This window comes from Humulus lupulus, chromosome X (genome assembly GCF_963169125.1).
Source record: "Humulus lupulus chromosome X, drHumLupu1.1, whole genome shotgun sequence".
Lineage (NCBI taxonomy): Eukaryota > Viridiplantae > Streptophyta > Magnoliopsida > Rosales > Cannabaceae > Humulus > Humulus lupulus.
In genome coordinates, this window is record NC_084802.1 from 198,503,533 (window position 1) to 198,647,711 (window position 144,179).

Consider the following 144,179-nt stretch of genomic DNA (forward strand, 5'->3'; position numbering starts at 1 on the left):
GGTGGCCACATGTTGTGTGCTGTCGCATTGGATGTAGATAACCACATTTATCCAATTGCATTCGCGATTGTTGACAGTGAGAATTGTGCTTCTTGGAAGTATTTCATGATGAAATTGAAGGAAGCCATTGGATTTGTTGATAATCTGTCTTTTGTATAAGACAAGCATGCTAGCATTATTCATGCTCTTGAGTTGGTCTTCCCTGATGCCTACCACGATGCATGCTACCATCACATAAGTATGAATGTAATCGCTAAGTTCAAGACTGATCACTGTCACAAGGAGATGTGGAATGCAGCATATGCATTTCGGAACTCAAAATTTCACAGGTTCTTCAACAATATAAAGCAAATGGATCCTTCCATAGCTCAATATCTCGAGGGTATTGGCTTCAATAAGTGGACTCGTGCTTACTTTCCTGCGAATCGATACAATGTAATGACAAGCAACTACGTTGAAAGTTTCAACAACAAAACTAGAGACACAAGAACCTTCCCAGTCACTACTTTTGTGGAATTCATTCGTTTCACAATTTAGTCATGGTTTGCTGTGCGTCTTGAGGAGGTAGAGAAGTGCACATCAAAATTAGCAATAATATATGAGAAAGATGTCTCAGGCATTGCGGATGATGCAAGGTACTTGAAAGTCCATCCTCAAAGAGTGCAAGTGTAGCATGTGTGGTGGTTTTGGCCACAACAGGGCTACATGCAAAGCTAGGCTATAAACTCTTTTTTCCCATTTTGACTTGTTGTATTAATAACCTAGCTTGTTTTCCCTTCTTTTTTATTTGATTTTTCTTAATAGTTATGTTAAGCTTGATGTAAACTCGATATGAACTCGATAATATGTATGTTAGCTTCTAAACTGACTTCAAATCATAGCTCGATAATGGCTCGATAGTAGCTCGATATAACTCAATAGTAGTTCGATAATGGTTCGATATGGCTCGATATTAGTTCGATAACAGCTATATAATGGATATGAAAATGATATTGCTCGATTGAAGCTTGATAACAGTTCGATATAACTCGATAGTAGTTCAACAATGGTTCGATATGGCTCGATATTAGTTCGATAACATCTACATAATGGATATGAAAATGATATTGTTCGATAACAGTTCGATATAGCTGATATTAGTTCGATAATGTTCGATATAACTCGATAACAGTCTATGAAAGTTATAAAAAAAATGTGAACAAAAAATTGTACATGTAAAGACCCTGTATACATACAATCATCAACGTAACAAATTTTGATACCACAAGTCTGTGCTCCACTTGTTCCTAAACACCTCTATATTTTCATCGCAGATGGTTTCGAATGGAAGGTCGGCCGTGAGATGCTCAATATGCTTGACAGCATACACACCACAATCCCCACTGTAAAAAAAATGTAAACATTAAGTGTATAATACTATAATTTTAGTTAGAAACAAATATAGTATGAAGATGATGTTTGTTACCTTCTCTTTTACTGAGTGAGCTCGTGTTTCTATTTTCGACGCCATGTGAACTGATGCGGCCTCTTTCCTGCTGCAGGGATCTTCAACATCAAGCTATCAGTGAACAACTTACTCTGCATCAACAGAGAAGGAAGCAAAAAGCACCATGGATTCATAACTTCCTCCAGCATTACGTCACTAATCACCGAGTTGTCTGAATCATAAACTGTGAGAGTCCAAGTTGAAATAGAAGCCTCAATGGCAAACCAATGTTGTTGTTCATAGTTCTGGCACCAATATACATCCTCAACTCCTCCCCAAGATGCTAGAAACTGCTGCTCGATGTCGGTCAACACGGACATAACGTCAGAATCCCATGTGAACTTTGTTTTTCGGCAATTTTCTTGTACTGATCATATCGGGCAGGTATCACTTGTGAGAAATAAATGTTCATCATAATTGCATTTTGTCGACATGTATTGGGAAAATACTTGCTACGCATACGAAGCATGTGTTCTGCCGCATCAATATGCTTCAAAGAGAGTACGATATAAAAAGTTAGCAAAGACCATCATAAATGGCTAAAAAATGATGCATAAACGAATAAATTGAGTTCTCATCGAGCACTATCGAGCTTATATCGAATTAAACATTGATCTCATTGAGTCCATATCGAGCCCCATCGAGCTCATATCGAGCTATTCTCAGACGGTAAACAACACCCCTATCGATCTACTATCGAGCTCTATCGAGCTCACATCAAGCTAATCTCAAACAGTAAGCAACAACCCTAGTTCAACACTCTTATCGATCTACTATCGAGATACATCGAGCTAGTATCAAACAGTAAACAACAGAACTTATGTAGCCTATCGAGCTAATTTAAAACAATAAACAACAACCCTAGTTCAACACCCCTATCGATCTACTATTGAGCTCCATTGAGCTCACATCGAGCTAATCACAAACAGTAAACAACATGAATTATGTAGCCAATCGAGCTTTTATCGAGCTCATATCGATCCAGGTAACCCCCATTGAGCTCCTATCGAGCTCTCATCGAGCTCATATCGAGCCAATAAAAAAAGAACTTGTAAAATTGAAAACAAATCATAATTTCTATCACTATCGAGTCATTAGGTATATATGGTTTACCCCATCATTGAGCCACTACTGGGGTGTCTTCCACATCAGAAACCACGTTGGACCGTGATTCCCAGTCTTTACATCCCTCGGGGTCTTATTGGGGATGTCTCCAAGCAGCCACTTGGACACTGTCCTATATTGTTTGCGATTTGGCTTCTTGAGAGGGTCCAGCACCTATGTAGCCTCCTCTTTTGGTGTAGTTGCATTAGTGCAAGGTCTTTTCCTCGCGGGATCGGTGTAGTTCTCAAACCAATCTGGCTTGCATCTTTGGTGTCTAGTCCTCTGAAACTGAACCCCAGCAACATCCTCAGGGTTGACAATCACGACTCCCGGAGTCGTAGCATCAGGTGTCACAATGATGGTAGGAGGCGTGGTTGGATCATCAACATAGTCCAGAGGAATATCCAGTGACTCTGAGTCTGAATCTTCCTTGGAGCCCCTTAGTTTCTCTTTAATAAACGTCAGGATCTGACTGACTGCGTCCTTTATCACTGACTGGTTCTTAAGTAGGGTCTCCTGTCGACCCTCAACTCTGTCCAACCGCTCAATCAAGTCAGCAAGCTCAGGGGCTGAGGCTAGGGCTGGGGTTGGGGCTGAGGCTGAGGCTGAGGCTGAGGCTAGGGAAACAGGAGGGTTGGGACCTGCAACCTCCTCCTCTGGGGAAGCATCATCAAATATCTTGGCTGTCTGAGAAACTATCTCCGCGACTTTCTCAAAAGTTGCACCCTCCTCCTCATCAGCCTCCGAGGGATCCTGGCCAAGCCCAGGATAAAGGGGAAGATCTCCCTCTGTCAATGATAAATAATAGTCTTTTTCTACTGGTCGAGGCTTCAACATCGAAAGGACGATCAACTACAAACAACATAAAACATTTGGTTAACTCAAATAATCATAAAAGATAAGCATATAGATAAAAAAATAATTTTTTAATGTCAATCAAATATAACTTACATTCTTCTTCGATAACATCGGTGAGATGATGGGCTTGGCGAAATCCTTGTTCCTCCGATGCAACCAACTAAGCATCCTCGGGACCATGTTTCCCGATCTTACAACAAACTTTGTCGCAAGCTATTGGATAGCCTCATATGCCCAGTACTATAAGGTCAGGGCATAACCATACATACTGTACTTGGATTCTTGCTGCACCTTGGCATCCTTCTTGTTGTCATAGTTGGCCTTTTGCTTCACCATGTCCTTCTTACAAGACTGCAATACCCTCCTATAAGAGTACTTCCCCCATGGATAACTGAAGAAGTACTCTACGTCCTCAACAATTTTAAGAATATCTCACCATATGTGCAACTAGCCCTCTATGGGATTCAGAACCCCCTCAACCAACAAACATAGACCAAGCTTGTACACATCTTCCACAACAGTACAAGTCTTGAAAGCATGGTCCACCTGTGAGAGCTTTACTTTCTCAGCATCGTTGAAATACTCCTTTATCAATCGGTCACTGAGATTACACTCTTCCAACTCTTCTGGTGACGGGAAGGTACTGAAATTCAACCCCGTCACCAGGGAAAACTCTCCCATGGCGAATCTACAAGACTTCGACCCCAAGAAAAAATGCACCTCATCTTCATTGTTGCTGGCGATTTTCCTCAACAGCAGTTGATGCACCAAGACTCCAGAGAAATTAAGCTCCAAAGCCAAAAAGAACTGCTTGAAAGAGGATTCCTTAGCCCTTTCAAGCAGCCCAAGCTCCAAATTTTTTTTCTTAATATCCTTGAAAGTGCTACCACCCCTATATGTGACTCGACCAGGAAAATGATCTTCAAACGGAACAAGCAACCTCGGCATCTGCATCAACACACGAAAACAATTGGTAAGAAAACATAATGTTAAACAGAATCGGACAAAAAATCAAAAGAAAACTGAAATAAACACTGTCATCGAGATACTATCGAGCCATATTGAGTCTAATCGAGCTCTATATCGAGCTTCTATCGAACTGTCATCGAGACACTATTATATATAATCTTTTTAGGTCACCATCGATCTGCTATCGAGCCATTATCGAGCATATCGAGCCTAACTATATCAACCCCATCAAGAATTCATCATTGACTCATATCGAGCCTTATCGACCGGTATCATCTCGAGCCCTATCGAGCTCAAATCGAGCTAACGTCTACTTAGGTAACCATCGAGCTCCTCTCGAGCTTCTATTGAACTCCATCAAGTTCAGTTGATTGAGCCCTATCGAGGGATATCGAGCTCTATCAATCTCTAATCAAACTGAATGTGAGCCTAAAATCTACATCTAATCGAGCTTACATCGAACCCATCGAGCAAAATCGACAAAACCAGAGAAAAACCCAGACCTTCAAATCTCCATACCCATTCCACAGATCTCGAATACACATGATTTTAACTACAAAAATGGACGAGGGTTCATGCTTTTACCTTAAAATCGAATGTGAGGTGGTTCAATGGAGGCTCTTTGTTTGATTCAATGACGTGGGTCTTGGTTTTCCCGCTCGACGGAGGAGCTCTGCAAGTGGGTTGACAGAGAGATGGGAGAGATGATTCGACGGGGGTGGGGGCTCGACGGAGGTGGGGGCTCGACAAATTTTGGGGTTTTTTGTGTGTGTGTGTGAGAGAGAGAGAGAGAGAGAGAGAGAGAGAGAGAGAGAGAGAGAGAGAGAGAGAGAGAGAGAGAGAGAGAGAGAGAGAACCAAGAGTGTAGAGAATAGTTGGGGAATGAGAGGGGTATTTTGGGTAGATGGGGAATGTTTAGCATCAAAATGAAAGAGTTTATAGTTATGGTATTTTTTTGTAATTAGAGAGATTACTATGTATAAAAAGTGAAATTTCGCTTTAAAAAATTGTGGGATATTTTGAGTAACTTTGTGCCAATAGTGTTCATCCAATTGCTGCTGAGGTAACTAAATACTATATATATGTACACCAAAGGGTCATGTTTGGTAGAGGAAATGAAAGTAAGTAGAAAAAGAATAAAATTAATTTTCTCCCATTAATTTTGTAAGTTTGGTACCCGTATTATGTCGCATTACATTGTGTATTATAAGCATTATATTGTATTGTATTATAATGAATTGTGTTTTATAACATATTTTTATATAGATATGTTTGGCAATGGCTTTTATCAAAATATTATATATTTATATGTAAATATGTCTATCTTATACCGTATGAAATTCAATTATTTATTTTAATCACTTATATGAGCTACTTCAGTATAACGGTAAATAAAGGTCAAGCCCACGAGTACAATGATTCTAATTATTATTAAAAATAAGAAATAAACAAAAGTTAACTAGGTGATTTATGACATCATTTTTCGTCAACTTAATCACGTAGAGCACTGAATTAATGATAATATGCAGGATAAGAAAAAAAAAAAAGAGATTTCTTATGTGATTCATCAATTAAAATCTGCCTAGTCCACGAGTCACTTTTATTAAGAACTCTACACTAAAGCTTCAAGAGTGAAAGCAATTCCCAGAGTGTTTCTTAGTACAAAATTGAGCGTGAAAACTAAATGACTGAACTTCCAGGCTATTTATAGGTCTAGTTACAACAAATCTTCGTGTAAGTTTTGGGAAGTTATTACATCTTCATGTTTATATCTAATTGAAACTGATATTTCTATAAATAAATTAAATGAATAAAATTCCACAAGAAAAAGGATCACATTAAGGGCTTTGACTCAATTCCTTAGAAATAGGGAATATAATATCCCCATTTTGGGTAACCACCCTTTTTTCGCCTAGAAATCTGGGATGACCCAATTTGGAAGTAGTTAGTTTACTCTTGATGCCCCGAGCTTAGGATAGCTCAGTTACGGCATTCGAATAACTATTCTAAAACCTACGAGCTTGAAATACTCTATTCCGTTATCTTGAGCGTGAGAGCTTGAGTTATCGAGATATTTTTTTTCCATTTCTTTCTAAGCAATGGGCCCTCACCTTTTTTCTTTCTTGCTAGATAATGCAGTCTTCAAAGCATAGGTGGGGGCCCGATCTTGCGATCCCTTACCACCCAACATCTCCTCGTGTCGAATCCCCATTCTCACGGAATCAATGACTTATTCGAGAACATGAAGAGTGTGTTGAGAACAAAGACCTTTGAGCCCACTATCGATGTCATATTGTCGAAGTGAAAGAAGGAAAGATGAGGAGATTACGATTGTTGTGTACCCGGACCCCAATCTCGAGATCCTTCCAATCCCCCTAGATCCTCAGTGTAGGGTTTACAATGCCTTTCCTCTCAACAAACTTGCCTTCGAGATCATGGAGAATTTGCTCAGCCAACCAACCACTTTTTCAGCTCCAGAAGTTTCTACCCCCTCGACCTTGGGGGAATTCGTTCTTCGAGGCTGAGCATTATCAAAGCTCTGTGATCTCCATGGGACAAATTTCTTATGCCTTAGCTCACCACAGTTTGAAGATAACCAGTGAGCTAGTTTGCTGACGTCCCAGCTCCAAGGAAAGGAGTTGCTTTGCTCTGGGTGAGGACAATCTGGAGCATAAAGTCAAGTTCGTGGCCTGGAGTCGTGAGCATTTGCGAGAAGGGGAAATCCTCCCCCTTAAGGAGTACTTCAAAAAATTTACCGACTTTGTCGGTATCGCTCTCTTCTAACTCCAGTCCAACTCATACTGAATCCTTGTGGCACCGAAGTCGTTATACAAGGAAGAAAGGTGGGGGGATTCGTCTCCCCACAAAATTTTGTATCTATTTTGTTTGAAGAACAACTCTGGCCGAGCTCACCGTGGGGATAGATTTTATTACTTATCAAGCTACCCGAAGGAGAAGAGGTTGTTCGAGGACATTCCAAACCAACCTCCCAACTTCAAGAACATTTTTTTTATGGACCAATGGCCTCGCTCCTTTGAGGTTTTACTCATTCCAACGACCCCGTAAGTATTGAAACTTACAGTTTTATTTGTAAAGTTTTTGTATTTTGAGCTCGAAATGTTAAACTCGACCTTTGTCTATAGCCAACTATATGTGCCTGACACCAACCAAAGCCATGCAAGATCATCGAGAGGCTATTTTGAAGCTCTCGTCCGGGTGACGGTCCCTCAGCCATCTTCTTCACGGAGACAAGCTCCGTCTCTAAAGTCTCCTCGAAGAAGGCCAATCTACTGATGATGATGGGAACTGCAAATATGTGTGGTGGCAAGATGTCCCAGTTCCCGGAGCCAGACCCCCTTCTAAGAGGAGGCACTCCAGGTCGTGTCCCCGAACCTCCATTCCACGCGTAGCCAGTCCACTAGGCTCGGGGTCCGAGGCCCAGGATAAGGGTGGCCCGAGCTCGTCAGACGGAGGTAAAGTGATTATGGAAATATCCAAATGGTCCCCAACCTTGCTCAGACATGAACCCAACATTTTTATTTTCACAACCCCATAAACAACTTTTTTACATGGTCAGGCGTAGATTTTAAGGTCCATAGGGACAATAGCTGGCTAGGATAGTACCAGACTATGTATAGTTTGAATGAAGTCTGGGATGGGGTAGCTATTCAGTATAGGATTAATGATCATCGAGACTTGTTGAGGTTGCCCTCGACCTATCCAGAAGGGACTCCTCTCGAGTCTTCTGAGGATAGAGGATTATATTGGTCCCCGGGTTCAATCCAGATAGGGTGTTCTAGTTAGGTTCCCAACTTGTTTTCTTTTAAGTATTTGTACAATACTTAGTTTATATCTTTGTTGGTACTAACATTTGCCTTCTTTTTCAGGTGATGTGGAATCTGACCTTGACAACATCCTTACCTCTCCGACGGCCTCGAAGGGGTCTAAGCGTTAAAGAGGGTCTTCAAAGAGCGACTACTTCTCCAATATCTCCAAGACTGGTAGGACCTTGAAGGAGCAAACTCCAGCTGCCACTCCTCTGGTGCTCCCGGAGGTTGTAACAGTCCTTCCACCTACCGCGAGCTAGGCCAAGAAGACTCACCATACTTTTACCTCGACTTAGGCTCGGAAGCTGACCATCTCCCCGCACACTCCTGAGCCGTGATAGACAATTTCGCAGGGTCTTTAGGTGTTGACCTCGGCTCTGAGGCCTTGACCCTCCTGGGCCATTGCTGTAGTAACCTTGGGGATCCCTAGTGGGAGTTCCTAACCAGTGATACAGACTCCACTACCCTTTATGACAAGGGTGGTGAGTTACTCCTCTCGGTAATTACACATGACTTGCATTTTATTGTTCTTTTTAATCTCCGCATTCTTGTTTACCCCTTGGACTCACCTAATTGTTCTTGTAGAACTTCCTTTCCTTTGTTCAGCTCCATCACAAGCTGGAGCATGAAGTAGCCATGGGTAAAGTGCATGCCCACCAGACCAGGGAAGCCCAGACTAAGGTTGAGGATGAACTCAAGCAGGTATGGGAGGATCTTGACCAATCTGGGTGTCAAATCCCGAGCTCGATACTAGTTTCCTTGGTCCCAAGGAGACTAAATATGTCGACAAGTGGCAAGCTCGCTTTGACGAGGAGGAGGCTAAACTCGCAGATGAAGAGGCCAAGAAGGCAGCTGTGGGAGTGGGAGATGATGTTGGAGGGGTGGATGTCGGAGCCACCATTCCGTAGGGCCGAGAATGGATAGTGTCCCATGCTTTTTTTTTTTTATAACTTGTAATTATAATTTGTGTGCCCTTTGGGAAAAGACAATCTTATAGCTCATGTTTGAGCTATTTTACTATCTTTTGAATACTTCATACATATTTTATTTTAATCAATAGTTTTTATGCTTAAATTCCTGTCTCGAAATTTTTATGCATATTGTTTACCGATAGCTTGTGCTTAATTTCATGCCTTGCATTTCATTCTCGAAATACTCCAATCACGTTAGTAAGGGCATGCTTTTATATTTGTTTATCCGTAAAAATACATGTTTGAGTTTCAGTTCGAATTCCCATATATTTCCATACATAGTGTATTCGATTACTCGTTTCCAACCTCGTTATATCCAAGGTTGAATACTAGTTATACCATGTATCTTTTGTCAAAATACTTACTAGTTGTAGTTTCGTTTGTCTAGTTATTTCTTGCACAGGGATAATAACTTTTCCTCATCCTTGAGCATTGTCTCAGAGCTACGAGGTCGAAACAGTTGTGAAAAAAATTCCAGTTCTGTCTCGATTTGCGAATATCGTTAGTTTATCTAGAATTCCAACTTTATTCTTATATAGATTCTTTCGAACTAGTTGTTCCAGACTTGCATTTATGTTGAGCTCGCATCTAGTTTTTATCCAAATACTTGGTGAAAAAATTTAAATTCGTGCTTGGTGGTTGACCATCCATGCACTGCGTTATCTTTATTCTTTATACTATATTTTTTTTGAGCTTATGGTATGATTGTATAGCATTTATGCCCTCATAATATCCTATGATTTTGAAATCTTAGGTTATTAGTTATTGTGAGGTCGCGAAAAATATAACAATAAAATAAATATTGAACACAGAATAGTACATTATTGGTAATACTAAAGTAAGATAGATACAAGCTTGATTATTCTTTAACAAACACCATTCCTACAATACTGATAATAAAGTCGTAGATGTTCGCTATTTCAAGCTCTTGGGACCAATTCTCCATTTAACATTGCCAATTTATAGACACCAGGTCGGATGATGGACTTGATTTGGTAAGGTCCCTCCCAGTCAGTCCTGAGCACACCTACAAAGGGGTCTCCTGTGACCAAAAACACTCATCTTAACACTAAGTCTCCCAATCCAAATTGTCGATCTTGAACCTTTTTATTGAAATATCTTGTAGCCATTTGATGGTACGCAACATTTTTGAGTTGGGATTCATCTCACCTTTCTTTGATTAGGTCTGAGGATTCTTTGAGCTGGGATTGGTTTGAGTCTTGGTTATATGGCTCGCGCCTGAAAGTTGGAATTTTGACCTCGACTGGTAGCATTTCCTTGCAACCGTAGGCTAGGGAAAAGGGTGTGTGTCTAGTGGAGGTTCGAGTTTTAGTTCTGTAAGCCCATACGACTTGTGGTAATTCTTTAGGCCACTTGTCTTTAGCCTCTTCAAGCCTTTTCTTCATAGAACTCTTGAGGGTTTTGTTAACAGCTTTAACCTAGCCATTTGCTTGTGGGTGAGCAACTGAAGAGAAGCTTTTAATAATCATGTTTCTTTCGTAAAACTGTGTGAAGAGTTTACTATCGAACTGGGTCCCATTGTCCAAGACTATCTTTCTTAGGATCACATATCTACTAATAATGTGTTTTACCACAAAGTCTAAGACTTTTTTCATAGTGATTGTGGCCAAAGTTTCAGCCTCGATCCACTTAGTGAAGTAGTCAACAACCACTACCGCATATTTGATAAGGACCTTATGAGATCGATTCCCCATACTATGAATGGCCATAGAGAGCTCATCATGGTGAGCTCGGTCGGTGGAGCTCATGGTATGAAGGCAAATAGTTGGCATTTGTTGCATTGTTTGACATACTCGAACGAATCTGCCTTGATGGTGGGCCAGAAGTATCCTTACCTTATTATCTTCTTTGATAAGCTATGCCCCTAGTGTGATCTCCACAAAATCCCTCATGGATTTCTCATAGGATTTTTCACACCTCTGGTGGAGTTACACAGCGTAATAGAGGCATGGAGTATCCCCGCCTGTACAATCTTCCTTCCACGATAGTATATCTTGGTATCTTGTACATCAACTTTTGAGCCTCATTTCGATTCGTAGGTAGGCTCCTATTTTCAAGGTAATCAATACCTTGGGGTCATCCACGTAGGTTGTGAGTCTATCATTTCTACTTCAACCTCGTCAGGCTCGGTAATACTTGGCTCTGGTAGAAACTCGACTGGTACAATGTCTAATGTGTCAACCTCCTTAGTTGCCGCAAGTCGAGCTAGAACATCCACATTCGAATTTTGTTCTCGCGGCACTTTCTCGATTGCATAGAACTCGATCTGTTCAAATGTTGTCTTGACTTTTTCCAAGTATGCTGCCTTCTTTGTACCTCGAGCCTGATACTCTCCCAGGACCTGATTGACCACTAGTTGAGAGTCATTATAATAGTGAATGGCCTTAGCTTTGAGCTTGATTGCTATTCAGAGTCCTGCTAGTATTGCTTTGTATTCAACCTCATTGCTGGAGGCTTCGAAACCAAACCTCAATGCAAAATGAAACATGTTTCCTGCTGGAGTTATTAGGATTACTCCTGCCCCCGATCCGTTCTCGTTTGAGGATCTGTCGACGTAAAGTCTCCACAGCTCGTGGGCTAGAGTTACAACATCTTCGTTGGTTATCCCCGTACATTCGACTATGAAATCAGCCAGGGCTTGACCATTAATCTTCGTTCTCGGATGATATGTGATTTGAAATTGTCAAAGCTCAACAGCCCACTTCAATAGTCTTCCGGAGGCTTTGGGTTTCGATAGTATTTGCCTTAGTGGTTGATCTTTCAACACATGTATTGGATGTGCTTGAAAGTAAGGTTGAAGCTTGCAAGATGCATGTACTAGGCAGAGTGCCACTTTCTCCATCAATGGATATCTAGACTCTGCCCTAGTAACCTTTTACTGATGTAATATACATACAAAAAATACAAGTGTCGCACTAATTTCATTCTTGGTTGTAGCAAGGTAAAGATACAATACTTCACCTGTGACTGGTTTGGATAAGATAGGTGGTTCCGAGAGGAGATTTTTGAGTGCTTGGAATGCGAGCTCACACTCGTCTGTCTACTCTAACTTTTTGCCCCTCATAAAAGCCTAATACCACTAACCATAACTCATTGCTCATACTCATTTAGCTGTTTAATTTCCATCAATAACAGCCCATGCATTAATTGAGGCTGAGGATTAAATGCAGGAAGATTCAAGAAACTACCAAAACAAGTTTGAGAAAAAAATTCCTTTTTGTTTATTAGACAAATAGTTATTAAGATCCTTAATAACCTCATAAGTACAACAAGAAACAACGTGGGAGTTAAAAAACGACTTTAGATTGATTACATAATGTCGATCCTAAAATAAAAAAAAATTAACAAATATAATAATGAAACAACCTCATAACAACAAACAAACATAAAATAAACAACGACGAACATCAAAATAAAACCAAACAAACAATAATAAAATAACACCAACACAACCACACAACAACAAAAACACACAGTAAACTTTGAAACAACAACAATATAACATAAACAAAAATAAAAAATAAACTTCGAAAATCTTCAACAGAACAACAACAAGAAAACAAGCAAGCAACTTGATGATGATAGAAACTTTAAAATGGCCAAATTACTAAAACTATAAATTAGCGTAATAACTTATAATGCAATTTCAAACAAACACATTAGGTTCATTCAACTGTAAAACCCGATCCAAACAATATAAAATTTGAAAAATCATCAACATAACAACACTAATAACACAAGCAAACAACATGATGATAATAGAAACTTTAAAATGGGCAAATTGCTAAAACTATGTATTAGCTTAATAACTTACAATACATTTTCAAACAAACATTACAACAAACACATTCAGTTCATTCAACAGTAAAAATGATCCAAAAAAAACATACAAAACCCTAAAAAAACCAACATCAAAACAATACAATCTAAACAATATGCAAACCTTAACAACAAATTCCTTCTGATCATCTCCCACAGCTGTCAATTCCCCTTTGCTTGATTTCGCCTTTTTTGCCTTCCTCCTTTCAACAACATCAGAATTTTTTTTTTTTTCTGTGATTGGGATTTCGATGACTCGTCTTTTGGCGAGTTATGAGAGCTTGATTTCTCTTCAATCCGCTTCACAGTAGCTTTCTTCCCCATCAACAAAGCTTGTTTAGAAATCTTTGGGGACTTTGGAATTTTTTTAACAGAATGAGGTGTAGATTTATTTCCTAAATTAGGAAATTGACCACAACTATATATAGGATTAGGTTTGGTATTAATACCAAATATCATGTATTTTATTCTTTCAAGAAATAGGGGATTCTAATTTTTGTATTTTCTAGAATTAGCTGATTGTATATTTATTGTCTTAGATTTCTCTCTTCCCTCTAGGTTGTATAAATATTCCCTCAGTTTGTAATAATAAAATACACAAATATTCAGAAACATACATGGTATCAGAGCTGTAATCTTCCTAGGGTTTTTATTTTTCTCTTCAGTGTGTGTCCATTTTCTGTCTACTATGGCTGTCGAAAAAGACAGCTTTATCTAAGAGGTAACCTCCAAGACTTCCTTAGCTGATCAGTCCCTCTTTGCTCCAGCCCTCTCTCACGTCAATGAAGTTGTCTCTCTGGTTACTAGCCACAAATTCAATGGACACAACCATCTCCAAAGGTCCCAATCGTGATGATGTATATTGGTGGAAAAATAAAGGAAGAATATCTCACTGGTGAAATTTTTGCTCCAAAGCAAGATGATCCTACATTCAAAACTTGGAAGTCTGATAATCATATGATTAAATCATGGCTGATAAGTTCTATGAATAATGATATGGAGAAAATTTTCTCTTATATACCAATGCAAAATAACTATGGGATGTTGTCAAAGATTCTTATTCAAATTCTGAAAATACCTCAGAAATTTTCGTTATCAAAGCCACCTTGCATGACCTCTACCAAGATGATACCTCTATCACTCAATACTTCAACACCCTCACTCGTTATTGGTAGCAACTAGATCTATTCAAAGAATATGCTTGGAAGTGCATTGACGATACCACTTTGTATCGTTCTATTGTGGAGAAAAATAGAAGTTTCAAATTTCTTCATGGCCTCAACAAAATTCTCGATGCTGTCTGGAGTCGAATCATGAGCACCAAACCCCTTCCTAAGGTCAAAGAAGAATTCTCTGAAGTACGTCTTGAAGAAAGTAGGAAAAAGCTTATGATGGGCTCTCCAACTCTATCTTCAGATCAGGAATCATCTGCCCTTGCTGCTCGAGGACAGTCTCATGGTCCTAATCCTGATAATCGTCAGAATAAGGGGGGCACCTTTGGTGTGACAACTGTCGAAAACCTGGACACTACAAAGAAACGTGCTGGAAAATTCATGGGAAACCTCCAAATTGGAAGCAAAGTCGTGGGGTGATCGTGAGAGCCAAGGGAATGTTGCTGCCACTGCTAGCTCTACTGGTGAAAGGAAAAATGATGCATCTGAATCAACTCCATTCACTAAAGCTCAACTTGAGGCTCTTTAGAAACTTCTCATTCAGTCCTCCACTCAGTCGGCTCCTACTTAGGGTGCTGGAATGTTGGCTATGAGAGGTAATAACTCATTTACTTATTTTGTCAATAAAAGCACTAATAAATCTTGGATTCTTGACTCTGGAGCTTCAGATCACATGACTGGAGATGCATCCATTTTTTTCGAGTTTCACATGAGTAAAAGAAATCATACAGTCAAAATAACAGATGTCACACTCTCTAAAGTTGAGGGTTTGAGTTCAATCACAATAAATAAGGACCTAATTCTCACATCTGTACTTTATGTGCCTAAGTTAGACTGTAATTTACTTTCTATTAGTAAATTTACTCGTGACCACCACTGTGTGGCTAAATTTTTCTCAAATCTTTGTTTATTTCAGGACTTGGATTCGGGGAAGAGGATTGGCAGTGCTGAGATGTGTTTTGGTCTTTATGTTCTACAAGATGAAACTCCATATACTAGCACAACCCAAACGTTTAGTTTTTTTTTTCCTTGAATAATCAGTTTATTTCTAATAAGGATAGTGATATTATGTTATGGCACTATCGTCTTGGTGATCTGAATTTTTTGTATTTGTCAAAAATGTTTCCTTCTTAATTTATTAATAAAAATCGAAGCTCATTCTGCTGTGAAATTTGTCACTCGCTCTAGTTATTCTAAATTAACATATAAGCCATCCAAACCTTTTTCATTAATCCATAGTGATGTTTGGGGACCTTCACGCATAAACACTATAACTGGAAAAAAATGGTTCATATCGTTTATAGATGATCACACTAGATTAACTTGGGCATTCCTTATGAAAAATAAGTCAGAAGTGAGTAAGTTTTTCAACGCTTTCAGTCTATGTTTCAAACTCACTTGCAAACTAAGATTCAAATTCTCAAAATTGACAATGCCAAAGAATTTTTTTAATTCTATCCTTGGTCCCTATTTGGTACAACAGGGTATCATTCACTTAAGTTCCTGTGTTGACACTCCTCAGCAAAATGGGATTGTTGAACATAAAAATCCACATCTTCTTGAAGTTGCTTGATCTCTCATGTTTGGGGCTCATGTTCCTAAATTTTTATGGGGAGATGCAATTCTTACTGGTGCCTATCTTATTAATCGAATGCCATCTAAAGTCCTAAAATTTCAAACTCCTTGCCAAAATCTTTTGCAACTATTCCCTCATACAAGGTTCATTAGTTTTGATGATCCTAAGATCTTTGGTTGCATTGTTTTTGTCCATCTCTATTCGCAACATCGTAGTAAGTTAGATCCTAAATCTATCAAATGCATCTTTATTGGTTATTCATCTCATCAAAAGGTTTATAAGTGTTACTGTCCTACTACTCAAAAAACCTATAACTCTATGGATGTCACAATTTTTGAAAAACATGCTTACTACAAGTCTGAGATTCAGGGGGAGAATGTAAGTGAATCTCATCTTTAGGATATTATTCCAGGTACACAAATTCCAACTCCACCTTCTGTTGATCCACAACCTATAGTTTCATCTACTACTTCCCCAGTCATGGAAAATCAAGATCCACCCAGTCCTTCCCAAGTCATAGAAAATCAAGATGGACTAGTCCTTCCCAAGTCATAGAAAATCAACAAGAACCTAAAGAGCTTCGTGTCTACCAAAGAAGAAAAAAAAAATCTAAGAAAGATAGAACATATCTCGAGGACCACCATGAATCGAAACTGGATCCACATCCTTCATGTAACGACCCCAAATTCACTAATGAGGTTTATGGGCCTTGATTAGTGTGCCGGGAGGGCATTATTGGGTTAAATGTGATTTGAATGATTTTCTTGATTTAAATGCATAATTTTATGATTAGAATGCTTGTATGATTATATTGGTATTGATGTGATATATATACATGGTATTGTGAGAACCACATTATTATGTGGGTAGGTCTGCAGAGCACGACTCGAGGCGATCCTAGGGCTAGATAGCGGGAAAAGTCACAACAGGGCTTAACAGTTGACTTTGGATAAGTCAGGGGTATTTTAGGTATCAGGCAGCTATTTAGACTATCGGGTTATGAAAATAAATATATGGAGATATATTTGAGGTTAGGAAGTCTAGGCGGGAATATTGGGGAATTTTACCGTTTTGCCCTCGGGGACGTTTCTGGCACCCCGAGCCTCGGGATTGACTCAATGGGATAAGATTAGACTGAAGCTTTAGAGAAACAGTAGACAAAAAATTAAACCGACCTTTACTTTCAGCCTTTCCTCTCTATTCTCTCTCAAGGAAAACACAAGGAAAAACACTGAAATCTTAGGGGAATTCAGCTAGGAACTCAGAGGAATTCAGGAGTGATTTAGAGGCTTAGCTCAAGAATCAATCAAGAACTTAATCAGGACTAAGGTAAGCATTGAATTTCCTTTTCTGTGGTTAGAAATTCTGAGTTTTGGCTAGGTATTGAGGTAAATGTGATTTTGATGTATAAGGGCAGAATTAAGGAGGAAAGCTTGAAATTAGCTTGGATTTGGCTTGGAGAAGTGGTTCAGCAGAAGAGGTAAGCCTCAATTCGTGATTTAGAGGTTTCAATTTGAGTTTGAATGGTTGGTTTGAGTGTTTGTAGTTTTTGAGTTTCAGAAATTGGAAATGGGATTCTAGTGGGTTTTTGGGCTGTATTTCTGTTGGGATGTGTTGTTAGAATCATGATAAAGGTGTTGTGATTAAAGGGTTTTGAATTGGGGAGCTTTGGGATGGCTTTGGATGAGGTTTAGATGTTGGAAATGGTGGGTTTTCTGGGCACGAAGGGGAGGGTTGCGGCTCTGTTCTAGAACGCTGTGACCCTATGATGAAGATGAGCGAGGAAGGCTCGGCCAAGGGTGAGCGCTGTGGCGCCCAAAGCAAGGGCCGCGGCGCGTGTCTTCTTTCAGGCTTGCCCTTGGTTTTGTTTTGAGGGCAGGGCCACGGCTAAGCTTCAAGGGCCGCAGCCCTTGGGTGCACACTTGAACATTTGGGGATCTTAGGCATGGGAATGTGGTCTAGAATGCTCGGGATCGATTTCACCACCGTGCTTGGTGGAATTCTGATTCCCGGAAGTTAGTTTTGTATCCGGAAACCCTTATTTGAATATTAATGGAACCCTATACCTTGGTTGTGACTAGGTGATAAAAGCTTAGGCTCGGGGATGGATCGCGTTTGAGGAGCGTTGCTCGTAATCAGTAACCGCAAAGATTAAAGGTAAGAAAACTGCACCTGGTTGAATATATGTAATGGGACTAAGGGTTCCCTATTGTGTATGCTTGAAAAGATGGTATTATGCCATGCAAGATAATTAGTGAACCAACGGCCTAAGGGTGCCAAGGGTTACACTAGCGCACAGAGCGCGGCTTGGCCATTAGTAGCCGAGGACAGCTTAATATGCACTGAGCTCGATTTAAGCGGGCCCGAGTCAGTGGGGTAAACAGAGGGTGCGACCTAAGTTGTCAGCCCTGATTATTATGTGATATGAATGTTATAAGTGTTTGATTGCATCCATGATTCTGAATTTATGCTGAATGATTAATGTGGATTATATGATGAGATTTCATGCTTAGTGAGTTTGTTATCTGTTATTACTGTTTGTGTTGCACATGTTTTCTTGCTGGGCCTTGGCTCATGGGTGCTACGTGGTGCAGGTAAAGGCAAGGGCAAGCTTGATCAGCCTTGATTGGAGAGCTCTGCGAGCAGAATGTACATGACTGGTTGCTCAGCCGCCACAGTTGAGGTTTAGGCAGGGATGCGAGACCCAGAAATTGTCCATTTTGCCTTAGTATGGCTGACAGTTGTTTGCATTGTTTTGGAAGTCTGTAATCCAACTTTTTAACTCTGTTTCTTTTGGGATCCCATGTACATAACTGCTTAATTATATAAAATGAAACTTTTGAGACCAAAACCTTTTTAACCCTAGCACATACATGTTTAGTGACACGATTTTAAATTAATGACTTGATTAGCAAGTCTTGCACTTTTATAAGTACACAGTGTAGCAGTCCTGGCTATCCAGGGCATTACAACTTGGTATCAGAGTGTCCTAGGTTTAGGGGTTCCTGAAGACAGGCTGTACATGTACATTCGCTGCTAGAGACAAGCTCAAATCAGGGTTCGGTAATGTGTATATGTGTTTATGTGCTTATGTGCCTGAAATGAGTTATGAATGCTGTTGTTTATTGGATTAATAGGAAACATGAGATACTGATAGGGCCTGGCCCTTGACTGTTGTGTGAGAATATTGGGGCATGTTTATTAGCATCGTCGTGCATGTAAATGAATATATGGATGATTAATTGTATATTGTGCATGGATGAATGCCTGTTTCAAAGTTATTGTGTAATGAGATTGGAGGTGTGCTTATTAGCAGCCATTGCATGAGGATGGATGCTTATATGTTGATTGTCTGTGATTGGTTATGTTCCATTGGTGGATCTTGGAAAAGGTTTTACCCTGTCATCATGGTCTGACTGCCGAGTCGTTACTTGCAGATTGACTTGGATATCTATGCGTCCAAGAAAATCTACACGACTAGCCGAAACTAGGTCTGGGAACGGGGGTGATGACCAGGGCCAGATTCCTCCGCCATTCCCTGAGAACTGGCAGCAGTTAATGGCAGATATGCAGGCTCGATTACAGAGTCAAGATGAGCAGATCCATATTCTGCGACAGCAAGCTCCATCAGGGAGTGCTGCCCCTATTGTACCACCTGCAGTGGTACCAGTTGTGCAGTCAGGGGAGGTTGGTAACAGATGGGAGCCGTTACATGAGCGGTTTAGGAAGCAACAACCCCCAATCTTTGAGGGTGGACCGAATCCATTGAAAGCCGAGCAATGGTTAACTATGATTACAACAATTCTGGATTTCATGAGGATAGAGGGGCATTACAGAGTGGCTTGTGCCACTTATATGTTGAGGGAGGATGCCCGCATTTGGTGGGAAGTGGCATCGCAGACCAGGGATGTTACTACTTTGAGTTGGGAAGGTTTCAGAGACTTGTTCAGTCAGAAGTACTACAATGTTGCTGCCAGGGCAGCAATGGTTAATGAGTTCGTGAGTTTGGTGCAGAGCAATATGATCGTTACTGAGTATGCCCTAAAATTTGATAGGCTCGTGAAGTTTGCACTAGATTTTATGCCTATTGATGCTACTAGGCAAGATCGATTTATCAGGGGGCTCAATGCTATGATAGCCCAGGATGTCAGGATTACAACGGTACCTGGAAGAACAACTTATGCCCAGGCCATTGAGAAGGATCTTACCACTGAGGAAGCGGAGAACAAGATATGGAGGGAAAGTGTAGTGAGGCGTGAGGGTCGCAGAGCGGTGCCTCCTTACTCAGGGACAGGTAGGGGCGGAGGCCCCAGTGATTTCAAGAGAAATGCTCCTGACACTTCGACCGCTGCTGGTCTTGATAGGAGGGGTCGGGGTGGTCACGGTGGCCATCAGGGTGGCGGTGAGGCATGGCGGACCTATCTAGAGTGCCCGAGGTGTAGAAGACGCCATCTGGGCGAGTGTCGGGCCAAGGCATGCTTCTTGTGCGAAGCAGTGGGGCATCTCAAGAAAGACTGCCCAATGGTGAAGAAAGGAGAAGCAGGGAAGGTGGATAGCTTGACTCCGGCTCGAGTATTCACCTTGACTTAGGCAGAGGCCGAGGCTAGTCCCTCGGTAGTGATAGGTCAGCTTTCTAGTGCTGGCTTTCCTTTTACAGTATTTATTGATTCTGGTGCTACACATTCCTTTATTTCTAGTAGAGTGATTGATAGATTGTGTAGACCTAGTGAGTATCGGACTGCAAGGTTTGAGACTTTATTGCCTACAGGGGAACTGGTAGTTTCAAGGAGATGGATTAGGGCACTGCCAGTGATGGTTGATAGTAGGGAAGTTTTGGTGGACCTGATTGAGTTAGATATGGAGGATTTTGACATGATTTTGGGGATGGACTAGTTAGTCAGATATGGGGCTACCATTGATTACAGGAAGAAGATGGTTACTTTTGAGCCTGAGGGCGAGGACCCTTTTGTTTTTGCGGGTGCGGTATGTGGATTCCGTGTACCCATGATTTCAGCGTTGAGAGCCAGAGACTTGTTGCAGGGGGGATGCATAGGTTTTCTGGCCAGTGTAGTGGATACTGCTAGAGTTATGCCGGCAGGGCCAGGAGAGACCAGATTGGTGTGTGAGTTCTTGGATGTGTTTCCTGAGGATCTTCCAGGGTTGCCGCCGCGCAGGGAGATTCAATTTGAGATTGAGTTAGCACCGGGGACATAACCAATATCTAAGACACCGTACATAATGGCACCAGGGGAATTGAAAGAATTGAAGATACAGATGCAAGAACTTTTGGACTTGGGATTCATCAGGCCTAGTTATTCTCCATGGGGCGCTCCAGTGTTGTTTGTTAAGAAGAAGGACGTGACTTTGAGGATGTGTATAGATTATAGAGAATTGAACAAATTAACTATCAAGAATAAGTACCCTCTACCAAGGATTAATGACTTGTTCGATCAGCTGCAGGGAAAGACGGTGTTCTCAAAGATTGATCTTCGATCTGGTTTTCACCAGCTAAGGATCAAAGATGAGGATATACTGAAGACGGCCTTCCGGACATGGTATGGGCATTATGAGTTCTTGGTCATGTCTTTTGGTCAGACCAATGCCCCAACAGCCTTCATGGACTTAATGAACAGGGTGTTCAAGGAATTTTGGGATCAGTTCGTCATTGACTTCATCGACGACATTTTGGTATACTCCAGTTCAGAGGCAGAGCATGAGCAGCATCTCCGACAGGTTTTGCAGAGGTTAAGGGAGCATCGGTTGTACGCCAAGTTTAAGAAGTGTGAGTTTTGGTTGCTAGAGGTGACTTTTCTTGGGCATATAGTTGGGGCAGAAGGGATTAAGGTGGATCCATCCAAGGTAGAAGCAGTAAGGGATTGACCGAGGCCAAGGAACGCCTCGGAGGTGCGAAGTTTCCTTGGACTGACTGGTTATTACAGACGGTTCGTAGAGGAGTTCTCAAAGATTTCTTCACCGATGACAGAGTTGACAAGAAAGAATCAGAAGTTTGTTTGGTCAGAGAAGTGTGAGAACAATTTTCAAGAGTTTAAGCGACGACTTATTTTTGCACCTGTGTTAAGTCTTCCTTCGGAGGAAGGAAAGTTTGTGGTCTATTGTGATGCATCGAGGATGGGTTTAGGCTGCGTGTTGATGTAGAATGAGAAAGCTATAGCCTATGCATCTCGGCAGCTGAAGGAGTATGAGTAGCGGTATCCGACTCATGATTTGGAACTAGCAGCAGTGGTATTCGCACTGAAGGTGTGGCGTCATTATCTGTATGGGGAGAAGTGCGAGATATATACTGACCACAAGAGTTTGAAATATTTCTTCACTCAGAAGGATCTAAATATGAGGCAGTGACGTTGGTTGGAGTTGGTTAAGGATTATGATTGTGATATCCTTTATCACCCTGGGAAGGCCAATGTGGTGGCAGATGCGTTGAGCCGGAGGGGCCCAGGACAGTTGTATAGTTCCACCCAGATCTCAAGAGAATTAGCTGATGAGATGACCAGAGCAAAGATAGAACTGGTGTTAGGCCAGTTAGCTAATATTACCTTGCAGTCGACCCTGTTAGAGCGGGTCAAGGAGGGTCAGTTGGTGGATGCGCAGTTGTAGGAAGTTAGGCAGCATGTCTTAGCGGGGGCAGCTAAGGATTATCCTGTTTCTGAGTTAAGTTTGCTTCGATATCAGGGACGGATTTGTGTTCCGGCAGATGAGGGGATCAGACAAGAGATACTGGATGAGTCTCACACTACGCCATACTCACTTCATCCAGGTACCACGAAGATGTATTTGGATCTACGGACATTATATTGATTGGCCCGGGATGAAGAAGGATGTGGTAGAGTATGTGTCTAGATGTTTGACATGTCAGCAGGTTAAGGTTGAGCATCATCGACCAGCGGGATTGCTTCAGCCTTTGGGTATCCCAGAGTGGAAGTGGGAGAACATTACGATGGATTTCGTGGGCGGATTACACAGGATAGTTGGACTTCATGACTCAGTGTGGGTGATAGTGGACAGATACACCAAGTCAGCTCATTTTCTACCAGTGAGGTCGACCTATACGGTAGAACAGTATGCAGAATTATATGTGAGGGAGATAATTCGTCTCCATGGGGTTCCAAAGTCTATCGTGTCAGATCGAGATCCTATTTTTACCTCTAAGTTTTGGGGAGCTCTGCAAAGAGCCATGGGGACTCAGCTGAAGTTTGGCACAAATTTTCATCCTCAGACTGATGGACAGTCTGAGAGGATGATTTAGGTGTTGGAGGACATGCTTAGGGCGTGTGTGATTGACTTCGAGGGATCATGTAGTAAGTATCTTCCGTTGATCGAATTTTCATATAACAACAGTTATCAGTCCACGATTGGAGTGGCTCCTTATGAGGTGTTATATGGAAGGAAGTACAGATCACCCATTCACTGGGATGAGGTGGGTGAGGGAAGGTATTTGGGGCCAGACATGGTTCAGAAGACCAATGAGGCTATTGAGAAAAGTCGAGCCAGAATGCTTGCTTCGCAGAGTAAACAGAAGAGCTACGCTGATCCTAAGCGTAGGAACGTGGAGTTCCAGATTGGGGACCACGTGTTTCTGCGAGTTTCACCACTGAGAGGAGTAAGGAGGTTTGGAGTGAAGGGCAAGCTGAGCCCTCAGTTTGTTGGACCTTTCGAGATCCTAGAGAGGATTGGACAGATGGCTTATAGGCTGGCCTTGCCACCATCGCTGTCAGGAGTTCATGATGTTTTCCATGTCTCCATGTTGCGGAAGTATGTTTCTGATACGACTCATGTGCTGAAGTATGAGGACTTAAAGTTGCAAACAGACTTGTCCTATGAGGAGCGACCAGTTCAGATTTTGGATCGGAAGGACAAAGTCTTACTGAATAATACAATTTCGTTAGTGAAAGTGTTGTGGAGAAATAGTAAGGTCGAGGAAGCGACCTGGGAGTTAGAGACAGTGATGCGGGATCAGTATCCCGAGCTATTCAAGTAAAATTTTGAGGACAAAATTCTCATTAGGAGGGGATAGTTGTAACGACCCCAAATTCGCTAATGAGGCTTAAGGGCCTTGATTAGTGTGCCGGGAGGGCATTATTGGGTTAAATGTGATTTGAATGATTTTATTGATTTAAATGCATAATTGTATGATTATATTGGTATTAATGTGTTATATATACATGGTATTGTGAGAACCACATTATTATGTGGGTAGGTCTATAGAGCACGACTCGAGGCGATCCTAGGGCTAGATAGCGGGAAAAGTCACAACAGGGCTTAACAGTTGACTTTGGATAAGTCAGGGGTATTTTAGGTATCAGGCAGCTATTTAGACTATCGGGTTATGAAAATAAATATATGGAGATATATTTGAGGTTAGGAAGTCTAGGCGGGAATATTGGGGAATTTTACCGTTTTGCCCTCGGGGACGTTTCTGGCACCCCGAGCCTCGGGATTGACTTAATGGGATAAGATTAGACTGAAGCTTTAGAGAAACAGTAGACAAAAAATTAAACCGACCTTTACTTTCAGCCTTTCCTCTCTATTCTCTCTCAAGGAAAACACAAGGAAAAACACTGAAATCTTAGGGGAATTCAGCTGGGAACTCAGAGGAATTCAGGAGTGATTTAGAGGCTTAGCTCAAGAATCAATCAAGAACTTAATCAGGACTAAGGTAAGCATTGAATTTCCTTTTCTGTGGTTAGAAATTCTGAGTTTTGGCTGGGTATTGAGGTAAATGTGATTTTGATGTATAAGGGCAGAATTAAGGAGGAAAGCTTGGAAAGTAGCTTGGATTTGGCTTGGAGAAGTGGTTCAGTAGAAGAGGTAAGCCTCAATTCGTGATTTAGAGGTTTCAATTTGAGTTTGAATGGTTGGTTTGAGTGTTTGTAGTTTTTGAGTTTCAGAAATTAGAAATGGGATTCTAGTGGATTTTTGGGCTGTATTTCTGTTGGGATGTGTTGTTAGAATCATGATAAAGGTGTTGTGATTAAAGGGTTTTGAATTGGGGAGCTTTGTGATGGCTTTGGATGAGGTTTAGATGTTGGAAATGATGGGTTTTCTGGGCACGAAGGGAAGGGTCGCGACTCTGTTCTAAAGCGTTGCGGCCCTAGGATGAAGATGAGCCAGGAGGGCTGGGCCAAGGGTGAGCGCCGCGGCGCCCAAAGCAAGGGCCATGACGCGTGTCTTCTTTCAGGCTTGCCCTTGGTTTTGTTTTGAGGGCAGGGCCGCGACTAAGCTTCAAGGGCCGTAACCCTTGGGTGCACACTTGAACATTTGGGGATATTAGGCATGGGAATGTGGTCTAGAATGCTTGGGATCAATTTCACCACCGTGCTTGGTGGAATTCGGATTCCCAGAAGTTAGTTTTTTATCCGGAAACCCTTATCTGAATATTAATGGAACCCTATACCTTGGTTGTGACTAGGTGATAAAAGCTTAGGCTCGGGGACGGATCGTGCTTAAGGAGCGTTGCTCATAATCAGTAACCACAAAGATTAAAGGTAAGAAAACTGCGCCTGGTTGAATATATGTAATGGGACTAAGGGTTCCCTATTGTGTATGCTTGAAAAGATGGTATTATGCCATGCAAGCTAATTAGTGAACCAACGGCCTAAGGGTGCCAAGGGTTACACTAGCGCACAGAGCGCGGCTTGGCCACTGGTATCCGAGGACAGCTTAATATGCACTGAGCTCGGTTTAAGCGAGCCGGAGTCAGTGGGGTAAACAGAGGGTGTGGCCTAAGTTGTCGGCCTTGATTATTATGTGATATGAATGTTATAAGTGTTTGATTGCATCCATGATTCTGAATTTATGCTGAATGATTAATGTGGATAAATGAGAGTTCATGCTTAGTGAGTTTGTTATCTGTTATTACTGTTTGTGTTGCACATGTTTTCTTGCTGGGCCTTGGCTCACGGGTGCTACATGGTGCAGGTAAAGGAAAAAGCAAGCTTGATCAGCTTTGATTGGAGAGCTCTGCGAGCATAATGTACATGGCCGGTTGCTCAGCCGCCACAGTTGAGGTTTAGGCAGGGATGCGGGATCCAGAAATTGTCCATTTTGCCTTAGTATGGCTGACAGTTATTTGTATTGTTTTGGAAGTCTGTAATCCAACTTTTTAACTCTGTTTCTTTTGGGATCCCATGTACATAACTGCTTAATTATATTAAATGAAACTTTTGAGACCAAAACCTTTTTAACCCTAGCTCATACATGTTTAGTGACACGATTTTAAATTAATGACTTGATTAGCAAGTCTTGCACTTTTATAAGTACACAGTGTAACGGTCCCGGCTATCCAGGGCGTTACACTCCATAAATATATTCAGGTTCGAGTAATCCTAGTCATGATAATGTTTGCAATGCCTTGGTTACCCCAAGACCGTTACGGTGAACATTGAAGCGTGAATTTAACTAGCTAACCGAGTTATTTGGTTAAAAACGTGCTTCTAGGTGTTATTAATAGGTTAAGGTGGAAAACCAGTCAAAAGGAAAGGATACATTTATTGTAAACATAAAACTGTTCATGGGCCCATCAAAATGTTTACAAGTTATTTACAAGTCAAAATGGTCATTACAGTTTAAATTTACAACCCGTCGACCTAAGCGGCAAAAATAGGGTAAACCCCCTAGTTCCTCTGAGAACTCCTTGGCCGTGGTGGTCAAGTGGCCGCATATGTACACATCACCTCCTAAGCTATCCACTCAAGGCTGGGTAAGCTTTTCTTTCCCTTTACCTGCACCACATAGCATCCATGAGCCAAAGCCCAGCAAGAAAACACAATAATGCATATAAATATTATCAAATGATTATGATTATAATCACACAGAGCTTAAAGCTCTAAACAGATGAATGAATATCACTTTGTGGTTATATTAACTATGAAGGAGCTTAAAGCTCTAATCAGATGAGTGATTTAACACTTGAGGTTATGGTAAACCATGCTGAGTGACTGATAATCGAGTCACTAGCTTAAACAAATGAGAGATTGATGGGTAAGTCTCTAGCTTAACAGATGAGTGACTGATGGGTAAGTTACTAACTTAAGCAGATGAGTGACTGGTGGGTAAGTCACTAGCTTAAACAAATGAGTGACTGGTGGGTAAGTCACTAGCTTAAGCAGATGAGTGACTGGTGGGTAAGTCACTAGCTTAAACAGATGAGTGACTGATGTGTAAGTCACTACGGGGCTCGGCACCCATAGCCATGCGACTAAACAGTCACCGGGGCTCGCTGGCCCTGGCTCTAAATGACTAGCCTTTGGCTAGACAATCGCTTATAATATTCATCGAACTTGAGGTCGGTCCGGCATCAATGCTCATTCAAGTCATTCAATGCAGATGTCGATTAGATCTAATCTTTATTGGCTTGCGTTAGACACGCTATGGTCGTTCTTGACTTATGAGTTAATACCATGTGACTAGTGCCCAGTACCACTACCGAACTTGACTAATGAGTCACAGCTTCACAGTTGATACTGACACCATTGCCAATTCTGACTATTTAGTGAGTGCCATACACAAGTGAGCAAGATTTTCTAAGCATTCAATATTCAATTCATGTCCACATTTAAACATTCAACATGCCTCATGAATAACCATGCATGTCACATATGGGGTGCAATTTTCTTACCTCTGGTTCGAGCGAGAATTAGTATAAGAACGACCCTTGAGAACGATTGACCTTTTGATTCCTTAGGATCATAGGATCTTGGCCCAAACCCTACTCTCGGGACCCCGAAATGTACCCACACGGTGAGTAGATTCGATCCCGGGCCTTAAGAATTGAAACCCCGAGCCAAAAACCCTTACAAATGCCAAAAACGGGAATATGATGGAACAGGGTAGCGCCCCAGCGCTACCCCACCAGCGCCCCAGCATTTTTTCCAGAACCAAAACCGCCCAAGCATCCCTGGGTAGCGCTGTAGCGCCCCCTTGTGGGCGCTATGGCGCTACACCCAGCCAGAAGTGCCCCTGAACTTCACCCCTTCAACTCCTCCATTTCCAACTTGATTCAAATGCTTCCAAGCATCAAATTAACTGTCAAATGAACCCAAAAACCACCCCCACATGTCCTAGGCATCACAACCCCAAGAACCTTAGCCAAAAACTCTAATCAAACCCATTCAACCTACCTAGAAATCCCAACTAAAAACCAAGACAAAAACAGAGCAAACCAGAGATTTATTGGCTAGAATCTTACCTCAAGCTCAGATTATGATGCTCTTCAATGGAAGGACACAATCCTAAGCCCTCAAGACTTACTTCCCAAGCTTGAACCCTCAAATTATGCTAAAAAATCACAAAGAAAAAGGAAGAGAAAATAGGTACGTGAGATAACCTTTTGATACTCGATTTTTCCAACCTTCTACAGTCTTCAATGGCTTAAACCAATCCTAGGGGTGAAAAGACTAAAATACCCCTAGGCCAAATAAAGGTTTCTAAAGGCTCCCAAGGACAAAACCGTCCTTTCCCGTCTATTTCGTTAATCATAATTAACACTCTCCAATTTCCATTATTCTCGATATTCTCAACTACCAATATTTCATATCCCGTTACCCTTTAATTCCCGGCAATGCTCAAATCTCCAAATTACCCCGAGACTCGCCTCGAGCCTCAAACTTAATCCCATTATGACTAAACCGCTAATTTTCACTCAAAGATCGTCTCATGCCGGATGGCTCGAACAAATTCACATTATAATGTGGCCTCAACAATAGATCACCGACATGCATAGAAATATACAATTACGCCATCAACGGGCCAAGTTACCAAAACACCCCTGTAATGAAATGTGGACCCACATGCATGCATTTAACATCATATTATAATATAATTCACATAAACATGCATATATCATTTAATGGCATAATAAAAAAATTATGGCCCTCCCGGCCTACTAATCCAGCCATTAAACCACATTAGGGATTTCAGGGCATTACAATGTTACTCATATAAATGATGATCTATCTATTGCTTTGAGAAAGGAAGTTTGTGCTTGTACTAATCATCCCATTTTATACTTTGTGTCTTATAAAATATTATCTCCATCCTATTAGGCATTTGTTTATGTTCTTGATAGTGTACAAATTCCTCATACAATCCAAGAGGCCCTGACCGGTCCTAGTTAGAAAAAGACAGTACAATATGAGATCAACGTTTTGGTGAAGAATGGAACTTGGGAAGTTACAAAATTACCTTATCGAAAGAGACCCGTGGGATGCAAGTGGGTATTCACCATTAAATATAAAGCAGATGGTAGGAATTAGAGGTTTAAAGCTCGCCTGGTTGCTAAGGGGTTCACTCAGTCTTACAAGATAAATTATCAAGAGACCTTTGCGCCCGTTGCTAAACTCAATACCATTCGTGTTCTACTCTCTCTTGTTGCAAATCGAGACTGGCTGATTCACCAACTAGATGTTAAGAATGCTTTCTTGAATGGTGATTTGAAAGAAGAAGTCTACATGGATATTCCACCTAGCTTCAAGAATTCATTCAACCGGGACAAAGTATGCAGACTAAAAAAATCTCTATATGGCCTTAAGCAGTTTCCACGGGCATGGTTTGGAAAATTCACTAAATCAATCATACAGAATGGCTATACTCAATGTCAGGCATATCACACATTATTTGTCAAACACTCATCAGATAAAAGGATAGTTATCCTAATAGTTTCTGTTGATGATATAATATTGACATGTGATTTCAAGGAGGAATTGAAAAGGTTGAAAAGTTTCTTATCAAAGGAATTTGAGATTAAAGATCTTGGGTATCTCATATATTTTCTTGGCATGGAAATTGCACGATCTAGCCAAGGCATTTTTGTTTCTCAACGTAAGTATGTTCTAGACTTACTTAAGGAAACAGGAATGTCTGGATGTAAACCAGTCTCAACTCCAATGGATCCTGACAAGAAAATTGGCTCAGAGAAAGATAAGACACTTGTGGAGAGGGGGAGATATCAAAGGTTAGTTGGACATCTTATTTATTTATTTATCTCACACTAGACTTGATATTGGTTTTCCTGTTAGTGTGGTGAATCAATACATTAATAATCCAACTAAGGAATACATGGAGGTTGTTACAAGAATCCTTGGATACCTCAAGATGACTCCAGGAAAAGGTCTTCATTTCAGGAAGAATGATAACAAAGAAATTAGAGTCTACACACATGGAGATTGGGTGGGAGATGTAACAGATAGAAAGAGTACTTCATGTTACTGTTCTTATGTTTGGGGTAATCTAGTAACATGGAGAAGCAAGAAACAGCAAGTTGTTTCTAGAAGCTCAGCTAAAGCCGAATTTAGAGCTCTAGCTCTTGGCATATGTGAAGGGATTTAGGAGTTATTTTCAGTTGTTCTTGTGTATATTTTTAATTTATTTTTTATAAATTTTAAAATGAACTGATAAGTTTTTCAAGATATTTTTTTTATGTTTTGTAATTTTATTTTGGAAAGAGAGAGGGCTTGATAAATATTTTTAGTATATTATACAATTGATATTACCAATAATAATACTTTCATGAGGTGTAATAAAATATTAATAGTGTGTTCTCTCAAATGATAATATTGATATATAATTTCATTGATTTTGTTATGGATTTTGGTAATTTTTTTCTTAAATTTATTTTTAGTTTTAAAAAAATATTGTTTTTTAGTTTATGTTAGGTTGAGGCAATGTATTAACATTTAATTGATTTGTAATTGCTTTTTCAACAATATATTGTTGTAGGATTGATATCTAATTGATTTCAAATTATTTTTTTAACACTATATTGTTGTGGGGTTGATATTTAGTTGATTTTAAGTTACTTTTTCAACACTGTATTATTGTGGGGTTGATGTATAGCTAGGTAATTTGTAGTGCTTTTTCAAACTGTCTTACCGCGAATAAAGATCTAGTTGATTTTCAGTTATTTTTTAGTTGATTTAGGGCTTATTTTAAGTTGTTCTTGTGTATATTTTTACTTTATTTTTTTTATACATTTTAAAATGCATTGATAAGTTTTTCAAGATATTTTTTTTTATATTTTTTAGTGAAAATTACATATTATATGAGAATTTTAATAGATTGTGCAAAAATATGGCTTTTTTTCAAGAAAAGTTAATCTATGGCTTTTTTGTTTTAATTTCACTTTTATGGGTTTAGTTTCCCATATTTTTGTAATAAAAGTTTGTTTATGCCATATTTTCACTCTAAATCAAGTTTTATGAATTTGGAAGGGTATGTTTGTAATTTGATTATTTTTTTTAGCTTATTTGATTATTTTTTTATATTAATTTTATATAAATATTTTTATATTAAATTTTTCCATGGTTGTTTTGCAAATTTTTTTTTTGTAATATGAATTGTGTTTATTATTTTTTTTATTTATTGTAAATATTTTTTTTCCTTTTTTTTAGGTTGTACATTTTTTTTTTCAAATTCTGGGTAGGGTAACCAGTTACTTGATTGATCTTAAAAAAAAATCTTAGAGCTAGGTTAAATAACATGCACCGGGAGGGGTAACCATTTATTCTGAGATGGGTAACTTTCTGCCATAAAAGAGGTAACCAGTTACCTAAGAGGGGTGACGAGTTACTTATATTAAATATGAAAAGAAACATCAAATTTGAAGGAAAAAAAATGAAAGAACACTTCATTAAAAAAGGAAGAATAAGTAACTATGATTTTAGTAACATAAGTAACTAGTTACCATAAAGAAACCATAAATATACACACACCAGAACGTGAAAGTAACCAGTTACCCTCATAAATATACACACAAAGAATGTGAAGGTAACCAGTTACCCATTCACGTTTTCAGATTTTTATTAGTTTTCTTTCCAAATTTTGGTATTCCTATAAGTGTTACAGTAAAAAGAAAATGCTGAAAAAATTGATTTGAATTTTTTTTACGTATTGTGGAAAAACTATAAAAAAAAATTACAATAATGAAAGATAATAAATAAATAAAAAATAGTAGAATAATTATATAATGTTAAATAATATGTGTGAAAAAAAAAAGAAAAAAAAAAGAAATAGAATGAGAAAAGAATAAGTACAAAAATGAAAAAAAAAATATGAAAAAAAAACAAAAGAAATGATGAATGAAAAAAAAATAGATGAATAAATAAGAATGAAAAGAAGAAGAAGAAAAATAATGGGAAAATGAAAAGGAAAAAAAATATGAATGAAAAAATTGGTAGAAAAAAATGAAAAAAAATAGAAGAAGAAAAAAAAGCTCATATGTGTGAAAAAAGAAAAAAAATTAAAGGAGAAAATAATAAATATAAAAATGAAGAAAAAATAAAATGAAAAAAAAAACTGAAAAAATATGAAAAAAAAAACAATACAAATGAAAGAAAAAAATAGATAAATGAATAAAAATGAAAAAAAAAATAGTACCCCTCCTTTTGCTCATTTGTTTTGATTAATTTTGATTTCCAATATGAGATTAGTTTTCCCATAAACTAAGTTTTCTTAATTGAATTTTCCCATACAAATTAAAGAAAGTTAAACTCCCATATTTTTGCACATTGATGGCTAAAAAGCCATATTTTTTAAAAATCCCCTATTTTTTAAGTTTATTTTGGATTGATACAATGTGTTGATGTTGAGTTGATTTGCAGTTGTTATATTGTTGATGTCTCTTTAGTTTTGGATTGATGCAATATGTTTATGGTGAATTGATTTGCAGTTGTTACAAGATTGATGCCTCGTTGATTTTAAATTACTTTTTGGCACCATATTTTTGTAAATAAAATAACACTATTTTTAAAAAGATCATAATTGAAAAAAAGAAGTTAGGAGTGATAAAAATGTAAAAAGATATAAAAATGTGTACTTATGAAAAAACCCCTTTAATTTATGTACTCCTGTTCTTTAATTATTTAATTTCTTTACATCAAACAAATCTCATCAAATTCTTGGAAATAAGTTAGAATTAAGGTTAACTTTGAGTAAAACAAAGTTTGTTTTGTTTTGTTTTTCTCATATTGCACTGACAATCTCTATACTCTAAGGCGCTTGCGAATTGACATATTTAAGTCAAAAAGATGTTTTGCTAAATGAGAGAATTTTGTTGCAGAAGAAAGCTACATATATACATATATATATATATTTATATATTTATATATATATTGTATAATGGAAGAGAAAAGTCTACATTCATATTTCAAAAGATGATACATACAAAGGTTTATACTTTTTTGGACATGTGTTTTGTCTCATTATCTGTTTGGACCCTATGTTTTGACAAATTACTTTTTGGATCTTATATTTTGTAAAAAGGTTCACATAGAACCTTAAACCTGATTTTTTTCAAAATTTTCTCAACTGAAATTGCAAATAATTCATCAATCTAACAATTCAGAACAAAAATAAAATTATTCTGCTTAAAAACGATGTTGTTATATTCAATTTTTTCTTCATCAAAATTGAGTTTATGAATCTATTTGGACAATTTTAAAAATACAGGGTCCAAAAATGAATTTTTTAAAACATAGAGTCCAAACAGATAATAAAAAAAAACAGAAGGTAAAAAAAATGTATAAACCCTGTACATAATACTCTTTCTGTAATATACCCAAAATCAAAAAAAGAAAAAGCTATCATATTTGAGAAAGCCTTCAGCTGGTACTCCTTTCTTTTTCAAACATCACATTATCTTTCGCCTTCATAAAGTCTGCCATTGTCACCTGAAACACATAATTTAATCATAAGTATGTATGAAGAATGTTTAATTAGAAAAATTTTATGCCAGGACCACTACTTATTTATTTAAGTCAATACTGTCTCACCTTCATTCGATGATCCTTTTTTGCAAGGAAACCAGCTTCAGTGCAAATTGCCTTGATATCAGCTCCAGACAATTCCTCCTTACTCCACACAAATTTTTCTAGGTGGACGTCCCTAGCCAATACCATCCTTGATGCATGAATCTGCAAGAGGAAGAGAATGAGGATGATGCATATATTAATGTTTAGAAATAAATAAGATTTAAAGTGTTGTATGATACCTTGAAAAGGTGCCTTCTTGCTTTGATATCATAGAGAGGCCGAGGGAGTTCAATTTTCCTCTCTATTCGACCACCAGCACTACAAAAAAAACGTTCTATACCGAGAACATATTACCGAGAACACGTTCTCGGTATAGATAATTCAGACTCCCGCCTTTTTTACGCGGTTTTTTCATTTTAGTTTGTGTACCGAGGACCCTATACCGAGAACATGTTCTCGGTATAGGGTCTTTATAATCTTCATCTTCCCCAAACAGAGAGCTCATTTCTCTGAAACGGAAAAAACCCAAAAATCGTTTTCTCCGCCCCCCATTTCTATTTTCCTGGATTTCGGCCCCCACAAAGTTTGGTTTTTGTCAAAGTTTACATTCCAAAGAAGATTTAAGTGGATATAAGGTCTATTGAGGTAGTTATTTACAAATATTTCAGTTTTTTTTTTGTATAAGTTTATAAATTTTTTTTCAGTTTTGGGATTTTATAATGAGATTTTTGTGGTATTTTTTTTTTCAGGATTTGCATTGTATACCAGCGGTTTTAGAGGTATTTCACATTTCCTTTGTAATTTTTTGGTTTTATTTATATTTTTTGCATAAATATATTTAGGGTTTTATTTATAATTTGTTTAATATTGTTAATATATTGTTATTTGTTATATTATATATATAATTTCTGATTATGTAATTAAAATAGGTAAAAATAATAATTTGTGATGAAAATTAGTTAATAATTTAGTGATATCTAATTTAGAGGAAATAATATATTGTGTAGTATTTTTGTAAAATACATATATAGTTTTAAGATTTAGTTAGTTTAATCATATGATAAATAATTAATTTATTAGTATGAAAATTTATTAATTTAATAATTTATTTTTTAGGTATATAATTTGACTTTTAGTTATAAATATATGTTTATATGAAAATTTAATATTTGATTGTTTGTTTTTTAGATTGGGTTAAATAATTTTAGTTTTAGATTATTAGATTTGGTTAATAGATTTTGATTATTTGAGTGAGTTTTGTTTATTTAATTTGAATTTTGTTGTTGTTGTTAATTTTTTTATTCTTAGTGTTGATGAATATTGATGCTTTGTTTTTGTTGTTAATTTTTAGTAGAATTATGATATTTTAAATAGAAAATTGAATAATTAATAAAATTTAGAGTAATAATTATAAATTATATAGTCATTTATAATGTATTTGTATTGCTTTGTGTATGTTCTGCGACTGTATATTTTTTTATGTATTATTTGCAGGTTTTTAAATTTTGGGATATTTGAAAATACAGCCGTTATGCTGTCCAATTTTTTTTAGAATTAAAAATACTCAATAAAATTTATAATTTAAGAAATAGTGAATTGATAAGTTGTATAATATATTTTTAATCATGATTAAATCAAATTAACAATAACATTATGCAACCAAATTTTAATAAAAATAAACATTAATCCTGAAATTTTATTTAAATAAGTAATAAATTTTAAAGTAATTCTAACGATTTATTCATTTTATATATATATATATTTATGAAATTGTATAATGATATTTTGTAATTTTTGTTTGAAGGTTGGGTATTCGGTTTTTGTTGGACTAAAGAGATTGCTAGCAAGATATTGAAGGCATTGGTAAGTTTTTTTTAATTTTTCTGTATTTTTTTAATTTTTTTTCAATTTTTGAATAATTTATGTTTTTTTATATAAATAATATAATATTAATTTTAATAAAAATATGAAATTATTATATTAGATAGAATGTATTTATTTTTAGGTTTTCAAAATATGTATTAGTAAAAATGATATTAGGAATTGGAAAATTGTTATATGATTGATTAGTATTTTTTTAAAAATAATTTCTATGTTGTTTTGGTGAATTTTATGTGTATTAAACATATTAGTAAACATATTTAATATTTTTTTAGAATTGTAAAATTTAGAGATATTGTGAATAAATTTTAATAAAAATAAACATTAATTAAATAATTTAAGTAATAATTAAATCCTAAAGTAAATAAATAAATTTTAAACAAATCTTAGAAATTTTGTTTAAATTAATCAAACTATTCAATAAAGCATAAGTAAAATATGTAATTTAATAAATACTAAATTAATATGTAAAAAAATAATATGTGTTAGTTCTGATTAAATAAAATTAACAAATATATTATTAGAAAACCATTATTAAAATTAAAATTTAAAAAATTAAATTTAATATTTGTTAGTTTTAATCATTATTAAAATTAAAATTAAAAAAATATGTTTTTAATAATATTTGTTAGTTGTTTTTAATTTTTCTGTATTTTTTTTAATTTTTTTTTTCAATTTTTGAATAATTTATTTTTTTATATAAATAATATATTTTAAAATTAAGATTAAAAAAAATTAACATTAACATTATGCAACTAAATTTTAATAAAAATAAAAATTAATCCTAAAGTAGTTAAATAAATTTTAAACAAATTTTAGAAATTTTGTTTAAATTAATCAAACTATTCAATAAAGCATAAGTAAAATATGTAATTTAATAAATACTAAATTAATATGTCAAATTTAAATAATTTTAATAATATTTACACTGAAATATATTATAGTTAGATATCATAAAACAACATAATTAACTTCAAAAAGCATAAGACATTAAAAAAACATATTTAATTATATTTGCTTTTTTCTTTGGTAATAAGAAATTATTACCAAAGATATAATAGTGTTATTATCACCTAGTGATAATATTATATTTTTTTAGTGTTCATCACAAGAAGTCTTAGACCCGTTTAGAGAGGGTGAGTCATTGAAGACTCTTACATTTGCCTCTCTCTGAATTAGGACACACACAAATTGATTGTAAGTTTGATGATTAGTGTTCCGTGCAGTGCTACATTCATACAATGTCGATCGACAAGAGTTGGATTAATTTGACAGATCGATTATCCGATGAGTATGAGGCTGGTGTGATGGATTTTCTCCAGAGAGCCCAGCAGTGCGTTGACTCAAGGGGATTGGTGAAATGTCCGTGTAGGAGGTGTGTCAACGTTGAATTTCAGACGATTGATGTATTAGAAAATCATCTTTTTGTAAATGGTTTTCTACGGAAATATACCAATTGGCATTGGCATGGAGAGGATGAAATAATACCAATGAGAGCTCGGATAGATCAAAATGATGAAGATGAAATGATGGATGTTCTCACTGATCTTATGCAAAATGACAATGACGAACAAGCGGAGAATGAGCGCGGTCAAGAGATACCTACAACAGACTACAAGAGTGGGCAACATTATAACAATTTGTTTGCTGAGATCGAGGCTCCATTATTCCCCGGGTGTCAAAATTACACTTCATTGAATTTCCTAGTGAAGTTAATGCATTTCAAAGTGTTGGGAAAAATTCCCAACAAAATATTTGATGGAATGTTGGAGTTGTTACATGATGCATTTCCAGCCCCAAATAAGCTTCCAAAATCGCACTATGCAGCGAAAAGGTTGTTGCGGAAGCTTGGATTGGGCTACGAGTCAATCCATGTCTGCAAGCATGATTGCGCACTGTTTTGGAAAGAACATGCTGGAAAAAGCAAATGTCCTGTTTGTGGAGAGGATCGATGGGTGGACAAGAACACCAAGGGAAAGAAAGTGCCTCATAAAGTGATGCGTTATTTTCCTTTAACCCCTAGGTTAAAATATTGAATTTGCATACAATAACGCCTCCAAGTAAACGTGGACGCCATAAGGGATTGAACACGCGGGAAAAGAGGGAACAGTTGGGGCGTCCTCTCCCTCTCGAGTGGGATGTGCGGGGGAGAACATATAAAGAGATCGGAGAGTACAGCTCAAATTTCTCAAGAGAGCTCGGATTACTTGTTCGACAGTACACAGATCCGGACTGTCCTCAATGGTCAAAAGTACCAAATGCCTCGAAAGAAAGAATACTTGCACATTTGGAAGTAAGTAGTTTATGTATTTTTATGTTAATTCTCATTTTATGTTATATATGATATTTACTAATAAATGTTTGTAAATTAGGATGATTTGTTTGATATTGGGCGTACTAGATATGGAGAAGGACATATGCCTGGGATCTTGAGAGGCATTGATACTTCGTGTGCTAACAAGTATTCTGACTGGAAGTACGATATTAAAGAGCATTTAACGATTAATGGGCCACAAAATCGTTATGGTGGTTGCACGGATACGCAGTGGCAAAAAGCAATTGATTTTTTCCGACGCCCAGAAATTACGGTATTAATTTCTTGCTAAACTTAACTATCTTAATTAAATATATTACTAACGATAACTTTTTGCAGAAACGTTCTGTGGTCAACAAGGAAAATAGAAGGAAACTGAAAGAGCTTAGCTATGGAGGTTCTCAGTCAATCCCAGCCTTACGCTATAAAAATGTTAGTTAATTAATTATTTTTTAGTTTATTTTTCTTATTTACGTTTAATTATTAATTTTATAAAAATATATGTACGTGACAGCGCAATTTAGAGACTGGGCAACTTAAGTCCATCCCGGATAGCTGGATGGATACTCACCATAAATCAGGCACATGGTGGGTGACAGAGACAGCCAAAAATACTTGGGTACGTTAAGTTTTTTTAAACATTTTTCAAATTTTTAATTGTTTCAAAATTTTAATTACATTATACATTGTATCATAGGAGGAATTGCGTGCATATCGCGACACACAGCAGACACAGGCAACTGATACTGAGAGTTCCACACCAGTTTCGAGTGCGCCTGAAGATGAAGACATATCTTTGGTACAAAATGTCTTCGGAAAACGACGGGGCCACCAGAAAGGATATGGACGTATCCTTAACATAAGGGACCGAACTCCATTTGATTTTCGTCCTTCACAAACTAGAGATGAAGAGTAGTCTGAGATGAGAGAGCGTCTTCGACAGTTAGAGGAGCATGTCCGGACTCATTGTATCACCCCGGGATCTCAATCTGCCCCACCACCACCCGATGATCCCGATGTTGGAGCACCGACTCAGTAGGACTTATGTATGAATTTTATTACAATTGACTATTACATTATCATGTTTAAGACAAGTCTTTATTTTGATTTAGCGAATATACTCTTATGTTTTTATTTATATTTTTAATATAAGTGTTTTAAATTTATTCTATTTTTTTATATTTAATTCAAAATAAATAAATAAATAAGGGAATACCAAATATAAAAAAAAATTGGGGACAAGTCTATACCGAGGACTGTCCTCGGTATATACCACCAAGATGTCGGTATATACCAGTACGATGAGAAATTGGGGTTTGTTGTACCGAGGACATTTGTCACTTTCTACCAAGGACATTATCCTCGGTAAAACGTATACCGAGAACATTTTTAATGTCGTCGGTAGAAGTTTTGTTTTACCGACGCGGATGTACCGACAACTTTATACCGACGACATTGTCTCGGTATATGATATACCGAGGACATTTGGGCTTATACCGATGACATTTGTTCTCGGTATAGGCCCTGATTTTTGTAGTGCAGGGAGTACAATTTTCCACTCTATTCGACCAGGCCAAAGGAGTAGAGCTGGATCAAGACTAGTTTCAATTCTTGAACCAAAGCAGTCTAACTGGTACTTCAGAAGCTTCAGCCTAGTTCTCTGAACTTCACCACGTTCACCCCTAGAATGAGCATCATCATCATACCTGAACATCATCAAATGCCACCCTAGTATTTAGTTCCATCTGAATTTGGTCTTGCTTCTGGTATTTAAATAGTGATCAAGTACTTTCAGAAACTATGTCATGAAAGTTTATGAGAATTATCGTCAAAATACATACCTTCTGGTGTTTGATCCTAAACTCCTTGAGAGTAATGCTCCTAATATCAATGGAAAGACTAACTTAACTAACAAGCCAAGTACAGCAGGTAGCATGCTGATCTCCCGTGAATAAGCTGCCACGTCAACGTTCTTCTTCATCAGTTTGGTATACCATTCACGGGACAAAGGAAGTAGCCGACCTTCAACCCATTGGATCTTTTCCAATGCAGGACTGTATATCTCAGCAATAGCCACAATACCGTGGACTTTCAAATGCAAGACTATAGATCTCACTAATGCTCCTAATATCAACCAAAAGCCTAAATTTCCAAAAAAGTCAAGTATAGAAAGCCGTTTGGCGACCTCGACCTCCACGGGATGAGCTGCAAAGTAATTTTTCGCTTCTTTCAGTTTGGCAAAGAATTCTCGTGGCAAACCAATCACATGACCTACCCTTTGGGTCTTTTGCAATGCAGGGCTGAAGATCTCAGCAATATCCATTGTCTTGAAAAAGTTCACGCGATCCGAAAATCTCATGTGGGATGTGCGGAGGTAAGTTGAAAATTTGGCAAGTTGGAGGCAAGCGGTAACAGCTGTCAACTCATACCTACCTATAAAACATTAAACATAATCATCAACAGAATAAATGAAAATTCATTATGAATGAACCCAACAAATAAAACAAAATAAACAAAGTGGCAAACATATGCATTAATTAAACGAGAATTCATCATCATATATTATCTAGCTAAATATACAACAAAATAAAATAAGAAAAATCCTAATAATAAGAACTGTCACAGACACATAATAATAGATTATGTCATGCCAAATGCATAACGTAAACATCTACAGTACTAAACAAGTGTTTACCATCATAATCATCAGCATTATCATCCTCATCCTCATCATCGAAATCATACTCATCCTCATCATCGAAATCATCATCAGGTCCAGGAGCTTCGTAATAAGATGGATCAGGTTCTATATCAGATTCTCCGGACTCATCTGCCAGCTCATCAGGCGCGTCATATTCTCTGAGCAAGTCCTCGTCGATTTCTGGGTAGAAGAGAGCAGGCCTCACAAAGTTGAGCACCATACAGTGAGGATCATAACAATCTATTCCCTTGAAACAAACTAGAACTTCAGCTTCATAGAATATGTTGTTTGTGCCCTCTAATGTCAAGTAATACTTGACGCACATGGCCGAGAGCTCTTGATTTACTCGCACAACTCTCTTCAGCTCGATAGGATCAAAACCTCCTACTGCTAGAGGAAGAGAACTCATTGCTAGATTAGCTGCCGGCATCACCCTCCTATCTTTCGATGGATAGCGCAAACAATCAAAAAAATTATAATATTCACTATACTGATGTCTTCTCCATCTACCCACATAAAAACCCTGCATCATTCAAATTCATCGATCCAAAATTATTACACAAATACATAATTTAAATGCCATATATTTATAAAATATGTATAATATATACCTGTGTCACCATAGTTAATGTTGAACGTTTTATGCTATTACTTTTAAGAACCTCTTTGGAAATCCAGATGATCAAAATCAAACAAAGAAAAAGTATTTGTTAGTATACAAAGGGTTAATTACTTAAAGCTCATCAAAGAAGAAAAAAACATACATACAGCATATTGATCAACAAATTAAGGCAAAAATATATATACACACCAAGACTAAACCGTTTATCTTTCTTCCACCACGGCCGCCTCATGATCGATCAGAGAGAAAGAGTTATCGTCTTTCTTAAAATTGAATTAAGCTTGGGTTGGGCGCAAGTCTGCAATATAAACAGTGAGACTTTTGAGTTCTATATATATCTATATATATAAATAATAACACTAATCAATATCCTTATAAGACTGTGAAATAGAATCTCACCTATAATGGTAGAATCTTTAAGGTTGGCCACATTTTAAAATTGCAACACCGTTTCCACATCAATTTATCATAGAACAATGATAAATAAACTGAGAACTTTTGATATTGAGAAACACAAATAAAATTTTACAGCTTTACAAGACTTACTGATCATGTCATGACAATCTGTTTTAATACTTATCTATATATATACACATGTAAGACCTGAATTATACTAAGGAAAAAAATAAAGATAAAGGTAATAACCACTCAATGATGATAAGGCAACCACTACCAAAACATTATGCAAGGAACTAGAAGCGCATAAACCACGTACAGAACTGAGGTAAAGCAATTACACTTACATGCATAGTCACATTGTGAAGCTGACAAATTAACTGTGGTGGCAAGTTGGGGTATACCTTGTTAGTGAAGCAGCAACCTGCAACCTGTCTAGAAAACTTGAATTAATAGCAGTTACTCACAACATCAAGGAATAGGGAGATGAAAAGTATAATACACCCAAGGAAAATAAGCACTACTTTTTAAGAAACTAAAACAGCCGGTTCTGGTGAAGACCTTGACGGAGGAAGCAATATGGATCGATTAGAGGAAGAAGGTGCTACGGACCAGTGAGGGAGACAGCGAGTATGAGAGGGTGGCGGAGTGAGGAACAAATCGAGTGAGAGAGGGGGGCGGATTGAGGGAGATGGTGCAGAAACGGACCGAGTGAGAGAGGCTGGCGGAGTCAAGAAGAAATCGAATGAAAGATGGTGATGGTGGGGGGAGGGAAGGAGATGTCGCACGAGAGAAGTTGGAGGCTGGAGGTCTCTGTCACCGTACGTGTACAGAAGGAAATAGAAAACCCAAACAATATTTTTAAATATCTGTAATATAAAGATAGATAAGAGAGATGTAAGAAGTGAGTAAAATTCAATGGGAAGGATCCTATTATAAATAATTCCAAAAAAAAATTGGGTAACTAAATACAATTAATAATCGGGTAACTAAATATAATCAATAATTATGGCTAATATTTTTCATTATCATGCACATCATATCTCTTAACAGAAATTTTTAGTTTTAACAGTTTTTTATTTTTTTAATGTTAACTTTTAACATAATATTTTTATATTTAACCGTAGTTTGTAAATACTTAAACATAAATAAAATAAAATAAATAATTAAAAATTAAAATAGGATATTTGTGAGATATTTTACAATGATAATTATTTAAAAATAATAAATAATTAAACAAATTAAAATATGATATTTTTTAGATATTTTACAATGATAATTATTTTAAAATAATAAATAATTAAACAAATTAAAATATGATATTTTTTAAATATTTTACAATGATAATTATTTAAAAATAATAAAATCATACATTTATAACTTAAATAAAATTTAATTAAACTTAAACTCACTTATTAGAATAAAATCATATTAAACATATAATATCATCACAAATTGTTTTTTTTTTTAAATCTAGCAAGAAACTTAAATTTAAAATCCACGTATAATATTTAATATTACATTAAATATATAATATATATAATCTCTTGTTGTCACTTCCAAATTAAAAAACTAAAACAAATATAAACTTAAATAAAAATAAATAAATATTTAATTAAAATATGATATTTATTTTAAAATTTATATGACATTAATATAGATTTAATAAAAATAATTAATAAATTCTATAAATAAAACTAAGCAAACATACATATTGCACGTTGCTTGTATCAAGTTTGGGATCTTTTCAAACTTCAAGGTTACCACCAATTATGTATTGGACAAATATTTTCATATTGAGAAGATTTTATGCTTTTGACTATATGTCAAAGAGTTGTTATTTGGCACCTTAAGGTGCCCAACACCACATGAGGTGTCGCCTTATGATTGGTTAGCGATACCCCATAACTCTTATTAAATTCAAATAAGTGGGACCCGATATTAGATTACACCAATAGCGGTATGCCACCTACTTGTGGTGTTGGGCACTAGTGGTGCCCCTTAGCAATTCTCTATGTCAAATATCTTTGAACATCATTGAATTCATTATCAACTTTTGAGTATATGTCAACTATTTTTTATCATTCATTGATTCCTTATTAACAGTTATTAATGTTATTTTTTCCCCTAAATTGTTGTAAGTAATTCTAACAAATAACTCTCCGTATTTAATATGATTTGATTAAAGACTAATATAATTAGAAAAATACATGTCCTTAGACCAAGAAGTGATTTTCCTTGTGTCTCTTTATGTGGATATGCTATATGAGTATGTAATTTGTTTAGGGAAATTTGAGTTTTAATGCAATAAGTGACACTCCGTTTGAAAAATACCTTATCACTATATAACTCTCGTTTTGGTGCTACTAATGCCGTTACTACACAAAATACATTTGGCATAATTTTCCCTCTCTTTTTCTCGTAGTCTTCACTCTTTATCTCTTATGTTTTCCCTCTCTGTCTCTCAAAGTCTCGTACACACAAAAAAAAGCCAGCCACCATTAATTTGCATTTTGAATCTAGGGACAAGTTGTGAGTCCTTTCAAGTCAAGAAACTTCATTTTGGATTTTGGATCTAAGGAAAAAAAATTATGGGTAAGTATATATTTGTTATATGTAGTGAGGAAACTTGTCTGGTTACATTACTTGTCTTATTTCGAACAGATCTGTGTATGCCTTCATGTTTTATTGCAATTTTTCACGGAATGAATTTTGGATACTTCGTGCGTTTTTTTCTGGATTTTTTTCTTGCCTCGATGAGTTTCGATGAAACTCGATAGGTCTCGATGTGTTGCATGCATGCTGGCTCGATGGTCCTTGATGGACCTCAACGTGTCTCGATAGTGTTAGGATGTTAGTACCTCGATGGTACTCGATTGTACTCGATAAAACTCGATAGGTGTATAAGAGTTTAATTGGATTTAATAACTAGATTGTACTCGATAAAACTCGATAGGTGTATAAGGTTTAGTTGGATTGTTTGCCTCGATTGTACTCGATAAAACTCGATAGGTGTATAAGAGTTTAATTGGATTGTTTGCCTCGATAGTCCTCGATAAAACTCGATAGGTGTATAAGAATTTTATTGGATTGTTTGCCTCGATAGTCCTCGACTGGACTCAATAAAACTCGATATGTGGACCTCGATAGGACTCGACATATATCGATAGAAATCGATATTTTCTGTTTTATGTTGTAGTTTAACTTTTTGACCTTTTTTTTTGTTTTTTTTTTTTTTGCAGATTCGACTGTTCCGTATTTGTTGCATTCAATGGTGTTTGGGAACTCGAAAATAGGGATTGGATTTTCAAAGATGCTGAAAATCAAGTTATGCCCGTGGAGAAGGGTGTGACATATGAGCAACTGCTTGACATTCTGTACGATGAGCTTGAAGTGGATAAATGTGTGCATGACTTGAAAATTAAGGTCCCGTACACATGCCTATCACAATCCGTCAAACCTACCGTTATAAAAAATGATAGGCATGTGCATGCATTCATTGGGTTAGCATCGGAATCTGTAGAGAAGCTCATTCCTCTATGTGTCACATTGATTAAGAAGGGAGGTGTAAGAAATGCATCGGCTTCTGCCAGCGTTAATAAAGAAGTTCAATTTGAAGAGAACAATTCTCCTCCATGTCATGGTTTCAAAGGAACTCAAGGTGACGTTGGAACATGTGTTCCCGAGACAAATCTAGATGTCATAGTCCATGATGATATCCCGGTTAGAGATCCATCATATGTGAATGACACGGCGGAGTACGATCCCTATGGCTACGAACCTTATGTCAACGACGATCCTGTTGCTGATGCAACAGATCTTGGTGAGCCAGATGTTAGGGCAGATTTTCCAACACAGAGTTCAAATGCTATGGTAGATGAGGAGCGCAGAATAGAAGACCGGCAAACACCTGGGACCAGCAGTAGTCGTCCAGGTCCAAGTAGAACCGAATATAGTTTTAGATGGAGTTCTCCATTGGACTTAGGTGAAGATCGTAGAACATGGAGTGCTCCCATGTTCACCAAAGAGGATATAGAGGCCTCACATCAACATCATTCCTCAACCAACAAAGCTTCAGGAGAATTGCACCTTGGGAAGTTTTTTCAGAACAAGCTTGAATTGAAAACCAAAGCATCCATATTTGCGATGAAGAATAATTTTGAGTTTATGGTGAAGAAATCTGGGACTGATGTGTGGTACATTACCTGCAAGGATCTTGATTGTGGTTGGAGATTGAGGGGTAAGAAAAAAATGTGATCTGAAATGTTCGAGATTACTGTATACAACGAAGTACACACTTGCTCACAAGAAATTCGAGATAAGGACCACCGTCAAGCATCATTGTGGGTTGTTGGGCACCTAATCAAGAGAAAATTTGCTACTGATAGTACTCGGTACATGTCAAACAACATAAGGGAGGACATGAAGCACCATTTTGGGGTTGAAATGAGCTATGAGAAGGCATGGAGATGCAGAGAATAGGCTCTTATGTATGTCAGAGGGACACCTGAGGAATCATACTCCAAGTTACCTGGATACCTGTGTCAGTTGGAGCATAAGAACCCAGGTACAATTACTGATTTTGTAGCAGAAGATGGTTGTTTCTTGTATTGCTTCTTCTCCCTCGGTGTTTCTAGGGGTGATTTCCAGTACTGTCGTCCTGGAATTTGTGTGGATGGCACATTCTTGAAGAATAAGTATGGTGGCCACATGCTCTGTGTTGTTGTGTTGGATGCAAACAACCAGTTGTTTTCAATTGCGTTTGCATTGGTGGACAGTGAGAACCATAACTCTTGGACTTATTTCATGAGAAAATTGAAGGAAGCCATAGGGGACGTTGAGAACCTTGCTTTTGTATCGGACAGGCATAAAAGCATTAATCATGCTTTGAAGCTTGTGTTCCCAGATGCGTATCACGGTGCATGTTACCATCATATTTGTATGAATGTTGTGGCAAAATTCAAAACTGACCACGTGCAAGACATCATGGGGTGTGTAGCGCACGCATTTCGAAGAACGGAATTTCACAAGTTCTTTGACAAGATTAAGGTAATTGATCCACCCATTGCTCAATATCTATAGGGAATTGGCTTTGAAAGGTGGAGTAGTGCTTATTTTCTTGGTAACCGATACAATATCATGACGAGTAACTACGCAAAAAGCTTTAACAATAAAACCAAGGAGATAAGAAGCTTTCCAGTCGCCACTTTTCTTGAATTCATAAGATTCACTCTTCAGTCTTGGTTTGCAGATAGACGTGAAAGAGCTGCAAAAGCAACAACTGTGTTATCACCTGAGATGGAAAAGGATTTGAAGCAAATAGGTGATAAAGCAATTTTTTTAGATGTCCAAGTCCTTGGTTATCATGAATTTCTTGTGGTCGATGGTAATGGTGATGGTGAGGTGAACTTGGCCACAAAATCATGCTCTTGTGGCATGTTCCAAACCATTGGGATACCTGTGTACATGCTTTTGCTGCAGCCAGAAAAAGAAGCATAAACATTTACTCATTGTGTTCCCCTTACTATAAAATCGAGGCATTGAAGGACACTTATAAAGATACTATTTACCCTGTTGGGAAGAAGGATGAATGAGTAATCCCTGATCACATCAGAGATACGGTTGTCAGCGTCCCTGCTGAGAAAACCCCTGTAGGAAGGCCCAGGAAACAGAAAGTGGGTAGGCGAAAGACAAATCGCTATGCTTCACGCGGGGACAAGATTGTCAAGCCACGTAAGTGTAGCAGATATGGTGGTAGTGGGCACAATAAGAAGTCATGTAAGGCTAGGATTTAAAATATTGTGTTATGTAATTATTTAATTGATTTTGCTTCTCCTCTATTCCAATGGAATTTTATTTATAGGCTGTGATAAATGTTTTTACTCCAAACATGTTGTTGAACTCGTTGTTTTGATATAAACATGTTTTGCTTTGTGCTTTGGTGAATATGAAGTATGATAAAATAGGATAAACAAAACTAGCAGAATTAGAATTTGTTTATAAACTCAACCTCTCTGTTTACTCAGTTCACTTTGTTGTTTCATATTTGGTTGTTCAATTCAATCATATCGTAGATTCAACTTGTATGTAGATAAAAAGTATGCATGCCCACAAAACAAAAATATAAAAAGTAAGCATGAAAAGATTTTAACGAACAAATAACAAAAAATCTAAATAGAAACCAGAATAAGCTAAAAAATATTCCAAAAATACAAAGTACTAGACACCCCAACAACACAATTAGAATTAAGAGGAAACATATTAATCATCAAAGAACAATACTTTAAAGAACAAAAGGTAAAAACTTTGCCTCTTTTTAACCTAGAAAGATACTCTCGACATAAGTAGCAAAGTAGGAACGACACTCCCGTTCACCAATATAGTGGACTGTCCTACTCTTGGGATCATAAAAGGACAGAGCATACCAGCTATTCTCATGAATACTTCTTGATTCAAGTAAGAGGTTACCATTATGTGAAACACCTAATGGCCGGAAGTGTTTTCTTAAGGATGATGGCACAGTTTGGTTAGCCAAGTCCACGTAAAGATATTTAGTCCAAGAATCCCACACACCATATTTCTTCATCACCCATATCTCGATGGAAAAGAGTTGCAAAAGCAACAACTGTGTTATCACCTGAGATGGAAAAGGATTTGAAGCAAATAGGTGATAAAGCAATTTTTTTAGATGTCCAAGTCCTTGGTTATCACGAATTTCTTGTGGTCGATGGTAATGGACACAATAGGAAGTCATGTAAGGCTTGGATTTAAAATATTGTGTTATGTAATTATTTAATTGATTTTGCTGCATTTATCATATGGAATACTTCTTCTAATACTTTGTGTGTTTGGATGTCGAGGCAGACACATTATGTGAATTTAATATATTTTTATTTAATAACTTTTTCAAAAAATATTGTTTGATAAAAAATAATATACAAAAATTAACTATATGCTATACTATACAAGATGTGTAAGACAAAAATGTAAAGAGCATCACGAGGCCAAATTCTGATAGAACAGATCCACACACCACTTGGTCCTGAAATGCTGGATGTTCTCATCGATAACAGTATCGAGTGGTAGCCTGGCAACCGGATGCTCGATATGTTTGATGGCAAACATACCACAATCCCCACTGCATATAATCGATTTTGTGTCAATAGAAGATAAAAATAGCTTTAATTTTCAGATTTCAAAATCCACTAATTAAATAGGGGAATACCTTGTCTTAGTCTGAGGACACTCCTCTGAGGAATACGACAATATGATCAAGGCTTTGCATTCTAAGATTGAATTGAAAACATGAATGTAATTTACATACCGAATCTCAAAGCCAAGTCTGGACTGTGTGCAACTGTAAGAACCATGCCACACCGTGCGTTCCAGTATACACGGTGCGGTCTCTCTTATTGTCGATTTCTCGACGATCCACTTATGGAAGCTCTTCTCCTGCTGTGGGTCATACTTCCTCAGTGGTTCAGCAACTAGCCCATGTGTATCTAGTCTGATCTTCTTTGTTGGGTCGGTGAAGTCATCAAAACGCTTGGCCCTGCGTTTCTTCCTGACAACTTCAAGGCCAGCTGCCTCATCGGGCTGCAGTACTCGTACACTGGGACTGTCAGCATCACTGGCAGCTACAGATGTTTGGGCATGTGGAGTGGAGGGTTGATCACCGCGCTCGTAGTCTGCAGGCAAGATATCAGACTCTGTATCTGATTTTACGTCGTTGGATCGACCTGAGACCAGTGAAAGCAACTGCGCCAACTGAGCCATGATCATGGTCTGATTCTGTAGTAAGGTTGCCTGGCCCTCCTCAACCCTTTTGAGCCTCTGCGTCAATTTCTCATAATCGGGCTGGGCAACCTGACTAGATGAAGCTGCACAGGCCTGTGAAGTGACCTCAACCCTCGGGACATCCTCATAAAAAATGGAGGCTTCCTTTGCAACTTCTGCTAGCTTCTCTGCCTCCTTCTCAGGTACCACTACTTCATCCACTGCAGTCCCAACCTCCAACTCAGGGAATAACCTGGAATCAACTTATGGGAGGCTATTATAGTAGACTACCTCACTGGGACGTGGCTTCAGCATGGAAAATACCACTAACTGCATGGTTGAATAACATGTGTCAGAAAAACTTTAATAAAATAAATCGTTAATCAATTAATTTGTGACATTTAACAAGATAAAATGGAACTTACTCGACGATTGTCGAATATAGGCACCAACAGAGCTGTCGAAATAGTGATATCAGTCTTCATAGCCCAGCTGAGCATCCTCGGAATCTGATTCCCACTGTTCTCAATGAACTTACTCCCGAGAGAAGGCATGGCCTCAAAAGCCCAGTAAAGAAGCGCGGGTGCATAGCAATTGAAACTATACTTCGCCTCCTTCTGTTTTTTGCTTGACCCTCTTTCTTCTTCTCCTCATAGTGTTTCAATTGCTTCTTCATGTCCTTTTGAAGGCCTTTGCTAACCTTCTTAAATGACAACTATCCCCAAGGATACTTGAAAAATTAATCAATATCCTCAACCATCCTCAGGGAATCTCCCCATATCGTTGTTGTCTTCTCTGGGGCATTCAGCACCCCCTCTATCAAATAGCACAAACTCAGCTTAAATGCATCTTCTAGGTTTGTGGAGGCCTTCAATGCATCTTCCAACTGACCAAAACTAACCTTCGAATCACCATTAAAATATTCCTAGATGATCCGATCACTTGAAAGATGATCTTTCAATTCATCTGGGGACGGTGATTTCCCAAAATTTAGCCCGGTACCTAGGGCAAACTCTGGAATACCAAATCTACACAAAATGTTGCCCAGGTAGAACTGACCCTCTTCAGGCTTCTTACTTTCTACCTTACGCAACATTAGCTGATGCAGCAGAACCCCATAAAAACTAAATGGTTTTGCCTTAAAGAACTGTCCCAACGGGCATGCCTGTGCCCTTTCAATAAGACCATGCCTCTTAAACTGCTCTATAAGGGTATCCAAGTAGGCACTACCCCTACAAGTGACACGGCCAGGAAAGTGTTTCTCCAACGGCACAATAAGTTCAGGCATCTGGAAAAAAAAAACAAAAAAAATGTTAAAAAAAATGCTAAAAATGTAAAACAATCTGGTAAGGCAGTTACTATCAAGGCAGAAACAATCGCGTTCTATTGAGTCTTATCGATGCCTATCGAGGTGGGTTCCAAAATCACAAAGAATAATATCATCGGGATACTATCGAGTCCTAGCAAAAAAACCAAAGTCTAGTCATATCGAGGCCTATCGATTCCTATCGAGGTGGGTCCTAAAAAAAATCCCAAAGCCGTGTATCATCGAGTCTTATCGAGGCCTATCGATTCCTATCGAGGTGGGTCATAAAAATCCCAAAGTCGTGTATCATCGAGTCCTATTGATTCCTATCGAGGTAGAATCTAAAAATTCCCAAAGCCGTGTATCATCGAGTCCTATCGATTCCTATCGAGGTGGGTCCTAAAAATTTCCAAAGCCTTGTATCATCGAGTCCTATCGATTCCTATCGAGGCATAGTCTAATCCATTCCTCATCCTATACTATCGAGTCCTATCGATTTCTATCGAGTTTCATGAAAATATCGAAAAAAAACCCAGATTTCTTCATTGCCAGCCCCGATCTATCCTATGAACAAAAATCAACAAAAAAAAACCAGGGACATACACATATTGCAGATTAAAAACGAAATCCCTCACCTTCGCTTTCTTTGAGGTTGTTTCCTAAAAATTTGGTCGGCTTGCTCGACGTTTTCTCCTTCCCCTTCTCCGATCGTCACCCTTTGGGAGCCCTTGTTCGTGGTTGTGGAAGACAATGAAGGTTAGGTTCTACGGATTCAATCGAGGCCTATCGATTTCAAAGTTTGCTTGGTTCGAGTATTTTGGGAGAGAATACAGAGAGTTTGAGAAAATTATGCCAGGGGTATTTTGGATAGTAATGACATTAGTAGCACCAAAACGAGAGGCTTATAGGGATAGGGTATTTTTCAAACGGAGTGTCACTTATTGCATTAAAACTCAAATTTCCCTTTGTTTATACAAAATTGTGTTCTTGCTGGAGTCTATACACATTCTTTTATCTATTGCTACTAGATAAAAAAAAAAATATATTATATTTATACAAATTAATAATTTAGAAAACTTATTCTACTTCTTTTGATTTATTTTTCTCATGTGTGTTGTTATAATACATTGTGATTTTATTTGTAACAGAATTTTTTGCGTTTAACCGAATATTTAATGTGAGAAGTTAACTTAAAGAGAATATATTGTTTTGTATAATTTTCTTTTAAAAGTGGCAACTTTTCACAAAATAATCAAATTAAAAAATCAAAATAAAACTAAAATTAAATGTAATGTTTCTTTTAAACAGTGCAAAATACACGAAGTAGTGTAACTATATTGCAACCTAAAAGCAACACAACCACTCAAAAAATACAAATAATAAGAGGTCATCATAATATTTACGCTTCTGGTGTTAATTTCAGTTGCAGAAAAGGTAAAAAATTACACAGCATATTATTTAAAAAACAATTTCATATTTTAACAATTCTTCTTTATCACTTCAGAGAAATTAATCTTCTTCTCAACTATAAATCTCATGTGTGTTGATTCAATAAAACTTTGAATTCTTCTAAAAAATTTCAAAACAAACAATCAAAAGGTTAGTTGAGAGAACTTCTCCATGGCTATAACATTTTAATACTTGTTTAGTAGATTAGCGAAAGTTAATATATTATTTCTGCATAATTGATAAACATTCTAAAAAAGACAAAACAAAAACAAACCAAATTCATAAACAATTTCAAATAAAAATATGCCCGATCAGAAACCCATATCTACCACAAAACATATATATTAACTGTAGGAGCAGTACCAAACCATTGCTACAGTACAGCCATAATCCCCAACAGCCAAACAGAGATAGCGACAAAAACAAAAAATGCAACAGAACATAAGCGACCTTTGATATCACCAACATCACCATTTGCAAGTCATATAGAAAGAGCATAATAAAACCACAAACCAAAACAACTAATAAAACAACAATGAAACCCGAAGGGCCACAATATCAGATTCATCAACAATTAACACTCCGACTAGTGACAAATAAAAAAAAAAACTCAGGTCTAATTCGTACTGTATTTGATAAAACCGCCACCACCTTTTGAATTTCTCAAAACATAGACAACGATAAAGAGAACGAGTTACCCAAAATCCCAATGATAGAAACATTAGTTTAAAAACAACATAAGAGACCAAAAAAATTAGAAAGAGGGAAAAACAATGATTAAGTTCTGAACAGCCATTAGAGATGTTTGAGAAATAAAAAATTACAATTAAGTTTGCAAAAACCATATGAATCCTATACTCACTGTTGTGGTGATAAATGGCCATTAGGAAAGAAAAACATACCGCTCTAATAAATGGAAGATGACGTCTCCTCAAAGCCCTAACTAAACAATCTCCACGACCCTCAAATGCCTCTAATAACCAGCGCCATTACCAGGATATCTCTGAGTGGTCAGAGAATGTTTAGAGATGACTATGTTTTCTATGCACACAAACCTTAGGTTATTGAGTGAGATATGTAGCCGGAAAAAGAAAGGGAGAAATGGCTGTTAAAGAAATAGGACGTTGTTGACTAAGTAAGAATGGGGCAAGAAAAATAAGTTAGATCATTAAAACCTTCTATAAATAATTGCAGTTTTGTTAGGAAAATTTGATGTTATATGCAGTGAAATTTTTTAATATGCAGTCATCCAAAATATATGACAAATGACAATTTCAAGTTTTTAGACAAAAATACTCTTAACATTCAAACACTCATTTTTTTTCTCAATCCAAACTCTATCTCTCTAATAGATAACACATATGTACCTTTTCTTTCTTCAATCTTTTCTTTTATGAAATGACAATCCACCTCCACGTGCTTGTATCTATCATGTTGGATCGGATTATGTGCTGATTGTTGATTTGTTATCACTATATAGTTTCAAAGGACTTGCCCTTTGAAGTTGTAGTTCTTCAAGAACACATTTAATCCAAATCAATTCACATACTTCTTGAGCAAGAGCTCTAAGATTAGCTTCTGTAGTATTTCTTGCAACAACGGGTTGTTTTTTGCTCATCCTATAACCAAGTTCCCCCATACCTTGGTACAATATCTAGATGTTGATTTTCTGTCCTCAATTGATCCTGCCCAATCTACAACTGTGAACGTTTTACACCCTTTTCTTCATTATTTATTAATAATAGACTCTTTCTTGGCGTCTTCTTCAAATATTGCAATATCATGTAGATTGTCCAAATTTTCTTCTAAAGACTTGTGCATATACTGACTAGCCAAGCTTACTACAAAAGCAATAGCAGGCCATGTGTGGGATAAGTATATCAACTTTCCTACTAAATGTTGATACATCTCCACCCTACTCTATCTCGACCCAAGCTATTCCATTCATTTTGACTGAGTAGAGGTGCAAGATTTTGGGTGTCTCTTTTTGCTCTTTTGTTGTAATTTTTGATTGGTTAAGGAGTGATTTTGTGAAGATTTGTTGGGTTCTTGTTTACATATTGGATGCTATTTGTGGTGAAAATTTTTTGGTTGTCGAGATGCATTTTTGGCTGAAAATTTTGAATTGATTTGGGCATTCAAGTATATACAGGGAGTTTAATGTGTTATTGTTCTATGTTACTTATGGAACCATCTCTAGTTTGTGATATGGGAGTTGATAATTGTTATTTTCATAGTTGTTCTTGGGGTTGAAATATTTTGGGAATTGATTTTCAAGATTGAGTTTTATTAAAAAAACCTTTCGGTTTTAACCCTCATTTTGGTAACACACTAGTACTCATATCTTAGATGGGACAAAATTTGAGTACTACTATCTATTCACTTGATTGACTTGTTATTACCTATTGAACCTAATACTAGTTTGGTTACTAGTATTAAGATAGGTTACCATCAACCGTGAATCTCTTTAGGGAGTCTAAGTCCCACCCCTTGAGATATAGAAATGATTCCATTTGAATCATTTCTTTTCTCATGTATGCATACTTAGACACTCTCATTATTTTATTCAAACTTTGTTGCTAGCCATAGTTTGATTAAAATAGTGATTTTGACCATAGTTAACACCTCTACTATTTTTTAGTTTAATATCCAAGATAAACATTTGAATATGAATTCTAGAAACCTCTTTGTTTCTAAAATTCTCCTTTATGTTTTAAATTGATTCCTTCTTGAATCAAAATATTACAAACAGTAACTTTAGACACCAAGCATGTCTAGATTTATCCATTCTATACACATATAGCCAATGTGATTTAGAATGTGGAATTCCGAATCACATATTTGATAGGATGACCAAATTAATCAGTTGATTAACAACAAAATAAATTGATTAACTTTGGAGCATCACCCCCACATTTCTTACATAGTGATAATAAAATATCACTTTAAAATAGAAATCTCTTTATTTCTAATAAGTCATTTATCCTCCAAGATAAATCTGGACCTATGATTCTCAAAGTTCATCATGAGTCCTTAAGCTTCATGATAAACACTCAATAGATCAAAATAAAAAACCTCAATGTTTATCTTGACTCATTTACTTGCTAAAGCAAGGCACACTTATTTGAAAGTAACTTTTACATGGTTGCTTTCTTTTATATATTTCACAAAATAAAATGTGAACACAAATGTAATGTGAAAATTTATCAAACAAATAATCAAAAATTTCATTTTTAGTTGTCTAAATAATCTATAAATTACTTAAACAGCTTTTGTGTATTTCTTAAGAGTCTCTTTGAGATTCTTTTGAAAACATCAATTTGACATCCATTGATTTTCTCATCAAAATCAAAATGAAAATTTCAATTTTTTTTTTTAAACACTTTAATTTCTTATGTTTTGTTTAAAATTATCTCCGTACTAAGATTAATTTAAACATATCACCATCTTTAACCAAAATGAATAAAGTTCTCTTTTATTCACCATTGGTGTAAAGATTCAAAATTGCTTCTCTAATTTTGTAATGTCTCCTCATTGAGATATTCAATGTTTAAGAATTATTGTCACTAAATAATTCTCAAATATTTTCTCTTTTGACCATTCTTTAGACTATAAGTCTATTGAGTCAATATGTCACTCCACAATTTTTGAATCCACTTTGATCCATTTTTCTTGTAATGGCAAGACACAACTATTAAAAGATGTAACCCCTTAGGTTCATCTTTTCTTATCTCATAAAGTGAGATGGTAAACACTTAAATGGGAAATTTTATTTCTCAAATAATTCTCTTTATTTACCAAATAAATGGTAACTCATCACATTTCAATAATATATGATAAACATATTTACATTATTATCACCTTAATAATCATATTATATGGCACACCACAATAATCATGATAATTCTCATCAATATAGGATAAAACATATTAACATCTCACAAATGTTTACAAGATTATGATTTCACATAGTTGTCAACATACATGACTAATATCATACTAATATGGCTCTTTATTAATATGAAAACATGAATTACAAATATCATACACACATGATTTCACATTTCTATTGATTCACAAAATCAATATATTTATACATGTCATATAAAACTCATAGTTGTCATTCTAATAATTTCCCATTAACACAAAATAAGTACTATGACATGCTAGCATACTACCCAATAATCTACTAGATTATTTACATGTTAATCACATATAAAAAAAACTCAAGATATTATATTATCTTCCAATCTAACCACTAAAAAGCAAAGGAGATTAGAAAACAATGAATCTCATTTATAAAGTTTTCTTCTTCTCATATCTATCACTATATGAAAACTACTAGATCTTCTAATAAAATCAAAGAAGAACATTACCTTATCTTACCATCTTTTCAAGGTTGAATCCTCACAAGATCTCTATGGCTTCTTCTTCCATTGAAAAGGAATATAAGCTTTTGATTGTTAGAGAATATATATTATTGCTCAATGGAATTATGGAAAAACCAAATACAACTCTATGCAAAAATACAATGGACAAGATAATATTGATTAAATAAATATTACAACTCAATTGCTCAAAATACAAGTAAATAGAAAGATGTAGAAGAAGAAGATTACAAACTCAATGCTATAATAATACAAGTAAATAAGAAGAACAAAAGAATGAAAACACAAACAAACTCTCACACTCAACCAAAGTGTAGAGTAGTGGGGATCGCCAACTTGAACAAGGTTCAAGACCTTTGTCCAAAAGCTTATTTCCCCCTATTCTCTAAGCACTAAGGGATCTCTCAAGGAAATAGCTCTCTGGAATTATCAAGCCTCAAGGTGTATTTTTCAGCCAAGTGCTTTGTGGATGAAAAATGGTGTATCATACAAGTGAGCATTAGGCTCCTATTTATAGAGTTTGAGATACCCCTTTGAATTTCAAATTCCACCAACCCCCATGGCTGTTACCAATGTTTAATTGGATGTTTATGGAATTAAAATGGAGATTTGGGAGTTATTTGGGATGTTAGAACCGTTCAATTTGGAAAAAACTAAAAATTCACATAGACTGTCAGCCTCACTGGCCGCGGCCACTAGCTTCTGTCCCCCAGGCCGCGGCCACTGAAAGTCAGTGGCCGCGGCCACAGGCCATTTTCAACACAAAAAAGTCATTTTTCCAAAACGTCCCAAATCCTTTCCCACATGATTTTGTAACCTCCGAACACCTATTGGGAGTTAAAAACCTGTCTCCAATAGTCATATATCATCATCACTTTGTGAAATCCAATCTCAAATGTGTAACATATAATATACACATTATTGGGTAATATTTGGGAGTTACAAATTTGTAACTCCAAAATATGTCACATTTGGGCACACACATGTGTCTAATTTTTGTGACTCTCAATAATATGTTACAAGGTGTGACAAATCACATTTTGTCACATTATTTAATCTAATATTATATTATATGAAATAATATAGCATTCCCCCACTAGATTAAATAATCACTTTTTGTAACACTTATTTAATCAATCAAACATTATATTAAAATATGATAGTAATAAGTATGGCAGCTATGGCAACGATGAAATGAGTGTTATGATGAGCCTAGCTGCGATGATAGCTAGCCGGAGGAGAACCCATGGGATTCTATATGATATGTGTAACAAGCCCTGCAGGCATTGGCCGAATCAAACAGTGTGCACAAGTGATATTGGACCCATAAAAATGTGAAAGTAAAAGAAAGAGCATAAAAGTAAAATTTGAAAGTATATGAGCAATAAATAAAATGCATAAGTATATAAATCAGCATATTAGTATACGTGCACTTCAAACTCACGACATTCATGTGTATGTGTATGCATGAGATTTACTTACTGAGCGTTAGCTCATTATGTTATATTCCAACATTTTTCCAGGTGTGGCTTTAGCTGTTGAGCAACTTGTGGAGCAAGGACTCAGTAGCAATGCAATAGTGGTTTAGAGTTTTCATATGGCTACATTAAATTTGAAGTATTCATAAGTGTAATAATTTCTATTAATAAGTTTATATAAAAGTTTAAAATTTTTCTGTATTTCTTCGTATCATTTTATTTAATTCATTTGGTCAAGTGCCTAACATACTCATAAACCCTAGAATTATGAGTATGTAGCGAACGTACCCTACCTTAGGGTCGTCACAACAAGGGTAAGAGAAACTGAATGAATGACTTTATTATTCCGCTGCGTATAATGCAAGTATTCTTATCATTATTTATCTTTGAATTCAATTTTATAAACATGTTCTAGTTTGTCTCATATTAATTTGTTTAATATTAGATCTACATAAAAATAAATAAAGATCTTGTATAAGTTTTTCCTAACAGAATGGTCGTACGATCAGGGTCATTGTCACGCATCGATCGAGTGACCGCCATGACTATTACTTGGTTGAAATTTATACCAGAATTTAAGTCTAATCTGCTCTCAATGAAAGTACCAATTTGTTGACGCGATTTTTCGTCAACAGTGGATTAAGAAATCTGAACACAGCGAGATTAGGCTTTAGTGTAAACCGTAATTGAATAAAATAGAAAAAGAACTCACACAACTTTTACGTGGTTCAATGGTTAAAATCCATCTACGTCCACGAGTCACTCTTATTAATTTGTTTGTTCTCACAATGTACTTGTTTATCACAATTGCACCATAGTTTTGGTATACAGAATGTCAATCCTTTTTTTTGTCATTTGTTCCTCTATTTATAGGGAATTATGCCTAGACAGTTTTGGGTAACCGTACATAATTATGGTAACATACATTTTTGGGTGACATCCCATTTACATATTCATATTAAATGCCTAGCGATTCTATGCCCTTAATATCGGGTAATAAATACATAATACTATCTAAGCAGTAATGAGCACACAAGGATTCTTTGAATGTCTTGGAATCCTTTACTGTGCTTTACAATCACGCGCACTTGAGCTGAACGATATCCTCGAGCTAGACACCGTCCTTGAGCTAGATGTCATTTGGGAAGCACAGACTGCTCAGTACCAATTCTGATATTTCCAAGTGAATGTCTGGGCGACCTGGTCACTAGATACTGTTTAAGGGGGATCTGGATATGCTCTGACTATGGTGACCCGCTGAAGATACCCGAGCTAACCATTACCAAAGTGACCATGGTAAACATCTTCATGGATTCTATTCATCTGCTTGACTGCCAGTGGTACCCCGTGCTGAGTATTTCAGCTCGTATTTTAGGGTACAACAAAAGACATTTGACTTTATGCACCAATGTAAATGTTTCTAATGAGAGTAATTATTTAATCAAGTGGAGGAATATTATATTTTAATATAATGTTTGATTGATTAAATAAGTGTTACAAAAAGTGATTATTTAATCTAGTGGGGGAATGTTATAGTATTTCATATAATGTAATATTAGATTAAATAATGTGAAAAAATGTGGTTTGTCACACCTTGTAGTATATTATTGAGAGTTATAAAATTGGACACATGTGTGTGCCCAAATGTAACATATTTTGGAGTTACAAAATATGTTACAAATTTGTAACTCTCAAATATCACCTAATAATGTGTAGATTTTATGTTACACATTTTTTATTTGAATTGATCACAGTCGTGATATGGTTGTTGGAGTGATTTTAACCCCCGTAATGTATTTGGAGGTTACAAAGTCATGTGGTAAGAGTATAGAGTTGTTTGGAAAAATGTTGAAAATTGTCCTATGGCATCGGCCAGAGACGCTAGTGGTCGTGACCTGGTGGATAGAAAGCCACAACCGCGGCCAGGAATGTTGGTGGCCCCGACCAGAGACATGTGCAACCAATTTTAGACAATTTTTTTCCATCTTGAACGGTTCTAACACCTCATGTAACTCCCAAAACTCTTTTTTTAATTCCATAAACATCCAATAAGATTATTCACAAAGGTCATTCTTTGAGCACTCATATGACAGTGAAGTGGGATCTTGACTACTATAATATATAGGTACATTCAAGCTAATGAAGGCAATGTACACAACAAGACTAAAACTACTATTGATAACCACCCCACCTGGAGTGAACCTATGCACGACCTACTGAAACTTAATGAGGATACTGCTTTGCGCAAGGAAGATGAAAAGGTGGGGATGGGAATGGTTTTGAGAAACCATGGCATCGACTACTTGGTCTTTCACAGCGACTTACAAAGCTGGTGTTGCTGAAGTAATAGCCATTTGTAATAGTCTTAAGCTTAGTTTCAGGCTGGGTTAGAGCATCTCCACTGCTGGCTACAATGCTAATTTTGGGGAAAATGCAAAATATAATATTTTATTTAATTAATATAACCTTAACTAAAAATAAGAAACGAAAAACAAAGCAACGTTGCCAACAAGGGCAACGACATTGCCAAAGATAAGGTTGAATATATGTTATTTTGTTGACTTTGGGACCTACATTAATATAAGCAACACTTTTGACACCGTCTTGATGCTCTTATATACGTACCGTCTTGATGCTCTTATATACGTCTTGAGTCTGATTGTCTCTCAGTTATAAAAGTCATTGGGAACAAGTGCATTCAATCTTCTTATTTAGGCTCTATTGTTAGATAAGTCATTTCTTTATATAATAATTTTTCCAATATCTCCTTCTTATATTGTCCTAGGATTGCTAATAGTATTTTTCATTAGCAAAGCTAGTTTTATCGAAGGATGATCATCACATATGGTGGCTTGGTCACCCATCTTGTATTGACTCTCTTATTTGAGCTGATGCTCATTATCAATGATATCATTGTCACTCTTTTTCTCCTTGAGCTTTTTCCTTTTACTCTTGTGTGTTTTAATGAGGCCATTTCTTCTAAAAAAAATACGCAAGCATATCTCATTAATTATACAACATTATTTTTATAGTATTTGAGAATGATTCTATTAAGAGTAAACAAATTTACTCGTACATAAAATATATTTTTTTAAATTGTTATTATAAAAAATCTAATTGGGTTAGCTACTAATTAATGGAAAATTACAATGGATCATATATTTTTTTTAGAGATATTAATTTGACACATTTGCAAATTAATGCTGTACTTTTTCGCAGCACACCAATTTTTTCAATTGAACATACTTAATTTGACATGTTATTTAACTTTTTAAAAATCACATAAAAACGGATATCACTTTCAATTATATTAAATTTACCAATTCAATCCTAATTATTAATTACCTATGATACTTTTTTATCTTAAAGTTAATTGCGTATATTGCTCTATTACAATACATTTTGTTATATTCATTAATATTATCATTAATTCATTCAATTGACAAGTGATACTGTTGTCATTTATTATATAATTGTTTCTCTATCACAGAGTATGAATTGGTTAAAAAAAAAGTGTATATATAAAAAGTTTTTTTTTTTGGTCGGGAAAAAGTATATTTATTATATTCAGTATTAAAACGAATTGACGATCTCATTATCTGCATTATTGAGTGTTGACTATATATCAGCACCGTAATATATTCTATTGTGTTTGTGATCAAATTTAAATCTTATTACAAACCCAACGATTCCATTTGGGCGTTGAAGAAATATTGTTGCATATTTAAATCCCGTTGACTCGTCTTAGACGGCATTTTGAATGTGTGTACCGTACGTTTTTATATTTATATATATATATATATTGAGCAATAGCATTTTTGAAATATGTATATGAATATGGTATATAATCCATCATCGTAATCATCTCCCATTTAACTTGCCTGCTTTTACCATTTCAAAACGTTTGGGGTTATCCCCTTCACGCACTTGATTGCCGTCTCATGACAAAGCCTTCCATATATATTATGCCAAAACAATATTAATGTACACAAAAAAAAAACGACCAAATCCTTGTCTAAAAGTTAAATATATTAGGACATACTATTATTATTATAAAATCCAAAGTATCTTTTTAAAATAAAATAAAAAATACAAAGTGATATACATATATAGTATCACACATGGTCAAATACTCAAATCTCACTTATACTATCCTAGCCACTAAAAAATACTCAAATCATATTCTTCTATGGATAGACTTGAACCAGCAACCGGCAATCAATATGAGAAATCCTTTGTTCAACCATCCATGGAAAAGTTCGGCGGATTCGATTTCAACGACGTTAGCCATAAGGAGGTAATGATCAAGTACTTACATATTAAGTATATTCATAACATATATATATATATATAATTTACTCTAATGTTTAAGAAATGAAGACATTTTTTATATGTATTAGGATGAGGAGAGCTTATCGAACGGCTTGGTGAGCAATGGATGCGTGGATTTCCGAGGGAGAATTGCGGCAAAGAAAACGACTGGAGGATGGAAAGCCGCTCCATTTATTATAGGTTTTATTTTCTAGAACCCTAATTAACCTCAGATCATGGATTTTATGAAGAAGTAGAAAAAAATGAATTCCCCGAGAGCTTTTAGAAAAAAGATGACATATATGTATGTTATGTTTGGACATTATTTGCAGTAAATGAGGTGGCAGAGAGGTTAGCTTTTTTCTCGATTGCGGTGAACATGGTGGCTTACTTTGTTTTCGAAATGAAAAAATCACTTCCGGACTCTGCTACCATTGTCACTGATTGGATCGGAGCTGCTTATGTTCTCACAATCTTTGGAGCTTTTATAGCCGACGCTTTCTTGGGCCGCTTCAAAACCATCATGGTCTTCTCTTGCATTTACGCCCTGGTATATACGTACAAGTAGTACACATAATTAATTCTCTAAAATATATTTATCAACTCAAACAAAAACAGTTTGGTCATACATATTTTCATTTGTTTTGATATATAAATTCAATCGAAGGGAATGGTGTTGTTGACGCTATCAGCATCAGTGGATAGTCTACGTCCGCCACCATGCACGGCGCGGCCATGCACCAAGGCAACGTCGAGCCAGAATAACTTCTTGTATGCCGCGCTAGCACTGATAGCCCTTGGAACTGGGGGAATCAAGCCCTGTGTCTCGACGTTTGGGGCTGACCAATTTGACGAGGCTGATAGCGAAGAAGTCCAGAAGAAATACGCCTTCTTCAATTGGTTCTTCTTCTCAATCAACATGGGAGCACTCTTGGCCATTACAGTTCTGGTTTACATTCAAGACAGGTTCGGCTGGGTTTGGGGGTTTGGAATTCCAACTGGGTTCGTTTTCTGCTCCATTGTCATCATGGCTATTGGGCTTCAATATTATCGATATCAAAAGCCCATGGGAAGCCCTTTCACTCGGTTTCTCCAGGTCCTTGTGGCCGCTTTGAGGAACCATTATAGAGGAGTAGAGGTGGGCCGTAGAGCTGAGCTGTATGAGGTTGAGACCAAGGAGTCTGATATCATTGGTGCCCGAAAACTAAGTCATACCACACAGTACAGGTTAGTAAATCTAGCTTCCTATTTGGGCCGTTTTCAGAGCTTAATTTTCATGGTCACCATGTTTATTTATTTATTTTATAAAAAATCATTATACAATGACTATATTTTTGTAATAAAAAAACTTGAAAAAATAAGAATTAATAATTTTTTGAAAAAATCTCTAAAAAAGATAACAAGCTTTCTAATACAATTTTTTGTATCTTATATGAAAATCATATATAATTATTTAATAAAGGTTTGTAAAAATGAAATAAATAACCAAAGATAAATTTAATGATAGTTATTTATAAAAAAAATCAATAGTTAAAAAAAATTGAATAATTTACTTTTGATCATTTTTTAATATAATTTATGAATTTACATTGACAAATGAGATAAAGTAATTGATATTTATAATTTATTTGATAAGTCAGATTATCTCATAAAACTCAAGTTATTTATTAAAGAGTAATGTATTGGTAACTAAGTACACTTCATTCACCAACAAAATATCACATTTTAGTTCAACATTCCTCTGTTTTCTCTGTCTTATTTTCTTTGGCAGAAAAAAATATATAAATATATATATGTATATATTATAATATTTATAGACAAGATGTAACATGACGCGGAGAAAAAGTAAATAATAAAAAAAAATGTAACATGACATACTTTAAAAAGCTGCTCACAAAAATATCTATGTTCATTGTTAATTATTAACATACTACTTTTGTGAAGCACACCTTATAATAGTGAAATCCCATCATACCAAAAGAAAAATAAAAATTTTAACTTTGGAAAAGCTATTGCGTGTCCTGTCAAAACTCTTATAATAGTACGTAACCAGCCGGTTATGTCGCACAAATTTGGCCAAGGTAAAATAAAAATACTGTTCCATTCTAGAATAATTTCTTTTTGTGATTATCTAAAAAATAATAATAATACAAGCTTTATTTTTAAAAAAAAAAATCAGTGAGAATAGACATAGTATCTTTTAAAATACTTTATTTTATTACCTTTTTTAATCTCATTATCAGATATATGAATATCATTAACATAAAAGTTATGTATTTATTTTCTTTTCTTTTTAATTTTTATTTATAAACCTTAATAAATAAATTATTTTATTTGGTCTCTGGTGCCTTAGAAGTTTATTACATAACCGTAGCCTAATCCTTTGTTTGGTAAGGGGGGTTTATTGGTTATAATAAGGATGGATTCAACACTACTTAGGTTTTATTTGTTGGGAGGAAAGAGTCAAATAGTTGAAAAATGTGTGGATTGTCAATTTACTTGAGCCACCAAAAATTATCATTCATTAATAGCACGAGGGATTGAAAAAGAGAAGTATAAATTTGGTATATATTTTTCATTTTTCCCTTAAAAGTAAATGATAAATATAAAAGTAATATGGATAATATTATAAATATATTATTCATTATTTATTAATTTTTAATACTCTTTTTCTTCCTTCCCACTTACCAAATAAGTTTTAAATAGACACCTAATTCATCTTCTTATTTCATCTTTCCTCTCATCGTATACAATCTATCTTTACCCCATTCCATCATTCTCACAAAGTGTAAGCCTTCCCCGAAAAATATATATCTTATAAATTTATGTATTAATAGAGAAAATAGCTTAGAGCACCTTCAATAGAGGAGGTAAAATGTCTTACTCTTTATAATATAGAAAAAAAAATAGTTAAATAGTCTTTTAATGGGTGATGTAAACTTTTTTTTTTTTTTACCTAAATGAATAGTATTTCTCTATATGTAGTGAAATACTATTCATCAAGCTAAAAATATTTTATTATTTTTTTTATAAATTTTTGTATATATATGAGTGTGATACTATTATATTTAATTATTTTATTTCTTAAAATGAATAAAATATTTTTAAAAAATATAATATTTAAATGATGTAGAGAAAAAATAGAGAAGCTGATGTATGGTATAATGTAAAAGTTTTTCGTAAATTATAAAAAATTACGTTTTGGTGATGTATTTTGTAATACACGTTCTCTATAATATTTAGCTAAAACTCACAAAAACATCTTCTATCAACTCCCTTATTCATATATTTATAATAGCTATGCACAAATTTCAATTAATCATTATCTACATTTACATATCATTTATATAATATTTTAATATTATGATTTTTCTTTATAAACTTTCCCTCTCCTATTTATTATATATTTATTATTTCTTTTTTCTTTTTCAATTATTTTATTTTATTTTAATTAATAAAATATGTTTAAAGATATAATATTTAAATGATGTAGAGAACTATATAGAGAAGCTAATGTATGATATAATCTAAAACTTAGAGGTAAAGTAAAAAGAGTGTTTTGGAGAGGTATTTTAAGGGATGAAGTAGAACACTCATTGAAAATGCTCTTATTTTAATATTTATAAAAGTGTTGCACTCTTTTATTACTTGGTGACTCAGTTGATTTTGTTATTTGATAAATATTATATAATATCCGGTTTGAATTTAAAAAATGATGTTAAAAATTAAATATATATATCTACCTGAAAATTACTAAAATACTTAATTTTACAAAGCATTGTTTGGATCTCAAATTTGACTAAGAAAAAATTTTGTGAGAGAAAATAACAAGAAAGAATTGGTGGAATTTTTTTTTTAATCTTTTGTAGAGACTTTTTTAAGTATTTTTTTTTCTTGTATTTGTAATCATTTTAATAATATTATACTACGTTAAAATTATATTTTATCTAAAAAAAAATAGATTTCTCAATATTTTTTTTGTTTGAATCCAAACAAGAAAAAATAAGATGCTTAATTTTATTTTTCCAACTAAAATTTAAGATCCAAACATAGGCGGGCTAACAACTCTTTTTTTGAGTTAAGATATATTTGTTTATTTTGTTTTCTTTTTTTCATTTTTTCTTGGGTTGGTATTCAATCAAAACTATGAAATTTATATTTTCTTTTGAATATAATACTAATGAGAGCGATTTACATTAACCATATAATAATTAATTTAAAAGAACTTGTTTATCAATTTTCCGTGATTAATCTCTATTTGATTAATGTATCTGCAACGACGGCGTTTTAGGTTTCTGGACAAGGCAGCCGTGGTCACTGAGCCAGATAGTGACCTGAAAAATCGATGGAGGATTGTGACAGTGACACAAGTTGAAGAAATGAAATGCTTCGTGAGAATACTTCCCATATGGTTAGCGACGATAGCACTTTCAATCTCATTCGCTCAATTCTCAACCTTCTTTATCAGCCAAGCGACGATCATGGACCGCAAGCTTGGTCCCAACTTCAAGATTCCTGCGGGCTCGGTCCCAGTGTTCAGTGCGATCAACGCCCTCATTCTCGTTCCAATATACGAGAAATTTATAATCCCAGTTCTTCGAAACCGAACCGGTCATCGTCGCGGCATCACATCTCTTCAGCGAATGGGAGTAGGCCTATCATTCTCAATCGTAGCAATGGCCTCCGCAGCAGTCATCGAACATAAGCGCCGCACCGAAACGAATACTGTTTTTAGTGTCTTTTGGTTATTTCCTCAGTTCTTTTTGATGGGAACTGCCGAGGTTTTCACCTACGTAGGGCAACTTGAGTTTTTCTACGACGAAGCAACTGATGGCACGAGGAGCATTAGTAGTGCAATTTTCTTGAGTGAGATTGGGTTAGGGAGTTGGCTTAGTACGGCCTTAGTTAAGATCATTAACCGAGCCACGGGTGGGGAAGAAAAGGGTTGGCTTAGAAATAATCTTAATAATAGTAAGCTTGACTATTTTTATTGGGTTTTGACTGCTATTAATGTAGTTAATTTCTTTGTGTATGTTTTCGTGGCTCGACATTACAAAGGGAGGGATGGTTCAAGTGGGTTGAATAGTGTGAGAAACGAGGATTTAGTTGAGAGTAGTAGTGAGGCTATTGGTAAGGTTGGAGACTTGACTATGATTGAATTTGGAGAAAGTGGTAAAAAATAGTAGTCTTTCATTTTTGGGACGTGAAAATCTCATCATTTTATTGTATTGCAATATTTGAACTAGATCTCTTTTTATTATTTAATTTCTTTGTTAGATGTGCGATTGCAATTTGGAGGTATAAAAGACTTCTTTTCTGATCGATATTTTGAATCAATTTGAAAAGTTTAACATTTGGTTTATTTTAATTGTTCCGTGGAGCATAGTTGTCTGCTGCTACTTTGGACTTGGAAGCAAAACCGGGGGCCAAATTAATTTACAATTTGAGCTAAATAAAGAGGAATTTTTTTTAAAGAGAGCATTTATGTAATCATGTTACCTGAATAATCAAATCTCTGTAATGATTTCGTCTTAGGGTATGATGATTATTGATGACTCTGCTTTGGATACTCAATTCGCAAGATCTCTATCTTTAACTAGCTTTCTAAAAAGTAGTTCATTACCTAACAATTTTGTCTGCACACGATTCTTCTAGCTATATATAGTTAATAGATGATTTATTAAAGAGATTATAATTTATATTGTCTTGTTATTTATTTGAATTCTATATTTTAATAAATTATTTTTTAAACCATGTATAAAATAGTTCAAATAAATATTTAAATTTGATTTTGATCAAAGTTATTTTTAATTAAAATCATAAATAATTAACCAAACTAACAATTCATAATAAAACACACAATTATTTTATTTAATAACTGTGTTGTCATATTCAAGTTTTTATTTATCAAAATTGAATTTAAAATTTTATTTAAACTATTTTACAAAATATAAAGTTCAAAAAATAATTTTTTAAAATGCATAATTTAAACAAATAATAGAACAAAACTCAATTACAAAATAAGATAAATCATTTATTGAAACATGATCTAAGAGAAGAGGAGAGCATATTATGATGAGGGGGACCTTAGTCGATTATCTCATGTTACCCTTATGGCTAGCACAACAGTTGAGTTTATCTTTCATGTTTGGTGAAACGCAAGTGTCATTATTCATACTAGTCCTCCCGCCCGGCCAGCGTATAATAATCCATCTTACAATAAGTTCAAAAACTTTTGTTTTTATGCGTATTATTGTATCATTCCTATATGGCATGGCATGCATTTGCTTGTTAATTAGTTTCATTAACAAGATTCTAAAGGGATCCACCATTGAATAGTGGGGGTGTCACTTCTTGCCTCCTCCATTGCAAGCACACTATGATATCATCCACAGTGCTCATATTGGACTCTAGCTAGTGGCATTTTCTCCCATTGCTAGCCTTCGTACGTGACAATTTACCTGCTTATAATATGATTTAAATTACCGTGTCTAATCGCCTTGATTGAATTGAACCACATCATGATTCATGAGGAGCCTAATTAATCATTTTGATTCTCCTTTGATTGGTGATAAATAATATTTGTTTTTTAAGGTGAATAGTGATAAATAAAGGTTTTATGTACGACGGTTTTAATAATATTCAATTAATTATACCTATTTATTTGACCAAATAGTACAAAATAACTCCTTGAATATATTTTTAGTTAAAATTAATTTTAATTAGACAATAGTACCATCTATTATATTTGCTTTATATATATATATTTTTTACATTTTCTAATATTTTATATAAAAAAAATTAAATATATTTTTAGGTAAATGATAAAAAAAAATTTCTAAAATATAAAAATAATTTCGAATAAATAAAAGACGTATTGTTGTCTTATTAAAATTAGTTTTGATGGTATTTTATATTATTTGATAAAATATAGAAATATTATTTAGTAATATTTAAACAAGATAGGTGTCAGTAGATATTTAAGTAAAACACAACAGATAAAATTATATACATATATATATATATATATCCTTGATAAATAATATGGTTGAGTATGTTTTACTTCCCTACCGACCGAATAATTATGGTCAGTCAATGCAATATATATACATATAAATATATGATAAATAAAAGAGTGCATGCTTGGCCAACTTATATATATATATAGTGATCACAGCTATAGGGATGACTGTTATATGATGATAAAAAGTGAAATTGAGCAGTAATGGGCAATTTAAAATGTGGGAAATCTCTCATTTTCTCGTAAATCAAACCTTAAATTAACATACAAAGCATTGGGGATTTCATGCCTTGTGTGGTCCACAGAAGTGACACTAATGATCATATTCATCCCCTTGAGATTTTTTTTCTTCCTTTTCTCGTTCCAAACCTTACCTACTAATAAGAAAGCCATATTGGGAAGACAAAATAAAATAAAATAAAAACTCAATACATGACACACAAAAGCTTTCTGATATAGGGTACGTAGGGGAGCTTCTATTTTAAAAAGCCAAAGCACAGTTTGCTGCAGTAGTTAAAGGAAGGTCAAGATATTGATCATGATTAAACATTTTCGGTTGAAGATGGGAGAAGTGGCTGAGTGAGAGAGGTCTTGATGTGGGCGGGTGTCCTGCTGCTGGTGTGCTCCGGATTGGCCTGAATCGCAGCCTTTTCAAGTGCAATAAACTTCCTTTCTTCACTTTTACCCCACAGCACCAAGTATAGTCCCACTATGATCAGTACCGCCCCAATGATCCTGCACCAATGTTTTCACGTTCATGTATTTGAGATAGAGTCAACAGCTATACCATCTACAAACCTTTTAATTATAAAATACAATAAAGCGATGAAGCCAAAACATTCTGTTGCATATTAAATTAATTATTGATCGATTGTAATAGTTTATAATTATTTATTTTTAAGTACGCTTTCTCTTCATCTGTGGTCCTTTCATGTGCCTTCCCCGTGGATGACTTCGTGTACATAACAAGTATATATATTCGATCTGTACCTTATAATTAATAGCCCAACCACCTGTCACATGGTCTATATTGACAAAGGGATTTTCTGATATGCATACATATAACCCTCTAACTTAATTAGTGTGCTAGCAGTATCTTGGACTGTGATGTTAAAGATTTGGCGGTGTTCATATTCCATCCATTTGCAAATCGTACGGTTGGGGTTGCACTTGTTTGTTAGGAATTTGGCCCAAAATAATAATGCATATATATACATAAGCATAATATAGAGAGATTATTGGATGAAAAAGATGATAAGAGGACCCACTTACCCTCCTAAGTAGAACTGCTCGCCTAAGGCAATGGAGGCCATGATAGCGACAACTAGAGTCTGAACAGGTTGATACACAGCGACGAACACAGGGCCACCTCTGTCAATGCACCATATCTGTACAGCGAAGGCAATCCCTGATGCCACCACTCCCTGCAATATTATTTCCAATATCACTATAGATATCAATATTTAGAAAGAAAATACAATTTTTTATTTTATAATAATTACAATAATGATATGATACACTTTCGTTTCGTTCTCATATATGTATATAACCACACCGGTCCACACTGCTTCTTATGCATTATTGCTTAACAACTTGTTTTGTCATTTAATACCTAAAAAGTTGAAAAGAAAAAAGAAGAAAAAAAGAAGAAAGATAAAAGTATAATAAGTAGTTATCAGCTCTCCATGTATCAACCAGATCCGACTAACTGATTAGTTATACTGTCACCACTTCCATTTTTTTCCACATGAATGTGAAACCCTTTTGTTTTTCTGATTTCAGAAGACATGGTTTGGTCTGACAGCCATCTTTAACTGATAATAAGTAAATTAGCAAACGACAAATCATCACTCATGTATATAGTACATACCTTACCAGAATGAGGGAGAGATAAATATATAGGTACATGCACGTTCCTATCTATGTGTCTTATCCAAAAATTTATATATAAATATATATATATATATTTATATAAATTCATTAGGTATCATAAAGTCCTATATTGACATTTGAGAGAACTCAAGATTTTCCTTTAGATAAAGCTGATTCTGATATATATATATATATTGGTTTTAGTCCCTCATCATATAATATATATATTTATATAATTAATTAGGCTTTAATTAAACCAAGCTGACTCGTGGTTCAATGGAGTAGTAAATAGTCTTTACTAAATATTCTAACTCACCGCGTAGAAGATGGTGAATACTTCTCCACCAGAATGGAAAATCCAGGCCTGAGCGTCTCTCTCAACAATGGCAGCAATAATTACAAACTGAATAAGACCGTAAAAGCACGTCCATGACGTAACTGAGAGCCGCGCTGGGTACTTCTTCAGAACCGGGGCTTGCAAAACAAGCCACCCGGACCACGAAAGGCAATGGCCTATAAGGTAAACGCAACCCAGGGTCCAGTTCTTGCCGCTCGCATCTCCAAGAGAAGGAAGAGACTGTAGTAATGGTGCGGCGGCGCTCTGTAGCGGTGGAGTTGGGCTGTAGATAGTGGGACCCTTGTATAAAGTGATGACTGAGGCTCCGGCCACGCAGAAGATGGTTCCTATCACCTTTGATATACCGTCTTTTCTGTTTATTCTCACTTGTTCAATCCTGCATATTCCAAAAAAAAAAATGTTGGGATTTCATTAAAAAAAAATCCTCAGAAAGCATATAACTTATCGGGTAATTATGATATATATATATATATATTGTGTTAAAAGCAAATTTCTACACACCGGAGTAGGGCTGCCATAAGAAAAGTTATGGCCGGGACTGAGTTTTGAATTGCCGAAGCAAAGGTTGGTGATGTGTTTTCTAGACCCAGTAAGTAGAATCCTTGGTTTGCTGTTATTCTGTAAGAAGAGAATATGCGATAAAAAATGTAAGTATACTTTTATTATTTAACTCATTAAAGAGTATCTTCAAACAGTAGTTTATTTTTATTTTTTTTTCAAAATTGTATTGCATATATATATGTATAAATATATATGTGCACAAAGTACGTATATCATACCCAACAAGCGCTAGGAAGAAAAACTGTATTGTAAAATTTAGGCTCATGGCAGGCCTCTCCTTCCTGATTAGAAAAACATATAAATATCATTTCGATCACTATAAAAACTTGAATAATGTATATATATACATAAGAAAAGGTATAGTGTTACAAAGATAAATAATATTAATTAGTGGCTTTTTGTTTAGTGGTTTACTTCTCTAAGAAATAGGCAAAAGGAAGAAGCAAAAGCAGGGCTATGATGTTCCTGTAAACTGGGAAGACGAGCTTACTAATGCCCATATTAAGGGCAGCTCTTGAAACAACATGAAACCCAGCATATCCAAACTGCAGGGCCAACATGGCTCCATGCAGCTGGAGCCTTTCAGGCACCGAACACCACATTCTCCTTCCGGAGGCTGAACCTAAATCAGCCATTGATGAGGCTCGATATCAACCAATAATAATATTAACTATATAAAACTAATTATCTGATATTACACTAAAGAAACCGAGAGAAGAGAAAGAAGGCAAGTGATGAGAAACTCTAGGAGAGTAGGGTGATATAAATAGAGAGGAAATGACTCAATGGGCCGAGAAAGCGAGTGTGCTAAGGTATGACCCACAAAGGGCCCTAAAAAGACGTTATGTCAACTGTTGCTAAGCTTCAAATGTTTTCGGTTGTCTCCCACATTCTTCTCTATCTCTCTCCTTAGCTGACAAGACAGCCTCCATCCCACTATATAATATACACCCCGGAAAGAAAATTAGAAAGAAAAAATAAAAGAAAAGAGAGTGGATTTTTTTTTTTTTTTTGAATAAGAAAAGAGAATGGATTTAATTGGTTATGTTGTGACAATAGGTAATTTGAGGTTGCATAACTCAAAACTTGAGGTTGCAATGGTAATTTGCCATATCTGTCCAATTAAGAGAGTATTAGTCTCTAACCAGCTGGTTGAGCCGGTCAGCATGGTTGCCAAACCATTCGCAATGCACATTAGATTATCCGAAAAACAAAGAAGCAAATAAATAGTTGGCTTATTTGCATTGCATCTCCTTAAGTTATATACGTTTTGGTAAATTGGTCATCCAATTTTTTTTTTTGGCACGTTGGTAGTCCTCCAAATTTGATTTTCTTGGCAATGTTAGTATTCCACTGTTAATTCATCATTTTTCTGTTAGTTTAGGGACCAATTTGCAATATAAAAAAATTTGGGGGCCAACATGCCAAAAGAGGACATGACTCCGTTTTTGTTGTACCGGTACAACACACTCTACTTTCACATAGGTAGATAAGTCATGACCAAATTTTTTACACTATAGGTTTCATTACAGTGACGGTAACCTTCTGTACGTTTTTTAAAAATTCTGGATGATTTATAAACATGTCAGATATAGATTTTATTTTTCTCGAGTAATAAATAAGTCTAGTTTGAGTTAAGCATTTATTTATAATAGATAAATCTCGACATGATTTGCCACCCCTAGTTAGAGGCAACGTACGGGAAGCGACTTGGTAATGGCTACTAAACTGGGTCTTGGACTTCACTCACTCTCTCACAATGAACTCATCATACCGAGAAAGAGTAAGGATCGGGTGATCTATGGCATATTTTACAGAAAGAGATGGAGGTCATGTACCAGAGACGGAACTACACCTGTGTCAAGGGGTGCAATGGCCACCCCCAAAATTTTTTTATATCTTTTTTAATATGTATTAATCATTCTTAATATGCCTAATTTATTAGAGCAGTCCCTTCAAGTAACAGTAAATTATGGCATACACTAAAAAATATACATACTCATCTATTATAATATACATTAAGCCCATAATTGTGAAGCATTATTACAAAGTTGATATTTTTAATACATTCTCAATTACAAGAATTAAACAATAAATTCAATCATAACACAATGCACAATGAAGTTACTCATTCTCTTAGTTCACTTTTAGATTCGAGAGAGATGCATGCATGATTCAGAATTGATGACATTCGCAAGTTGGTACAAAAATTTTACCCAAAAAACTTTAGAGAATACGAGATGACACGACTAAGGATGCAATTTGAACATTTTGATCGTGTGCGACAACTTCATGATTTTACAGCTTTAACAAATGATTTATGTCAGCGGTTGGTGAAAACTAGAAAAGTAGAAGTATTTCTATTTGTGCATATTGTGGTAACTTTTATTCTTATATTTCCAGTTTTACAGCCACCACAAAACGATTTTTAATACTACACTTCACAATATGGAAGATGAATTTTTAACTAATTGTTTGCTATTTTACAATAAAAAGAAAATTGATGTAAGCTTTAGTTTAGATTCACTTATAGATGAAGAGAGACGTTCTGTATTTTAATTTATTGTATATGAATTTAATAACGTATTTTGAAATATTTGTTACTTAAATTTTTTAATAGTTTGGTGCTCCCATCTTCAAATCCTGGCCGTTCCCTGTCATGTAACTTTTACTGTATTCATTATTGTTTTTATTTATTTAATGTATATAAATAAAAAAAATATATTTATTTTATTCAGTTGGTGGGTTGGGTTAGCCTGAGCGAGTTGGCACCAACAGACAATCCCGTCTAGCAATGTAATTGATCAATTTGAAAGTTACTCAGGTTGTTCAAGTTGTATTTGTTTTCTTCTTTAGAATTTTTAATGGTCAAATTAATGAGTTGCAAAATTTTATAAACAATAATTCTATTTGACACCATGCCATTAATGATGGTGGTTGATGAGAGTAGTGAGGGCCGAGCGAGCCGCCATTGATAGATAGCGCGCACGAGGGGAAGTGGTGTAGGTAGGTACCCCCCATGCGTTCTCGATTGACCTCTTTCCCCGTGAAACCCTCTTAACCCCACCACATTGGATCAGCTTTACTTGTATTTTTGTGTATTTCTATTATCTTCTTTTATTTTATTATATATATATATATATATATATCTGTGACCATTATTTTATGGTGATGAACTACTTTGTAGTTTGTATTTTATGGTCAAACATTTCTATCTCTACAGCTTGAGACTTTATGATATATATTACTACTTTTCTCTTGTATATTCCTCTTTATTAACTTTACTCAATACTTGTATAATTATTTCTCTGCATAAAGCTAACTAGTGTGTACGTATATTTATATATGTTTAAAATAGTTTATATCTGCTTGCGGACAGAAACCGCACATGAATTCCGGCGATTCTTTCTGATGTAATCATGATTAGTTTTATAGACAAAGTTTTAAAAAATATATATATACTCATTGGTCAATGTTAATCTACAAACTTATAGTAATTAAGTGTCTCTTAGTGTATAAAATATTTAAATTATCTTTGCTTGCACACTCAAAGTTTTGTTGTTTTCGAATTTAATACATGTCAAAAATGGAATATTGAATATCTTTTTAGTCTACTTTCTAGATTATGTATTCTAGTTACATACCAAAAAGAAAAGTTGAAATCAAAATATAGCTAGTGCTTTCATAACTCTCCTTACGTATTGAAACCTAAAGTATAGAATATATTGGCAATTATATATGGTTTTGGTTAGATTCATTCATGACTTATTGACCTTTAATAATTAGAGTTCGATATCTACTTCAGTTTAACATGACATTCAGATTTCTAGTATATGAAAATTAATTTAGGGGATAATTTTCACAAGACATTAACTATATATCTTTTTCGTGGGAACAAAAAGAAAGAAACAACCACCAAATGGTTAAGATTAGGCTAGGGGATCTTCTTTTGGACGAGGGTCCACCATTATTCAAGGGAGAAAAAGAAAAAGAAAAAGAAAAAGAAAAGGTGAATAAAAAATAAATATACACCACTTAGCTACAGGACCATATATATAGTATAAAAAAGGAGCCAACAAGAAGAATCCATCTTTTCTGGAGTTTTGCTTTTTATGATCATAAAAATCAAGTAAAAATCTTTAACATGTCTTTGTCTTCAGCTATTAGTTATCTCTATTGACTATTGGTAAAGAGATTAATTAAAGATCAAATGAATCAATTAAACTAAAGGGTCTCCAACTTTTGTTTAGTAAGACGTTGATTTTCTTTCTTAAGAGTGCAATTGTGTACACATATATATATAATGAGGTGTTTCCACTAATATATAAGATTAAAGTTTTTTCCCACTCCCCAAAGTTTTTTCCATTGCGAGCTGTGCGTGGTTATGATATATTCAACCTGCTCTTCACTTTAAGAGACAGGCTGCCCCCCATCAATTGAGACCACCATCATTCTAATTTTCAAAGAGCCTGCCCAGCAAGAATATTTTGGCCTTTCGATTGTGAAAAGTCATGTTTCTTCTGACATTATTATAAAAACAAAATAATAATAATAATAATAATAATAATAAACAAGTTCTTTTCATTAAGAATAATATTATTAATATATTTGCAACCAAAAATTTCAAAAATAAAATAAAATAAGTGAGAGTCGGAGAAGGAGAGAAGAGACTTAGGTCTCTGGGTCTGACCCGGCCTGCATGAACCGGTCGGACAACACCCTGACCAAGCCAGTTGTTCTCTTAATTGCAATTTTTTTTTGCCTATTTCATCTTTCTTTCTGAGTCACATAACTACATGCCTGACAGCTAAAATGGATTTGTTTGCACGAGAGAATCTTGGAACTTATCTCCCTGGTCGAGACCCCTCCCAAATATGTGAACTTTTTTTGACTTTTTTTCTTTTAACTTTCTATAATTTCTTTCACTGTAAAAAGAAAGAAAAAGAAGGACGTACATTGTTGAGTTTTTATCATTGATTTCTTGGGGAAAAAAAATAATAACTTGTGAATTTGGAACAACAAAGAAAAAAAGGATCTTTCCCCCCCGAAGGATATGGGTTATAGCTAGTGGACCTTTTTTCCCCTCCCAAAATGTTATGAAAAGAATAAAAAAAAACAGATCCGAAATATGCTTAGTTAATAGTAATGATCCGGTTGGTTATCCTAAAAATAAGAGTATTGTGCCAAACATTATAATTTAATATTCAGGAATCATATATTTTAATTTAAAATAAAATAAGTAGGATACAGTAGTGTTCGGCCTTTATAGCAATGTACTAAAAATAACCAGGAACTCTTTTGTAAAGTTGAATTTTTTTTTTTAATTGGAGTAATAATTTGAACATACGTGGAAGTAAGTAAATGGTGACACAAACATTACATGTGCAGTTAGGACACGTGGCGTAATGACAGCTAGGGGTGTGTGGTCCCACTTCGTATTACTAATATTGAACGAACTGACCAAAGGATATATATTGTATCGTGTAGGTGACCATGCCTCATATATATAAATATAGAGAGAGAGAGAGAGAGAGTATGGTACAACCATAAGGTGTAATTCACTTTTCACATGGGCTTGGTTTTGGTTTCCAAATTAAAACTGTACTCTACTGTTTAGTAGAACTTTCCTTCTTCTTTCTATTCACATAAAGCTATCAAAACATTTTCTTCTCATTAAATAAAGGGTCTTGAGCTTTATTAATTGTACCCAAATAATGATTTTTATATAATATATAAAATATTCTTCATTCTTTTTTCTTTTTCTTTTTCTTTTTTTTTTTAAAAAAAAAAAAGAAAAAAGCTAGTGTTGTATTTTCTATATTTCAAGGAAATTAAAGAGCTTGTACACAGAGAGAGTGAGAGTGAATATTACATTATTACTATATATTAATCCACGCTGGGGTATTAGTTTATGCATCCTCTGTGATAGTAATTAATTAAAGTGCATTAGTGGTAATTATATATATAGTGTGTGTGTGTGTACATTCTGATGTTTATTAGAATAAAGCAACTCTTATAATAAAAAGATTATGATTAAGTCCAAGGAAAATCTGAAAATTGAGAGGGGCAGAATAATCAACGATCGAGTTTGAATGCACACTACAATTGTCTCCTTCACGCCTAATTAAACACAATGTCGAACACTTACCCAACAAATGGAACCTTTGTGTTTTTTCTTTAGGTACTTTGTTCTCCAATATTCATCAATATGGTGCAATGTCGAGATCACACCCCACTGCTTAAAGCTATATATCTTACTAGTCACCTTCAGTATTGTTGGCTCTGGACCTAAGCTTAAAATCAATATGTTTTATTCTATTCTTGCCCAAATATAAATGTAGTTTTATATATATATAATGTATTTATCCCTATGTTCAAGAGTGATAGGGACACAGTCTGGGCCAGAACCAATGTTTTTTTTAACGGAATAAATAAAATTGAAAGTAAAAAAATATAATAATAAGGAAAAAAATTATAATAGAGATATTATTTTAAAATATATTTTTAAAGCAAAACATACTATTTTTATTTCTTAGTTTTCTTTCATCCTTTAAGGCCATATTTTATAGAATTGCAACGATCTAATAAGTTTATCCAAATTCATACTCTCTACATTATAGCATTACTTAATAAATAAAGCAAAAAGTATTTTTGCACCAACTTTTAATTTGACTAACTCTCGCTTAAAGCATAAAATTTATTGGTGATATCAGAAGAATTCAACAAATAGTCTTATTATCATCATTCATAATTAAAATTTTAAAATCATGACTGTGCCCTTTAATCTACTTTTTTTAATTGATTGTATTTCATAATTTGTTGAAGTTTTTCTCAATGTTTCCTTCATACACAATTTCACATAAATCTATGATTATTATTTGATTTATTGGGACAACATTATAAATATCACATGAATTCTTTTGAAAATTCAACATGCTTTTCAAGTTCAATTGTTGTCTATATCAAATAAATAAAAATTTATTGAATACATTTCCATGCTCTGATACCACCACTACAAAAAAAAAAAAATTAGGGGCAACATTATTAGGAGCGACTATATCACCCCTAATAATGTCAGTATTAGGAGCGACAACGATATGTCGTCCTTGATATTAAGTGAGACAATATTTTTAATTGGGAAAACTATTAGGGGCGCCAAAATATTGTATCAAGGGTGACGTGTCACCCCTAATAATATTAAATATTTTATGAAATTTTGAGTGAAAAAAACGTGGGAATTTTTCCCACCAAATTTTTTTAGACAATTAGGGGCGACTTGTCGCCAGCTATTAGGGGCGACACATGTCAGTCGCCTCTAATATTGAAAAACAATGGCGACGTGAATATTGTCGCCCCTGATAGTTGATAAATTTTGACCATCGTCTGTGGGGGAAAATATTCGCAGTCTTATTTTAGGGAACTTTTCCCAAACGGTGCGTTTTAGTATTAGGGGCAACACGTCACCCCTAATACTATTACCCGTCGCCCCTAAAAGTTTTATAGACCCATACCTTTTTCACATGCGCTGAAACCACCATTTCTTCTTCTTCTTCTCTCTCGAAATCTCTTTCTCCCTCACTCTCAAATCCCTCTCTCTCAAGTCCCTTTCACCATTATCACTACCACCTCCAAAACCATCTCTCTCTCTCTCTCCCTCACCCTTTCTCTCTCCCCCCAAAACTCCCTCACTCTTTCTCTCTCTCCCTCACCCTTCAAAACCCTCAAATTCCGACCACCACCACGTTGATCGGACCGCCGCAGCCCCCACCACCACGCCGAGAGGACCGGTCCCCCACCCCAGCTGCCGATCTATACGCGACAGTAAGTGGTATTTTTTATTTATTTGTATTTTTTTTAATAACTATTATTTATATTTTTATATATATTTGTGTTGGTGTGTAGAATTTGAAGGAGAAAGGGAAAATTGAAGGAGAAAGGAGAAAGGGAATAAGCGTGGCAGCAATGTTTTTTTTTTTTGTTAATTTAGTTGATAAAAAAATTATTTATAGTTGAAATGTTTGAAATTTTAGAATTATTAGTGTTAATATGTGTTTAGGTAATATTAGTGTTATTATTATTTATTTAGAAAAAATATATTGTGAATGTTTACTAATATGTATGTGTATAGAAAATAATATGTGTTTAGTGTTATTAATATATTTGTAGAAAAATATATTATAAATATGTATAGAAAAATGTATAATATATTGTCAATGATCTGGGAATTTTCTGAATGTCATTTGCAGACTTTTAAATTTTTGGGATAACTTAGAATATAATCGTTATGCTGCCGAAATTTTAGTTAAGTTAGGGGACTAAATAAATAAAACTTCAAATAATTTTAATTAACAAAATAAATTAAAAAAATTAGATAAATAATATAATTTAATATTAAAAATTTTAATAATTGTAAAATAAATTAAAAAACTTAGATAAAAAATCTAACTTAATATATATAAATTTATTAAAAAATTAGGTAAATAATTAAAAAATTAGATAAATAATTTAATTTAATATTAATAAATTTAATAATTTAAAAACAAATTAGACAAATAATTTAAAAATAAATTAAATAATTGAAAAATAAATTAAAAATTTAGATAAATAATTTAATTTAGTATTAACAAATTTAATAATTTAAAAATAAATCATTCATATATTCACCTTTTTTAAAAATAATATTATTTATAAATTTAATATTAATTTGTAAGAAGAAAAAGTAAGTTTGATAATTAAAAAGTAAGTAATAAAACTAAATACTATTGGCTAAAGTAATTAAATAAAAATTAAAATAGGAATTAATAATAATTTTAAACATTATAAAATAAGAGCTTATATAAAATATCACACTTTTTTTATGGTATCATAAGACTTTATAAGACATCATAAAACAACTAGTGTTAATAAATATTTCATTTTTATTGCTTTTCTTTGGTGATAAAATTTAATCACCAAAGATAGGATATAAGTGTTATATATTATCACCTAGTGATAATTTTTTCTTAATTATTTTTAATCACAAAAAGCCTTAGAGCTGTTCGGAGAGGCTTATGTTTCTTCGAACTATCTAGGATGGTATGTGTCTGCATAGATTGATTAGATTTGTTGTGTACCTATAATTTGATCTATTACCCATTTTATTGTTTCGTTATTAGAGATTTCCATGTACGGGGTAACGCTATCTCAACCTATAGCACATCTGTACATGTATGGAGCAACACCATCACCTTATCCATGGTTGATTCCACCGTCGTTGCAACCACCATATCCCTACATGTATGGACCTGGATCGTCCACATTACCTCCCCAATATCCATGCCCGATGTCACCGCAGCCACCACAACGGCAACAGGAAGACAATATGAATGACGAGACAACTAATTTGGGAGACTAAGATATTATTGTTAGTTATTGTTTAATTATATTAACAATATGGATATATTGTTATCTTAATGAACTAATTTGAATATTTAATATAATATTTTTATTTTTAATATATTTGTTTTTAATGATTTAAATTTTAATTAATAATTTTTTAATTATTAAATAATTTTAATTTTTAAAAAATAAAATTGCATTAGGGCTGACACCGTCGCCCTTGATATTGCAATATTAGAGGTGACATCTCAATTTCCCTGATATCGATGACAGTAGTTTGAGATTGTTTAACTGCTGTCTCTATTATGGTATTTTGTAACTCGACCTGTTTTAAGACCTTGTTTTGGGCAATCATACTTTCTGATTGCCAGTTGAGAACTTCTTCGGCCGGGAATACTTTTTTTAGAGACTCATCCGTGTTCTTAGTTGTGGGGTTTTGAACCTTTGGTTAGTGAGAAACCGTACCTTGGTCCTCTTGCCTATCGAATTTTTTTAGAGGAGGAAAATCTGACTCATAATCAGTAGTAATCATCATTCATACGTATGGAATTTGTTGTAACTCATTTTGAGCAGGAAAAGCTTCTCCATGACGCTGCATCTATTTTGCTGCTTTTTTGTAGCATGACAAAATGCTCTGTTGAGGAGCTAGAAGTGAAGGCTGCCGAGAGTTTGTTGGAGAATGCTCAATGTCCCATCCAATTGGTTCTGGAGTAGAGTGAGGTAAGTTTTTGGAAGCAGAATATTTGACAATATAGTCAAATTTTCCAGAGGGTTGGCCTAACAACCCTATTCCCTTTTCTCCTTTAGCTAATTGTTGCTTAAGTCATTTTCCGGAGCTAAGACGTGGCTTTGGGAGGTCTTCTTCTGTTTTTAGGCAGCTTTTGCGGTCGCAAACATCCCAATACTTATGTCCGTCCAAAGATTCAAAAGCATAAATATTCAGTAAATTAATTAGATGTGTGATGATATAACCTAGGCACCAAAAATAATTCAATAATCCTATAAATGATCATATATATATATATATAGTGGTTGACTCAGAAAATTCGTTCCTTGGGGGGAAAATTTTAAAAATATTTAGAAGGTGCATAACTATCAAAATATACATTAAAAGAAGTAGTAAATTGTAAAATTTAGAGGATATGAATGTCAAAATTTACAGAAAAAGTACTATATTGTATAGTTTAGAAGTATAAATGTCAAAATTTACACAATAATGACTAAATTATAAAAATAATATTAAACTCTTTTTGAAAAAAAAAATCAGTGTGGGCATCAGCCCACCCTAGGCTCCATCAAGGTCTACCAGTGTGTGTATATATATATATATAGTAATGATATGTTCACCCAAAATATGCCACATAACATTACACACAGTAACATGACACTACTTTTTAAAATAATGGATCTCAGTTTAGATAAATATGATTAGTTGAAACTGGGATTCATTGTTTTAGAAAACAGTACCACATCACTGTGTGTAATGTTTGGGTGCATATTTTGGGTACACATATAATTACTCATACTTAAAATTAGATATTTATCAATTCTAGTAATAAAATTCAAATACTATAAAATATCATTATTATAATAATATTTAATATATTGTTCTTTTATATATAATATTATTTATTTATTTGAAATTTATATGACAATGATACTGTTATCCCCATTTCCTACCTTGGGCCCGGGAGAGTGGTCCAAGCCCACTAACTGGGAAATTGGGGTTGGGCCCAGCCAAGGCCCGTTTGGCAGGGAATGACCGACATCGACGGCCCAAGTGTGGGTTCAGACCCGGACGGTGTCCAGGAAGGATGATCCGGGACGATCATCCAGGAGACGTACAGCTGTTTGGGGTTACGGTTGAAATGTATGCAAAACAGTCCTGGAGCCTGGTAAACGACCCAGGCCCTATGTAGACGATCCGGGCCCTATGTGAACGATCCGAGCCTACGGTAAACAAAGAGGGATAGAGCTAAACGAACCCGGGTCAAGTCCTCAGGGTTGGCAGGATAATGCATCCATGACCCTGACTCCACCCCATGACGCGTGGGAGTTGTCCCCACTTTTCACGTGCGGAAAAGGTTGCCTCGGGATTGCACGCCGCTGGTTCAGACCTGTGCCGCCACTACACTAACTGATCTTGTCCCCTGAATCTGCCTCGTAACTCGAAATGCCCAGACCAAAAGCCCCATTTTTTCGGGTGATAGATAGGCCTTGGGCTGCCCTAGTGGGCTCTAATCATTCTCTGTCTTTTATATTTTTATCCTTTATATTGGGCTTCCGATAGAGAAGCCAGTGGTATTTATATCCTTGTTGGGCCCGGGTCAGCCCGGCCCAAGCCCAGTGCTCCTATGAGCCTATAAATACAGGTGACAAAGCACTGGAGAAGGGACCTCGGTTTGGCTGATATACAGTTACTCTGCCAAAACATAGAGAGAAACTCCATTGTTATAGACTTTCCAAGCTCTAATACAACTGTCTCGTGGACTAAGGCTCATTAACGCCCCAACCACGTAAAAATCTTGTTTATATCTTCTAAATCTCATATCATTAATCTCGCTTAATTTTTATTAATATAGTTTCCGAAAATCTCGGTAAACATTTTGGTGCTTTCATTGAGAGCCTGAGAAAGCTAATGCTAACGTCAAACCTCTACAAAAATGGTGAATACAAGACACACCACTTTCGACCCTACTAACCCAGAGCAGGGCAATGGAGAGCCACTACCCTCCTAGCCTCTTCCTCAAAGTCCACCTGAGAACGCTCCTCATCAGACGTCCCACCCTGACGAGTCACAAGACTACGAAGGTGGAACAGAGTACGAGGAGGACTATTACGAAAAAGAGGAGGGGAATGAGGGGGAGTACCACGACGAAGCTGCGAATCCCAAAATCCCAGGAGCGGACCCCAACCTGGAGGATCTGGAGGTGACTAGACTGAGGCAACAAGTCCTGGACCAAGAGGCCAGGATTGTTGAGCAGGCAGAGACATCTCGGCATATGCAGGAGTCCCTTCAGGCCCTACAGGCGTTCATAGCCACGCAGGGTCCGGCGACCAATCTCCCAGCTGGCCCGCTTCCGGGAGTGCAACAGCCCGCTCCGCAAGCCAGAGCCGGAGCCCTCGAAGACATGAGGCCGGCCCCTCCCCCAGAACAATTTCCTGAGCCAGTCCCAGGAAACCCGGACAGGGAGAAAAAGAAGGCCGGGGGAAAGACCCGAGAGAAAAATACCCCTGTCATGAAAACCGGGACCCGTTCCCGGCCGCTCCCTAGGAAAGAGAAGGTGCGCCCCATCCTAGGACAGAGCCACCCGACCAATCTGCAAGGGACGCGGCCGCGGGATGCTCAGCCCCGGCACACCCCGGGGCGAGGCGGACGGGAAAGTTCTTTGCACCCCAGCGCCTCGGTAAACAAAAATCGCCGGGAACGCCCACATAGCGAGGAGCGTCACACCCTTAGTTCAGGGGACGACACGTCCCTGGTAGACCTATGCGACGGACTGAACGCTCGGAAAGAGCGGGCCCATAAGGAAAAGATCCTCCCCTGAGGTGGCAACCTTAGGAACAATATCAACGACAGGAGGAACAAAAGAATCCCCCTGGAGGATGGCACGGCCAGGCAGCTCATGGAGCAGTTGGCCGCTTTGAAAAAGGTCACGGACCGTTTGGTCCGCAAGCAGGAAGGAGCGGATATCGACTCCGACGAAGAGGACAAAGAGCCCAGTGTGAGGCACATCCTGGACGATATGCTCCCCAAGGGGTTCAAGATGTCGAGCCTCACTGCCTATACTGGGAACACCGACCCCAGGGATCATCTATCCCGGTACAACCGGCTTATGACCGTGGCCCACGTTAGTGATGACGGCAAGTGCCTCTGCTTTTCGATCACCCTAGGCGGTCTTGCCGAGGAGTGGTGGAAAAGACTTAAGCCCGGATCCATCAAATCCTGGTCAAGGATGCAGTCGGTTTTCCGCAAACAGTTTGTGGCCGCCATGAGGATGGACATGCAAATCAGTGCCCTCACCAACCTTAAACTGCTCCCCGCGAAGACACTGAGGGCCTACATCCAGCGTTTTACCGAGGAGGCCTCCAAAACTAAGGTGGACGACGGACAGCGCCTGGTGGCATTACAGTCCGTAATCCGGGCCGGGTCCCCCCTCTGGGATGACATGCAACGTAGCAAGGCAGCTACGCTAGAATAATTCATAAGGAGGGCCCAGGGTTTTATAAACTGGGAGGAGGCTCAGATCCAGGCGTTCGGATGGCCTCCGGCGCCTCAGCCCAGTACCCACGCATTCCCGGGATACGGGGTGCAATTCCCGACACAGCCCTACGTCACTCCCCCGATTGTCCCAGGTTCGGCGGTCACGCCCGGGGTTACCTACACCCCTACGGTGTACGATCCTGCCTCTTCAAGGTATGCCCCGATCCAGTCTGCCCCCTTTTTCGGATATGGAGCCGCGCTAGTGGGTCACAGCGTTGCCCCCATCGGGGCCCAGCAGTCGCAGGCGGGAGGAACGGAGGCAAGTGTAAACCCCTCCCGGGGGAAGAGATCTGGCAAAGGCCAAAATCGGTCTGAGCCGGCCAAGAAAGGCAAAAGGGGCTACGAGCCCCAATATTCATAATACACCAATCTGGTGCACACCAGGGAGAACATCTTCCTGGCCACAGAAAGGGTGGTTCACTACCGGAAGCCTGCCCCCATGTTCAAAGGAGGGAGGAATCCGAGAGACACCAACAAGCGGTGCGCTTACCACAAGGATGTGGGCCACACGGCTGAAGAGTGCTGGTAGCTCAAGGATGAGATCGAGAATCTGATCAAGCTGGGGCATCTCCACCAGTGGGTCAGGATACCCGTAGGAGTCTTGGGCCTGTCAGTAAGTCCCGGACAACCCGCGGTCCTGGGTGCCCCCAGAACATATCCGCCTCAGGGAGGATATGTGCAGGGCCCGGCGGCGCGAACCCCTCAGGGGGTCCCCGTCGCGTAAGCACCTGGCCCCGGAATGCCCTATTCATCCGGGATGGCACCCCCTCGCGTGGACGGGCATGTGGCCACCATTTCAGGCGGCCCTCACCTGGGAGGCCCATCTCGGAATGATCAGAAGCGCTACCTGAGCGAGCTCGACCACGATCAGGAGGTATGCGCTCTGGTCCAGGCCCCGACTCAGCGCCCAAATATGATGAACCTCCTTATCACCTTCACAGAGGACGACGCCCGCAACGTCCATTTCCCACACCATGACCTGCTGGTCATTGACGCCCAGATTGCCAACAAGTTGGTGTCCCGGGTGCTGGTGGATGATGGAAGCTCCGTCAACATCTTGTTAAAACCCGCTTTTGCCGCGATTGGCTTGACCGAAACAGATCTGGCATCGTGTCCAACCCAGATCTATGGCTTCAACGGAGACGCGTTGCTCCCCATGGGAAAGATCCAGTTGCCCGTAACATTAGGGAGCGAGTTGCAACACTCGTTCAAGTTCTGCACATTCGTAGTGGTTGATTGCCCCACTGCTTACAATGTCATTTTCGGCCGACCCACATTAGTCGAGTTCGGGGCGATCACCTCTATTTGGTATCTTTGGATGAAGTTCCCTTGTGACAACGGAGGGGTGGGGACAGTCCGGGGCGATCAGAAGAGCACCCGGAAGTGCTACCACGTGTCCGCCCAGCCAATATACATGGTTCGGGAGGAACCCATCGAGGAAGTCGTCGGCTCATTTCCTCCTCCCCCCGCCGGAAGAGTGATCCGGGAGGAAGATGAGCTGGACCCGAGGATAGCAGACAATCGCATCCTGGAGCCCATGGACAAGATTGAGGAGGTGTGCATTAGTGACACTGATCCGACCAGGGTAATCCAAATCGGGAAAAATCTGCCGGTAGAGGTCCGAGCCGCCATAATCGCCCAAGTTAAAGAGAACCAGGATATTCTGGCCTAGTCCCACTCAGATATGACGGGGATCGACCGCAACATCATCTGCCATGCGTTGAACATCTACCCAAATGCGACCCCGGTCCATAAAAAATGAAGGCCCTTGGGAATGGAGAGGACCGAGGCCCTCAAGCTGGAGGTAGAAAAGCTATCATCAATCAACTTCATTCGCAAGGCTGTGTACCCCGTGTGGCTGGCCAACCCCGTTCTAGTGCCAAAACTGAATGGGACGTGGAGGACGTGCATCGATTTCACGGATCTCAACATGGCTTGCCCGAAGAGTTGCTTCCCTCTTCCCCGGATCAACCAAATGGTGGATGCGACATCCGGGTACGAGATATTAAGCTTCATGGACACTTACTCGGGCTACAATCAGATTTCCATGCATGTGGCAGACCAGGAGCATACAAGCTTCCAAACCGACAAGGGAATATACTGCTACATCGTCATGCCCTTTGGGCTGAAGAACACCGGGGCCACATATCAAAGGCTCATCAACCGAATGTTCCGGGCCAAGCTGGGGCGAAACATGGAAATCTACATCGATGATATCCTGGCCAAGTCCAAGACATCTAGGAGACATTCGAACGACCTAGCCGAAGCCTTTGCGGTCATTCGGAAGTATGGGATGAAGCTGAATCCCAAGAAATGTACTTTCGGCGTGGCCTCCGGGAAGTTCCTAGGGTTCATAGTGAGCTTGCGGGGAATAGAAGCCAATCTGGATAAGATCAAGGCACTGATTGATATGCCCTCTCCCCGGAAGCATAAAGATGTGCAAAGTCTGACCGGGCGGATAGCCGCCCTAAGCCGTTTCGTCTCGAAGGCCACGATCAAGTGCATCCCATTCTTCAATGTTCTTCGGGGAAGCCAGCATTTCGAGTGGTCGGCCGAGTGCGAAGAAGCATTTCAAAAGCTGAAAGAGCACCTGGCCCGAGCGCCGATCCTGGAAAAACCGGTGGACGGGGAGCCTCTGTACCTCTATCTGGCAGTGACCGAGCACGCGATCAGCGCCGCATTAGTACGGGAGGAGGAAAAGACCCAGCTCCCGATATGCTATGTGAGTAAGAGATTATTGGGGGCTGAGTTTCGATATCCAATAATAGAAAAACTGACTTTTTTCCTGCTGATGGCGTCCCGAAAACTCCGTCCGTACTTCCAGGCCCACTCCATAAAAGTCCTGACCAACCACCCCTTGCGGCAAGTGTTGCAGAAGCTTGAGTCGTCGGGAAGACTCCTAAAGTGGGCCATGGAGCTAAGTCAGTTCGATATAGCCTACATTCCTAGGGTCTCCATCAAGGGGCAAGCCCTAGCCGACTTCATCGTGGAGTGTTTCGAGACACCCAAGGGGACGATCCCGCAGCCCCCGCGGCGCCCGTATGGAAGGTGTTCGTGGACGGGGCCTCAAATGAGAATGAGGCTGGGGCCGGGATCATCCTGGTATCACCCCAAGGACACCAGTTGCAAAACGCCCTGCGTTTCCTGTTCAAGGCATCAAATAACGAAGTTGAGCACGAGGCCATGCTGGCCGGGTTGCGTCTGGCCCAGGAGGTAGGGACCACGAACCTGGAGATCTACAACGATTCCCAGCTGGTTGTTAGGCAAGTCTAGGGGGAATATCAAACCAAAGGAGAGAGAATGGCGGCTTATGGAGACTAACTCATCCTCATCATTCCTTACCACAGTGATGCCTGATTTCTTAGGAACTACTTGGACTGGACTCACCCACTTGCTATCTGAAATAGGGTAAATCACACCCACACTTAAAAGCTTTAGTATCTCCTTCTTAACTACCTCCACCATAGGTGGATTTAACCTTCTTTGAGCTTCTCTAGAAGGCTTGGATCCATCTTCAAGGAGAATATGGTGCATACACATAGTTGGGCTTATCCCCTTGATATCTGCTATGGTCCACCCTATGGCTGTTTTATATTCTCGAAGTACCCTTATTAAACGATCCTCTTGTACTTGGTTAAGTTTTGTGGTGATAATAACTGGTAATGTCTCTTTCTCACCCAAGTAGACATATTTGAGATGCTCCGGTAGTGGTTTTAATTCAAGCTTGGGTGGTGATTTAACAGATGGTTGAAGCTGCTCATGAGAAATAGGCAACTTTAAGAACGACACCGCTTTAGAAACCTCTCCACCACTATTAAGTGCAGCCACTGTCTCCTTTAATTCAGTAGTGATAAAATCTTCTTTCAAATATATTGGTTCCCTCAAAACAATATCTAACCCATCATCTCCATGTAAATCTAGAATTCTTTGTGACAAAGAATCCAAAATATCGATTGAAGAAACTGAATGAACATCACTTGGATACCGCATAGCCTCGAAAATATTAAATCGAATTACCTCACCATCAAACTCCATGGTCAAAGTTCCCTCATGAACATCTATCTTAGTTCTAGCTGTCTTTAAGAATGGCCTTCCCAATAATACTGGTGTAGAACATGGAATTGAGTCATCTTCCATATCAAGAATGTAAAAGTCTGCCGGAAAAACCAATTCATTAACTTTAACCAATACATCCTCTACTACTCCCCTTGGATAGGCATTAGAATGATCCGCTAATTGTATGATCACCCCCGTTTCTTCTAGTGGTCCCAAATTCAAAGAGGCATAAATAGAGTACGGCATTACATTAATTGAAGCACCCCAATCTAACATACATCTTTCAATTATTTTATTGCCAATAGTGCAAGGAATAGTGAAGGTGTCAGGATCCTTACACTTTGGTGGAAGTTTCTTTTGAAGAACCGCCGAAACATTTTCCCCCACACTCACGTTTTCATTCCCTTTTAACTTCCTCTTATTGGTGCATAACTCCTTTAAAATCTTTGCATATCGAGGTACTTGTTTAATAGCATCAAGTAAGGGAATATTTACCTCAACCTTGCGAAAAGTCTCCAATATTTCCTATTCAGCTTCATCCTTCTTGGTCTTTCTCAAACGACTAGGAAATGGAGGAGTAGTGACATAAGTGGAAATAGTGGGTTTAAGGTTGGGTGATGTGGTTGGGGTGTCATCTTTGTCTTGTTGGGTAGATTGGGTCGGAGGTAATGGTGCATCATTTGAATTTGATGGAATAGTGGGTGGATCATAGGTCTTTCCATCTCTTAGTGTGATGGCATTAGCATTTTCCCTTGGGTTTCGTACAAGCTGTGAAGGTAATTTTCCTTGACTTTGTGGCTCATTTTGACTCAATGAAGTGGCAATTTGACCCATAGTATTCTCTAAATTTTTCAGGGACACATGAGCGCCTTGGAGAAGTGCTTGAGTTTGCATATTGGAAGCTACTAACTGTTTTAGCATATCTGCCATTGAAGGTTCTTGAGCTTGTGAGGTAATAGGTTATTGAGGCTGAGGTGTATAAGTTTGTTGTTGCCTTTGTTGATAAGGAAATCCTGGTGGTCTAGTTGGTACAGTTTGTTGTTGATTCCCATATCAAAGATTAGGATGATCCTTCCATCCTTCATTATAAGTTATAGCATAAGGGTCATACCTTTGCCTAGGTTGCCCTAGGAATCCCCCCATTGCATTTACATGCTCATTGATATCCTCTTGAAGTGTGGGACATGCATCAGTAGGATGCCCCACCAACTGACATATGCCACAAGGTCTCACTTGATGGCCTAAAGCCATTTGTTGAACCATACTAGTTAAGTGCGCCAGTTGTTGTTCTACTTTAGAGTTTGTCTCATTTAATCCCTTAACTGAAACTTCTTGACGAACTCCAAACTGTTGAGAATTAGCTGCCATATTAGAAATTAAGCTCCTAGCTGCAGCAGGAGTCTTGTCCACCAGTGCTCACCCACTTGCTGCATCAATCATGCTCCTATCCAATGGAAATGGTCCTTCATAAAAGTATTGGATTAGGAGTTGTTCACTTATTTGGTGGTGGGGGAAGCTAGCACATAGCCTCTTAAATCTCTCCCAATACTCATATAATGACTCCCCAATCTGTTGGCGAATACCACAGATTTCCTTCCTTATACTACCAATCTTAGATGCGGGGAAGTAACGCTCCAAGAACAATGTCTTCATTTCATTCCAGGTATTAACGGTTCCAGGAGGAAGGTAATAGAGCCATTCCTTTGCACCATCCTTCAAAGAAAATGGAAATGCTCTTAATTTAATCTGCTCTTCCGTTACTAAAGCTGGTTTCATACTAGAATAGACTATGTGAAATTCAGTCAGATGCTTATTTGGGTCCTCTCCTGGTAGCCCATGGAAAGATGGTAATAAATGTATGAGGCTCGATTTGAGTTCAAAGTTAATGTCTAACGCCGGATATTGAATACACAGAGGTTGATGGTCTAGATTCGGCGCTGCCAACTCTTTCAACGTCCTTTCTTGTGCCATCTGAGACTTAACTGATGTTTCAGAGTCAAAATCGTTGTCAGATGGTAATGGTATTTGTACTGGATTGACTCTCTTTGAAGGTTGAAAGAGTGGATTGTCAGTGATAGTCCTTGAAGAGCGGGACGTCGATGTCTCAAGATATTGTTTTATGGCATGTAGTCTTTCTTGAGTATCGTCGTCAGACATATACACCTACAATCAAGAAATTTAAAATAATGAGTATGTAGTTAATTAAATTGAATAATAAAAATGACTTACAAATCGTATTACCTCCTTTGTCTCTGAAACTGGGCAATTAGTTGAAAATTATGAAGAGGTGGTGGATCATTTTATTTTGCATTTTCAGAATGCTTTGGGCAGTCACAGTAAGACTTTGGGGACTATCCAAAAGGACTATTTTATACATAGTAACATTCTTTCTCTTGAGCACCAGTTGGCTTTAATAAAACCTTTTTCTAGGAAGGATGTTAAAAATCCTATGTTTAGCATTGGTTCTATCAAGAGTCCGGGGCCGGATGGGTATGGTTCGGGTTTCTTTAAAGCAATGTGGAATGAGATTAGTGATGACATTTCAGATGCTATTTTAGGCTTCTTCCAACACGGTTCACTTCCTAAAGGTCTAAATAATGCTTTGCTGACTTTGATTCCTAAAGTTCCGAATCCCACTAAGGCAGTGGAGTATAGACCTATAGCTTGCTGTAATGCATTATATAAATGCATTTCGAAGATGATTTGTGGTAGACTGAATATGGTCCTTCCAATGTTAATAAACCAAAACCAGGGAGCTTTTGTTAAAGATAGACTTTTAGCTCATAATATCCTTATTTTTCAGGATATTCTTAAAGGTTATAGGAGGAAACATGTCTCTCCTAGATGTGTGATGAAAGTTGATCTTAGCAAAGCTTATGACTCAATTGATTGGAACTGTTTAGAGGACATCCTAACTGCCTTTTGTTTTCCGGGCCTTTTTATTAAATGGATTATGACTTGCTTAAAAGATTCATCTTATTCTATTTTGTTAAATGGCAGAGTTCAGGGTTGTTTTACAGGAAGGAAGGGGCTGAGACAAGGGGACCCGGTTTCCCCTTTGTTGTTTGTGCTTATCATGGAATATTTTACTAGATTTCTCATCCAAGCTACTCAGAATAAAGATTTTAAGTTTCATCCTAGATGCAAAAAACTGAGTTTGGTGAGCTTATGCTTTGCGAATGATTTAGTTCTGTTTTGCAAGGGGAACAACACTTCAGTTTAGGTTATTCAAGCTTGCTTTAAATCTTTTAGTGCTGTTTCTGGTTTAACAGCAAATTTGGAGAAGTCGAAAGTTTATTTTGGTGGTCTTTTTGAGAAAGAAACCAGCGATATTTTGAAGGAGATTCAGTTTGCTGAAGGTGAGTTTCCTCTCAAGTATCTTGGGGTTCCTTTAAGACCTACAAAGTGGCAAGCTAGGGACTGTGATAGCATATTAAAGAAGATAAAACTGAAGCTTTTTCACTGGTCTAACAGACACTTATCCTTTGCTGGAAAAACTCAGCCGATACATTCTGTGCTTTTGGGGATAAGAGCCTTTTGGATGAGTATCTTCCTTCTCCCTAAGAAAGTCATTGCTGAAATTGATCATCTCTGCAGGAAATTTCTGTGGGGTACTAATGGGAGGAATGATAATAGGAGTAAGTTACATCTCACAGCTTGGGACCAAGTATGTCTTCCTAAACAGATGGGGGGTGTTGGCTTTAAGGAAAGTGTTAAATGGAATATGGTTTTACTTGCTAAATATATATGGGTTGTTTCTTCTAAACAGGATGTTCTTTGGATCAAGTGGATAGATGCCATTTACCTTAAAGGACAATCTATTTGGGATTATAAGCTTCAAGTGGATGTGAGTTGGTATTGGCGTAAACTCATTAAGCTAACTACTGTTATCAACTTAGAGATTTTGACTAAGGCAACAGTGAAGAACAAGTTAAATACCAGTAAATTGTATGGCCTGTTGGTTCACAAGGAAAGAGTTCATTATGATCATGTTGTCTGGTGCAATTTATCTGTGCCCAAGCATAGGTTTATCCTTTGGCAAACTACTTTGGGGCATTTACTAACCAGACACAACTTACTAAAGTGTCATTTACAGCTGCCTTCAAAATTATGCCCTACGTGTGAATTGCACCAAGAATTCCATGAACATCTCTTCTTTCAATGTCCATTCTCTCAAATGGTGAGACATAGAGTTGCTGCTTGGCTGAACTGTGATATTTGGCCTATCCAATACCAGGGATGGCTTGAGTGGATGAAGGGGAAACCGAAAGAATTTCAGCAAAAGCTTCTAGCTGCTGGTTTAGCTGCTGCGGTGTATTTGATCTGGTGGAACAGGAATCAGTGCTTATATAATCGGTGTTCTTCCTCTGTGAACTCAGTTGTTGCTTTGTTGCAAAAAAGCTTATTTGCTAGAGTTAAAAACCTGCCTAGATCTAAGCTTACTAGTAAGGATGTAATTTTTCTTGAGAGAGTTAATCTCTTGTAATCCTCGGTTGGAGGGGCTCTTTTGAGCTTGTTTTGTGGTTCAATATAATTCTTCTTTCATCAAAAAAAAAAAAAAAAAAGACTTACAATAGTCCCCGGCAATGGCGCCAAAAATTTGATGCGTGTCGTATACTGTACCAAATTTAAATATATATTTTTTTCACTTATACCAACTACTTCAGTATAGCGGTAAATAAGGGTCGAACCCATGGGGACTATGATCAAATTATTATTCAAAATAATATTAGACTGAAATTAAAAAGGGGTTTTAGTTTCAATAGCTGAAAACATAAAATGAAATAAATATTAACGATTGAATAACTAAGGATATAACGATATTAAAGAAATAGTCAAGAATTACTCTCCACCTTCAACAATCAATCTATCAACAATGATGAATAATATTCCCTATTCCCAATTAAACTATTAACCCCGCAGATAACACTTAAGCAGTCAATTATCCCAGTTTCCCTAATATAATTAATTAAAGCTAAGCGCTCTTAATTAACCCTTTTTACCCAGCAATAAACCCATTAACATGCAATCTATTTAACCTAGTAAAAGCATTACACTTTGTGGAAACAGGTTAATCTAGGCAACAAATTCATTAAGCATGCAATTCATTTAACCTAGGTTCTATTTCTCATCACAATTAAAATACCCGTCACAATACCTTAATTGCAATTTATCACTTTACTTAGAATCCTAAACTATTAGGTGAATAGAAATCCTAAGATGATAGTAGAACAATGAAAAACCTTAATTAGTGGCCATCTAAACAAGATTTTACAAGATCCATGACATTCAAATAGAAAAATAGAAGCAATTTAATATAAGGGAATAAAAGGAATAAAATTCATCAATGCATTCAAGATCTCATGTCTATGGTTTTGAAATAACCCTTAACTATAAAGAAAACTACTCCATAATCATATTCATATTCATAAACATAAATATTCAATGAAAATAAAAGTGTTTTGAGAAGAAAGAAAGACTAGATTGAAGAATATAGATGATGATGTTTTTTCCTCCTCCTCTGTTGCTCTAGCCTCTAAAAATCGCAATCCAAAGTTATGATAAAAGTTAACCCTAATCCCTTTTATAGCCCCCAATAATTACATTTAAAATTTAAATTTTAAAGAAAAATTTGTCGCACGGCCGCGGCCAGTGATTCTTGATGGCCGCGGCCACGGGTCATGTTCGCGCGGAGGCCGCGACCAGGAGATCATGTTGGCCGCGACCAATACTCCCTGTCTCCCAGGCCGCGGCCAGTAAATGTTGGTGGCCGCGGCCACTGATCATTTTCTGCTCCTATATTTTTTTCTTCATAATCTCCAACTTAGGCTCAATCATCGGGTTTAGAGACTTTGAAAACACTTCAATCTCGTTCAAAACTTCATTTTCTCGAGTCATATCATTGCACCTTCATTTTTAACCACAAAATTGTATCAAATTCATCAATAATACCTTATAAAATATTTTATGACTCAAAAATAAAAAAACTCGTAAAACAAAGCTAAGAACACCTAAAAACACTTTAAAGGAACATTATCTAAATGCAAAAGGATAAAATATATAATATCCAAAATACCCTTATCTGTCCCCGTTAACCATCTCCCCATCCCAAGCATTCGAGTCTCTGCGATCAACGCCATTGACCACTCCATGTCTTGGATGGGACCCCTTATCCGCTATCTGACAACCGACGAGGTGCCAGCAAACAGGGCCGCAGCCAGGAAGCTCCAATACCAGGTCCACAGATATGTCACGATGGACGGAAAACTCTATCGCCAGGGGTTGTCCATGCCTTACCTCAGGTGCGTGTCCGGGACCGAAATAAGCGTCATCCTGCATGAAGTGCATGAAGGCTTCTGCGGAGACCACACATCCGAACTCAATCTATCCAAAAAGATCCTGCGCCAAGGATATTTCTGGCCAACCATGAAGAAAGACTGTATTGACTACGTCTGCAAGTGCGAGCAGTGCCAAAGGTACGCGAAGCACCCGCGGGACTCGCCAACAGAGACAATCTTTATGACTAGCCCCTGGCCTTTTGTGGTGTGGGGGATCGATCTGGTAGGATCGCTCCCGATCGGGAAAGGAGGAGTGAAGTACGCCATCGTGGCCGTCGACTACTATACCAAGTGGGTTGAGGCGGAGCCCATGGACGCGATCACTTCGAAGAAGGCCTTGGATTTTGTCATCAAAAATATAGTGTGTCGGTACGGCCTCCCCTACAAGATTGTATCCGATAATGGGAAACAGTTCGACTGTGTCCACTTTACAGATTTTTGTGAAAGGCATGGTATCGTCAAAATCTTCTCTGTGGTCGCCAGGCCCCAAGCAAAAGGGCAGGCAGAAGTCGTCAACAAAATCTTGAAAGGGACGTTGAAGAAAAAGCTCCAGGCTTGCAAAAGCAAGTGACCCGAAGAGCTGCCCCGCGTGTTTTGGGCTTACATGACCACCGAGAGGACATCCACTGGGCACACTCCTTACTCCATGTTCTATGGATGCGAAGCCATCATCCCCGTCAAAACGACCATCCTATCTCACTGAAGAGACACGTATGATCCCGCCCAGAACCACACTTTACTCCAGGAATCACTAGATCTCATCGAGGAGATCCGGGAGGAGTCGCAAGTGCAGTTGAAGATGTACCAGGGCAAGATCGCTCGACATTTTAACTCAAAATTAAAAAGCCGAAGGTTCGGAACCGGCGACCTAGTCCTGCGAAGAGTCTTCCCTGCTACCCAAGATCCGGGAGTAGGGGTTCTGGGCCCGAATTGGGAAGGGTCGTACGAGATCCAACATGAAGTGTGTCCCGGGACGTACCGTTTAAAGCAGCTCGATGGCACGGAAGTCCCAAGAGCCTGGAACTTGGAACATCTCCGTAAATACTATCAGTAGTCAGGAGAGCGTGTTCCATTTTTGTATTTCCGTTGTAAATAATGGACGCCTCAGGGCGATCCCTTGAATAATAAAAATGGCGTGTGCAGAATACCATAAAGAAATGTTATCAGCCAATGAAAATTCTACTCAAGTGACCCCAGACCAGTCTCTGCTCACTTGTGGGGGTATCCCCGGTATGAACAAATACCAGGCGGGCCGCGAGTCCGACCCGGACCGACAAGGTCCGGGGGGTACAAACCCCATTGTACCAAGCCTCAGGCTGGTCCCGCCCCGGACGAACGATGTCCGGGGTATAAATAAAAAAGAGGACCAAGCCTCAGGCTGGTCCTGCCCCGGACGAATGATGTCCAGGGGTATAAATAAAAAAAAAAACCAACCCTCAGGCTGGTCCCACCCCGGACGAACGATGCCCGGGGGTATAAATGAAAAAGACCAAGCGTCAGGCTGGTCCCACCCTGGACGAACGATGTCCGGGGGTATAAATAAAAGAGGACCAAGCCTCAGGCTGGTCCCGCCCCGGACGAACGATGTCCGGGGGTATAAATAAAAAAGAGGACCAAGCCTCAGGCTAGTCTAGCCCCGAACGAACGATGTCTGGGGGTATAAATAAAAAAAAGACCAAGCCGATGTCTGGGGGTATAAATAAAAAAGACCAAGCCTCGGGCTAGTCCCGCCATGGACGAACGATGTACGGGGGTATAAATAAAAAAGTGGACCAAGCCTCAGGCTGGTCCAGCCTCAGACAAACGATGTTCGGGGGTATAAATAAAATAGAGGACCAAGCCTCAGGCTGGTCTCGGCCCGGACGAACGATGTCCGGGGGTATAAATAAAAAACAAGACCAAGCCTCAAGTTGGTCCTGCCCCGGACAAACGATGTCCAGGGTATAAATAAAAAACAAGACCAAGCCTCAGGTTGGTCCCGCCCCGGACGAACGATGTCCGGGGGTATAAATAAAAAAGAGGACCAAGCCTCAGGCTGGTCCCACCCCGGACGAACGATGTCTGGGGGTATAAATAAAAAAGAGGACCAAGCCTCAGGCTGGTCCCGCCCCGGACGAACGATGTCCGGGGGGTATAAATAAAATCAAAGACCAAGCCTTAGGCTGGTCCCGCCCCTGACGAACGATGTCCAGGGGTATAAATAAAAAAGACCAAGCCTCAGGCTGGCCCCGCCCTGGACGAATGATGTCCAGGGGTATAATGCATCCGGTGTGTCCCAAGGCAAGGCTGTGGCCCGGGACTGGTAGAGTAAGGGAGCTAGGTTTCCAGTAAACTATTCGAACCTCGTTGGCTCAGGCCATCAGATTTTCGAAGTTGAAGATTGGACGGGTATGATTGAGACAATTTGACAAGCTAAATTCAGGAACAATCTAGTCCAGGCCGTTGGAACCAGGACCAAGCCCTCAGAATCCATCATTCACGGTGATAATTTTTTTTTTTAAGGAATAACAGAAATAACATAAACCGGATGTGGCAACATAAATTGTCTTGGACGCGTACGCGTCCGTAAAAGTTATTACAAAAATAATAAAAATAAAAGGGGCGAGGTGGGGATCTGGGCCTAGGCTTCATCCTCCAGAAGCTCCGCGTCTTCCTTCTCATTGGCCTCGAATTCGGCCCTCTTCGAGTCCGGGTCGGGACAGATCAGGAGGTTCATGCTTTTTTCTTTGCGCCAGGCCATGTAGATGGCCTCCTCGAAGGTAACGCGCAACATGTCGTCCGCCCGGTCCTTTCTGCGGCGAGTCTCGTCATGCGTGGGCGTCCAAACATTGGACCTTCTCCCCGTCCAGCTCACGGACCTGGGCCTCCAAGCTTTGGACCTTCTCCTTGTCCAGGACAGACTGAGTCGCAGCCGCCTCCTGTGCGGCCTTTGCTCTGAGAAGCTCCGCCTCCAAAAGGGCTACCTTCTCATTAGCCTCGGTTTCTTTCCGGGACATGGCCTCTTCAAGCTTAGCCTTGACGCGGTCAAACTCCGCGCTGTCTATGTCGGCCTGAGCAACTGCTTTGTTCAAGGACTCCCGAGCCTGGGCCGTCTCCCTGGCCAGGGCCTCCTTGGCGGCCTCCCTTTGATTCACGACCGCCTCTAGCTTCAGCTGGAGCGTCTCCATCTTCATGGCCGCCTCGGCCACCAGGTCAGCATTCCGATGGGACAGCAGAGCGTCCTGGAACAAAGCAAAGTTAGAAGAATCCTTATAAACGAAAAAAAAAGAAGAAAAAATACTAAGAAAACTTACAGCGATGGCCTGATGTCGAAGGGCCTGGGAGATGAACAGCATGTCCGGGTTGGCGATGGTGGCATACCGTTTGAGTTGGAGGTTGGACATGGTGTTCCCCACCTGGTCCAGCAAGTCTGCCGCGAAAGGGGCCGTGTCCTGCCCCAGATAGGGCGAAAGCCCGTCTCGGCGGCTGGCCGATCCACGATCGGCTGGGGGACGCTGAAGGCCGCCAGGCGCTCAGCGAACTCGACCTAACGACGAATCATCAAGGCCTTGTACGTCTCATCCCTCCTTTCCCGTCCACTCTCCCAGGTCTGAGAAATGAGCCTGGACTGCTCGTCCCTCAAGACGGCTTCCCCCTCCTCGAGTAGAGCCGGATGAATGGGGAGGGCCGGTGTTGTCGGAATCTCCTTCACGACGAGGTGGCTTTCCCCGTATGACTCTCCGGCCGAGCCAGCCCGCCTAGTCCAGGGCCTCTTATTCCCGCTTTCGGCCTCCGTCGCGCCTAAGTCCAAGGCCCTCTTCCCGAAACTCTGGCTTACCACAGGTTCCCGCTCCAGATCGATTACCAGGGGTTGGGTGAGGCCGGGGACGGCGACCGGGTCAACTTCCGTAACAGGGACCGCGGCAATTACGACTTCGTTGGGTCGAGGAACCGCCCTGGCGTCTCCCTGTTGCGGGAGGTGTCCGGGCCTGGCGCCTCAGGTGTTTTCTTGGCAGCCTTCTTTGCTGCGACCCTGGCCACCCTCGCGGCCCAGACTTCGAGAAGCTGCCTCATCTCGTCCACGGGATGAGACATGTCAGAGTCTCCTGCAACAAACGCAAATGAAAAAGAGTTAGTACGATTAACAGGAAAATAGAAGTCAAAACTAAGAGTGACCCGGGACGAACCCTTATCTAAGCCCCGGGCATGACTCAACTCATCTAACGCGAAAAAGTAGACTCGGTCCCCCATGTCGTCCAAGTTCAGGAAATTCCCGTACTGAAGGAACCCGGACAAAAACATGAGAACTTCCGAGCCTACGGGAACGGGAGACGAAGATCTCGTCTCCCCGTCAGCCCCGAACGCGAGGCCTCGAATTGCTAGCCTATCCCTAGCTAAGTCCCCAACTTGGGGAGCATAAGTTAAGATCAAAGGTGAGTTACCTCGCCCTGATGCGCTAGCCCCGGGGGTACTCGTGTTCGGCAGGGCCTCCTCGAAGAGGGCTTCCAGCTCCTCAGAAGTGGCCGCCTCCAACTGGGCCAAGTCCCTTTTCCGCTTGGCCGCGTCCGCTCGTGCCGCAACCTCTACTTCCCCGATGTGCTCCAGGGCCAGCTGCTTCCTTATGGTGGGATTCTTCTCGCATTGAATTCCCCGAAGGCTCGGGACGTCGATAGTATGGTGGGCTGCGAGCAGCCCGACCAATCGGAGGTTGTCCGTATTAACGTAGCCTCCTATGTCCAGGTCATCTGCGCTCAGCCCGAAGTAAAACCTCCTCTGGTCCAAGATGAACTGGGTGAGAGGAGTCTGGGCAAAAGGTCCTGCCACCCGAAGTAACACGGTGATAAATAAAAAAGGAAAAGAAAAAGAGTAACCGGCCAAGTAAGGGTCGGGGAAGCACTTACCCACTCGCTGGAAGTCCAGCAGCAGCGTGGGGTTCTTCTCCAAGAGGAACCCGGACATCATGAACCAGTAATGTCGGACGTCCGGGGGATGCTTCTAGGTGCTTGTAGGAGCGGGGTAGTTGCCCCGCGGCTTCAGCCTGTAGAAGCCGTCCAAGGTCTTGTCCTTGGCGTTGACCTGTGGTTCCATCTTGGAGAAGTACAAGATTTCTGCGGCGGTCGGCTCCGCGATCTCCTTCGCGATGCAGAAGACACGCCATCCCGCAAGCAATCGGTAGGCTTGGGGCAAAAGCTGGAAAGGTGCGATCCCCACGTATGTTAGGAACTTCACGAAGTAGTCATGAAGCGGGAGCGTGGCTCCCGCACTGATGTGGCCAGCGCTCCAGGCCCCGAACCCGTTCACGGAAGTGTGCGCCTGCTCCTCTATCCTGGCCAAGTGGTTGTGGAAGAGTCCGGGAGTGGACTCTATGCCCAGGCGTCTCTCCAGGACGTACATCATCTGGTAGTTCCGAAACAGATTCGGTACCGTCTCCATCTCCCATCTGTTGCCTTTGGGGGTCCGGGACCCGAGAAGGAGGACAGGGGTCCTGTTGACTTCTTCCTCCGAGTGAAGGGTGACACCCGATGTCATGGCTGATGATCTGGGAGCAAAGAAAAGAAACCAAGCAGTCAATACCGAAACCCAAGAAAGTCGGTTAAGGTACGGGGGGCCTCCTACGGACTGCTTGGAGTCCCCTCCGGATCAGGCCTGGGTTCACCAGAGAACCATGAGACCCAGATCGGGAACGAAAAATGGGCTGCTAAATAGGTTCTGCCACCTATCCGAGAAGCATCCGGACCCGGAGCGACTCGGACCAGGCAGCCTTCCTAGCACTAGTCCTTAGCGTAAACAAGTTCTAGCAGCCTAAACATATGAGCAAAAGGACAGAACCTACGTTCATGTATCTATTTAGGCAGAGGACAGAAGGACTTACTGTGAATGGCTGGCTGTGAAAGATGGTGGTTTTCCGGCGATAGGGACGGCAGAATCTCGTTCTTGAACTGGCAAAGGCGGTTCAGCAACTCGTTGACAGGACAAGCTGAGGACGTGTGCTCAGGCAGAGGTGCAGATGCTGGAACTGTTGGAAAAAGGCGACGACGCAGAGTAAGCAGGCGGTGGGAGATTTCGTCGGCGAGATCGGACATAAACAGATCCTCAGTTCTTAGAATGGCTCAAGAGTGTAAAAGTTTTAAATGAATGCCTGAGGAGTATTTATAGAGACCCAAATCCTGGTCTCTGATCCAGCGGATAGGAAATCCCCCATTAGACGGTCCAAGATCGTGCAGGGGCATTAATGAGCACTCGAGTGCTGGATCCTTTTCATTTCAATCCAACGTCCCATGAGAGGGGGATTTCAAAGGTCGCTCCATCCTACAGTCCACCTCAATGCAGAAGCATTAATGAAGGACCCCCATGCGGATGGGACGCTTCAGAATCCATGCTGACGCACTAGCCTAGGCCTAGCGACCCTTGAGGTGGTTAGGTGACCTTTCGGGGTCAAGTGCCATCGTTGCAACAGCCGCTGGGCGACACGTGTGTCCCTCGTCACGAAATGGGACTTCAGTAAGCAGACCCGGACATTGGTAAATGGTCCGGGCTCCGCGTGCGCCCATCGCGCACTGCCCCTTGCCACGGACCCACGATTCTTAGCAGGAACTGGGAAGCAATCGTGGAGTATCCGGGAGCAAGGCAAGCCTCCACCTCGCAGACCCAGGTGAAGGCTTGGGGGGTAAATGTTATCCCCATTTCCTGCCTTGGGCGTGGGATGGTGGTCCAGGCCCACTAACTGGGCAATTGGGGTTGGGCCCAGCCCAGGCCCGTTTGGCAGGGAATGACCGACATCGATGGCCCAAGTGTGGGTTCATACCCGGACGGTGTCTAGTAAGGATGATCCAGGACGATCATCTGGGAGACGTACAACTGTTTGGGGTTACCGTCGAAATGTATGCAAAACGGTCCCGGAGCCTGGTAAACGACCCAGGCCCTATGTAGACGATCCGGGCCCTATGTGAACGATCCGGGCCTATGGTAAACGAAGAGGGACAAAAGTAAACGAACCCGGGTCAAGTCCTCGAGGTTGGCAGGATAAAGCATCCGTGACCCTGACTCCGCCCCATGGCGTGTGGGAGTTGTCCCCACTTTTCACGTGCAGAAAATGCCGCCTCGGGATTGCACGCCGCTAGTTCAGACCTGTGCCGCCACTACACTAACTGATCTTGTCCCCTGAATCTGCATCGTAACTCGAAATGCCCAGACCAAAAGCCCCATTTTGTCGGGTGATAGATAGGCCTTGGGATGCCCCAGTGGGCTCTAATCATTCTTTGTCTTTTATATTTTTATCCTTTGTATTGGGCTTCCGATAGAGAAGCCAGTGGTATTTATATCCTTGTTGGGCCCGGGTCAGCCCGGCCCAAGCCTAGTGCTCCTGTGAGCCTATAAATACAGGTGACAGAGCACTGGAGAAGGGACTTCGGTTTGGCTGATATACAGTTACTCTGCCAAAACATAGAGAGAAACTCCATTTTTATAGACTTTCCAAGCTCTAATACAACTGTCTCGTGGACTAAGGCTCATTAACGCCCCAACCACGTAAAAATCTTGTTTATGTCTTCTAAATCCCATATCATTAATCTCGCTTAATTTTTATTAATATAGTTTCCGAAAATCTCGGTAAACAGATACAAATTTAATAAATATAATTAATAAATTTTATAAATAAAACTAAGCAAACATGCAATCACGTTTCCTTATATCGTCTATACATATATATATATATACTAGGTGGAAGTAACGTGCACGTTTGCTTAGTTTTAAAGTTGTAAACATTGTCTATAATTTTAACAAAAACAGGTTCACTGTTTTTTTTAACATATGTTTATAAATATATATATATATATATATATATAATGAGTGTGATCTTAGGGGTGTTTGTTTTGAGTAGTTGAGTTGCCTTGGAAAGTGTAGAGTGACTTAGAATGGAGGTGATATTAAATTCTTGTGTACAAAAGAGTTTACTTTACCCTTAAAATACATGTAAGGCTCACAAAGATTATTAACTTTACCCCCTTAAAATTTGAACCAAACATAAGAAGGGGTTTAGATTCTCATTCCCACATTTACTTTACCTCATACCAAACACCTCCTTAATGGTTACTACCCATGGATAGTTACTTTAATATTAATCATTGAATTAAGATCAATGATCCATATTTATAATTGTTAATTAATATTTCTAAAAATAAATTTTGATTTTTTCAAATTTTTTGAATGGTTACCTGATGAAAAATGTGTATTTATTATGAAAATATAATATTGTAAATTTTTCATTTTTCAAATTCGTGTCAATTTCTAAATATAGCTAGTGTTTTTCATTGGTTGGAAACATCATTAATTATGACAAAAAAAATTAACTAAATTCGAAATTAATGTAGAAAAAAAATATTTACGTGTTGATGATTTGCTATACCAAGTCACTGTGTTGATTGAGAAGTCTTCTACATATATATATATATATATATATAATAGAATGAATCATAGTTCTATAGTAGATATAAATATTTATATCAATAATCTCTACATATATGACATCTAAACACAACGTTGACATATATATATATACTAGATACAAAGAACGTGTAATATGTACGTTTACTTAGTTTTATTTATAGAATTTATTAATTATTTTTATTAAATTTATATTAATGTCATATAAATTTTGAAATAAATATCTCATTTTAATTAAATAATTTTTTTAAGTTTATATTTGTTCAAATTTTTGAATTTGGGAGTAACAATAGGAGATTATATATTATATGTTTAATGTAATATTAAATATTATACGTTGATTTTAAATTTAAGTTTCTTGCTAGTTTTTTTAAAAACGTAATTTGTTGCTAATTCACAGTAGATTATATTATATGTTTAACATGATATTATTCTAATAAGTGAGTTTAAGTTTAATTAAATTATATTTAAGTTATAAAACATATGATTTTATTATTTTAAAATAATTATCATTGTAAAATATCTCAAAAATATCATATTTTAATTTGTTTAATTATTTATTATTTTAAAATAGTTATCATTGTAAAATATCTAAAAAATATCTTATTTTAATTTGTTTAATTATTTTTTATTTTTAAATAATTATCATTGTAAAATATCTAAAAAAAATATCCTATTTTAATTCATTATTTTATTTAAATTTAAGTATTTACAAAGTACCGTTCAATATAAGAATATTCTGTTAAATATAAGAATATTCCGTTAAAGTTAACATTAAAAAATAAAAAATTGTTAAAACCAAGAATTTCCGTTATCTACACATTTATTATATAGAAGAGTTATTGAAGACTTCTCAATAGTTACTACCTATAGATGGGTACTAACAATTATAATGATGTGATAACATAATGACTTGGTATAGCAAGTCACCAAAGGTAATTTTTTTTTCTAAATTAATTTCGAATTTAATTTTTTTTTTGTCATAATTAAAGTTGTTTCCAACAAATGAGAGACACTAGCTATATTTAGAAATTTACATGTATTTGAAAAATGAAAAGTTTACAATATTATATTTTCATAATAAATACATGTTTTTTATCAGGTAACCCTTCCAAAAATTTGAAAAAATTAAATTTTATTTTTAGAAATATTAATTAACAACTATAAATATGGATCATTGATCTTAATTTAATGGTTAATATTAAAGTAATCATCAATGAGTAGTAACCATTAAAAGTGTACCCATATATATATATTTACATGGCTACATGACATATATATAAAATACAATAATATTTACAAATAAATTATTAATAGAAATAAAATAAGACTAGAAAAACTCATAATGTAGGCAGTAGTATACATGCATCAACTATTTTTAGTTTATAATATGTCTTGCAATATCCTTTGGTGAATTTGATGAAGAAAAAAAGTTCAATTTACTTGATAAAAAATAAAATATCATACAAATTTATAAGATAAAACTATGATATGAATGCATTTATTGTTTTTAAATAAATATGATTTAATTATTTAAATTATCATAAAATATCTTAAAAATATCATATTTTAATAAATTAATTAATTTGTTTTTGTTTAAGCTTATGGTTGTTCTAGTTTTTGAATTTAGCAATGACAAAAAAAATTATATACTATATATTTAATATAATATTAAGTTTAATTAAATTTTATTTAAATTATAAAATGTATGATTTTATTATTTTTAAATAATTATTATTGTAAAATATCATATTTTAATTTTTTTAATTATTTATTTATTTAAATTTAAGTAATATTTATAATCTATCATTAAATATAAAAATATTTTATTAAAGCTAACAGGAACAAAATAAAAAATCGATAAAACAAACCAATTTTGTTATCTACACTTTTTTTTTTTTTATACAGAAGAGATATATATCCTCGCAATATACTTAGAGCCGATAACTCCTATAGGAAATTCGTATAACCTTTGACTTTATTTCCAGGTATGTACCTTTTTTTTTCCTTCTATTCTTTTCTTTGTCTTTTAGTAATGGTATGATATATTAATTGTGCAATATGTAATCATGATTTTGTTTTGTGTCTTACTGGAAAAATTTAGTAAAATTTAATACATGCCTCCAATATATATAATTATTCATATTTTTTTCATGTAATTTTTAAACCAAGTATCATCTGTAATAAAATAATTTTAAATATTAAATATATTTATCTTTTATATTAAAAAAATGTGTATTTAATAATTTTTTTTAATTTTAACGGTTTTTTTGTTAAATTTAATAGAATATTACAAATATTTAACGGGATATAATTTTAAAATAAATTAAAAATAAATATTTATCAATTATATTAATATAAATTTAAATATTATAAAATATCTAGTATTATAATAATATTTAACATAATACTAGATATTTAATAATTATAGTAATATAAATTCAAATATTATAATAATATATAATACAAGATTTACTACAACAAAAATAGGCTTTAATTTCGATTTTTATACATAGAATTGTTGAGAAATACATAAAAAACGAAGTTAAAGCTTTTAACGGGCTTTTAACTTCGCTTTTTGGTTTAGCACTAAAAGGAATTAGCCTATTACTTCGGTTTTATTAAAGATAAGTAGAACGGAGCTTTTAACTTCGGTTTTAAAAAAAAAACCGACGTTAAAGGTCTTTAAAACCATTTTCCACCTGCACGTCTCCTCATTCTGAAATGCAAACAGACCCGAAAACCCCCATAACCATCGTGAGAGAGAAAAGTGTTTCACCTATATTTTCCATCATTTTTCTTGTTTTCTTCCAATTTATTCCATCATTTTTGCTAAAAACTCATCTTGATCATAGAAAACTGATTATATTTAGTTTTGAGAGGAAAAAGTTGTTCATTTTATAATGGGTATGAGTGGTGGTAAAAAATACTCATTGTTTTAGGGTTTTGAATGGATCTTCAACATCCAACCATGTTTTTGAGCTTTGAAATAGGTAAAATCGTTAAATATTTGTTTGTATGTCTTTTTATATATTTTTTTGCTTATTATTTCAGATTTATTATATTTTTGATAATATATTGATAATGTATAGGTCTTTAAGGTTGATAATCTTGATTTGGAGTTGCATTTGACTATTTAAAAATGTATGAATCTTCCAACTATGTGATTATGATAATTCTCTTTATTAATCCGAATTTAATATTATTATATTATAATATTAATAAATTCAGAATTTTTTGTTATTTTATAAAATATTGTTATTCATAATAATTATTTGGTATATTAATCAAGTTAATATTTTGTTGTTAAAAAAAACAAATTAATATGTTGTTATAAAAAAAATCAAGTTAATATTTTGTTCAAAGAGTCATTTGTATAAATATGTTTTAATGTTTATTTTGTATTAAATATTAAATATGTTTGGTGCTAGTTATATATAAACTCAATAATTTAATACTTTATTTTTGTTTAAACTTTTTAGGATGATTATTATTTTGGCGATATTTTGGTTTTAAATTGGCGGTTGTTGACGTCGTTTTTCGTCAACTTAGAAAAGAAGAGCAATTAAGCAAAATATACCAGAGGAAATAAATACTATGGACACGATTTTTTACGTGGTTCAGCAGTTAAAATCTGCCTAGTCCACGAGTCTATGTTATTAACTTCTTGGAATTCTCTGATAGCTTTTTGGAAGCAATTGACCAGAGTTTTCCCAATATCAATTTCTCTCTCCTTCCTTACAAATGAATTGTCCCACTATTTATAGAGTGGTTTACCGAATTTCTTCCCACATATTTCGGGGAGTTATTCTACAAATCAATAAAAATAATGTCATTAAAGGCATACAGTTATCACGTACGCGGTAATATCCCATGATATTTGGGATTTAATAACAAATTACATACAATCCCTTAAACATAGGATTTTTTAACAATGAACACGTTCACACACAGCTGACGAGCTTGGATGCTAGATTCACATGCCTTCGAGACCATTTGCCTATTGCGAGCTCATCACCTTGGTTCGCCTATGCTCCCAACAAGTAATGTAGACGAAATCATCCTCTTCGAGCTTACACATCTCGAGCTCGAACCGTCTTGTCCGAGGGCAGGAAATAAATCAAGAAGTTTATACAAGTGTTGAACCATTGCCATTACGAGTTGCGAGCCTTAACTTATAACCTCGGACCACCTTCGAGACTACGTAGTTCCCGAGCTTACCAATTCGACGTCGTCACTTACTGCTTAGCGAGACTGTCTCTGATTTGCTAATCACATGACGACTGTACTAATCTTGAGCTTACACCTTACGAGCCTGAGTTTCGAGATCCCAAATTCCCATTCTCGAAATCTGGGTGTAACATTTTGCCCCCTCAAAAGTATTAGTTCGAATCCTATGAGAAGGAAACTTTTGAACTGCTTCTATCGAAAACTGAGCCACTTAATATACTCGAGTGTGGACACACGTCAACCATGGGTTGCTCAATCAGAGTTCTCAAGTACCTTTTCACCACACCCACGTCTATTCACCTGTCAACTTTTGGCCACCATTGCTACATTTGCTCCCGACCGTTCAATTATATACCGAATCTGACCAATGGTCCAGATCAGTTCGACCCTTGACATTCCCTGGGACCTATAAATATGCCATTTCGTCTTCCTCATTTTAATTTCACGTTTTGAATTTTCAGAGAGAAAAAACCAGAACTTAAAAGATTTCTTTCAACTTTGCATGTTTTCCAAGCCATGGAAACAATCTACCTCCAATATATTTGATTCGGTGAGGTCCTCCCTGTTACCAACACTCCAGTCAGTGATTTCTTTGTACCCACAGACATTTGTGTGTAATTTCCCATTCTTCACCTTGCTCTGTTATTTACGTATTTTAACATGTTTTTCTGCTGTGTGAATGTATTTACTAGGAATGTGTTTACTAGTTTCTAGTTCTAGCTTTCGCAAAGTTGTGTATCTGATATTACACAAATTTTTGACTAAATTTTTTTCAAATCCCAGTTCTCAAACCCAAATTTAGTGCAAAAAATGCAAATGTAGGTTTTTTTTAAACTACTGGTAATGTATCGTGTAGACCAAGAAATAGGGTTCTGAATTAGGGTTTTAAATTGCACAAATCCCAAAATTGTCACCTTTTTGGGTAACCGTCAACTTTTCCCCTGAAAATCTGGGATTCTTAATATGAACCCACACTTTCCCACTCTCGCGTCAAATACACACTCGAAGCCCGAACTTTACAATAGTTCAGGGTTCTTCCTTGAATTCTTCATGTCCTTTCGAGACCTCGATCTCGATCGAGTTTACTCCGTGATCTTGAGCCTTCGAGCTCGAATCACCAAAAATCATACTCTGATTTCTTGTATGTCTGGCCCTCACCCTTTTCTTTCTTGCTAGATGTCGCAGAATTCTGAGAATCGGTGGGGGTTAGTGCTCGTAATCCCTTATTCTCCATCAACTCCCAGTCCAGAATCTCCTTCACTCGGAACCAACGAATGATACACGAGCACAAAGTGAGGTGCGAACAAGTAGATATCTGAGCCCATTTCCGACGTCAGATCGATGAGCTCGAAGAAGGAAAAAGGAGGAAACTTCGGGTCGCGATTTACCCAGATCCTGACCCCGAACTCAGACCTATCCCTCTCGATCCCAAACTCAAAGTCACTGTTGCCTTCGAGCCTGGTGTACTTTCCTTTTCTCTGATGGAGGACTATTCAAACCACCCTTCTACCTCGCAAGATGTTTCCATTCCTACCTCCAAGGAGGAATTCTTCGAGGCCGAGCATTATTGGAGCTCGGTTACTTCGACGGGTCAAATTTCTGACATCCTAGCTCGCCACGACTTGAGACTATCTGGCACGCTGATGTGTCGAGCTGCAACTCTGAATGAGCAGAGCTGCTACACCTCGGGTGATGGCTGACCTAATAATAAGATTAAGCTCACGGCCTAGAGTCGCGAGCATGTGAAGGCCGGGGCTCTTCTTCCCCTGAAATCCTTTTTTAAGGATTTTTGGACTTTGTCGGGCTCGCGCCCTTCCAATTTCAGACCAACTCCTTTATTCGTCCTCAAGTCTCTATACCACGAGCTAAAGTGGGAAGGACCTTCACCAAGAGAGATTCTCTATCTCTTTTGCTTGAAAAACAACCCTTCCCGAGCTCGGGGAGGAGATGGCTTCTACTATCTATCGAGCTACCCAAAGGAGAAGAAGATCTTCGAGGACATGCCGAATCATCCTCCCAACTTCAAGCTGGCCTTCTTCTGGACGGACGACCTTGCTCCCTCAAACTTCTATTCGTTCCGACAAATTCGTAAGTACACACACTTATTTCTTTTTTCGCTCGATTAATGATAGGCTTGAACTAATGACACGTATATGTTTCTTTAGCCAATTATCACCGTCCCACACCCTCAGACTCAATGGTGGTGCACAGAAAAGCTTTGCTCCAGCTGCTGTACGGTAGGCGCTCCCTGTCTTATCTTCTTCATGAAGATAAACTTCGAGCCTATGACCTTCTAGAGCAGGACCAGTCGACAGAGGATGTCGCTTACCATAAATTCCTTGAGTGGGAGCATGTGCCTCTTCCCATTGAGAAGCTACCTCCAAGACAGAGGTCAGCGAGCTTACGAGCCTGCTCCTCAGTGGCTCGTCGTCATGAATGCCCGTGCTCGGGAAGTGAAGCAAACAACGAGGCTTTGAGCTTGAGTGGTGGAGGTAATATCATTCTCAGCTTGGCTATGTAGTCCCTCTCTCTGCTAAAGCATAAGCATGATACCCTGATCCTAATCCTGGATTCCAAGGATAACTTCCATGTATGGTCCTGGGTAGATGAGAGTGTTCATAGGTTCGGTAGTTGGTTAGGAAAATTCCAGACTATGTATAGTTTAAATGAGGTCTGGGATGGGGTCGCCGTTCAGTAGGGTACCAATGACTATAGAGACCTTTCAAGACTATCACCCACGTATAAGGAAGGGACTCCCCCAGCCTCCTCTGAAGATATGGGGATTACATAGTCACCGAGCACAAGCTCGGGGGAGTGTTCCAGTTAGGTTTCTTTTTACTTTAACCTCTGTTTCTTTTTGTAGTTTAAGCTCGTTAACTAATTTGTAACTTGTGTGTATGCAGACAATATGGAGTCTGATCTCGACAATGTACTCAACCGCTGCTCCGGAGCGAAGCAAAGCAAACTTCCAAGGGCGTCGTAGAGAGCGGGATGCCTTTCTAAGGTCCCGAAAATAACTGAGGTGACTCCTCCATCCCTAGACTCCCAATGCTCGAGCCAAGTTGCTACTGCAGACCCCGAGGCCAGGATATCTGTCGAGGTCACACTCCCCCGCCTCCTGCCATTCAATCCTCACAAAAGACTGCGCCGGCCCCAAAGAAGTTGGTTCCCACTCGGGAACGCCTCCTGTCGATTTTGACTCATTCCACTGAGTATGTGATCGACAATGCCGCGGGGAAACACGGAGCCACTCTGGGCTTGGACGTATTGTCTCGAGTTGGCCAGAGTTTTAGCAATCTTGGCGCCCCTCAATGGCAATTCCTAACCTCCTGCCGAGACACCAACACTCTTTATGACAAGGGTAGCGAGCTCATCTCCTCGGTAATTCTTTTTACTCTGCCATGTTGCTTGTTCGAGTTTATTCTGTATGTGTTCTAACCCATTTTGTTTATGTATAGGGCCTTGATGTGTTTGCTCAGCTTAATTACAGGCTGAACAATGAATTCCACTCGAGCATGTCCTATGCTCAGGAGCCGAGGAATCTCCAAATCAAGCTCGCAGACGAACTTAAATCCGCAAAGTATGAGCTCGAGTCAAAGCTAGAAGCTACATATTTTGAGATCAAGGAGAGGGACTCGAGAATCAAGGAGAATGAAGAGATAAACGCCAAGCTCGAGGAGGAAAAGAAAGCCATTTTTGATATAATCGAGGGTGAGATGGTTCGCCTTCTTGAGGAGTTCAAGAAAAAGAAGGATCATGTGGTTGATATGGCCATGTATCGAATCTAGGCCAACAACGCTGACCTTGACACAAGCTTCTTAGGCACTCTCGAAGAGGAGTTCCTGGAGAGGTGGCAAGCTCGACTTGATGCGGGAGACGCCGAGGAGGAGGCAGAAAAGGTTGCGAAGAAGCCCGATGCTACCGAGGGGGATGTATTTGCTTCATAGAAGCGAGGTCATGGGCTGCATCCCATTAATATTTTTGTAATTTTTTTAACCCTTTGGGGCAAAGACAATTGATAGCTTGCCTAAGGGATATTTTAATGTATGATTTTCTTTGCTAAAAAACCTTAGTATCCTTAATTTTACGATCAACATTTACTTTAATAATTTTTGCTTTACATTCCTAGGTCGAAATATTTCAAGCGTCTTATATTACAGGTTTGTTTTTATGCTTGTTTATTTGTACAAACATATCTGTTGGGTTTAAGCTTGAGTTTCAATGAATTCATGCATAGTTTACTCGATGTTTCCATGTCCGATCTCGTTATTTGTCAAGGTCGGACCTTACTTTTACCACGCACTCGAAAGTACTTATATGTCATGTAAGATGGGTAGTTTAGTTATATCTTGCTTTTCTAGTTACTTTTCCTCTTCCTTGAGTAGCTCCCCAAGGTTGTGAGGTCGAAACTATCTTTTGGAAAAATATTCCAACCTTGATCTCGACTTAGCTCGAAGTAGGTTTATTCATATTCCAATTTTCTGTCGATTAGTTTTAGCTGGTTTGTTCCAAACTTATTTAGCTTGTGTATGGTTTGTAATCCAGACACTTGTAATTTTGATAATCTGGTTATGTCCAGATCATCTTAGCTCGCGTATCTGGTTAAATCCAGACAGCTTTAGCTCGCGTATACACTTATAACATCTATGTCGGGTTAAAGATCCATACATTTTTGCTAGTTTACGTGTATACTTAACATTTTTATGCCGGGTTAAAGATCCAAACATTTTTATTCTATGTTATTTATTTTTTCAAACTTGTGGTTTTATTGTATACCACTGATGGCCCCTTAATATCATATGAGTGTGACCATAGGTTATTAAATTAAGAGAGTTTGCAAAAAATACAACATTTAATAAAGAAAATAACTTTTGATCAAAGTAGAACACTTTATTAACAAAAAGTCTAAAAAATAAACGAGCTTGGGTACAATAAAACATCATTCCTATACTACTGATAGTAAGGTCGTAGATGTTCCCCATTCCAAGCTCGTGGTACCAATTCTTCATTCAATCTCGCCAATTTATACATCCCAGGTCGAATAATAGACTCGATCTGGTAAGGTCCTTTCCAGTTAAGTCTGAGTACTCCAGTAGACAGGTCCCTTGTAGCCAGGAATACACGTCTTAATACCAAGTCTCCCAATCTGAATTTTCTATCTCGAACATTTTTATTGAAGTATCGGGTAGCTCGTTGCTGATATGCAGCATTTTTTAGTTGAGCTTCATCTCATCTTTCTTCAATAAGGTCTAGACTCTCTTTGAGTTGGGATTGGTTTGAGACCTGATTGTAGGCATGGATCCGAATTGTGGGTTTTCGACTTCAATTGGCAACATGGCCTCGCATCCATATGCTAGGGAGAAGGGAGTATGCCCTGTTGAAGTTCGAGATGTGGTTCGATAAGCCCACAAAACTTGGGGTAACTCCTTGGGCCACCTTCCTTTAGCCTCCTCCAACCTTTTCTTCATGGAGCTTTTATGGGTTTTGTTGACTGCTTCTCTAATGCCCCAAATTTCCTAATAAGGTTTAGGACCTTGATTAGGAGGCCGGGAGGGCCATAATTGATTTATTATGTAATTAAATGATTATATGCATATTTAGGTGTATTAAATATGCATGTGAACCCATTTATGATTAATTGGGTGATTTTCATATTTTTGCCATTTTGGGTATATTTGGCATATATGTGGTATTTGTGTGGTGCTTCTTTATTATTTGGTTATGCTAGGGTTACTCAACACAAGAAGACCCTAGGAGGTAAGCTAGTGGGAAAGTCACAACGGGATTTATACTTGACTCGGAGTGAGTCAAGGGGTATTTAGCACATTACCGGGTTATTGGGTAATGGGAATAAATATTTGACGATAAATTGGGAGTTAGTAAGATCAGGGGGAAATTCTGGAGGTTTTGACTATTTTTCCCCCAGGGACATTTTCGGGACCTCGAGCATTAGAATTTGTTTGAGGCTACTTATGCTTGAAGTAACCTGTTAAGAAAAAAAAAGAACGTTCAGAACGTTCTCTCTCCCTCAAAGTTCCATTTTCGTCACCCGATCACTTTTTCGAAGGAAACTTGAGTTCTAGGACTCGGATTCAAGCGAGGATCAAGGCATAGCGATTCTAGGGAAGATTAGAAGCTTATTAGCCAGAGGATTTAGTTGGCAAACAACTCAATCAGAGGTAATTAAAGTTTTAAGTTCTAAGTTTTTAAGCTTGAATTGGATTTTGTGTTTTGATGAGTTTTTGATTGAATTGAAGCTTGGGTTTTGTGGGTTTTGGATCATGGGGATGTTTGGAAACTTTGATTTTGGAATTTGGAGATGTTTGGGTAGATTTTTTGAAGGTTTTAAATGGTAAAATCAAGGAAAAATGGCTTGTTCGTGGTTAGGTCGCGACCCTGTTCTTGGGCTCCGCGGCCCATGCCCGATGAAGAAGGTGGAGGTTGCTGAAAGACCTGAAGGCCGCAACGCTTGAGGGCATTTATGGCCGAAGTGATGTTTTGATCATGGGAACTCAAACCTTAGGCCTCAGGATCGTTCCTACTACTCGGTTTAGTAGGATTCAATGTCCCGAAGGCTAGGTCTTGCTTCCGGGATTGGGTTTTAGAATTTGAACTCATTGGATCACCGTTTATGGTTGTGACTAGGTTATCTCTAGAGGCTTGGAATTAGGATCGTGCTTGTGGCTCATTTATTGGTAACCCGTGCTTGGACCAGAGGAAAGAAAACTGCACCCAGTGTGTGATGCATGTGATGCACGAGAAACATGTGGTTAGGGCATGCCATGAATGTTGAATATGAGATTGATCAGAGCATGAGTTTCTGTATTTGTGCATGATCCTAATTATGCTAGCAATTGCTAAGTAAGCAAGCTGAATTCCCTACATTTGGATATTTGACATATGATATATGCCTGGTAGCATTGCTTACTTGTGCGTGGCACTGACTTACTAGTCAGAATTGGCAATGGTGTCAGAACTGACTGTGAAGCTGTGACTTACTAGTCAAGTTCAACAGCAGTACTGAGCACTGGTCGGGTGTTATTGACCTAAGAATCAGGAGCGACATAAGCGTCATGAACACATAGCCGATAAAAGATTAGATCTAATCAACATCTGCATTGAATGACTCAACATAAGCATTAATGCCGGATCGACCCCAACTTCGATGAAAATTAAAAGTGCTTGTCTAGTCTAAAGGCTAGTTACTTAGAGCCGTGGTCGGAAAGACTAAGGTGACCTACACGTCACATGACTAGTAGGGTATGGGACCTCCGAGATTGACTTACTAGTCATCTGACCGAGATGGACTTACTAGTCATCTGACCGAGATTGACTTACTAGTCATTTGACCGAGATGGACTTACTAGTCATCTGACCGAGATGGACTTACTAGTCATTTGACCGAGATTGACTTACTAGTCATCTGACTGAGATTGAATTACTAGTCATCTACCTCAGAGTGAGAGACTTACTAGTCATCTACTTAGAGCGTAGGACTTCACAAACATTTATTTGTACCTGTTTGCATGCGTGATTAAGGCTATTATCGCTAGGCATGCACATTATGATTTGATGACATGTTATTACTGTTCATGAGCATATTGAGTTTTCTTGCTGGGCTTTGGCTCACAGGTGCTATGTGGTGCAGGTAAAGGCAAAAGAAAGCTGGACCATCCTTGAGTTGGAGAGCTTAGGTGACAATGTGTACATATGTGGCTGCTCGACCGCCACGGCCGAGGGTTGAAAGAGGAACTAGGGTTAAACCCTATTTTGCTGCTTAGATCGGCTGGTTGTAAATATTTTCTTGTAATTGACCTTTAAATTATATTTTTGGAATCCCAATGTATACAGTAAATGTTTTAGTGAAACATTATATCTTAACCAAACTTTTTAACCCTAAACCGCTAATCATACTTAGTTACACGATTATGGCCAAATGACTCGATTAGTGAGTTTAGCACTGTTCTTAATGCACACTGTAACGGTCCCTGGAGTTTAGGGCGTTACAACTTTGACCTGGCCATTTGATTGAGGATGGGCGATGGAGGAGAAGCTTTTTATTATACCATTTTATTCACAGAAATGGGTAAATAAATCACTGTCGAACTGGATACCATTGTCCAACACTATTTTTCTGGGCATTCCGTATCAGCATATAATGTTTTTTTACCACATAGTCTAAAGCTTTTTTCTAGGTAATTGTTGCCGGGTTTCAGCCTCGGTCCATTTTGTGAAATAATCGACCGTGACCACAACATACTTCACTTCACCTTTGCCTATTGGCAACGAGCCTATAAGATCGATTCCCCACACTACAAATGGCCATGGGGAGCTCATCATGGTTTGCTCGGTAGGTGAAGCTCGTGGAATTGAAGCAAATTGCTGGCACTTATCGCATCTTTTGACATACTCAAACGTGTTTTCCTTGACTGTGGGCCAGAGATATCCTTGTCTTATCTCCTTTTTGGACAGACTATGCCCCCAGTGTGATCTCCACAAAATTCTTCATGAATTTCTTCCATAATTTTCTTTGCCTCGGGTGGAGTTACACATCGAAGTACTGGCATTTATATCATCTTCGATACAACCTTCCATCCATAATAGTGTATCTCGGGATCTGATGCATCAATTTCTGAGCCTCATTCCGTTCTGCTGCGAGAATGTCAATTTCGAGGTAATTGACTATTGGGGTCATCCAAGTTGGTTGAGAATCGATCATGCATAGGTATTTTTCGTTAGGCTCGCTGATACTCGGGGTCGATAGAAGCTCTATTAGGACCACGTTCAGAGTATTGGCCTCGCTAGTCGTAGCGAGCTTGGCCAATGCGTCTGCATTTGAATTTTGTTCTCGGGGAACTTTGTAACGACCCAAATCCGCTAATAAGGCTTAAGGGCCTTGATTAGCGTGCCAGGAGGGCATGATGTGATTTGTGTGTGATTTTATGAGTTAAATGCATGGTTATGATTTAAAGCATGTTATATGACTATTTGTTTATCTGAGATGCATGACTATGTATATTAGTATGCATGTAGGCCCGGATCGTGTTAGTAGGGCATAACTGTAATTTTGGCCATGTTAGGCATAACTGCATTGATATGTGATGATTGTTGAGACCACATTGTGATGTGGATGTATCTGTGATTTGTGACTCGAGGCGATCCCAGTGAGCAGGCTAGCGGAAAGTCATGACGGGAATTTATACCCGGCTAGGGGCGAGCCTGGGGGTATGAACAGGAATTCAGAGAATAGATTGAGATTTATTTTGATGATGGGGAATATTTATTTGGTGGTTTATCAGGTATTGGAAAGCAACGGGAAAATATTAGAGACACTTGAGGATTAGCGGGAATTGGGTAAATGACTAAAATGGCCCTACTTGGATAAAAGGGTTAGAATTAATAGGGAGGGCGTTTTGGTCAATTAGCTTTTAAAGATAGATTAAATGAGGCTTTATACACTTAGTGGATTTTGTAGAATAGAGGGAAGGCTGAAAAAGAAAGGAAAAAGGAAAGAAAGAAAAGAGAGAAAACTGATGGGTTTTCCAAGGGATCAGTTTGGGGTTCTTGCACCTCTTCTCTTCAAATTTCTTGGGGCAAAGCTTAGTGGAGAGCAAGGATAGGCTGAGCATCAAGGATCTTGGGTTAGACTTGAAGGATTAGCATGAACACATCAACTTTTGGAGGTAAATTTTTAGAGTTTTCAGTTTTAGGGCTTTACTGGTTTTGAGCTGTGTTTTTGAGCTAAATGGATGGGACTTTTGGGGGAAAACAGGCCAAGCTTTGATGATGAACAAGCTAAGGAGGTCTAGGGTTGAATCAAGGTTGAAATTTGCATCATTGGTAAGGATCCTAAGCCTTTAACTTTGTTGTTGATTGAATTTCTGAGTTTAGGGTTGTTCATGGTGAATTTTGAGATTTGGGTTGAATGTGATTGGGTTTTGAGTTATTGGGATGCTTGGGATGAGTGTGAGGTGTGTATAAGCTTGGTTTTGAGTTTGGTAAAGATTTGGGGAAGTTTGGTTTGAGTTTGGTTGAAAGAAATCGCAGAAAACGATTTCTGGTGTTGCCTGCCTGCAACTAGCGCTACAGCGGTAGTCTTTGGGCGCTGTAGCGCTAGGCCTTCTTTCTGGGGTGGTGCTGATTCTGCTTGTAGCGCTATAGCGCTCTCTTTTGAGCGCTGTAGCGCTACCCTGCGCCCAGAATGGGGTTTTGGGGCTATTTGTGAGGGATTTTGACCTAGGGTTCGGGGTTCGACTTCGCCACCTTGTTTTGTGGATCTAGGACTTCCCGGGGGGCTCGGGATTGGTCCCGAGGCTAGGTTTTCGGACTTGGGGTTCGGTGTTGACATTGACCTATATTTGTGCCTAGGTGTGCGCTAAGGCTCGAGTGGGATCGTGCTCAAGGAGTCAGGTGACCTAAGCTATTGAAGGGAAAGGTAAGAAAACCGTAACACCCGAGATTAGGGCATGGCCCCACTGGGTGATCGCAGGGCATGGCCCCAGTTTGTATTATGTGCAAATGTTTAACCTTAAATGAATCATGATGTGTGTGAATGATTATTTCGAATATACTATATGTGTGATTATAATGAAATGAACGGCAAGGGCCGAGCGCGGCGTAGGCCGGGTACGGCCGTGGGGCCGAAAGTAACACACAGCACATGGGATGCTTATATTCAGGGTGGGACCCAAGGGATACGTGAGTTATCCTCGCGGTGAGAACCGAAACCCCAGGCTTTGGTAAGGCTTCTGGGGCGGCATGGCCGTGTTTGTTTAGTCTAATGGTTGACTTGTTTATCTGTGGACTATCTGATATGATTAACTGTATGTTTGCATATATTATGTTCTGCATGAGTTTTCTTGCTGGGCTTCGGCTCACGGGTGCTCTGTGTTGCAGGTAAGGGCAATGTATGAGTCAACCAACCATGAGTACGGAGAGCGTGAAGCGACGCGTACATGTTTGGCCTGCCCGACTGCTTTGGTTGGGGGTTTATTCGAAAATGGCTGTAATAATCTATGATTTTTATAACTGATCAATTGTAAAATTATTTTAAGATGTAAATAGTTTTCAAGCCTTATTTTGGGATCCCAAATGTTTAATACTAGAAGTTTTATTGAAACAACGCATTTTCCTAAGATTACAGCTGTTGACGCGGTTCTTCGGCAACAGGTAATTAAGAGAAGAAGAGAAAGAGATTAGTACTTAAAAGTAGAACCGCCGCAGATATGAAATCTTTGTGAAAAGAACTAGGTGGCCTTAAACACGTTTTTAAGTGGTTCGAAGGTTAAAAATCCTTCTACTCCACTAGTCAATATTATTGATCTTTTCTGGGTAATTGGTTTACCAAATATATAGTTCTTACAAGACTATTTTTTCCAACCCCTATCAATTCCCAGGGTCTCCATATTTATAGGAGAAGGCACCTGGAAATTGGTAGGGAGGTCATCCCGTGACCTTACCATTTGTCATATCAAGTCTGTGATATTCATGATTACTTCCTAAACCTGACACACAAGTGTGGTCTAATCAGTATGGAAGGAGATAATGGGCCGCACGGCCCAACCCGTCCGTGGGTGTCTGAATACGCACGTTCCTGCGGCGTGTCCGAGAAGTCAGGGGGATATCGGACACGTGATGGCAGGATTATGCACGTTTATCTTGCGTGTTGACTTCCCATAGGGTCAGAGCTTCCTGAGAAGCTCGCTACCGGAGCAATCCATAACCCGAGCTTATCCGTCAGTGGTCGCCGGATGTTGTTCCCAGCTCCTGGAACAACAAGAGGGAGCAGGAAACTCCATCCCCTCGAGCTAGAAAGGGCCCGTCCTGAAGATAAAGCCTCTGGCCTGTGGGAGCCTCGGGCTAAATCATGTTTAGTCCGAGGATCGTCTTGCTAAACAGCCCGTGGGAAATCCAGGGCGTACATCTGCCCCCCAAGCTCCTGCTCGTGGTCCATGACGTCAGACATGGGAGGCCACAGTAGGAGCTTTTAGACTTCTCCCACAACCCTTCGCATTCCATGCTTTTCGCATGCGTCTGATACGTGGAACGCCGTGGGTGGCGACGGTACACTCTACGAGAACCGCATTAAATGGCCTAGCCTACTGTCCAGCCGTCGTTTCACATTTCGAGTGGAGGGTCTCCCAGGAGCCTTTTACACGTGATCCCCCCTTGTATAAAAAGGCGGTGGTGACCAGCTCGCCAATTCCTCACTTTGGACCGGCGGTGGAGAAGCAGGCCGAGGTGGCTCCTGACGCGTTTTTCGAGGCGGAGAGAATCGTCTCGAAGATAACCAGCCAGGCAAAGATCACCAAAATCTTCCTTAACCACAACATTCCTCTGGGGAAGACCTCCGTGATCGCCCGACCTGCTGCGGATGGGGAGAGGAGCTGCACGCCGCTCGACGAGTCGTTCGCGGCCTGGAGCGGGGAACACTTCAAGGCAGGGGCCTTCCTCCCCCTGGATCAGTATTTTGCTGATTTTCTGAACTATGTGGGGTTGGCCCCATTTCAGCTCCCCCCCAATTCCTACCGTCTGCTGGCGGGACTGAGGTATTTGTTCCAAAAGCATGAGTGGGAGGTCCCCACTCCTGCTGATATCTTATAATTCTTCTGCCTCAAAGCCAGCCCGGACCAGCGGGGGCGAGGCGACGGGTTCTATTACTTAACCCGCTTCCCTAACACAGCAGCAGTGATCGAGCTGCCGAGCCATCCAAACGACTTCAAAGACCAGTTTTTTATGTCTACTGGGTTCCGAAACTGCGATCATCATTATTTCAACCGCCCTCGTAAGTAATCCTCCATTTAGCTCGCCTTTTAACGGTTATCTTATTTTAGCTCGTCCCTTATTCCAATTCTGATTTCAACCAACCTTGCAGCCATCTACTCGAGGACCGAAAAGTCCGTGACCCTCGGGGGTCAATACGACACACTGGCGAACCTGCCTCCCAGTGAGAAAGACTACCGCGTGCTCGTGACAGACGAGGCGATGGTATTCTGCAAGCTGATTTTCCCAAATCAGACTTTGAATTTGAAAAGGCCCCGGGGTCCTCCCCCAGCCCGCGACAACAGGCCGACCGTCGCGGAGGAGGTCGCAGATGATGAAGGCGAGGAAGAAGGTGAGGAAGTTCCTCTGGTGAGGAACAGGAAGAGGAGCTTGGAGGTCGCCCAGGGGATGATCGAGGAGAGGGCCCAATCCGGAGCAGCCGCGGGTCCTTCCGGTCAAGGTAACTTTTACTTATTTAAGAACGTAGATAGGGCCACTGCAGACCCCCGGCTGGTTAGGTTCAACCCTAGGCAGCTCGTCCATCGTCACCCAAGGAATCCGAACCTGGACACGCTTCTGCTCCACTGCGTTGACCAGCTCATGCTGGACAACCAAGAGAGTCGGCCCAAGGGTACCGTAGTAGTAGATAATACCCTAGCCTTTAGGTCGGCCATTTTTGAGGAGTACGGGACCAATTTACGCACGTGGCCTGCGCACCAGAGGGGCGTCTATGCTCCGGGGATTAGGCAGTACGTAGAAGAGTCCAGCCCCGATTCAGAACCGGACCTAGAACCTTCGCCAGTTTGTGAGATAATCGTCCTAGGCTCTTCCAGCTCGGGGGGTAGGGCTCCCTTAGTATTTGCTTTCTTATTGCCTTTATTTCTGTATGATTGCTGATAACCGTGTTTTTTGCTCTTTGGCAGAAGAGATGTCTCAGCCCGGGAATAGTCTGCGGGGCGTTGTGTTTGGTGGGAATCCCCCAGCGGGGCCGAGGCTAAAGAGGCTTCGCGAGTCCAAGAGCTTGACCGGGGTCTCCACCAAATCCCCAGCTACGGAGAAGGAGAGAGACCCGTCATCCCAGGTCGCGGGGGCGAACCTCCCTGTCGCCAGGACAGGACTCATGCATCCGCCACCCCAATGATCTCCACTGGCCGGCCAGGACGGGGTAATAGAGGTCGGGAATCTGGCCGCGGCAGCCCCGGACGTGCGTATCCCGGTCGACCCCTGGGCTCTGGAGAAGATGCCCGAAGCATTCCGGGGTACGGTGTACGAGTCGGCCAGCTACGCCGTCAGCCACTATTACAATATCAGGGAGAAGGAGCTCCGGGCCATCGAAACAACGAGCCCGGTCCGAGTTATAGAGTCCGCTATGGACATGACTTTAACGGTAAAGTGCCCCCTTCTTCTAAGGCTTTGACACTCACACGCCGCCTTTCTCCTTCCAGTTTGCTAATTTATCACTCTTTTCTTGCAGGGCATGGCTGCCGCCTATAGAGGCATCGTTAGGACCAAGGCCCAGCTCGAGGGTTTGGAAGCAGATCGCCAGACTGCCCTCCAGGAGTCTCAGGAGGCGAGAGACGCCTTGGCGGCCTCAAAAGCCGAGTTAGAGAAGGTCCGCTCGGAGAACCAAGAGCTTAAACGCTCCCTGACCGCATCCGAGCTAGAGAAGCTTCGCTCCGAGAACCTAGAGCTTAAAAACTCCCTGGCCGCATCGCGGGCAGACCTTGAGGTGGCGAAGGCCGAAGTCCAGACCTCCCAGGCCGCCCTGAAAGACGAGCGGGTCGTGTCGGAGCAGTCCTTACAGGACCTATTCTATCACTGCTGGTCCCACAATCCGGACGCGGACTTCTCCTTCATGCCGCCGGACCTCTGGGCATTCCTGTTGCCGCGGCTTCAAGCCCGCCTGAATAAGGAGGCTCCTCGATCGGAGACTGGAGAGGCCTCTGCCGCGGCGGAGCAGGGTGAGACCGCGACCTCCAAAGGGCCAGCTGATGGGGCTTAGGATGCTTCTTGTTTTCGTATTTTGAACACTTTTTTTTTTTTATTGTAATTCTCTTTTTTATGTGAGGCGTTTCCGCCTCGAGACAATTTGCTCAACCAGTTTTACATATATATTTTTATGCATTTGGTCATAATTTATCTCTTTATTTTTATGAACGTAGTTCGAGTTAACTTTATCCGTATCCCGGGCTCTTTAAATAAGATCCGCGTTCAACAAATTTTTAGTTCACTCCTAAGTTTTCTGACCTGGTTAAGACCAGGAACTTATTTTGAAAAAACTTAGTTCGCGTCAACTTTTATCCGTATCCCGGGCTCTTTAAAGAAGAACCTCGGTCAACAAATTTTAGCTAACTTCTAAGTTTTATGACCTGGTTAAGACCAGGAGCTTATTTTGAAAAAACTTAGTTCGCGTCAACTTTTATCCGTATCCCGGGCTCTTTAAAGAAGAACCTCGGTCAACAAATTTTAGCTAACTTCTAAGTTTTATGACCTGGTTAAGACCAGGAGCTTATTTTGAAAAAACTCAGATCGCGTCAACTTTTATCCGTATCCCGGGCTCTTTAAAGAAGAACCACGGTCAACAAATTTTTGTTAACTTCCAAGTTTTATGACCTGGTTAAGACCAGGAGCTTATTTTGAAAAAACTTAGTTCGCGTCAACTTTTATCCGTATCCCGGGCTCTTTAAAGAAGAACCTCGGTCAACAAATTTTAGCTAACTTCTAAGTTTTATGACCTGGTTAAGACCAGGAGCTTATTTTGAAAAAACTTAGTTCGCGTCAACTTTTATCCGTATCTCGAGCTCTTTAAAGAAGAACCTCGGTTAACAAATTTTAGCTAACTTCTAAGTTTTATGACCTGGTTAAGACCAGGAGCTTATTTTGAAAAAACTCAGATCGCGTCAACTTTTATCCGTATCCCGGGCTCTTTAAAGAAGAACCACGGTCAACAAATTTTTGTTAACTTCCAAGTTTTATGACCTGGTTAAGACCAGGATAGGACTTAGTTTGTGATAACTCTTATCCATAGATAAAAATTAACACCTAAGTCGTTAAGGAGACCTGGATATATCCGGGTACCATATGCCCCCCAAGTAACTGGGAAAGGGTCTTTCGTTGTTACTTTAAAATTACCCTTGCAAATAACGAGAAACGTTTGATTTTTGTTTATACATGGAAGGTGACCTTCTAGGTCTTACAAATGTTTATTGATAATATTTCTTTAGGTGGATTGCATTCCAAGTCCGCGGGACCGCCCCTCCACCAAGTCGAGCTAATTTATACGTCCCTTCTTTGATGACTTCGATGACCTGGTATGGTCCTTCCCAGCTTGGTCCCAAAACCCCATCTTTGGGATCTTTCCCGGCCAGGAAAACTCTCCTCAAGACCAAATCGCCGACGCTAAAGGCACGTCTTTTGACCTTAGTGTTGAAGTAGCGAGTGATTTTCTGTTGATAATGGGCGAGCTGGAGTTGTGAATCCTCTCGCCTCTCATCCATCAAGTCTAAGGAGTGGCATAGGAGCTCGTGGTTCTTTAATCTCAGGGGCCGCCTTGGGTCCCTGCGATTCCTCTTCATCCTGAATGGCCATCGCCACCTGCCCGGGTTTAGATTTTCCCTTCATGGAAATGCTGTAGCATTCCCTGGCAGCGAGCTGATCGCCCTTGATAGTGCAGACCCCTGTCGAAGTAGGGAACTTCATGGCGAGGTGCCGGACGGATGTGATGGCTTCGAAAGCAACGAGCGTTGGTCGGCCCAAAATTGCATTGTAGGCAGCGGAGCAGTCAATGACTACGAATTCGAGCAGTTTGGACACTGTTCGGGACTCGTCGCCTAGGGTGATCACCAGCTCGATCGTTCCTATCGCTGCTGACCCTCCGCCTGAAAAACCATATAGCATCATCGAGGTTGCCTTTAGCTCGGAGACGGTCAGTCCCATTTTTTCTAAGGTTGAACGGAATAGGAGATTCACCGAGCTCCCATTGTCCACTAACACCCTCCTTACTCTCCGGTTGGCGAGCTGGACTGCTACGACCAAGGGATCGTTATGAGGGAATTGGACATGGCCCGCGTCCTCCTCCGTGAAAGTGACTGGTTGTTTCTCTAATCTTTGTTGTTTTGATTGACGCTGTTCCGGGACGAACTCCCCTCCATTGTGGGCCTTCAACTCATTTATGTACCTCTTCTGGGCGCCTCTGCTCGTGCCAGCCATGTGTGGCCCTCCAGAGATGGTGGAAATCTCTCCCTCGACCACGGGGGGAGGGACGTCCTGATCTACTCGAGGTCCAGGTTGACTGGCTGGGATCTCCGGAACGGGTCGACCTGTGGGGACCCTGTTCCGCGAGTATTGCGCCAACGGACCTGCTCGGATGAGAGTCTCGATTTCATCTTTGAGGTGCCTGCAGTCGTCGGTATTGTGCCCGACGTCGTTATGAAAACGGCAGAATTTGGAAGCGTCTCTCTTTCCCTTAGGGTGCTTTATTGGCTCCGGTCTTCTCCAGGGGACTCGCGTAGCGTTGGCCAGGAAAATATTCTCTCTGGTTTGGGTGAGCTCGGTATACGCTGTGAACACGGGCTTGAATTTATCCACGGACTTATTCTTCTTTTGACCGTGCTGGACGTTTTCACCATTTCCTTTTCTTTTGCCGCCACCGGGCTGGTTGCTCTGCGTGACGTCAGGAGTCGCTACTACGATCTCTGTTCCCGCCCCAGCGGGCTTCTCGAGGACCTGGCTGGTCCCCGCGGCTGAAGCTTCAGCTTCCTCCAAGTTTATCCATTCTTGGGCTCTGTTAAGGAATTCACTAACTGAGCTGACCCCCCTCCTTTGAATATCCTTCCACAGATCTCCGCCTACTAGGATCCCGGTCCTCATAGCCATGAGTTTGGAGCTGTCGTCGGCGTCTCTGGCTCGAGCAGCGACATTTGCAAATCTGCTCAAGTAGGCTTTTAGCGTTTCTCCAGGTTGCTGTCTCACGTTAGCTAGGGAGTCGGCCTGGACCCTGGCGGCCTGAGAGGCGCGGAATGCCCTCTTGAAGTCAGCCGAAAAGGTCTTCCAGGAGCTGATTGACTGCCTTTTACTTTGTTTGAACCACTGCCTGGCAGGTCCAGTTAGGGTGGAAGGGAAGATCTAGCAACGAAGCTCTGGCCCGATGTCGTGAGCCATCATTAGGGTGTTGAACATCCCTAAGTGGTCAGATGGGTCTCCATCCCCGTTGAACTTTGACAAGTGAGGCATACGAAAGCCAGAAGGGTATGCCGTTGCTGCTATGTTGGGGGCGAAGAGCTCCATCTCATCCCCTGAATCATATTCGTCTTTTTCTTTCTCTGACAGGAGCTTCTTCATCAGCTCCTCCATTTGAGTTAAGCGCTCTAGGGTTTTGTCCTGAGATCCTGGGTTATTCCGGGGCTGTTCAACAGCTCCGGACCCGTTGTACATATTAGGCGGGTTATTGCCCCTCCTATCTGGAGATAGGTCATTTGGGGCATTCCTGCCATTACGTACTTCGGATCGGACCCCAACTGAACGGGCCTGGCTACCATCCCTAACTGGACCCTCTCTGTGAGAGTTGAGGCGATCTCGAAGGTCGCCTCCATGGGAATTATGGTGACTTTGTGCTGAACTTAGTCGCTGTCGCAGGTCCCCTCCCGAAAGATCACTCCGTGCGCTACCGGTCCAGTGACTCCTGCTGGACAGGCTCGATGTGCGTCTTTGGCGGCTCCGACCTGCTCCTCCTCCCGGCGCCCTGCTGCTGCAGGAAGGCCCGGCCGATGGCGGGTCTCTCCTACTATTTCCGTAGGTCGGGATGTCTCGGATGGTCTGAGGAGACGGATATCTGATGGGAGAAGGAGGATGCCTGACCGGAGAGGCGATCCTAGTGCCGTCTGGACGGACTAAATTTGGTGGGGGCCTCTCGGCCCTGCCAGCTTGATGGTTTCGCGCTGAGCGATCTGGACGAGGAACTGGACGCTCTTCGGGGACGGGCTGACGTCTCCGGATCTCCTCGGCCCTCCTTTGGGAATTTCCCCTATCTCTTCCGGGTGTCCTCGAGGAAGGCTGAGAGCTAGGGGTTGATGTCCTAACCGAACGGCTGTACTGCTGCGGTTTGGTCTGAGGCATTTCCCTGAAGTTCGCCTCTTGATGGCGTGATGAAGGGGTGGAGTTGGCTGCAGGGAGTCTACCCGAACGGCTATGCCTGGATCGATTACTCCGGCGAGACTTAGGAGCCTCGCCTTGCCTCTCTCCAACGTTACCGTTGGTTGTGAGAGGGGGTAGTCGACTCAGAATATCCTGGATTTGCTGACCAGCTGCTGCTAGCTGGCTCCTCAGTTGAGCATTCTCCATCTCCACCGCAGTATAATAACCTGGATTCGGATTAGGCGGCCGGGGCGTCGAACTACCAGTGTCGTCTTGGCCGGCCGGCTGCTTTCCTGGCCTTTGCTGGACTTCAGGAACTTGCTCCTCGGGGAGGGCAACATGGCGGGCCTCCTGCCCATCATGCTGTTCTGTCTCGTTGCCATGTTTGGATCGAGTGGTCACCATAGTTGTATGTTTGTGGTAGTACTAATTGGACTTGCTCTCAATGAAAGCACCAAACTGTTGACGCAGTTCTTCGGCAACAGGTAATTAAGAGAAGAAGAGAAAGAGATTAGTACTTAAAAGTAGAACCGCCGCAGATATGAAATCTTTGTGAAAAGAACTAGGTGACCTTAAACACGTTTTTAAGTGGTTCGAAGGTTAAAAATCCTTCTACTCCACTAGTCAATATTATTGATCTTTTCTGGGTAATTGGTTTACCAAATATATAGTTCTTACAAGACTATTTTTTCCAACCCCTATCAATTCCCAGGGTCTCCATATTTATAGGAGAAGGCACCTGGAAATTGGTAGGGAGGTCATCCCGTGACCTTACCATTTGTCATATCAAGTCTGTGATATTCATGATTACTTCCTAAACCTGACACACAAGTGTGGTCTAATCAGTATGGAAGGAGATAATGGGCCGCACGACCCAACCCGTCCGTGGGTGTCTGAATACGCACGTTCCTGCGGCGTGTCCGAGAAGTCAGGGGGATATCGGACACGTGATGGCAGGATTATGCACGTTTATCTTGCGTGTTGACTTCCCATAGGGTCAGAGCTTCCTGAGAAGCTCGCTACCGGAGCAATCCATAACCCGAGCTTATCCGTCAGTGGTCGCCGGATGTTGTTCCCAGCTCCTGGAACAACAAGAGGGAGCAGGAAACTCCATCCCCTCGAGCTAGAAAGGGCCCGTCCTGAAGATAAAGCCTCTGGCCTGTGGGAGCCTCGGGCTAAATCATGTTTAGTCCGAGGATCGTCTTGCTAAACAGCCCGTGGGAAATCCAGGGCGTACAACAGCCTTAACTTTTAATTAGTCACACTTTTGTTTCAAAACCTCGGTTAGCGAGTTCACTGCACACTGTTTTGTCTTAAAAACTCACTTAGTAACGGCTCTAAGGAAGTAGGGCGTTACAAACTTGCTCTATAGCGTAAAACTCAAACTGTCTGAGCATGACCTTGGATTTCTCTAAATATGCCGCCATTTTTATTCCATGAGCCTGATATTCCCCTAAAATTTTGTTGACCACTAACTATGAATCACTATAGCAGTGTATGGCCTTTGCTTTGAGTTCCTTGGCTATCTGAAGTCCTGCCAATAATGCTTCGTACTCAGCTTCGTTATTAGACGCCTCGAAGTTGAACCTTAAGGCAGAATGAAATCGACTTCCCACTGGAGTGATCAGTATGATTCCTGCCCCTAATCCATTTTCGTTGGAGGATCCATCAACATAAATGTAATGCCCTACATCACTATGGTTGCTTCCTGGAATAACGACTAGCCCTACAAACCAACACGAGTCTTTCTAGTGTGCTTTGTCCTCACTCACATGCTTCCTCAGAAAACTTCCTAGGAGGTCACCCATCTTGAGATTAATCCAAGTCAAGCATGCTTAACTTAGGAGTTCTCAAGTGATGGGCTACCGAAAAGAAGATGTATCTTGTTGGCATAGGTAGTACCCATCAATCCATTTAAGCATCTTCAATTGTGTAGTCCCATACCTACACAGTCTTAGAATTATCTCCTTCCCCAGGCAGTGTGGGATTGCACAACTTTACCCAGTCTTTCCCCTTACAGATCACTAGATTCAGACTGTCACAGTCACCCCCCCTTACGGGCCCGAGGTCCCCATTGGCCACACTTCCGGCTAGGTCAAGGCTCTGATACCAAGTTGTAACGCCATAAACTCTAGGGAATGTTACGGTGTGCATTTTGAACAGTGCTAAACTCGCTAACAAAGTCATTTAGCCATAATTGTGTAACTAAGTATGATTAGCGGTTTAGGATTAAAATTTTTGGTTAAGATATAACGTTTCACTAGAACGTTTACTGTATACATTGGGATCCCAAATATATAATTTAAAGGTTTATTACAAGAAAATATTTACAATCAGCCGATCTAAGCGGCAAAACAGGGTTTAACCCTAGTTCCTCTTTCAACCCTCGGCCGTGGCGGTCGAGCAGCCGCATATGTACACATTGTCACCTAAGCTCTCCAACTCAAGGACAGTCTAGCTTTCTTTTGCCTTTACCTACATCACAAAGCACCCGTGAGCCGAAGCCCAGCAAGAAAACTCAATATGCTCATGATCAGTAATATCATGCCATCAAGTCATAACGTGCATACCTAGCAAATATAGCCCTATTCAAGCATGCAAATAACTTCTGATAATAATGGGTATCCACGATAAGGAATCATGCCCTCCTGAGTGGATGATTATCAAGTCAATCCTAATCAGATAAATGATTTAATACTGGTGGTTCCGGTAACCATGCTGGGCTTGTAGCCCTAAATAGAAGAGTGATAGTTGTAAAACTCACTAAGGTGGGTTCTGTTCCCATTAGCCATTTGATGATACGGTCACCTGGGCTTTACAAATAAGTGATCCTTTCACTAGCTTAAACAAGTTAGGTATTTGATGAAATAGTCACCAACATAAACCTACCGAGTGACCCTAGAATCACTAACGTGGGATTCCGTTTCCCTCAGCCATGTGACAAAACAGTCACCTAGGCCTTCGACCTTGGCTCTGAGTAACTAGTCATAGACTAGATAAGCGCTTAAAATTTTCATCGAACTTAGGGTCAGTCCAGCATTAATGCTCCATATGAGTCATTCAATGTAGATGTTCATCGAACTTAGGGTCGGTCCAGCATTAATGCTCCATATGAGTCATTCAATGCCGATGATGATTATATCTAATCTTTTATCGCCTTTGCATTGATGACGCTTATGCCGCTTCTGACTCTTAAATCAGTGACACGCACAAGTAAACAATGCTACCAGGAATATATCATATATCAAATATCCAAATACAGGGCATTCAGCATGCTCATTTAACAATTGCTAGCATAATTAGAATCATGCACAAAAATAGAGACTCAAGCTCTGATCAATCTCTTATTTAACATTCATGGCATGCCCTAACCACATGTTCCTCGTGCGTCACATGCATCCCATTTAAACACTTGACATGCCTCAATAATAACCATGCATGTCATATATATAGGGTGCAGTTTTCTTACCTTTGGTCCAAGCATAGGTTACCAATAAACAAGCCACAAGCACGATCCTGATTCCAAGCCCCTAGTTATAACCTAGTCACAACCATAATATAAAACCTCATCAAAATGAGTAAATAAATACTTCCGAACCCAACCCAAGCCTCCGGGACATCAAATCCCACTCAACAAGGTAGTAGGATCGATCTGAGGCCTTTGAGTTAAGTTCTCGCGACTAAAACACATTTCTGGGCAAAAATTCCCTTAAGTGTCGCGGCCTACCATACACCATGCCGTGGCCCGCCCCCCAAACAGAGCCTACCTCCCTCATCAGCAAGCTTGGGCCGCGGCGCCCTAGAACTGGGCCACCGCCCAACCTCGAACCAGCCATTTCTCCTCATTTTTAACATTTTAAAACCTACCCAAACATCTTCAAACTCAAAAATCAAAGTTCCCAAACATCACCATGATCCAAAACCAACAAAACCTAAGCTTCAATTCAATCAAAATCTCAATAGAACACAAAGTCCAATTCAAGCTTAAAAGCTTTAAAAACTTAGAACTTAGAACTTAAAACTTGAATTACCTTCGATTGAGTTGTTCCCAACTAAATCCTCCGGTTAATAAGCTTCTAATCTTCCCTAGAATCGCTATGCCTCAATCCTCGCTTGAATCCGAGTCCTAGAACTCAAGTTTTCTTTGAAAATGCGATCGGGAGACAAAAATGGAACTTTGAAGGAGAAAGAACGTTCTTTTTATTTCTTAACAGGTTACTTCAAGCTTAAGTAGCCTCAAAAAAATCCTAACGCTCGGGGTCCCAATAACTTAGCCTCAAATTCCCAGATTCTCATAACTTAACACATGGTCTCTTTTACCCATGTCCTCAACATAGAAATACAAACTACACTATGAACAACTAACAGTGCCAAAGATAAGGTTGATCCAAAGTCAACCTGACCAGTCCTATCTAGGATTCAAACGGTCAAAATAATCCAGGGCTCAACTTGCTCTTAACTCCTCACCCCTTTCCACTGTGATACTTGAAGGAAGATACAATCTTTTACTTGGAACTCCATGTTCCTGCTTTTCAAATTAATATAACTTTTTCATTTAATCTGAGAAGTGAGCAACCAAGCTTTAACCTCTAATAATCTCAATGGTCCCCTGAACTACATTAGGATCCAAACTCAACACCTCACCCATCTCAATCCAATGAATGGGTGATAAACATTCTCAAACATACCTCATCTCATGAGGTACTTTTCCAATAACTGGATAATCCTCTCTCCTCTCTCTAATTCTGGGACCCCAGGGGACATTTTTGGGACCCCGAGCATTTGACTCTAAGGGACATACCAAGGCCTAGGTGATTGTTTTTTCACATGGCTGAGGGAAAAAGAATCCCACGTCAGTGACTCTAGGGTCACTGTAACGCCCTACTTCCTTAGAGCCGTTACTAAGTGAGTTTTTAAGACGAAATAGTGTGCAATGAACTCGCTAACCGAGGTATTAAACAAAAGTGTGACTAATTAAAAGTTAAGGCTGTAATCGTTGAAAATGCGTCGTTTCATTAAAACTTTTATCATTTAACATTTGGGATCCCAAAAATAAGGTTTGAAAACTAATTACATCTTGAAATAAGGTTACGGTTAAGAAATCATAAAATCATAGATCATTACAGCCATTTTCGAATAAACCCCCAACCAAAGCAGTCGGGCAGGCCAAACATGTACGCGTCGCTTCACGCTCTCCGTACTCATGGTTGGTTGACTCAGTCTTTGCCCTACCTGCAACACGGAGCACCCGTGAGCCGAAGCCCAGCAAGAAAACTCATGCAGCACATAACATATGCAAATATATATATAGTTAATCATATCAGATAATCCACAAATAAACAAGTCAACCATTAGACTAAGCAAACACGGCCATGCCGCCCCAGAGCCTTACCGAAGCCTGGGGTATCGGTTCTCACCGCGAGGATAACTCATGTATCCCTTGGGTCCCACCCTGAATATAAGCATCCCATGTGCTGTGTGTTACTTTCGGCCCACGGCCGCCCCGGCTTACGCCGCACTCGGCCCCTGGCCGCTCATTTCATCATAATCACACATATAGTACATTCGAAATAATCATTCACACACATCATGATTCATTTAAGGTTAAACATTTGCACACAACACAATCTGGGGCCATGCCCTGCAATCACACTATGGGCCCACGCCCTATCCTACGGGTGTTATAGTTTTCTTACCTGTATCCCGAGCTTTCCGATGAACCACGGCCACGAGCACGGTCCTCTAGCACGAGCCTCCTCGAAATCCTAGTCACAACACACATAAGACACATTTAACAACCTTAAATGAGCCTCCAGGCCAAGTTCTAGTACTCGGAACGTTGAACTTCACCAAACATGGTAAAAGACTCAACCCCGAGCACCCTAAGTTAAATTCCCACGCCTAAATTCTCAAAATCCCAAAATCCCTTAAGCGCCGCGGCATGGCCCAACCATGCCGCGGCATGGCCCCCAAACAGAGCCACAAAATACCCAGAAACAGGTAAGGGCCGCGGCCCTACAAGGACCATGCCGCGGCCCGCCCTCCATCCTCAGCACAACTTAGCCTTCAAGGGCCGCGACCCTCCAAGAACCATGCCGCGGCCCGACCCTTCGAACCCAGAAAAACCCACCATTTACAAGCTTAAAACCTCACCTTAAGCCATCCCAAAGCTCCCAAATCAAAACCAATTAATAATCACAACATTAGGATGGTTTAAACAACATAATTCCACCAAAAATCCAACCTAACACTCACCAAGATCCCAATTCCAAATTTCTGAAATTTCAAACCTAAAACTCAAAACCAACCATGGAAATTCTCAATTTCAACCATCAAACTTTAATTATGCATAAATTCCTTACCTTAAGTAGAGAATCCATCTCTAAGCTTCCTTCATCCTCTAAGTCTCCAATTTCAGCTCCTCCACTCATCTTCTTCTTCTTCATGCCCTAACTTTCCTTCTCCTTCTTCTTCTCTTCTAATTTTATCAAAGCTTCAAATGACCAAACCCCAAACCGTGTACCCCTTAATACCCAGCTGCCATATATCAAATTCCCAGCCAAATGACCATTTTACCCCTCCAAATACTCCTTTCCCAACTAAGTCCTCAAGGGCACTCTAGTCTTTCCACTTATATTTCAATTCTACCATTTTCCAACTAAACTTGTTACTCACAGCAGTAACTAATGGTTACCCAGGTTACTCAATCACCAATAACCATTACCCGCTAAATCTCAATTTAACCTTAACAATTCCCAAAGTACCCCTAGGCTCCTTCCGAGCCGGATATAAAATCCCGCTGTGACTTTTGAGTAAACTAGCTCTCTAGGACCGTCTCGGCACGTGCATCACAACAATAACACCACACTCACGTGGTACAAATCACAGAATACAATTATCACATATGTGCCCTCAGCGGGCTAAAATTACCAATTTACCCCTATCATGCAAACGGGGTCCACATGCATAATTATTTCACCTAACATGCATACTAACCACGTAGTCATGCACCTCAATGTTCAATTAGTCATATAACATGCTTTAAATCATAACCATGCATTAAACTCATAAAATCACACATAAATTCCATTATGCCCTCCTGGCACGCTAATCAAGGCCCTTAAGCCTTATTAGCGAAATTGGGTTGTTACAGTCACTCGGTAGGTTTATGTTGGTGACTATTTCATCAAATACCTATCTTGTTTAAGCTAGTGAAAGGATCACATATTTGTAAAGCCTAGGTGACCGTATCGTCACATGGCTAATGGGAACGGAACCCACCTTAGTGAGTTTTACAACTTTCCCTCTTCTATTTAGGACTACAAGCCCAGCATAGTTACTGGGACCACCAGTGTTAAATCACTTATCTGATTAGGATTGACTTGATAGTCATCCACTCAGGAGGGCATAATTCCTTATCCTAGATACCCATCATTATAAGAAGTTATTAGCATGCTTGAATAGGGCTATATTTTCTAGGCATGTACGTTATGACTTGATGGCATGATATTACTAATCATGAGCATATTGAGTTTTCTTGCTGGGCTTCGGCTCACGGGTGCTATGTGGTGCAGGTATACAGCAAACGTTCTAGTGAAACGTTATAACTTAACCAAAAATTTTAATCCTAAACCGCTAATCATACTTAGTTACACAATTATGGCCAAATGACTCGATTAGTGAGTTTAGCACTGTTCAAAATGCGCACTGTAACGGTCCCTGGAGTTTAGGGCGTTACAATAAAGTTTCCACAGCTCGCGGGCTGGGGTTATAACTTAGTTGTTAGACACTCCAGTACATTCTACGATGAAATCCGCTAAGGCTTGTCCCTTTATGGTCATTCTCGAGTGATCTATGATCTTGAATTGTTCGAGTTCGACCACCCACTTTAATAATCTTCCAGAGGCTTCTGGTTTAGATAGAACTTGTCACAGTGGTTGATCAGTTAACACATGAATAGGGTGTTCTTGGAAATAAGGTCGGAGATTCCGAGATGAATGGATCAGGCTAAGAGCCAGTTTTTCCATTAAAGGGTATCTCAATTCTGCCCCCAGTAGCCTTTTGCTGACATAGAACACTGGTTTTTGTACCTTCTTATCTTCTCGGACGAGCACAGCACTAATGGCATGCTCGGTTGTAGTGAGGTACAAGTATAAGACCTATCCTGTGATAGGCTACGACAAGATCGGTGGTTCGGTGAGATGTTTCTTTAAGTCCTGGAATGCAAGCTCGCATTCCTCTGACCTCTCGAACTTCTTGCCCCTCTCAAATGGTTGAAGAAAGGAAGACAACAATCTGTAGATTTTGAAACAAACCTACTTAGTGCCGCCATTCATCTAGTTAAACTCTGGACATCCTTATGCTTTCTAGGTGAAGGCATGTCAATCAATGCCTTGATCTTGTTAGGATTAACCTCTATTCCTCGCACGTTCACTATATACCCAGAAACTTTCCCAAAGATACTCTGAAAGAGCATTTTTGTGGGTTGAGTTTCATGATATATTTCGGTAATACGGTGAAGCATTCTGCGAGATCATCCACGTGGTTATTGTTATGTTTGGACTTGAATAGCATGTCGTCAACATAAAATTCCATGTTATTACCTATCTGCTCGATAAAAATTATGTTCATTGATCTTTGGTACGTTGCTCCAGTGTTTTTGAGCCCGAAAGACATGACATTGTATCAGTATAGCCCTTTATCAGTTACAAAGCTCGTATGCTCTTGGTCTGACGCGTGCATGGCGATCTGGTTATATCCAGAATAAGCATCCATGAACTTCATGATGCCATGACAAGCAGTGGCATCTACGAGTTGATCAATCCGAGGTAAGGGGAAACAATCTTTAGGGCATGCCTTGTTAAGGTCAAAGTAGTCGATACAGGTTCGCCATGTGCCGTTAGGCTTTAGGACCAACACTGGATCGACAATCCAATTAGGATATAAGGTGTCTCGAATGAATCAATTTGCCTTTAACCTGTCGACTTCTTCCTTGAGGGCCTTCTTTCTATCGCCATCCAGGAGTCTTCGCTTTTACTACTTCGGGGGGAAGCTTTTGTCGATGTTAAGTGCATGACTCATGACATTTGGACTGATTCCCACCATGTGAATACATCCTGGTTCTCTTTTAAGAAGCGGATTAATTGCTATTTTGCTTCTTCAGAAAGATTCTTACCGACCTTTACTATCTTTGAGGGGTCTTCGAGCTTGACCTCCTCGAGCTCTTCTTGAGGTTCGAGGTCAACCTTTCTTCTATTCTGGGTTCGATCTCTTCATCTATCTCGAAGACCGTCCCATCCTTGTTCTAAATAATTACAAGTTCCTGTGCACTTGTTTGATTCTGTCCCCTAGCAAAGACGCTATATCATTCCTTTCCCACAAGCTGATCCCCTTTCAGTGTCCTGATGTCACCAAAAGTCAAGAACTTGATGGCCAGGTGCCTAATAGATGACACTGCCCCTAGCCCAACTAGGGCAGGTCTCCCGAGAAATACATTGTAGGATGATGGGAGGTCCACCACAACAAACTCCATCATCTTGGTTACAGAGACTGAATAGCCTTCCAAGGTCGCAGGGAGTTCAATGGATCCCATACAAGCAATCCCTTCTCCTGAAAAATCGTACAGTGTGGTTGCACATGCTTTTAGGTTGAGAAGTGCGAGTCCCATCTTTTCTAGGGTGGCTTTATAGAGGATATTCACCGAGCTCCCGTTATCAATCAGGGCTTTGCGTACCATCTTGTTCGCGAGCTAGAGGGTTATGACTAGGGGATTGTTATGGGGAAACTGGACGTGTGATGCGTCTTCTTCAGTAAAGGTTATGGGTTGAGTTTCAGCCCTTTGTTGTTTCGGAGCCTGTGGTTCAGGTTCGTAGGGAGAACTGTCACCTGTCTTGAGCTCGTTTACATATCTTTTCTGGGCATTCGTGCTCGATCCTGCGATATGAGTTCCCCCAAGATGGTTATTACATCTTTTCCATTAATCGAAGGGGGTCGCTTCTCCTCCCGAGCTAGGGAGTTACTGTTTTGGGCAGGTGGTGCAGCTGCTGCCCTTTGGTTTGTGGAAGCTTGATTGGGATTTTGGTTTCTAACGTATTGTCCGAAATAACCCCTCGAGATAAATCCTTTGATCTTGTCTTTCAACTGTCGACACTCATCGGTTGTACATCCGATATCTCGGTGAAATCTACAATATTTATTAGAATCTCTCTTTGCTTTTTGGTTCCTCATGGGGTCAGGTCGTCTAAAGGGGACCTAGTTTTCATTTTCCAGGTAGATATTCTCCTGAGACTCGTTAAGCTTGATATACACTTTGTATATGGAGAAATATCTGTCCCCTTTCTTCTTCTTTCCTCCATCTGCCTCAGGGTTATTCCCTTCAGTTTTCTTCCTTTTAGAAGGGTTATCCCCAGGGGGTTTCGAAGTTGAGGGGTCTGCCGAGGTCGAGGCAAAGTTCACATTTGTCGTTGTATTTACGGGCCTAGAGGTCATGTTCAGCGCTGATCTCGCCTCTTCTACATTGACAAACCTCTGAGCCTTCGATTGAACTTGGTTAAAGACCTGACAGGTTTCTTTTGTAAGTCTTCCCAGAGGGGACTTCTTGGCATTACGCTTGCTCTAACCGCCATCAGGTGACAACTATCGTCGACATCTCGAGCTCGAGCCACTTCTAAGTTAAACCTCGTGAGGTAACTTTTTAGCGACTCATTTTGTTGTTGTCAGACGTTGGTTAAGGCCGAGGCCTCGGGCCTGATGCCAACCATGACCTTAAATATTTTTTAAAGTCCCTAGACAATTGATCCCAAGATGCGATCGAATGCCTCTTAAACTTCTCAAACCAGTTTTTTGCTTGTCCTGTAAGTGTGGCTGGGAACAACATGCACCTGAGCTTGTAACCAACATTGCTGGCTCACATAATGGTGTTGAACGTACTTAGATGGCTATAAGAATATGAGTTTCCCTCAAATGGTGGGACATGAGGTATTCTGAATATCTGAAGGAACGGGGCGTTGGAGATATGTGGGGCAAAAGGCTCGAGCTCTTCATTCATCGAACTCTTCATCTTTGTCCCTGCTTCGCTCGTTCTGTAAGAGCCTGAATGCTCTCTCTAGTTGTTCAATCCTTTCTTGGACTAAATCCACTGGAGGCCTAGCCTGGACCTGAGGGGGTTAGTTATTGTTAATAAAAACTCCAGCTCCCTGTCTCGGTACAGAGTTATACACTGGTTGTTTGCACCCATTCAGATAGTCTTGCAGATCTAGGTTCGGGGGATTGTCTCTACCCTGATTGTGGTTTAAGTGTTCCCGCAGATCAGGGTGGTTTCCTCGATTCCCTGCATGCCTTGGTTCTGTGTTGTAAATGCTCATGGACCTAGTGTAATCCAAACTTTCACTTACATAGCTTGCAGCTCGGTGATTACAAGGTGGGTCCCCTGCAAGCCTCCTTGTCCCAGCAGTCCGCAATCTTGACATTTGGCTTCCCATAGGCTGAGGAGCCCTGCGATCCCAGGCAGTTTCTCTTTCATTCCCCTGTCCACGCCTAGCTCGTCGATTTCCATCTCGATGTGCAGGTCATGGAACTTCTTGAACTGGCGAGGGGTGCCTTATTAGCGATGGTGGGTGTCTTATGGGAGATGGTGGTTGTCTCCCATTGTCAAGCCTAGATAGTCCCGAATTTTCCCGGTTAGGCTCTGGGTCGTTCTGCACGGCATCAGGATTTGGGTTCCGAGCCACTGAGGGGGCTCATTTATTTCTTGTTCCTGTTTCTGCTTCTGCAGTCGGGTTGGTAATACCCTCAGCCCGGTTACTCTTCCAGGGCCTTGGCTAAACTGGCTAGGATGCTGGTGGTGGCACCAGCTTCTCCCTCCTGGCGGCTGTGCTCCCACGAGGACGTCCCCTAGGCCTCCGAGGAGGTGCCTGGGCGCTAATAGTCTGTCTGGCTAACTCTTCATTGCGTTTTGTTGCCTCTACCAACTATTTGCACAGTTGGTGATTTTCAAGTTCCACAATTGGAACATATCTTTCAGGATTGTAATACATATCCTCGTCAGGCCTGGGGGCAGGCGGCCCTCGAGAATTGGATGAATCACTCCTTTCTTCAGGATCTAGATCCACCATGGGCTGCTTTCCAGGCCGTCGTGGGTAATCTTCAGCATGAGGGATCTCCTCCTCAGGTATATTGGACATTGCTCGCTCACTCGTATTAGGGTTACTCATCGCGACCATTGATGATTTGAGTGGCTCTCTGACTAAACAGGCTCACGTCTTGTTTAATAGCTCTTAGTGAAAGCACCAAATTGTTGACGTCGTTTTTCGTCAACTTAGAAAAGAAGAGCAATTAAACAAAATATACCAGAGGAAATAATTACTACGGACACGATTTTTTACGTGGTTCAGCAGTTAAAATCTGCCTAGTCCATGAGTCTATGTTATTAACTTCTTGGAATTCTCTGATAGCTTTTTAGAAGCAATTGACCAGAGTTTTCCCAATATCAATTTCTCTCTCCCTCCTTACAAATGAATTGTCCCACTATTTATAGAGTGGCTTACCGAATTTCTTCCCACAGATTTCGGGGAGTTATTCTACAAATCAATAAAAATAATGCCATTAAAGGCATACAGTTATCACGTACGCGGTAATATCCCATGATATTTGGGATTTAATAACAAATCACATACAATCCCTTAAACATAGGGATTTTTCAACAATGAACACGTTCACACACAGCTAACGAGCTTGGATGCTAGATTCACACGCCTTCGAGACCATTTGCCTATTGCGAGCTCATCACCTTGGTTCGCCTATGCTCCCAACAAGTAATGTAGACTAAATCATCGTCTTCGAGCTTACACATCTCAAGCTCGCACCGTCTTGTCCGAGGGCAGGAAATAAATCAAGAAGTTTATACAAGTGTTGAACCATTGCCATTACGAGTTGCGAGCCTTAACTTATAACCTCGGACCACCTCCGAGACTACGTAGTTCCCGAGCTTACCAATCCAACGTCGTCACTTACTGCTTAGCGAGACTGTCTCTGATTTGCTAATCACATGACGACTGTGCTATTCTCGAGCTTACACCTTATGAGCCTGAGTTTCGAGATCACAAATTCCCATTCTCGAAATCTGGGTGTAACAACAGTTACTAACTTGAATATTAAATTGAAGGTGAGTAAGTGTTTTAGTTTTATTTATTACTATTGAACATATTTATAGAATTATAGTTAATTTATATTGAATTTAGTCGAAATTAAGTTTGAAAACTAGTAGGTTCCGAAAAATTTGTATGTTGCGATGGTATAAGGATGGAATTATGCATGTTGATTGTTGTTTTTCTTTGTATTAAATTAATATGTACTTATGAAATTGGGAAATGTTAATAGGTAATTGAACATGTTTTTAAATATGTAGTATTTATTAATAGAGTTGTAATTTAAAGTTTTTAGGTTTGGCGGTAGGTTTTGAATAGGATATCGAGAATTTGTGTGTTGTGTTTATAACCATAAGTCCCTAGTTTGAAGTAATCTTATCATGTCTCTTGACTAGATAAGGTTACTTTGAACTATAGGTTTGGGTAGTCCTATTTATAAGGAAAATTCTGCTAATTTTTTTTTTTAAATATTTAATACATAAGAAATTTCAATATTTCAAATAATTACTTAGGTGAACTTCACATGTTTAGTTGTATGAACACTTTAGATGTTTATGTGGTACTTAGCTTTTATTTATGTATGAATGTGTATATATATGTACATTAAATCTATATAGTTTGTGAATTTATTTTATTTTAAGTTTATTTGAATGTTCAAATATATTTATTAATATTAAAATAATTGCAAATTAGAATTAAAATAATAATTATGAAAATATTTTATAAAAAACCAAAATAATAATAAAAATAAAATAAAAATATTATATTAGGAAAAAATACATTTAACTTCGGTTATTATGTAAAAACTGAAGTTAAAACCGAAGTTAAAGAGTACCCTTTAACTTCGGTTTTTAAATACTTTTAACTTCGCGCTCGGATTAACTTCGGTTAATATCTCCGCGAGATCTGAAGAATGACAAGCGAAAAAACCGAAGTTAAAGCCTATTTTTGTAGTTGTGACTAGATATTTAATAATTATATTAATATGAATTTAAATATTATTGTTGACGCTGTTTTTTGTCAACTTAGATATGAAGAGCACTAAACAAAGATACAGAAAAAATAGAATGATTCAAAAGCTTTTTACGTGGTTTAACAGTTAAAATCTGCCTAGTCTACGAATCACTATTATTATTCTCACTACTTTCTCAAAGCTTTTTCAGAAAGCAACTTGGCAGAGTATTCTCCAGCACAATTTTGTTCGGCCCTACAAATGAATTACTCTAGGCTAATTATAGACCCGATCATGAGAATATCTTCATCTAATTCAGGGAAGTTACCATCAATCAAATAAATTTGAAATAAAAATTATAAATGCGTTAATTACATAATATCCCATGACAATAGAAATTTAATATATGATAATAACAAATCCCTAGTAAATAGGGATTTCCTAATGGTCTTTCCGCGTGTAAAACACGTCACTAAGCTCGATCGTTGTACTGACGCGCTTTTGAGACTGGCCGACTTCGAGCTCATCGTTATGGTTATAACCTCCTCCTCATCCAGTGATTTTTTCGAACTCATTCCTCGGAGAATATTTGTGTGTTCGAGCCTACAACTCATGTTTGAACTCTAATCACAAATCTGGAATCATATGTCAACTTATACAAGTGTACAACCAACACTTGTTATTTTCGATGTTACTCTTTTCGAGCCTACATTTCGAGGCTATTTATTTATTCTCGAAATTTGGGTGTAACAATTATAATATATCATTATTATGATATTATTTAATACAACACTAGATATTTAATAATTATATTAATATAAATTTAAATGTTATAAAATATCATTACATAATAATATATAATACATAATCTAAATTTATATTAAATTTTTTGTCATTTATATTTAAAAAGAAAACATGTTATTTTTTTTTCATTACTTAATCTAACTTATATAAATATATATATTTATATTAAATAGTAACAAACATTATAAATACATTCTATATAGGTGTTGTGTGTATACAAATAGTATAAATGTGTAATCACATAAGAAATTAGACTAATATTTCTCTTCTATAAAAAATAAACAAGTTTCTTATTCAATCATTGAGCAATGGTTTGAATAATATCATTAATGTATTGTACATTAAATATGGTAGTTTGTTATCTAAAATGTTATTATATATATTTTTTAAAATTATAAACAATGTTTTGGTTTAATTTTTTTAATATGTTTATGTAATTTTTTTATATATATTATTATTTATTTATTTAAAATTTATACGACAATCATAAAAACTTAATAAAAATAATTAATGTTTTCAATTTCTAACGCAAACTAATATAATATGTATTAAATTACAAATTATGAATTATTTTTCATAATTTATTTTAAAGAATTTTTTTTTAATACACACCCATTCAATAAATATACACATGGATCAGTTTTGAATTGTTACGTAACTACATTGGTTACATTGTTAGTGACCTACTATAACAAATTAATTTACTTTATTAATTTTTTTTACAAATAATATCCTTCAATTATTTTTTATTTTATATAGTAGTCCTATTTAAATTTTTAATATTTAACTTTAAAAATAAATACTAAATTTCACAAACAAAAAAACGTTATCAATGTTGTTTATTTTATTTTATTTCTTTTAAGTAAAAGCTTTTTTTACGTTCTTCTTCCTTGATATAACGGCAACCGGCAAACAATCAGCAATGAATTTTTTATTTTTTTTTCAATTTAACTTTATATATGAGTATTGATATTTGACCTTTGTCATGTTTTCTGAACTACAACTCATTTTTTTTTTCCATTTTTTTCTCTGAATATATATTAGATTTTGTTTTATATTCTGGGTAAATTACATTTTGTTAGCATTATCTTCAATTTAGAAGATTTAAAATTATGTGACTTTAATTAATCACATACGCACCAAACAACTACACTATCTTTTGGGTTGCGTTGATGAACGATGTGATTTCATTGTTTGTAAATACAATAAATTTGATTTTTTTTTTTTATAGTTAGTAGGGTAATTGATCTCATAACATGCTGGTATGTTTTTATTTTATTTTATTCTATTCTATTTTAGTTTTAGCCTTCTCAGTATTTGATTTTTGTTCTTCTCTAATCTTTAGTTTTGAATACAGTGGAGAGAAATAGTGTCTTGTCTTCTCCAATTTATTTATTTTCTTGAAATGTATATAAAATAATTAAGTACCTCGACTGAGATTAAAAGTTTGACTAATTACTAATTATAATTAAATTTATCTTTAAGATAAAATAGAAATTAATCAGTGTTTTATAAGGAATCAAAGTATTTTAAATAAATAAGATAGTATCAGGTTACACAGGTCATTCATTAAATATTTTTAGTCAATTATTGAAGTAATCACAACAATTTAATAAGGATCCAATGACTAGAATTAATGTAATCATCAATATGTATATATTTGACGTAGTCATTGAGTATTCACCCATATATATACAA

The 144,179-nt window shown here is 38.7% G+C and overlaps 3 protein-coding genes across 3 annotated transcripts; 1 reads left to right on the plus strand and 2 right to left on the minus strand.

Moving 5' to 3' along the window:
* Window positions 1-39,175: 39,175 nt before the first annotated feature.
* On the minus strand, window positions 39,176-41,084 carry LOC133806602 (uncharacterized). Its single transcript, XM_062244691.1, has 5 exons — window positions 41,073-41,084; window positions 40,456-40,984; window positions 39,602-40,193; window positions 39,265-39,466; window positions 39,176-39,199 (listed from the first exon to the last, which is right to left on the minus strand). Exons 1-5 carry the CDS (start codon window positions 41,082-41,084, stop codon window positions 39,176-39,178), a joined length of 1,359 nt encoding a protein of 452 aa, XP_062100675.1.
* A 21,467-nt stretch (window positions 41,085-62,551) lies between these two features.
* On the plus strand, window positions 62,552-67,421 carry LOC133805112 (protein NRT1/ PTR FAMILY 8.2-like). Its single transcript, XM_062243217.1, has 3 exons — window positions 62,552-62,737; window positions 62,855-63,414; window positions 66,479-67,421. The coding sequence occupies exons 1-3, from the start codon at window positions 62,567-62,569 to the stop codon at window positions 67,368-67,370; spliced, it is 1,623 nt and encodes a 540-aa protein (XP_062099201.1). The 5' UTR covers window positions 62,552-62,566; the 3' UTR covers window positions 67,371-67,421.
* Window positions 67,422-69,415: 1,994 nt separating this feature from the next.
* On the minus strand, window positions 69,416-72,746 carry LOC133803201 (protein WALLS ARE THIN 1-like). The gene is made up of 6 exons (XM_062241175.1): window positions 72,414-72,746; window positions 72,218-72,280; window positions 71,940-72,056; window positions 71,397-71,814; window positions 70,481-70,632; window positions 69,416-69,943 (listed from the first exon to the last, which is right to left on the minus strand). The coding sequence occupies exons 1-6, from the start codon at window positions 72,632-72,634 to the stop codon at window positions 69,751-69,753; spliced, it is 1,164 nt and encodes a 387-aa protein (XP_062097159.1). The 5' UTR covers window positions 72,635-72,746; the 3' UTR covers window positions 69,416-69,750.
* Between the last annotated feature and the right edge of the window lie 71,433 nt (window positions 72,747-144,179).

Coding starts and splice junctions, on each gene's coding strand:
- LOC133806602 (XM_062244691.1), bottom strand. Junction 40,194..40,455: donor TAATGCTGATGATTATGATG/GTAAACACTTGT, acceptor AATGTTTTATAG/GTAGGTATGAGTTGACAGCT. Junction 39,200..39,264: donor GGCCTATACCGAGAACAAAT/GTCATCGGTATA, acceptor GTCGGTATAAAG/TTGTCGGTACATCCGCGTCG.
- LOC133803201 (XM_062241175.1), bottom strand. CDS start 72,634: ATGGCTGATTTAGGTTCAGCCTCCGGAAGGAGAATGTGGTGTTCGGTG. Junction 72,057..72,217: donor TTCTTCCTAGCGCTTGTTGG/GTATGATATACG, acceptor CTCTTCTTACAG/AATAACAGCAAACCAAGGAT. Junction 69,944..70,480: donor GAGCAGTTCTACTTAGGAGG/GTAAGTGGGTCC, acceptor ACATTGGTGCAG/GATCATTGGGGCGGTACTGA.
- LOC133805112 (XM_062243217.1), top strand. CDS start 62,567: ATGGTGGCTTACTTTGTTTTCGAAATGAAAAAATCACTTCCGGACTCT. Junction 62,738..62,854: donor TCTCTTGCATTTACGCCCTG/GTATATACGTAC, acceptor ATTCAATCGAAG/GGAATGGTGTTGTTGACGCT. Junction 63,415..66,478: donor AGTCATACCACACAGTACAG/GTTAGTAAATCT, acceptor ACGGCGTTTTAG/GTTTCTGGACAAGGCAGCCG.